The sequence below is a fragment of the Vigna unguiculata genome, chromosome 4 (assembly GCF_004118075.2).
Source record: "Vigna unguiculata cultivar IT97K-499-35 chromosome 4, ASM411807v1, whole genome shotgun sequence".
Classification (NCBI taxonomy): Eukaryota; Viridiplantae; Streptophyta; class Magnoliopsida; order Fabales; family Fabaceae; genus Vigna; species Vigna unguiculata.
This window is the reverse complement of record NC_040282.1, coordinates 25,510,163-25,654,341: the sequence shown is the minus strand read 5'-3', so window position 1 is coordinate 25,654,341 and position 144,179 is coordinate 25,510,163. Positions and strand designations below refer to the sequence as shown.

The 144,179-nt window shown below is 35.1% G+C and overlaps 8 protein-coding genes across 8 annotated transcripts; 4 read left to right on the top strand and 4 right to left on the bottom strand.

The window, feature by feature from the left end:
* Positions 1 to 33,266: 33,266 nt before the first annotated feature.
* Positions 33,267 to 34,789, top strand: LOC114180641. Its single transcript, XM_028066943.1, has 3 exons — positions 33,267 to 34,082; positions 34,228 to 34,371; positions 34,550 to 34,789. Exons 1-3 carry the CDS (start codon positions 33,267 to 33,269, stop codon positions 34,787 to 34,789), a joined length of 1,200 nt encoding a protein of 399 aa, XP_027922744.1.
* Positions 34,790 to 39,734: 4,945 nt separating this feature from the next.
* LOC114181332 (tetraspanin-6-like) lies at positions 39,735 to 43,077 on the bottom strand. The gene is made up of 3 exons (XM_028067757.1): positions 42,443 to 43,077; positions 40,181 to 40,500; positions 39,735 to 39,968 (listed from the first exon to the last, which is right to left on the bottom strand). Exons 1-3 carry the CDS (start codon positions 42,932 to 42,934, stop codon positions 39,929 to 39,931), a joined length of 852 nt encoding a protein of 283 aa, XP_027923558.1. The 5' UTR covers positions 42,935 to 43,077; the 3' UTR covers positions 39,735 to 39,928.
* A 14,356-nt stretch (positions 43,078 to 57,433) lies between these two features.
* LOC114180640 lies at positions 57,434 to 61,819 on the top strand. Its single transcript, XM_028066942.1, has 3 exons — positions 57,434 to 57,901; positions 58,136 to 59,031; positions 60,877 to 61,819. Exons 1-3 carry the CDS (start codon positions 57,434 to 57,436, stop codon positions 61,817 to 61,819), a joined length of 2,307 nt encoding a protein of 768 aa, XP_027922743.1.
* An 18,537-nt stretch (positions 61,820 to 80,356) lies between these two features.
* LOC114180639 lies at positions 80,357 to 81,875 on the bottom strand. The gene is made up of 3 exons (XM_028066941.1): positions 81,063 to 81,875; positions 80,775 to 80,918; positions 80,357 to 80,596 (listed from the first exon to the last, which is right to left on the bottom strand). Exons 1-3 carry the CDS (start codon positions 81,873 to 81,875, stop codon positions 80,357 to 80,359), a joined length of 1,197 nt encoding a protein of 398 aa, XP_027922742.1.
* Positions 81,876 to 88,696: 6,821 nt separating this feature from the next.
* Positions 88,697 to 90,207, top strand: LOC114180638 (protein FAR1-RELATED SEQUENCE 5-like). The gene is made up of 2 exons (XM_028066940.1): positions 88,697 to 88,732; positions 89,221 to 90,207. Exons 1-2 carry the CDS (start codon positions 88,697 to 88,699, stop codon positions 90,205 to 90,207), a joined length of 1,023 nt encoding a protein of 340 aa, XP_027922741.1.
* Positions 90,208 to 119,394: 29,187 nt separating this feature from the next.
* On the bottom strand, positions 119,395 to 120,572 carry LOC114181187 (40S ribosomal protein S27-2). Its single transcript, XM_028067560.1, has 4 exons — positions 120,444 to 120,572; positions 120,039 to 120,140; positions 119,888 to 119,916; positions 119,395 to 119,790 (listed from the first exon to the last, which is right to left on the bottom strand). Exons 1-4 carry the CDS (start codon positions 120,444 to 120,446, stop codon positions 119,664 to 119,666), a joined length of 261 nt encoding a protein of 86 aa, XP_027923361.1. The 5' UTR covers positions 120,447 to 120,572; the 3' UTR covers positions 119,395 to 119,663.
* Positions 120,573 to 122,710: 2,138 nt separating this feature from the next.
* Positions 122,711 to 124,196, top strand: LOC114180637 (sporozoite surface protein 2-like). The gene is made up of 2 exons (XM_028066939.1): positions 122,711 to 122,771; positions 123,676 to 124,196. Exons 1-2 carry the CDS (start codon positions 122,711 to 122,713, stop codon positions 124,194 to 124,196), a joined length of 582 nt encoding a protein of 193 aa, XP_027922740.1.
* A 13,520-nt stretch (positions 124,197 to 137,716) lies between these two features.
* Positions 137,717 to 138,442, bottom strand: LOC114180635. Its single transcript, XM_028066937.1, has one exon. It carries the CDS (start codon positions 138,440 to 138,442, stop codon positions 137,717 to 137,719), a length of 726 nt encoding a protein of 241 aa, XP_027922738.1.
* Between the last annotated feature and the right edge of the window lie 5,737 nt (positions 138,443 to 144,179).

Here is a 144,179-nt window from a genome sequence, read left to right as displayed (position 1 = left end):
CTAGTAGATCATTAGTGAGTTCTTAGAGTTAGGTTTCCAATGTGTTTTGTTGAAGTTCATTTCATCTAATTCTTGATTCGTTAGGAATTTCATTCGACAATTTGCTTCTACTTTTTATATGAAATGTGTGGTGTAAGGGCTTGACCAAAACATGTTTGCATGTTTGCATGTTTGCAACCAATTAAACACTTGGAGAGGAATTGCTTTAGTTTTTGTTTGTAATTTCTTGATTTTGAACATGTTTGCATTCAACCTAGTTAGGTGTCTTAGGGGCGCTTTTGGTGTTCTTCCATCTCCTAATTAGAACCTTATTTGATTAATAAAAACCTTTAGATGGTGAGTGTGTCGTGAAGGTTCACAAGTGCCAACAAGTCTTACCCAGGACACAATTAGTTTAAGGTGCTTTAATTATTTCTTTGTTTTCTTTATTATGAGTCAACTTTCTCTTTCAATTAATTTCAACTGAGAATATTTGTGCAAGAAGTATTGAGTTAAACTTTGGCTAGGAAAGACTTAGTACTTAAGCAATCCTAGTGATTCACCTATTTTTCTTGGAAGTGAACTTGAGAAACTTGCTATCTTCTTCTCCTTAGGAATTTCATTGAAAGAAAAAGCAATACAAAATCATGTCTAAAGATCCTTCTTACCAGATTGATAGTGATTGTAGTGATGGAGTTAAAAAAAACTTTAACAAAAATCACTCAAGAGCTAAAGTCACTACAAATTTGGAGAAATAAGAGGCCATTCAAAAAGAAAGAGATAAAATTGAAGGAGGAACTCCGAATTTTGAGACAAAAAGATGAAAGGTTGCAAGAAAGAATAAAGAGTACGAGCAACTTGAGTAGGAGCTCCAAGTCTCAACAAACCATGCTTCAGGAGGATGGTAGACTTGTAGACAATTTTTAACAACCTCCTCTTTCTACACCAAGGAGAAATAAAAGAGAACATGTCTTAAGAGAAACTAAGGTATATTTCCCCCACTTCCATGAGAAGGATTATGTTGAGGCATACCTTGATTGGGAGATGAAGGTGGAGCAAATTTTGCATGCCACCAAGTGAGTGAGTAGAGGAAAGTTCCATTGGCTACCCTTAGCTTCCAAGGATATGCCATGTATTGGTGGACATCCCTAGAGAAGAAAAAGATAAAAATGCTTCCACATTGCAATATTGTAATGATTTGAAGAGTTCCCTCAAGAGGAAACATATTCCCTCTTATTATCATAAGGAACTTATGGACAAGCTGCAAAGACTCCAATATAGAAGCATGAATGTAGCTGAATATAGGCAAAAGATGGAGTTGTATATGATGAAGGTTAGGATAAGGGAGCATGAGGGTACCACCATTTCTCGATTCTTGAGTGGTCTAAATCTTGACATTATAGATAGAGCATAATTATTGCCCTACTAAGATTTAAATGACTTGGTAAAAAATTGCATAAAGCAACAAAATTTAAGAAAAAGTTTGAAAATTATGCACTGTTTCTCTTATGGGAAGAAGGACTACAAGAGAGAGGACGAACAAGTTATAGAAGAACCCTTGAGGAACTTAGTGAAAGAAAAGGAAAAACCAAGGGAAAGGTCATCATCACACACTCGCACTAATGATATTAAGTGTTTTAAGTGTCTCGGTAGAGATCACATTGCATCACAATGCTCCACAAAGAAGACTATGATTCTTTGGTGTGTGTGTGTGTGGGGGGGGGGGGGGGGGGGGGGTGGGGGGGGAGGGTGGGGGGTGGGGGGAGAGTGTCTTTCAAGTCTAAATTAATTTGTATTTGGATATTCTATCTTGAAGATTTGAATGAGTAAGAATATGAGATCTTATTCAATTATTGTTATTGGTTATGGTTGAGCTCATTTATCTTGACTTGCCATTACAAAAAATAATTTACACTTGCTTTATTAAAAATAAGAATAAAATAAAAAGAGTTTATATATATATATATAGTAATTAATTTTTATTTCGTATTACTTAATTTATCTTTACGTACGGTATTTATTCTCACTTCTATTTTTCGTGTTTATTTTTTCTCTAAAAATAATAAAATAAATATGCATGTATGTATATACTACCACACATGGATAAATGACTTCTCCCATTAACTTTGACGTGACCTATGTCATATTTATTATTCATGCCGTCTCCGTTCACCTCAATCACTTCTACACAATGTCGTTAGATAAGTCTACTTTTGGAAAAAGTAAGAATAAAATTGTAAAACTACTAAAAAAGAATAAATATTGCTGTATATAAGTAAGCAATATATAATTATGGTTTGAACTTATGTAAAATATCAATATAAATATAAACAAAGATGTGAAATATATTAATGACTAATTAAAGTGTTGTAAATTATCTTTATAGAGTATGTAATATTTAAGAATTGCATTAATAGGGTAAAAAATATTACTAACAAAATTGGTAATTAGGACGTCACATTCTCCAAGTTAACTTCCATGCCTATGTGCTATGTACCCAACCCCTAACTCCCCAATCATTCTATCTCTAAAATTTGAAATTGCATACAACATAGGAAACTTACAATAGAGTTTTGTTGCTCTTACCCATTTTGTCCTCCCAAAACTTGGTTTTGTTCTCTTCCCCTACTCTTCACATAACTCTGTTTTCAAACCAATCTTGTTGGTTGTGTCTGCAAATAGAGTATAGATCTTTCGATCACCAGGATTCATCATGTGTTGTGTTAACATCATTTAAGTCCCTCCAAGATCAATACTCTGATTGTATTGTAGAATCTCTTTCCACTTCTCCTGGTCCATTTCCAATTTTTCTAGACAATAGATGTTTCATTGAAGTTATTCATCAAGATTATGGTAGCCTAATTCTTCATGTGTCTATTATATTTGGGTGAGTTTCCGGGAACTTCTTTATAAGAATTCATGTGCTTTAAAGTCATTTAAAATTTTGTCATACGTATAATGAATTACATATTGCATTTATTTATTTTTACTTGAAATATTTAAATTGATTCACACTTAACACACTTATTAAATATGCTAAATTTTGATATTACTTATTATCGTAAAAACCTTGTATTACTTATTACCAAATATGCATACTTTCATTAAAAATGCTTTAAGAGTTCATTTCAATATTTATAAAAATTCTATCTCAATTTCATATGCGGGATTAATTTTTTTTTTTTATCTGAGCAAGACTTAACAGTATCTATACAAATGTTGGCATTGCACGTTCTGTATTTAATGTAGTGATAAATACTACGGTAGAGGTGAACATCGAGTAGTTGAGTATATCATTGGTATGCGTTCAATGGTTGACCATGTTCAAAAATAATATATATACGATGAGATTTTGAGAATTTAAGTTGGAGAAGAAACTTGGAAGTTGAGGCTCTCTGTGAAGGGTGGTTGGACATCCATGCATGTTCTTCATCTTTCGTTATTAATTAACATAATTGGTTTGCCTCAATTATTTGGTTAGTTTCAAGTCAGTGGTGCCACGCACACGTGTCTATCATCTTATAATGTCATAGCAAATTTTGATTAATCATTTTAAGATTAAATATATTTTTAGTTTCTAATTGATGTAAAATTAAAATTTGATTTTGTCTCTAATTTTAATATAATATCTTAAATTTTTAAAAAATGAATATAATCATCATAAATTAAGTGTGTTAATTTTTTTGACAGATTAAATTACATTTTAGACTATTATTTAAAGTGTTTACATCCGTTGATATATTCCACTCAAATGACAGCATGTGAAAAATTAACGTCATTTTATTAGGGTTTAAAATAATGTACTTAAATTAAGAGTAATTTTAATCTCTAATTTATATATAAAATTATTAAAGTTAATTCTTCACGCACTAGAATTAAAGTTTTTTTTCTCCCTCTCTCTATATATATATACACCTTTTACGTGACATGAGCAAATATATGAAATAAGTATACCCTTTTAAATTGTTAACAACACTGTTCTGATTTTTTTTTTCTATGAAAATGATGGATTTTACAATAGTGATAAAAAAATGGGGGACGTGGAGCTCAAATGACTTCTTCAATATCTCCAAATGTCAGTCTTTATTACCATTATGACCTTACATGATACGGTACTTGAGGGTAACTAAAAAAATTACTGAGACATGTTTTTAATGGAAACATTGCACCTCCAAACTTCTTCCATTATGAATAGCTCATATGGTTTGTATACAAACCTCATGCACCTCCAAAATTTTTCCGTTCTGTGCTCTCCATCGAAACACTTTTTTTCTAAAACGTTTTGTTGAGTGTTGTCCCTGTTATTCGAACCTCTCAGCCTGGTGATCCTTATTCCAACCTCGTGGTCCCTTACCGTATCTTTCTCTTATGGTTTGACACAAACAAGTTAGTGTTAACATTTAAATTTCATTGCACCTTATTTTGAACACTTGGATAACTGTTCTTGTTGGTTGAATGTTTGTTGTTGAGCTAACGTAAATGGCATTGCATGTTTACGGAATAATTATTGAAGTACTGGTTGTCGACATCTGGTATGTATATTGTATAACCGGATGTCGACATCCGTTGAAAACAACACAAACTAATATAAACCGGATGTGGACATCCATTTCTATTGAGTATCGGTTGTGGACATCTGGTACTAAATTTAGTCATGAATTTTATGAACACCGGTTGGGGACATCCGGTGTTTGCTGTTAAAAATCGGAGGTGGACATCTGGTATGTGTTAAAACCAGATGTGGAGATCCAATGCATACTACAAACGGATGTCAAAAGTCTTTTATGAATGTGCACTTCCGGTTTGTTTTCTATTTTTAACAAATATTTATTAATTTTGATTTTGTGAAAGTGAAAGTGAATTTTTTATTTAACATTTTATTTATAATTTTTTCTAATTTTTTGTATGTTTTTAAGATAATGATTTAATAATTATTTTTTTTATTTAGTTTAATTATTTGATAAATGTATTAAAAGAAATAAAAAACCAATTTTAAAAACCTACTCGATGTGGACATCCGTGTTTTGTTGGAACCGGATGTGTGTAACATCCCGACCGGATATTACTAATTTAAATAAAATAAAGTAAAATAATATCAAATATGTCATTATTATTCAAAGTTCTTTCCCAAAATGCGGGAAAATTAAAACCTTACTAAAATGTATCAAAATTTAAAACCATAAAGTAAACTCCATGTTTACATAGTTCAAAAATGATCAACTAAATGTTTACAAAATAGTCAAATGTAGTCTATAAAACTTCCCAAGCTAACCTCTCTCCGGCTTTAAGTGTCACCAGCTCCACCTGAAACGATGTCTGCTCCCGTATAACGAATTACACGATCATCGCCAAACACACACAGAAAGGGTGAGCTCATGTAACAATATAAACATATAATTTCACCCCCAAATTAATTTATTTCAGTCAATGCTTAACCAAGAAACCTTATTGCCCTAAGGTTTCTAATCCACAATTTCATGACCATGGACCCAGGATATATATGCTTCCACGAACCTGCCCGCTCGTGGTCCTACCTCTACGAACCTCCCTGCTCGTAGTCCAACTCTACGGACCTCCCCGCCCGTAGTCCAACACATGTGATCCAACAGTTACGAACCTCCCCGCTCGTAGCAGCCCTCAAGTGTGAGCACTGAACATACGAACCTCCCCGCTCATATCCTTACACAAGAGCATCATAATATGAACCTCCCCGCTCATATTATCATGTGTTCACCACTAGTCATGAACCTACCCGCTCATGACACAGTCAAGCACCTCCTGGTCCAAGTCCATATCGCAACACATCAAAACAAAATTAAGAAAAACACACTGCCCTATACAAGATACACGCTCAAGCTGGTCTTAGGGATTCCAATGCTTCCACGAACCTGCCCGCTCGTGGTCCAACTCTACGAACCTCCCCGCTCGTAGTCCAACATGCGTGAACACCTACTATGAACCTCCCCGCTCATAGTAGCCTCAAGTGTGAGCACGTAACATACGAACCTCCCCGCTCGTATCCCCACACAAGAGTACAACAGATACGGACCTCCCCGCCCGCATCAATCACGCATCTCAAATCTCCGTTACGAACCTCCCCGCTCGTAACTAATCCAGCATATCCCTAACCAAGCTCACAAACCCATCCATGCAAATTCATCTACAATGGACCCTTGCTCCTGCACTATCGCCTGACGCTGCCAAAGCGCCACCAGGCGAAATGAAAGTGCAAACCGCTTGACGGTTCCACAACACCGTCAGGTATCACGACACACAAAGCTTCCCTATTTTTGGTTATTGCTTAGCACTTCACTCTTCATCGTCAGGGGTTACACTAGTAATGTGACACTACTAGTTTTAGGTACTCTAATTAAGTTCCTAGTATCAAACAATTCAATTCTCAAACATCCAGAACTCAAAATACGCATTCATATACTTCATATACTTAAATTTACAACATCACAACTCATATGCATCATTCAATTATAAACACACATCTATCCCTTTCTAAATTCATATAAAACCATCAAAACAAAAGTGTTATACCCAACACATAATCATGGACAACCAAACAATATATAAACCAAGAAGAACACATAATCATTGCCCCAAAATATCACACGGACAATAAGATAGTAATAAGGATAAAATAAAAATAACAACAACAACAATAATAACGATAATGATAATAATAATAAAATGAAACAATAAAAATAAAAATAAAATAATGAAAATAATAATAAAATAAAATAAACAATAATAATAAAACAACAATACTAATAAAATAAAATAAAAATAATAATAATTAAATAAAGCATTAATAATGAAACAATAATAATGATAGTAAAACCATAAATAAAATAAAACAATGATAAAGTTAATAATGATAATAAAATAATATAATAATAATAATAATAAAATAATAATAATAATAGTAATAATAAAAATAAAAATAATACTAGTAAAATAAAATAAAAATAATAATAAAACTAAAAATAAAAATAAAAATAAAAATAATTATAATATAAATAACAATAATTATAATAATAATAATAATAATAAAAGATAATAAAATAATAATAATAATAATAATGATAAAAATAATATTAATAATAAAATAATAATAATATTAAAATAAAATAAAATAAATAATAAGAATAATAATTATAATGATAATAGTAATAATAATAATCAAAATAATAATAATAACAATAATAATAGTAAAATAAATTAATAATAATAATATTAAGGATAATAATAAAAGTAATAATAATAATGATGATAATAATAATAAAAATAAATAATAATAATAATAATAATAATAATAATAATAAATGTGTTGTGTTTAGAAGAAGAACTCTAAACACGCACCCTAGAAATACCAACCTAAATTAATAAAATCATCTCTGGAATCCCATTTATAAACCTTTCTATAACTATTCTATTCCCCTCTTATATAATATATTAAAAATTACTAATTATACCATATCATAATTTCTATAAGAAAACACTAGCAAAGAAAATTACTAATTATTTTAAAACCTTAACTGCAACATACCAAAAGTTTAGTCACTACCAAAACTTAATACCCAAAAGTTACAAGTCATATATAATATCAAATACAACAAAAAGAAAAGAAAAGAAAGAAAGTCAGTCACACTTCTAACCTTCTTTAAATATATATTTATATTAAAAAAAACTATTTAGTGTAATTGATGCTCTACACCAAAAGTAGATAATTTGTTTCATTTTTTTTCTTTAATATTATATAAATTACTATATATGATGAATGTCGTAAAATATCCTCCTAAAATATTATAGCATACCATAACACCACATTTATCTACTTTTATATAACTAAAAAAAATGAAAGCTTTAGAGTGCAACCCCAAGTCATGCCATGTAGAAGAAAAACATAAACCCTAACCTTTCCTTTGCATCATTCACCCACAAATCAAGAAAACCTCAATTCATTCATGCTATATTAGATTTCGTATCACTAAAATTCACCAATCACATACTTAACATTCAAACAAAAATTTGATGATACTATATCACCATTACAATCAAAATTTCTAAAATATAAAACAAATGCATCACATTTTTTTATTATAAACAATAATTCAATCAAACAAAACTTAAAATCTTCTTTCAAAGGAAGAGATTAAACTAGTCAGCTCCCCTTACCTGGGACTTTCCTTTGCTTAGAATTTGAATAATGCGTCTTCCCTTGAGCACCAATGCCCTCTCTTTGATTCTTTCCCAAATCAGCTCTCAATCCTCACAATTCACTCTAAATTTTCGTATCCCTCTGCCTATGCCACAATAACACCTCTTCTCACCTGAATTTGCCTTTTAAAGGTTGCCTTAATGTTGGTAAATGCAAAAAAAACGAAATTGGCTTTATGGTAAGGTTAGTTGCTATTCAAAGCCCATTATTTTCAGCCCCTCTTGGCTTTTCCCCTTCTGTTAGGGTTTTCTCTACCCTTTCATATTCAGGCCACAACTAATTTTTTAACAAAAAGAAAGTTAAATATGAGTTCACCAAGGTTTGAACCCATACCATGCTCATCATTAAATCAATGCCTAACCACTCAAGCAATTTATATTTTGTCATAATTCACCTAATTCTATAATCATGTTATCACTCAACACGATCATGCATATTATTATTAAAAATTAATAATAAATAAAACAACACATAATTAGTATACATAGGACTTGAACCCAAGTCTTCTCACACAATCAAAATATTCTCAACCATTTAAGCTAATACTTTTCCATATCACATTAATCAATATTTAATGTCATAAAGGCTCCAATTGCCCGCATTTATTAATTAATTATTTATTTAGTTATTTAAATTTCTCGGGTCTTACAATGTGGACATCTGATATGTACTAGAAACGAATGTCATAAGTTCCAAATGTGCATTTCTGTAGTTTGTTTGTTTTTTTTAACAACTATTTGTTGATTTTTTTTTCTGATACAATGATCTCACAAACCTAGTTAATATTTTTTTAGTTATTAAGATAATGATTTAGTAATTACGATATTAATTTATTTTAATTATTTTATAAGTTTATTACAAATTTTTTTTAAGAAAACTAATAAAAAAAGTAACTAGATGTGATGTCAAATTTGTAAGTCGAATGTTCACATCCGCAAAGTACTAGAAACGAATGTCATGGTTTCGGATGTGCATTTCCGTAGTTTGTTTGTTTTTTTTAACAACTATTTGTTGATTTTTTTTTCTGATACAATAATTTAACAAACCTAGTTAATGTTTTTTTAGTTATTAAGATAATAATTTAGTAATTATGATATTTATTTATTTTAATTATTTCATAAGTTTATTACAAATTTCTTTTATGAAAACTAATAAAAAAGTAACCAACATCCGGTATAATTTAAAAACAGATGTCAAATTTGTAAGTTGGATGTCCACATTCTTATATTTTTTTTGAATTTTTCATTTAAATTATTGTTGACCTCTGATTTTTTTTATCTAGTATATATTATTTTAGTTATATAAATATTAATTTAGTAATTTATTTGTTTATTTTCTATACATCTATAATGAATTGTTTGATCTAAATAATTTTATATTTTTTACATTATTATATTTAAAGTTTATTTTTTATTTTCTATATTTTTTTTTGTATTCAAGATATTTTGTAATAATTATTGTTTTTATTTACTTGAAAATATTAATAAAATTTATAACTTATGAATGCTATTTATATTTTCCTTGATTGTTTGTTAATTAATGGGTTAAATATGTTTTTGGTCCCTCAAGTTTCAGCGAAATTTGGAATTAGTCCCTCATCAAAACTTTTGACCAATTTAGTCCTTCATCTTTCAAAATGCATGAATCTAGTCCTTTTAACCAAATTTTGTTAAGTTTATCTGACGTTTCAAGCGCATTTCATGATAGTATTTAAATTATTTACACTGTTTGACACATTTTTGCTTTAATGTTAACTTAAATACTATCATGAAATGTGCTTGAAACGTCAGATAAACTTAACAAAATTTGGTTAAAAGGACTAAATTCACGCATTTTGAAAGATGAAGGACTAAATTGGTATAAAGTTTTGATGAGGGACTAATTCCAAAATTCATTAAAACTTGAGGGACCAAAAACATATTTAACCCTTAATTAATTATAGGTGAGTATAATTATAGAAGATTATCATTTGAGTTATTTGAGTTTTTTGGATTCTCAAGTAAATTCAAGTTTGGTGTCAAATTTTTTTTCTTTCATTCATGATATATGCGATGAAGATTATACTTCTAACTTTACAACCAATGAGATTTTCCTGACACGTGAAGATTTAATTAAGTGGGTTCGCGGGGTTGCTTTTGATCTTGGTTTCGTTTTTATTATTCTAAGATCTGATAAATATAATAGACAACCCGAAAGAAAGACCTATGTATTATTAGGATGTGAAAGGGGTGGAAAATATAAGAAATACAAATCTGATGTGGAGTCCAGTTTATCTAGCACAAGAAAATGTGAGTGTCCATTTAAATTGAGAGGCAAACCCATCTCTAAAGGGGATGGGTGGGTGTTGGAGGTAATATGTGGTTACCATAATCATGATTTTTCAGATACTCTAGTTGGTCACCCATTTGCCAGTAGGTTGAAGTCTTGTGAACAATTATTGCTTGTTGATGTGACTAGAAGTCAAGTCAAACGTGCAAATATACTTCTCACTTTCAAAGAAAAAAGATGAGTGCAATGTAGCCACTATGAAGCAAGTATACAATGCAAGATACAAGTATAAACGATCATTGAGAGGTTCGAGGACCGTGTTACAACAATTGATGGTGATATTAGAACATGATAAGTATAGCGTAGATGTGTTGATGAATCTGAGGTGGTTAGCAACCTCTTCTGGACACATCCTGATGTAGTGAAGTTGTTAAATGTATTTAATATTGTCTTCTTAATGGATTGTACTTACAAAACCAACAAATATCGGTTGTCATTGCTTGAGATTGTTGGTGTGATGTCAATAGGATTAACTTTCTCAACTGCATTTGCATTTTTATCAAGTGAAAGACAAAATAATTTCACTTGCGCTCTTGAAAGGCTAAGAGGTATGTTTATGACGTTTGAGGGTGGTCTACAAGTCATTGTTAATGACATGGATCTGGCTTTAATGAATACTATTGACATTGTGTTCCTTGAATGTTATCATCTTCTGTGTCATTTCCACATTCATAAAAACGTGCAAGCAAAATGCAAAATGTTAGTGAATTCTGTTGACACATGGGATGTTGTGCTGCAAGCATGAGAAAATGTGATGGACTATGAAGACGAGTCTAAGTTTACCGATTGTGTTAATCACCTTCAACTTGTTTGTCAATCATGGTCTCTATTCTTCGAATATCTTAGTGACTCGTGGGTCATTCCTTATAAGAAATACTTTGTGAAGGCCTGGACAAACAAAATTTTGAATTTAGGAAATACAACATCAAACAAGTATGTTTACATCTTATATATTGATTATTTTTTTCATTTATGGTTTATGTTATTGTCTGTAAAATTTGTAAAATTTGTAACAAGGTTGAGTTTGCTCACTGGAGCTTAAAGAAAGTTCTTGGACGCAGTATGGGGGACCTATGCTCGTGTTGGGATGGAATTCACAACGTCATTATCCTGCAACATAACGAAATAAAGGCATATTTTGAAAGAAGTCTTAATTTGATAAATGATTCTTACAAGGCATTGAGTTATAAAAGATTGGTTGGATATGTATCTAGATATGCCTTAAGAATCCTTGCTCCAAAATTAGAAAGAGTTAAGAAAATAGGATTTGATACTAGTCGTTGTGGTTGTGTTATGAGCCATACATATAAGGTAAAATTGTTATACAGTTGTGGATGGTTGTCGACCTCGAACACTATGACCTCCTCTACTTTCTTCTTCTTCTTCTTCTTCTTCTTCTTCTTCTTCTTCTTCTTCTTCTGTGGCATCACGAGCTATCTATAATAACTCCTACGTCTGATCCCTGTGCCCTCACTAACGTCTTTACAATCTATCATCCTTTGAAGGCTGCTCACAATGCATTTCATCGCACCCTGCAATAAGACCATAATAATGTAAATTTATTAAGAAATTAATAATATGAACAAATAAATTGGTAACATAACCAGAAGATCATGACTCTGATGTCCTCCACACTATAGTGTCAACTGGTAGATTTCAGTGAAGTCGTGGCATTACCACAAGACTAGGTCACTCGTCGTTAACATTACATATAGCATAGGGATGAGACACCCTCATAAACCACTGCAAATATCCATCAACACATGAAAATGGAGCTAGCACGTGTGTGACCTCCACTATGACATATTGTTGGAAGTGTGCCCAATGATCATAAATAATGGACAAGTCGACCATAGGAGGTGCATTTGGCAGTCGTGGAATAGGGCTCATAAACCCAAATTGTCAAACACGTTCCGGCATATGACGTTGAACCATGCTACTAAGCCTAATGAAGCCAAAAAACATAGAAATTGTAATATAGGGTTGAACAGTTCTATGTGATCCATATAGGGACCAAATCATCCCATCATATGTTAGAGCATCTAACTGGGCTCTAACATCATGTAAAGTAGAAGTAACTCGTCCAATGACAAAACGTGTAGCACAAGATTCAGTCTCGACATACATACCACGAAACTGCTTCCTTACTAATGCAAGGAAGTGTTCATATATCCAACTCTACAAAAAATACCATAGCATTTTACTACTGATATCAAAACGGGAATAAAGTACAATATATGTGGGTACATGTAAAAGAGGCCGATATCCATATAATTACTTTGTTGATGCAAAACTAGCATCTCCTAACTGCTAGTAAAAGTAGACAAAAGCAGCAACTCCCCAAGCATATCCGCGACATTAAGGCAGATCTCTAAACAACTGTAGGTACGAAACACAGAAAAAAGTGGTGCTCTTATCAACAAATATAGTGCACCCAACAAGGTGCAAAAAATAGCTCGTGCAACAAACTCCTACAACTGGTTTTTGCAACAACTATTATATAGATCTCTTAGCCAACTCAATCTAACTTGGGAACCACGACACTGATTCAACTCATCCGTAGCCATAGCCCGGTCCACATCCAAAGGTGTCATCAGAGTTGTAGAAAGGACCCTACGTCATCTAAAGAGATGGTCAACTCACCAATAGGTAGATGAAAACTGTTTGTCTCAGGGTGTCATCTCTCAACAAAACCTAATATCGAGGTATTCATACAAAATATCGCACACCGACAATAAACCAGAATTCAACACAAAAGGTTGAACAAAGACGTGAAGTCGTCTAAATCTTTTAACTTTTTTAGCATGCGAGACCAATTTCATAACTCGATCTTAAAAGAAAATTCCTTTAAACATTCGAACAATAAATCAACCATAAAAAAAGCATTTATAAAAACATTTGACTAACCTGTCCCTCCCATGTCACACGTGTTACATGATTAGCATAATGAGTCAACAAAGAAGTATTGTAACATCCCGCCCGGATATTACGAAATTTAAATAATAAAATAAAAATGTAATAATAATACTCAATTTATTATAAATCATTTTCCCAAAATCGCGAGAATTTAAAACTTTATTACACTGATAAAGCCAACTTAAATCCAATTGTTATAAACACGATACATTATCAAAATCAGTCTCATTATAAAGCCAAATTCTATAATTCTAATGATTACAAGAAATCCCTAAAACTCATAAAAAAGATGAAACGCTGCCACAAAGTTTCCCAACTAGCCCACGCTCCGGATCAACGCTCCACCAGAACCACCTGCAACGCCATCTGCTCCCGTGTACCGCATACACGATCATCGCCAAACACATGGAGATAGGGTGAGCTAAGGGAATATAAACATATGCAACAATTTAGATAACAAAACACACACATTAAAGGAACTCCATCCTTTCGTCTCATCACACATGGCCACCACCATGTATCCATGTTCTACGTCTTTGGTTGATAATCTCAAGCTATCGTTGTTGTCCAACCTACAAGCCATCACTTGTAGAACACATGCGGGAACACTCGCTATTCCGAGCCATAACTCAAAGAATACTCGTTTTACCCTCCATCCTGAGCCACAACACCAAGTATACTCTAGCATCTGACCCTTGAGATATCGCTCAAAGTCTCGTAGACCACGCACATCCAAAGCAAGCAAAACACAATGCTTGCTTCATAGAAAATCTCCTAGCGCTCCACACAAGTCGTCAGGCGCAAAAGGCTTCCAGACCGTCTGGCGGGGGACACGTGCCGCCAGGCGCCAAGTGCCTTTGATGCTATTGTTTCTATAAGTATCGCCTGGCAGGACAACCCTTATCGCCAAGTGCTACACGCTTCATTTTTCTACTAGTTTTGTAGCTATCGCCTGACAGTCAAACACCACCGCCAAGCGCTACACTAGTACTTTTGCAGTACTAGTTTTTAAGCACCTAGAACAAAGTAAAATCAATCCATTCACATTCATATATATATATATATATATATATATATATATTCACCCTTTAAATCCATGCTAGCATTCAATTCTAACTTATGAATAACGCATGCTCAAACGAAATATAAGTAGCAACACTTTAACAATTTAAGCACATACTCCTATGCACCAATGCAAATTAATATTTACCCACATGGCTTCACCAATAACCAATTCTCCACATGTGACTAACCCAAAAGAACATTCAAATTGATAGAGACTTACCACATAACCCAATCATACTTCATTAGAGGTTACTTGAAATTATCAAGAGCTTATTCATGTATTTTAAAGACTCTAAAATCAACAATATTGAGTAACGCATATCTCTAGTTACTAACGTCTAAATCAAATCTCCACCGTTCAAAGTGAAGAAACACATGTTATGGACCACCTGCCAAAATCACCTAAATTGGACAGTTAACGAACCGGGAAATGCAGTTTTACGAAAACTCCTTTTCCACTGATCAAAAACAACTTAGAACACGCTAAAAACCCAAGTCGTGCCAAAATCGCTCGTGTCGCTTGACGGGTGTTCATCACCGCCCGACGGATCATCCAGAAACCCAGAACACTGGGTTGGCACACATGCGTCGCTTGGCGGCCAGTTCATGCCGCCAGGCGGTTCCTCCTTGGAACCCACAATTACACAGACAAGGGTATGAGTCGCCTGGTGGCTTTGAGTACCCACCAAGCGGTTTCTGGAAATTTTCCAGCAACCCAAAAATTCAATACAGCAATTCGAATTCAACATCAACAATTCATGCATTTGGCAAAGAGAAAGCTTAAATCATGTGTACTAAGGCTCAAACACACAACCATGCCAAAGTCAAGTCAATGCACAACCAATTCAACCAAATCATGTTTCGTAATAATTCCTATAAATCTAGGGTTATATTATTACTCATCATAATCAAGCATTTTATGATTAAAAATAATAATCAACTAAATAACACACAAACAACATACATAGGACTTGAACTTAAGTCTTCCTGACACAATCAAGTATTCTCAACCATATGAACTAGTACTTTTCCACGTCATAATAATTAACATTAATTGTCATAAAGGCTTCCACTACCCACACTTATCAATTAATTATTTAATTAATTAATTAAATTCATCGGGTCTTACAAGAACTACCATGTCTTGTCAAGCCACCTTGTGTCATAGGCATTTCTATAAAATTAAAAATCAAATTTTATGTTTATTCGTGGGTTAAGTGTGTTCACCTAAATACCACTAAATAAAGCAGCACATTGAAACAAGAAAGAATAGCTAAACATGATTTTTCTATCAACAATACATTTCCAGAATTCTAATCAAATTTATTATGAATGGTCATTACCATTGAAAAAGGAAAAACCTTTTATCTCGACCATCATATCATATATATTGCATTCAAGCATATATGTAAAGGATTTCCAGATCCGTAATACGTTAAAAACATAAAATAATTGATCTATGGATGTCAAATCCACAACTCAATTTGCTCTACTGGATGTCGATATCCGTAATATATCCCCATTAAAAGCCACATTCATAATATAATGTTTAAATCAAGAAAAATTATCTACGAACGTCGACATCTATAACCCAGTTTGCTCTATCGGATGTCGACATCCGTAATGGCCCATATTCCATCCACATCCGTAACAGGCACAAAATTTAGTAAAATAATGTCCACATCCACCATTCTATTCCCTCTGCCGGATCCGGAATAGTCATTTTCTGAGAAAAAAATTAATTGCGGAAATCCATTTCCACTGTTTCTTAAAAACAAAATTCAGTTCCAAAAAACAAAACTAGTCTAGGCAGCGAAACGAAGTTATGTTTTATTGTGTGTGATTTACAAATTTAAACATGCATAGACAAAAAACTCAAATAAATAACTAAGAAAAAAAAAAGGTGAAGAATGAACTTAAGTACAAAGAATTCACGCGGATATGGACTACAAAAATGGCAACACAATGGCAACCCATGGATTGTGATTTGGAGGCTGCAATGGGAATGAGGAGAGAAAATGGGGCTGGAAGGGACCGCACAAAACCTAGGTCAAATTGGGGGTGCATGCAGTGATGGTGGGCCTCCTGCATTAAATAGGAGATATAAAATTAACTTTTTTAACTTTTACTATGCAGGACAAATCGGGAATTAAATTATATTTTAGGAGTACTGGAGAAAACATGGGGAGTGTAGGGAGAAGTCCCAAAAATTCTGTCAATATGGTTCTGGTACAAACCACTTCCGGATCATGTTGGGCTGCCCAAATCACTTAACGGATTGGGCCTCAAGCGCTGATTAATGGACAACTAGCAAATAACACTCTTACTGATTTGACAGAGGAATTATACATATAATATTTTAACTTTTTATCTTCAAATATAATATACTCATCATTATAATTCTTAGACTATAATTTGAGAAATATAATATGATACATTTTATTATGAATATTTTTAACTGAAATTGTGCACATATTTAAGTTATACACAAATAAAAAAAATTACAAAAATAGTTTTTAAATCAAAATTTTACAGAATGATATCAACATACGTTAACATGAAATTATTTCATACATATCAATATTAAGAAAATTAACTTTTTTTTGTATATTTCAATAAAAATTTCAATGAATATCAATATTCAGAATTAAAGTTGTACATATTAAAATAAAATTCGTTTTTAATAAATAAACATAACTAATGCGTTTTTAACAAAAATGATATACATCTATGTAGTAGTGTTGTTGACCAGCTTCATACATAAACTAAGGATAGAGTGACAATGAATCAAAATAAAAGTAAAAAAATATAAGTTACGCATAATAATTGTAAAAACAATTACATTAAAACTATATTTCAACCAAGTATTTAAATTTTACTCAAGATATTCTTATCTCAATCTTAATCAAAATAGTTTTATAAATCAAATCAAATATTAAATATCTTTATACATTTTTCAATTGAAATATCTTTTACTAAACCTCAATCAAAAGATATATTATACGATACAAAATTTAAATTTAAGTTACACTTTTTTAATTAGAAAATCTTTCACTCAACTTCAACTTCAACAATCAAAGGATATATTACGCGGTTAAGATATTTTAAATTTAAGTTTCATGGATCGCGAATAATAATTATAAAAAAAATTATTTTAAAGATATATCTCAACCAAAGCATGTATTTAAATTTTAATCAAGATATTCTTAACTCAATCTTTAACAAAATAATTTTATAAAATATTTTTAACTATCAAATCAAATATTTTTACAAAATTTCAGTTAGAATATCTTTTAGTCAACTTCAATCAAAGCATATATTATACGATAAAATTGTAAAATTATTTTACATATTTTTAGTCGATGAATCTTTCACTCAACTTCAATCAAAGAAAATTTTACACAATCAAAATTTTACATTTAAATTTAACATAATACTTATAACCCACATCTTTGTAATGAAATTTACCCATAGTTTATATAAGTTAAGTTGAGATGGTATAGTCCATTTAAAAAATTTAGATTGTTATTATTATTATATGAAAATTTATGTCATCTTTATATTTATTATTATTATATATTTTTTTATATGTTTTATTTTTAAACATGTACCACATCTAGTCAAAATCGACCAAATAAGTAAACAATGTGCACATCAAGGCAGCCAAGTATCCAGCCTAGGCCGACTTAACCTAACTTATACCAGTCTTGACCTAAACTAAACATCTAAAGGGACAACCTATACCAACATAAGCCATCAAGACAAATAGCTGGCCTAGATCGACTACTCCAGCATATCCACTAAGTTTAGAACATAGGCCGACCACTCTAATGAACTCAACATAATGGAAGCGTTCGCGTCCAATAAACCTTAAGGGCCTGGGTTAGGGCCCTGGCCCACTCATAAGCCCTACCTAGAGCCCAAGTCAAGGCCCAGCCCATGGAATGGTCAAACGTCATTAATGCTATATAAATACACGTGGACCCCATCATTTAAAGGTACGCATTCATTAATCACTGATTTGACTCTCTGAGAACTTTGACTTACTTGAGCTTCGGAGATTCTTCTGTAGGTAACCCCTCCTGGATTCAAGCTGACATGTGTCGAGCAGAGAGAGGCCAACCGAAGAGATAGCGGACTACTTTGTAAGGTGACGCTTGTGCCTAACTTATCTCATTTGTTCTGAAAGAACAATTGGCGCCCACCGTGGGGCACGAGACGAACACCTTTAGTACCCGTTTTTCTCTGAAGATGGTTTCCACCCGCAGCAGAGCTGGAGCGAACAAGCAAGCGAATGCTGGTCCCTCTGGACCTCCTAGCATCACCCCTGATTTGGCCGCCATCCTAGACGGCCAAGCAAAGATGCAACAGTAACTCGCTGACCTGAAGAAGCGCAGTGCTGAAGAAATGGAGGCGTTGAGACAAGAGAACTCCCGCCTCAGGCGAAGGATCGAGGCGGATCCCAACCTGAAGGGAAAAACCAAAGAAACCTCTGAAGCCGTGAAGTCTCCGGCTTTCCAGCCTACAGAGGAAGAAAGTGAATACAATCCCACCCCCCACACCTTCACCACTACCCAACAGACACCCGTTACCTCTACCCATCCCCATCACTTTCCATCTGGTCAACCGGGGCTTACCGCACCCCCAACCCCCACCCCCACCCTCCCTATCACCCATATCCCCTACAACATACCCACCGCCCTCCACACCACACATATTCCACCCTATAACCCACAATATCTTCCCACAACCCACATTCCTCCTCACAACATCACCTCCACCTTTCCTGCTATGATCAACCACCCACTACCACCTCACATGCCCCCTCCTCACCAACCCAGACGCCGCCACCCATTCACAGATTTTATCGCCAACACCCCTCTCCTGGCCAGTGGGAACCAGTCACCTTGGATCGCTATACCGGCGAAACCGACCTTGATGAGCACCTGAAAGTCTATGTCACCCATGTCGCCTTGTACACATCCCAAGACGTAGTCTTTTGCAAAGCTTTCTCCACCACCCTCAAAGGCCCTGCCCTAGAATGGTTCACAACTCTCCCGCCCTACTCAATCGATAGTTTCGACATCCTCTCCCACATGTTTTCCACCCATTTCACTGGAAGCCGTCCCCATCAAACCACCACCATATCCCTACTGGGTATCAGACAGGAACCTAACGAACCACTCAGAGCGTTCATCGATCGCTTTAGTAAAGTCGCCCTTCGTACACCGCACCTCAACCAGAAGATGATTCTCCAGTGCATGACTCTTACCCTACAACCCGACCCCTTCGCCAACAACGTCTACCTCCACCCACCTGCCTCCATGCACGAACTCAAGCTGCGTGCAGCCGACTACGTCCGCATGGAGGAAATGCAAACACTTCACACCAAATTCTGCAACGATTACGCTGCCACCACCTCCAACCCCACCCCACAACCTAACCCACGCCCTGATACCCGCCCACGTGAATCCCGCCAACCTCGCTTCACCAGATACGCCCCCCTCACAGTAGCCCGCTCCCGCATTCTAGACGAAGCCCTCCAAGCCGATCTAATCCCTCCACCACGCAAGACAACCATACCTCCCAACGCCGACATGACCAAATATTGCCGCTACCACCGCAACCATGGTCACACTACGGAAGAATGCAAAGCACTCCAGGATAAAATAGAAGAACTGGTTCGTGCTGGCCACTTTCGCCGCTTCATCCGTAGGGATGACCATTCCTCCTCCTCTCGATCCCGCCACCCCCCGCGACCTGACCACAAACGTCAACCAAATGACTCCCATCACAATAGCCACCCCACCCAACCCAACAATCAACAACCAGAGCCTGCCCGCATCGACATCACCCCTGCCAACCCCCCCTTACGAGGCACCATTAACACCATCTCTGGTGGCTTCGCAAGTGGAGGCTCCACCTCGTCTGCCAGAAAGAGACACCTCCGCCATATACAATCCATCAACCATATCACCCATTCCCACCACAGACGCCGTATGCCCCCCATCGTATTCACAGATGATGACTTCCACGGCCTCGACCACCAACAGGATGACCCCATGGTCATCACTGTCGAAATCGAAAATTATGTTGTTAAGAAAGTCCTTGTGGATCAAGGCAGCTTAGTTGACATCTTCTACTGGGCCACCTACCAAAAATTACAACTTCCTGACACCGCCATGATCCCATATGATGAGCCCATATATGGCTTTTCCGGCGAACAAGTATCCACCCGGGGCTACATAGACCTCCACACTGTCTTTCGGGACGGAACCCAAACCAAAACCATCCCAATCCGCTTCCTTATTGTCGATGCGCCAACATCTTACAACATACTCCTGGGCCGTCCTTCCCTCAATACACTTGGTGCAGTCGTCTCCACCCCTCACTTGGCCATGAAGTTCCCTGCCCCATCCGGCGACATCCTGACCATACACTATGACCAATGCTTGGCACGCGAGTGCTACATGGCAAGCTTAGGACCACAACTCCCAATCCAACAAACCAACCATATCGAACGACCCCCTGGTTCCAGCATAGCCCTATCCGGCGAGGACCTTGACCCCAGAATAGGCCGGGATGTCCGCCTCGAACCAGTCGAGGACACCACTCCTCTGGAGCTCTCCAATGGCCACTCTATTAACTTGGGGACCGGTTTAAACACTGACGAGCGTGCCACAATCACACCCATCCTCATCAACAACACAGATCTTTTCACCTGGTCGGCCGCCGACCTCCCTGGAGTAGACCCCCAGGTGGCATCCCACAAACTGTCTATATATAAAGAAGCCCACTACGTATCCCAGAAAAAGCGCAAGCTTGGGGAAGAACACCGACAAACAGCCAAGGTGGAGGCTGACAAGTTACTGAGCGCAGGATTTATAGAAGAAACTCAATACACCACTTGGCTTTCTAACGTTGTCTTGGTGAAGAAAGCCAATGGCAAATGGCGGATGTGCGTAGACTACACGGACTTGAATAAGGCTTGCCCTCGCGACGCCTACCCCTTACCCAACATTGATCGACTCGTAGACGGCGCGGCAGGAAACAAGGTGCTTAGCTTTTTGGATGCATATTCAGGTTATAACCAAATCCCCATGGCCACAGCAGATATGCATAAGACCGCCTTCATCACGGACGATGCCAACTATTTCTATAGGGTCATGCCCTTTGGCCTCAAAAACGCCGGGGCAACTTACCAACGACTAATGGACAAAGTCTTCAGCCACCTAACAGGACACTGTGTCGAAGTATACGTCGATGACATGGTTGTCAAGTCCCCAAGCCATCATCAACACGCTGAAGACCTGGCAGCAGTGTTCTCCGCGCTGCGCCAATATAACCTCCGCCTAAATCCCGACAAATGCGTATTCGGCGTCGACTTGGGTAAATTCCTTGGTTTCATGTTAACCCAACGCGGTATAGAGGCTAACCTTGAAAAATGCAAGGCTATCATCGAAATGCGCAGCCCCACTACCGTCAAAGAAGTCTAATGTCTCATTGGCCATCTCACAGCCATCTCTCGCTTCCTACCCAAACTAGCTGAACAAACTCAACCCATAATCCAACTCCTAAAGAAATCCACCCGGTTCACGTGGACTGATGATTGTGAACAGATCTTCCAAAAACTCAAAACAACCTTAACCTTATCGCCTATCCTCCACAAACCAGACACCAGCCAACCCCTGCTGGTATACATCACGGCCACCGACTATACCGTCAGCGCAGCGCTTGTTCAAGAAGTAGAAGGCACACAACATCCTATGTATTTTGTGAGCAGAACACTGCAAGATCCTGAAACCAGGTATCAGATGGTAGAAAAAATAGCCCTATCTCTGGTCCACGCAGCACGCCGCCTTCGCCCATATTTCCAAAACCATACCATAATCGTTAAGACCGACTACCCAATCCAAAAAATATTACAAAAGCTGGATCTAGCCGGATGCATGTCATCATGGGCCGTGGAACTGTCAGAATTCAACATCCGCTATGAACCCCACGACCGCATCAAAGCCCAGTGTCTTTTAGACTTCATCAACGACCTACAACAAACACCCATTGAGGACTAGTGGACGCTTCATGTAGATGGCTCCTCAAACCCAAGGGGTGCCGGCGCCGACATCGTCTTAGAAGGCCCCAACGACATCCTCATCGAAAAATCCCTTCACTTTGCTTTCAAAACGTCAAATAACCAAGCCGAATACGAAGCCATCCTCGCCGGCCATTCCCTAGCCCGTGAAGTCGGTGTCAAGAAGTTAACGTGCAAAATCGACTCCAAACTCACTGTAGGTCATCTAAATGATGAATTCCAAATCAAAGACCCCATCCTCCTACAGTATTACCATCTGGTCCGTGCGGTTATTCAATCCGCTTTCGAACAAGTCCGTGTCGAACACATCCCGAGAACCGACAACGTCAGAGCCGACATCCTTTCCAAATTGGCCAGCACCAAGCTCAAAAACCGTAATCGATCCCTACTACAGCAAACACTATCCACACCTTCCATCACACACATTTGCCAAATATTAACCCACACCCCAGCTAATAACGTCACCCCCTCCCAAACCCAAAACTGGACCACCCCCTACATTCAATACCTCAAAACCGGCAACCCCCCCTCGATGCGGACAAAACTTGGCTAGCTAAGGCCGCCAGGTACACTATGATAGGCGATGACCTCTACAAACGCGGATACGGCCAACCCCTACTTAAATGTGTCACGGCAGAGCAAGCCCAATATATCATCAAAGACCTACACGAAGGAATTTGTGGTTATCATTCCGGTGCACGCACCATGGCTACAAGAGTTCTCAGAGTCGGATACTTCTGGCGCACTATAGAAGCAGACTGCCAGGATCATGTCAGGAAGTGCAAGCCATGTCAGAAGCACGGGAACCTTATTCATCAAAAATAGGAACAACTACACCACATACTATCCCCATGGCCATTCGCTAAATGGGGAATGGACATCCTCGTCCCCTTCTCACCCGGCAAGGGGCAAGTAAAATTTTTAATGGTAGCCGTTGATTATTTTACCAAATGGACCGAAGCCAAGCCGCTAACTACCATCACGGCCTAGCAAGTCCAGCAGTTCGTGTGGAAGGACATTATATGCAGATATGGTGTACCACATACCATTATAACAAACAATGGCCGACAATTCATCGACAAGGAGTTAGCCAAATTCTACACCGGCCTAGGCATCAAACACATCAGAAGCTCTGTAGAACACCCACAAACCAACGGGCAGGCAGAGGCAGCAAATAAAGTCATCCTCATAGAGTTGCGCAAAAGGTTGGATACCGCCAAAGGCTGATGGCCTGAAGAATTAATAGAAGTACTACGGGCTTACAGATGCACCCCCAATCATCAACAAACGAATCTCCATTCAGCTTAGTCTACGGCGCAGACGCCATGATACCGGTAGAAATTGGCGAACCATCCCTGCGCCGGGAACTATACGACCCAGCCCGCAACCACCAAAACATGGCCTTACATCTCGACCTCCTACCCGAACTCAGAGAAAAAGCCCAAATACGCAACCTAGCTGCCAAACAACGAGCTGCCAGGAAGTACAATGCGAATCTACATCCACGATCATTTGTCGTCAGGGACCTAGTGTGGAGAATGGCCAGCAATGCTAGAAAGAAGGATGGCAAGTTCTCCGCCAATTGGGACGGTCCATACCGCATACGAGAAGATGCTGGAGGGGGAGCTTATCGTCTAGAACAATTGTCTGGGGAAGAGATTCCCAACACATGGAATATATCCCACCTCAAGTTCTACTTCAGCTAAATGTGTATTGTAATCAAACCAATACTTGTAACCCCGGGTGTACTCTTTTTCCTCACTTGGTCTTTTTTCCCTAAGGAGGGTTTTGGGCAAGGAGGTTTTAACGAGGTACCCCCTTTTGATAAATAAAAAGAAGGGTTCCCTACTTTACGACTCTCTATGTGTCTTAACTTATTCTTAATTCGTTTAAGTTCCCCACCCTTACCACAAGTAAGCGGCCTGGGTCGAACACCCTTAACTCGTTCTTAATTCGTTTAAGTTCCCCACCCTTACCACAAGTAAGCGGCCTGGGTCGAACACCCTTAACTCGTTCTTAATTCGTTTAAGTTCCCCACCCTTACCACAAGTAAGCGGCCTGGGTCGAACACCCTTTACTCGTGCTTAATTCGTTTAAGTTCCTCACCCTTACCACAAGTAAGCGGCCTGGGTCGAACACCCTTAACTCGTTCTTAATTCGTTTAAGTTCCCCACCCTTACCACAAGTAAGCGGCCTGGGTCAAACACCCTTAATTCGTTCTTAATTCGTTTAAGTTCCCCACCCTTACCACAAGTAAGCGGCCTGGGTCGAACACCCTTAACATACAATCGCTTACGCCATACATAACATACATCACAAGTCATCCAAATTCGATATACACAATAACATACATAAATTAATCACATTAAGCGTAAACGCAAAGAAATGTACCAACGAACATATTGTACCAGTTATTACAGACATAGGCTCAATAATACTTTTACATCATTAAAAAAAAATCGATGTCCTATTCTGCTGAATCATGGGCCACCTCTGCAGCATCATCCACCTTCCTCTCCTCCTCTGCCGCCTTCTCTTCCACCTCCTCATCATCCCCCTCGTCCTCCTTCACCAACTTTCCGTCAACTACGTCCTTATTCACATCAAACTTTGAATCCGTGACGTCCATATCTTGATGGAAGAAGGCCGCCTGCCGCAACCCCTTCTCAAAACCATTGATGTGCTCCTGGATAATGCTGTTCTTCAGATCATCAAGTTCCCCAACAGCCCCATCATACTTGTCCCTCAAGTCCTCATAGTCCTCCTCCAACTCCCCTATACGCTTGTTCAGCTTCTCCTCAGAATCCAAGCAGCGCAACCTTCCATGTTGCCAGCCTCTTCCTCTCCGCTTCCCAGCCTTCTTTCTCCTTTTCTAAAGCTGCCTTCTCCTCCCCCATCTTATCCACCTTACCCTGCAAATTCCCCACCTCCTTTACTTCCCTCCTATAAAGAGACCCCACACGCCGGCTCAGAACTAAGGCCTTGCTCCCAAACTCGACCATTGTTCTCACAATATGCTCCGCGTCCATGTTGTCGATAGAATTAACGACAATATCCGGGAGGGTGATCGAAATATCCTTCCTAACGGATATCTCCGGCAATTCGATCAACTCGGCTTTAGGCCCCTTCTCCCCACTAGCCGACCCCGCCCCGCTAGCCGTTCCAAGAAGAGCCGCCCTTATCTTCTTCACATCTTTGCCCTTCCTGGGTCAAGGCGGAAGCTCGGCCTTCCTTTTCGTTCCGCCATGTACGTGCACCTCCACCATCGATTCCTGTAGGTTGGGAACATCAGCTTTCCCAGCCGCCTTGGCCTTAGCGGCCATTTCCTTCCTCAATGATTGAAAGAGCGCCAGATTCTTCTTGCCAGATTGCGCCATATGCCCTGCAATAACACATCACGACTCGGATCAAAACAACTTAGCATTATTAACACAACTTAAGTAATAAACAGATACCTTCAATATCTATTATCAGGTGCACCGAATTATAAACCCTAACTAGGCCCTTAGTGGGCAACTTATCGACAAACTTTAACAACATCCCCACCACCTCCTTATCACTAGCCGACAACTCCTCCATTCCCATGTCTTTATATCGAGAAGGATTGCTGGTCCAACTAAAGGGAAACTTGGTACTCCTATCCGCATTCAAAAAGTGAGATTTACCCCCTTCCTTGACGACGACTTTGAAGTACCCATCCTTGAAATGCTTGAAAGACTGAGAGAAGGCATCCAGTCTGCTGATGCTAGGGCGACTTATCAAGGATAGCCAAGTAGCCGGCCGCCGAGGTCTAGTATCGTAAAAATACAAGAAAGCATAAGGAGTGGGCTCCAAGTATAAAGACTGGCACAGGATGCGGAAGGCCTGGAAATAAGTCCAACTGTTCGGATGCAGCTGTGTGGGTGCCACATTCAACGCCCGCAACACGCCCATAGTAAAATCGTCTAGCGGCAATCGTACATGAAGTTGAGAGAAGTGGCACATGTACATGTAGAAAAACTTTTCGGTAGCCCCCTCCTGCCCGTGGCATACCCGGTCGATAGCACTGACCCTCTCCAAAGAAACAATGCCCCTACTGACACCCTTGAAGATAACAGGTGTGCAATTCAACCAAGAGTTCAGTAAGCGGGACCACCTGAACAGAGACGAGTGATCACGAACATCACCAGCCACCCACCCGTAGCCGCCTTTCGCCGGCCAGTTGCTCTCCTCCAACTCTTCGGGGGATCCTCCCGAACCTCCCTCACAACCTCCATTGACATCCCACTGGTACCAACCACAGAACTCGTACCCTCGTCACCAAGCCGCCTATCTTTACTCCTCTCCGACTCAGTACTCTCGCTACTACTAAACATAGACATGCTATCACTACTAGACATACCTGGTTTTGTTTTTTACGAGAAGATGTCGGTCGAAAGTGAGGACTAGTCGGACAATATTATGTGCACAAGATCTCTGGATTCAGAATTCTCGCAAATGAAACAAGTAACCCCCCATCTGTTTTCAAACCCACATTTATAGTCCACGATCCCAAACGACGAAAATCTTCCCGCCAAAATAATACCCCAGACTAATCGACACCATCATTACGAAGGATATGACACTTCAAAACGACGACGCCAAAACTTTTTCGATTTGACCAACTGACACCCCTTCACCTACCTTCTGACGGTTACAACTTCTTAGCCTTAACACTGTTCACCACACTTAAAGGCTGGGGGACTGGTGTATCACACCTAGCCGGTTCCGCTAGCATATTAACACATATCACCCTTGACCGACAACTCATATCGGACAAGGCTGGGGGACTAGTGTACCACACCTAGCCAAACTCGACCAAATAAGTAAACAATGTGCACATCAAGGCAGCCAAGTATCTAGCCTAGGCCGACTTAACCTAACTTATACCAGTCTTGACCTAAACTAAACATCTAAAGGGATAACCTACACCAGCATAAGCCATCAAGACAAATAGCCGGCCTAGACCGACTACTCCAGCATATCCGCTAAGTTTAGAACCTAGGCTGACCACTCTAATGAACTCAACATAATGGAAGCGTCCGCGTCCAATAAACCTTAAGGGCCTGGGTTAGGGCCCTGGCCCACTCACAAGCCCTACCTAGAGCCTAAGTCAAGGCCCAACCCATGGAATGGTCAAACGTCATTAATGCTCTATAAATACACGTGGACCCCATCATTTAAAGGTACGCATTCATTAATCACTGATTTGACTCTCTGACTTACTTGACTTACTTGAGCTTCGGAGATTCTTCTGCAGGTAACCCCTCCTGGGTTCAAGCTGACATGTGTAGATCAAAGAAAGGCCAACCGAAGAGATAGCGGACTACTTGGTAAGGTGACGCTTGTGCCTAACTTATCTTATTTGTTCTGCAGGAACAAAACATAATATAGTCCATTATTAATATTCTTACCCTATAATTTAAAAAATATAATATGAAACATTTTGTTATTAATATATTTTTAATTAAAAGTATGCACAGGTAAAAAAACTTACAAAAAATTAATATTTTACAAAATGATATAAACATATAAACATCTGTAAACATGAAATGATTTAACACGTACAATAATAAAAAAATCGTTTATTTATTGCATAATTCATTAAAAATTTAAATACATATCAATATGGAGATTGGATATTGAAATAAAATTGATTTGAATAAACATAATTGATGCGTTTTCAATATAGTTTCACTTGTAGTTTTGTATGTAAAATATTTGACATATGATTAACTCATTATCATTACTAATTTGCCGATTGCGTTTTAAAAATTGAAATTTGTATACTTCTATTACGAACTTAAAAAGATTGATATAAGTAAAAAAACAATAATAAAATACATCTACAACTATCTAGTAATGTGGTCCACACAAAAACTAAAATTTTAAATGAAATAAAAAATAGAAGAGCAAAGGAAATTCTTGTAAAAGTTTTATTTAATATGCTTGTAAATGTAAGTGTTTTCTAATACACCTATGTAATAAAAAAAAGGAAGATAATTTAAAAATACACCTTGAAATCTATACACTAGTTATCACCTTTGTAAGAATCTCTGCAGAGAAAAGCCAAATATTAAAGAAGTCATTTGTTTTGATCTTTCATTCTACCTTCATTGTTATCATTGATAGATTTCATCTTCTCGTGACACAATTCTCTATATAAAGATAAAGATTAAAATATTCTTTAAACTCAACTGTAAAAGTAATATGAACCGACTCTTAAGTAATTCAGACATGAAAAAGTAACTAACTAACTAGAAAATGATATAACGATGATGCTGAGAATAAACACAAAATATTATTAAATTTTGAAACAAGATGCCGCAAATCATCCATAGGAACAACAAATTAACAAAATATATTTCCCTAGTAAATAATAGGTATAGTTACTTATTTGATACCCCAACTTTTTAGTTAAATTTAATTTGGTATCCATATTTTTTCTTTGTTCAATTTAGTACCCATATTATCTAAAGAGATTTAATTTGGTTCTTTCCGTTAAGTTGGAATTAACACCGTGTCCGTAGACACGTATCAAGCCATGAAATTTTTAATTTTTAAATTTTCTTTTTAAAAAAATTATTTTTTTTCAAAAACTTTAAAAGTTGCCATGTGTCAGTTTATCATCGTGCCACGTGGCAGCTTACAATCATGACACGAGACAGTGATAATAGTTGTTTTCAATTTAGTACCCAATTTAAATTTTTGGTTCAACTTAGTACCTCAATTTTTTAAAATGATCCAATTTCGTCTTTTCCAATTTGAGACCAAATTAGTAACTAAGTTTAATTATAACTTATATATACATGTTAAAATAATTGTTTTGAATTTATACATAAAATCACTACACCTAAATATTCAAATTATTTTATTTTTTACAAGTGTAAAAAATTTCATGTGTAAAAGATTACAAAGGTTAAAATGTAAAAAATAAAATAATTTAAGTATTTAGGTGAAATGATTTTGTGTATATATTAGAAATATTTATTGTAACATGTATATATAAATTGTAATTAAGCTTATTTACTAATTTGGTCTCAAATTGGAAAGGACGAAATGGAATCATTTTAAAAAATTGGATACTAAATTGAACCAAAAATTTAAATTGGGATACTAAATTGAAAACAACTATTATCACTGCCACATGTCATGATTGTAAGCTGCCACGTGGCACGATGATAAACTGATACGTGGCAGTTCTTAATTTTTTTGAAAAAAATTAATTTTTATTTTAAAAAAATTAATTTTTTAAAAATAAAATTTTAAAAAATTTAAAAATTCATGGCTTGACACGTGTCCCGTACGAACACGGTGTTAACTCCAACTTAATGGAGAGGACCAAATTGAATCTCTTTAGATAATTGAGGTATTAAATTGAACAAACCAAAAGTATGGGTACTAAATTGAACTTAACTAAAAAGTTGGGGTACCAAATTTTTTTATATATATATTTAATTAAATAAATAAACTTTTCATTTTCTCTACTTAAATTATTTTTTCACATTGTATCAAGGATGTACTTTTCAATTTCTAATATTTTTCATTTCTATTCCAATTTAATACTATTCAACTAATTTATTATGTATAACAAAATGTGTAATACAACCGAGATACATTCATAAAATTTTACAAATTTAAACTGAAAAATACAAAATCCCTAAATTTCATAATTTAGAATTATACTAATATGAGGAAAACTATAATTAAGGTTCATGCCAATTTCATAAAAGAATTCATAAAATCTTGATTAGGGTTCATACTAAGTTGGAAAAAACATCGTAATACGAATAAAAGAATCATAAATTCAAGATACATAAATCATAATAAAATATTAATCTTGATTTATGAGATATATTGTGATAATAAATTCCCCAATCTCTCAATTCTTCAATTTCTTTCCCGATTATCTTTCTTTCTACTTTCATACTTTCTTGATAACTTACTGAAAAATAACCTCATGTACAAAGACAAAATCATATTCATTTTTATTAACGAACATCCATCAAATTGATTTTTACTTTATATATATATATATATATATATATATATATATGTATATAGTACAAATCCTTTGGGATAAAAAACGAGTGGAGGAAAAATAGTACAACATTTTTTATTCTTTAATACAATATTGTTCATCACATATTATATTTCTTCTTCTTATCTAAACTCACATCATTAAGATGGCAAAGTCCAATCTTGTGAAACCAATTGCGCAAAAGTTCTTCTTGGTAAGACTTTGTAAATATATTTATCAAATTTTCACATGAACAAATCTTTTGGATCTTTATATTACCTTTTCAATTGAACAATGTACTATTGTCTTTATATATGGTTGTTGATTCCATTTTTTCCTAAGGATAGACCACAAGTTTGTCACATATGTTGAATTATAAACCTTAACCAAACACATTCACTACTTATCCCATGTAATGCTGAAATTATGCATGACTTAACGATGTTACATACTACTATAGTTTGTTTCACATACCACTATGAAATCACATGTGAACAAATTTTCTATTTGTGATCAACCATTGTGACATTGGGAGGATCTGATGCATCTACATAACCCATTAGATTTGATTTTCAATCATTTGGATAAAATAAACCCATATTCATAATACCTTTAAAGTAACGAAGTATCTTTTTACTCCAATCCAATGTCTTCTCATAGATGAAGAACTATATCTGGCATAACAAATTTATAGCAAATACAAGATCAGGTTGAGTATAATTATCAAGATACATTAATGCTCCGATAACACTTAGATATGGTACTTTTAGACCAAGAAGTTCTTCATCATTTTCTTAAGGATTAAAAGAACCTTTGTCACCATCTAACGATTGGAAAGCATAATAGATGTGACTTGTCCATTTAAAACCTTTTAATAACATTCAATATATAACCCTCTAGATGTACAAAAAAACCTTTATTTAAATACTCAACCTCTATTCTCAAACAAAACTTAGCCCTTTATTTTAATACCCACAACCCATTAAAGAAGTGAAATTACAAGTTTATCCCTATAGTTTTCTACAAATAAATATAATGGTGACTTTCACCGTACAATTGCGATTTTGTTGCGACAACAAGCTATCTAAACGATCTAACATGATTTTTGTGGAAGACGAGGCGTTCATTAGACCATCCAATGCCTTTAACAAGTCTTGCGATACTGAGTCTAATAGACCATCAGAATTCTTAGCATTAAATTAACTTATTAATAAACCATAATAACAAATCTCTCTAGATAAAATCAAATGGATGGAATATTATTTACACTAATTATAATATCTATGTTTGTAAGAACATCAAAACAAATGTGTATATTATTACTTCTGATTATCTGTTATATATGCAAATATTGTTAGATTATTTCTAAAAGCATAACTAAGTCATAAACGCTTTGAAGATTAAAATAAGAACTTTCCATGTGTAGCATCTATGACAAGGAAGATGAATTGGTGTCTTTATCAGTATTTTTTTCCTTTAAATTTTTGAGTATTTTTAATCTCAGCATAAGATTAAGAAGGTATTACTAAGAGTTGTTTGTGTACTTTTTTGTTACCAAGAGTGGTTAGTGGATTCAGTTATAATCAATTAATTGTTTAGTGAAACATCTTAAGTTGAATACATAAAGGAGAAGTAGAAGTAGCCAATGAGTTTGGGTGAAGCGGTATAAAATTTGTTGTGTTGTTTGCGTTGCTTCTTCGCTAAAAAATCTAACCTAATCCTCTATGAGAAGATTCTACGCTGTACTCAACCCCCAATACAACAGACAATGGTTTCGAGATTCACCAATTAGCCTAAACAATTCATTAGAAAAGTTTTTTAAACATTTTCTATCTTTAAAATAAATAATACGTGATTAAACATGCGACCGTAATTCAAGTATACTAAGTTTTAAAAACTTACTACATTTCACGTAAATTTAGACTAAATGTTAATGTGAATAAACTATTTTATTACATTTATATAATTTTGTATTCTTTGTTTCATCTTTTAAACATTACATTTATTAAAACTTACATTCATACAGTGTATAAATATTGTAACTATGTAAAGGCAAATCCTACACACAACAAACCATACCTGGTTTGTTCGAGCAACTTGTTAATGAAGTTGTTTTTATACCTACAAATAGCTAAAAAAGTTTTTAAATGGTTTTGTAGATTTGTTAGGAAAAATACAACACATGTTAATTTTAGTTTAAATTAAATATGTAAACACCCTTTACATGCAACAATAATAGACAACAAGAATCGTTTGAATTTTTAACTACTCCAGATACACCATTATCGAGTCATCTACCATGTATAAAATGAACAACTAATTTCATATATACACAAAAATTTACCCGCCTTAAAAGTTCATACATCTTCAGCTAAGATCAAATGATCATCATCATGAGTCCATTATATTTTTGTTCTACGGTATGCTACTTTTGTTGTCAATGATCTATTATTTTACATATTCATTCAATCTTACTTTCTTCACGCCTTTTCATAACTCTTGTTTAAATCATCTACAATATTATCAAATGAATGATCTTGGAGGCATAAATGTTAATGGTTTATGTGCAGGTAAATATGGCAACCATAACTAAAGTAGCAATGTTTTTATTATCAATAATGATGTTACTCTTCAATGCAACACACTCTGTTATTCTAGAGCCTGATGAAAATCATATCAAGTCAGCTACCTTTTTCTCTAAAGAAATTGAAGTGGGACCAGGAAAAGTTGCAGTGAAAACATTATTAGATATTGACTTTCCAAAGGGTCACATTGGGATCAAGAGTTTTGATGTTGAAGTGGTTGATGAAGATGGTAATTCTGTCCCTTTGTATGAAGCTTACCTTCATCATTGGTTTGCTGTAAAATATATTGAAAATATTACCATGTCACACTACATTAAAGAAACTCAAGACCTTCACGACGGTATCGAATATGAGAGAAATGATGGTGCATGCCAAGGTTTTTTGCTTCCACACTATTGGGGCTTGGGAGGAGAATCACGAGGAACATCCTCAAATCTTCCAGATCCTTTTGCAGTTGAAGTAGGTAATCCTACAAAAATAAAGAATGGGTTTAAAGAAAAATGGTTGTTTAGCATCATGGTTATTGATACACGTGGCACACATGATAGAAAAGGTTGTACAGAGTGTAGGTGTAAGCTTTTAAATATCCCAAAGGACTTTTACAATGTCACAACGGGCATTAATGGTCAATTGTTGTCTAGAAATTATAAAGGAGGACTCTTTTGTTGTCAAGACAACTTACAATGCAAATTAAGAAATGGTTTTCGTGGCCCAACGAGAAAGCTTTCCCTAAAATACAAACTAAGGTGGGTTGATTGGGATGAACATCAAGTGCCTCTTAAGTTCTACATACTTGATTCAACTGATCGTGTAACATTAAATGGTTCTACACTAACTCATGATTGCCAGGTACATGATTTATTTATTATATACTATACCTTACATATGAAGAGAAAACCCTTGAAACTCAATTTTTTTCCACACAAAAATATTAGGTTGTTAATTACTTTTTATGTTGGTAAGTGAGTGACATAAATTTCCCAATTTGATCTAGGCCGAGTATACTATCCCAAGAAATCATTACATTGACTCCCCTCATGTTAAGAAAGCAAACATCCCAATGACAAAAGGTGGTTATCTTATATATGGCACTACTCATATGCACACCAGTGTTGTCAATGTTACTCTATATGGACAGGTAATATTTTATATTTGTTAGTGTTCCTATGTAATCTACATAATGTAGATTAACATATATCAAATTTTAGAGCTTCAAATATTCATTAGTAATAAATCTTGTTGACAGTTTTATATCTTTGCACGAAATTAACTACTTCAATACAAATTCCCTTTATTTATGGGGTTACTTAACTTAGGACGGAAGGGTTTTATGCACTTCAATTCCAAAATACGGAACAGGAAAAGAAGCAGGAAACGAAAATGATTACCTAGTTGGAATGTCAGTTTGCTATCCAAATCCTGGTTCTATCAAGATTAAAGATGGCGAAATTCTAACACTGGAATCCATATATGAAAACAAGTTTCGTACTGGGGCTATGGGACATTTCTACATTTACTTGACAGAGCAAATACGAAACAAAGATTTGAAGTTTTAATGTAAAATTATTTATTTATCGTTTTGTAATAGCTCGTTTAGTTTGTTGTATAATTCCAATACATGAATAACAATCCTATGTCATGACCATTTTTGTTAATGTTATTTTACTTTTGATCCCCCGCTAGGTTTATGATGACGTTATTTTTTCTATATTGTGTCTTGTTGATGTGTTTTTGGGAATATGAAATAAATTTTGCAGTGACAACACACTAAAAAAGATGTAATTAAACAATTATACTTTTAATTTTAAAGAAAATGGTGTGAACTTAAAGCTAATTTAAGACAATGAATAATGAAACACTTGTACATAGTGAATTACAAGTCACACTGAAATGAAGATGAAGAAAAAGGAACAAATACAATTTTCGAAATGAATAAACCATCTTCTACGTTATGCGAGCTAAACATATTTTGTTTACATCTATCCAGAGATTCATACAATTCATTCTTGCAAAAAGGAAATCCAAAATATATATGATGGTTATTCATCATCAAACGTTCCAACATTGAACCTTCATTAGACAATTTACTTTCTACATTCTTATAAATAATTAAGCTATCGTAGAAACAATTCCAACCATAAAAATTCATTTTCCTTTGTCTATTTTGTATTATTTTTTTCTACTAATATTAGCAATAATTTTGATATATATATATATATATATATATATATATATATATATATATATATCCATATTGTTATTGAATTATAAAATATAAATATAGAATTGGGATAAAAACAATCAAGTTTCTTTAATGGTGAAAAATATAAAGAATTGTTCATCCAATCTTTTGAATCTTAAAAATGTTGTGAGTAATTTTTTTCATAAATATTATTTAAAGGATAAAAAGTTGTTCCTTAGTTTTAATTTAAAAATTCTTCAAAGACTAAACCTTTATTTCATTTGTCCCGTTTCAATTAATTTGACATGAGATGTTGGACTAATATTACAAATTCACTTCAAACGTGACTTTGATATTTTTTTTTCTTAAAACAGTAAACACTTCTTCTACATTGTTCTTCGAAAAATTTGTTCCTATGCTTTTAAGAATTCTTCTTAGAAAAATTTGATGTTCTTTCCTTTTATAATACAGAAAATACTAAACAAAATAAACGATTGAAGTAAAGCAAAAGTACATATAACAATAGTAGAAATGCCATACTAGGATTGTTTAAAAGAATATGGTACAAAATAAGTTGCCTTCATTATTTTACTAAAAATAATACACTTTTACTCCGAAAACATTTACCCATAACTAGAACTCAGTCAATATTTATAATTTGGAAGATTTCAAATTAAAGGAAACAAAATTTGTCTGAACTAAAGACATTTAATCTTAGCAAAAGTCAATGTTAAGGTTTAGACCATCTAATATAGTTATAAACATAATGGATTATCTATTGTTTAGTGTTTTGATGATAATATATATTACATATCATTGAATTAAGTATGTAAAAACTTTATATAGATTAGAATCATCTAACATCTTGTTGGTTGGTTAGGTATACAGTGTTAATATCCATGTAAATGTAGAATGTTATTCATATATATATGTATTTAAAGATGATAAGAAGATCTACAAGTTAACTATTGAGATCACACAAGGTCTAATCCTATATGTCCCACTAAATGGTGTAGTAATAGTAGACAATCTATGAGTTTTGATGATGGCAAATAATTTAAGTGTTTTATTTATTTGAATACGTAAAAGTTATCTAAACGATCTAACATGATTTTTGTGGAAGATGAGGCGTTCATTAGACCATCCAATGCCTTTAACAAGTCTTGCGATACTCAGTCTGATAGACCATCAGAATTCTTAGCATTAAATTAACTTATAAATAAACCATAATAACAAATCTCTCTAGATAAAATCAAATGGATGGAATATTATTTACACTAATTATAATATCTATGTTTGTAAGAACAAGGAAACAAATGTGTATATTATTACTTCTGATTATCTGTTATATATGCAAATATTGTTAGATTATTTCTAAAAGCATAACTAAGTCATAAACGCTTTGAAGATTTAATGTTGATTTTTTTGCTTGCAATCCACCAAATGAGCACGACTCAGTCCATTAACCAAAAATTTATGAACTGCCCCAGCCCAATTATAGTTCACCAAACTATCAAGATTGTCTAATATCCTAAATGGCATATTACATATTGATTTTGAATTTCTCGGAAAGTACAAGACAACAAAACACAATAATATATACAAGCGGGAAACACTATCAACATCATCCTGCTCAGTGCCTATTGTATAACTAATTAGTTTAACAATATCTTTAATTGTTATACTTTCACCACTAAATAATGAACCAACACAACCACAACCATAACCATCAAACTCAACCTCCTCCCCAAGTACACTCAACCCCAAACTCATACATACATCAACAACACCAAAGGGCACAAAATGCTGCCAGACACGAAAAGATTGTTCACATGAATCCCATCGACAAACCATTTGCTGAATTAAAGGAGTACAAATATCTAAAGATCTCTCCAACTCCAAACACTATTTGAAAGGTGTCTCTCTAATCCGTGAACGGTGTGCATCGGTCAACAAATTATTCATTTAAACAATATATTTTGTGTGCACAAAATTAATTAATCGTACCTTTCAATGAAAATAAAAAAGACACTACATTATTAACTATTCATATCACAATTTGAAATTTTGCATGAAAAACATCATTTGAAAACACTCACTCGTTCCTCTTCTACAACTTTCTCTTTTCTACTCTTTCCAGCCATGATTCATTAACAACCTATAAAAATTTAATAATAATACAATAAGGAATCACAACAAACGAAATTCAACAAAAATACACTTCACAAATCAAGGAATCAAAAATTATTTCACAAATCCAACAATCTGTTATGATGGGAATCAAAAATTACTTCACAAATCCAACAATCTCTTATCTTTTCGGCTATAGATCTTCCTACTATATTGGGCACTGTTGATGAGGCCCAAATTCTTTCTTCTCTTCCGTAGCCTAAGAAAGTAAGCTAAAGATTTTCTACCTTAATATTTTTTGTCTGATTCTGGAGTATGCAGTTCACTTATTTTAAATGCATGCTTTGGTGTTGGATTGTTTTTGGGGTTTCACTGCAGTTATGAATTCTCATGGCAGAAGATGCTAAACTGTTCAACCACAAATCAATAATGTAGAAGCAACGAAGTAAAAGAAAACCACATTAAACCACATACACAATCTTCAACCACATTCGCAAATTAAACAATGACTTCAAGTGAAGAAAAATCATTCTACAATGGAATCAAAGCCATACATTCAACCAATAACCATTTCGGAACTAACCGTCTTCAAACAGGGGTTTTGGATGATAACCTATCGGGAAAATGTTCCTTGTGTGAATGGCCTTTAATGAACCAAGAACTACGCCACCAAGAGTGCGCCCAAGCAATGCACCGAACGGTACCCACCAGTTTTCGCCGAACCCGCCGCCTCTAACAACCCGAACCACTCTCGAGAAGTCCGTTATCCGCTTCGACTGCTACCCACAACAACAACCTTTATGGAAGAATAGCCTTTTGGGGAAGAAAAAACTTTTTGGGAACAAATACCTATGTGTTTGTGTAACCTGGTCGAAGAAGAACATTGCGGGGAAGGAGAAGGACGAGGGAAAACTGAACCAACGCACTATATTTTTTTAAAATGTTTCCCCAATTCACCGCGCGTACACATGACGAAAAAATACCTAAGACGCCGCCTCCAATTACCGTATGATTTAAAAATAATAAAATAACACATGCCACGTAGGCGGGTAAAAATTTGGTCAAAAATAAGTGAGACATTCTATCATTATCCAAATAAATAAGGTCAATATCAATTTAATAAATGCTAAACTTATTTAACTTTAATATTATATTTATTTAAGTTATTATCACTAAGTTGAAACTAAATATAAATGAAAAACTAAAATAAATAAGGTTAGTGTCGGTTTAGTACACTGGTCTTATTTGTTTTTAATATTTTATTTATTTAGCATATGCATAATGGATGTTAATTATAAAAGTATACAAAGAATTAAGATAATGTGAATTTAGTGAATGATAATCTCATTTATTTTTAGTATTTATATTTATTTAATTTATTTTTAGTATTTATATTTATTTAAGTTAGTGTAATCTTAGTTGACGCTAAGTTATATACTTTAAATTTGTGTGTTCTTCGTACTAAACATGGACCGTAGATTATTTTTAATTTAAAGATGAAAAATCTCGTTACTCATAATTTTTTTCTCTCAGTTTATATAAATCCGACCCACTCATATTCTTCGTTCAAATTAATAAATCCCCTCAGAATCATATTTTCATTCTGATCTCCTTCATCCACATATTCATCTCCTTCGTCCAGACTCCTCTTTTTCATGACACATATCTTTTATTTAATTTTTTTTTCTTCTCCTTCATCCACATTCTTTTTCTCATCACCTTCATTCATACTCATCTTTTTTATCCACACTCATCTTCTTATTCATTATAATTTTCACTTATTTTTTTCATTTTGAACATAAAGGTATTGTATAATTTTATTTTTTCAAGTTACTCTCATTAGTGGGGCCAAGCCAACACAAAATTTTTAAAATAAAAACGATTTAGTGTCAGCCAAGCCGACATTTATTTTAATTTAAATTATTAATGACTTAACATTGGCCAAACTGATGCTAGTTAGGTTTGTAACAAATTAGAGTCCATAGTTTTAATATCGTATACCGACACTAGTAGTTATTTAGATACGTTTTTTCTGATAGTGTTAACATCAAAATTAAATTAAGAAACAATATTTGAAGGGAATAAAAAAAAATGTCAAATGCAGAACAGGTTACTAATTAACGAGAGAGAAAAATGTTGTAAAACATAGTTATTCATTAGAGGAAATTAGTTATTGACAGGTGCTGAAAAATTAAAAAGCAAATGTGTAAATTAAAGTAAAGTGGAAAGGCAGAGATCTGTTATAATCTTTTTGAGAAAAAGCAACAGGATTTGTACAATATTGTGATGATGTAAAAACATAGGGCATTTACTGAGAAAGCAGAAAATTGTCCTCCCTTTTTGAGTAATCAAGAACACAGTGATGGTTATTGCATGCATAAATTCAAAAAAGCTCCTCCTTCTTGTTATACCACCATCTCCAACTGCAACAAAAACCAGACACCAAAACCATTAGTTTGCAGTCAAAAGGTAGATCTGGGCATGTTCATGTGGGTGTCACATGTACAAAAAGCTGGAACATTAACATTTCCAACAAACAAACATGTTCATGAATAATTTTTCATTATTATTATATTAGAAGGTTTTTCTAAATAGCTAATATAAACAGAAGAATTAAAAAGTGCAATGGACTCACCAATAGTAATCCCATCTGGGTTTAACTTTGGTCATGCGGTTGTGACCGTGAGGATAATCAGTTTGAGCTCTTCTTGCGTTTCTGAAAGCACAACAGGCAATGGAATAAATCCCTATGAGAAAAACAAGAACGACAACGTTAAGAACAGAGATGTTGTGCCAGTCCCTTCTCATGTTTTCCAGCACACCACCCATGCAAGACTCGCAATCGTAACATAGCAGTGTCGGAGCGTTGTTCCAACGGTAGCAATCTGGATCTTGCGTCACTGTAACGCTTTCCTCGTTGTAACTGCACGACGTTGGTGGCTTGCAACACCCGGACTGCATTGTTAAACAATAATAATAAGTTTAAAAAAATATTTTTTAACAACTAAATTTTTCACAACTTTTTCTGATATATCATCTTTTAAATAATTTAAAATATAAAAAAATTAAAAATAGAAAATCACTCAAAAGATTAATACCTTAAATTATAAAAAAAGTTTATTAAAATTTAGTTGTCCAAAGTTTGTTCATTTTATTTTACACTACTACATCACTTGACAACTTAAGGTATTTTAATTATTGAAAAAATTAACTTTTTTTTTTATATTTGTAAAAAGAAAAAAAAATCAAAAGATAAAATAATATATTTGTTGGCTGTCAAAGTACGGGTGTCCTAATAAGTATTAGTTTCTGTTTTTTTTTTTGATTTCTACTGAAGTTTCTGTTAATTAGTTTGATTAGTGACCAGCAAACAAGAAAAAAAATTCATTGCAATATTATTCTGCAAGAAATGCTAGAAATACATTTCCGAACATAGTCCTTTTCGCATACACTTTTTGTCAGTTAAGTTTTATTGAGAATCGTAAAATAAAATTGTCAGAGTTACCTTTTATTTAATATATAGTTTTTTTTTTTTTCAAAACAAACTCTTCCAAAAACTGTGTTTGAGTACATGATTTTAATTACTTTTCTTGATTTATATATTCTTAGGGACATCAGTTTGGAATATGAACAAATTTATAACAAGTTCAATTTTTGGTGAAATCATTTCCAAAATAACAATCTTTTAATTGATATTGCTTTTAATATTTCTTTTTAGTGGATTGAAAACTAAAAGAGCTTGTATTATTATATTATTTAAATAATTTTTTAATTAGTACTTTCTTCGTTCTAGAATTATTGATGTTCAAGTCTTTACATAGACTAAAAATATTAAGAAACAAGTAAGTTAGCATAAAAAGAAAGATTAAAGTGTCTTGTTTTCGTAAATAAATTGCTTGTAACTATTGAAGGTTGGAAATTTGATAGACAGAAAAAAAAAATGGAATAAAAAACATTTAATATGCCATTGAGCATGTGAATCAATGTTCAGTGTAAAATATAGTATTTTAAAATAGAGGGGGTATACTTTTTCTATTCTTTTATGATGAGTATATAATGCCCGATTTCTCCGAATTTGATGCAAGCGATAAAGATTCAATGGGGAATCTCTTTTGTGGAAAAGAGATAATGTTGTGAGCAAACACCAAAAAGAAGACATTTAAAAACAAAACAATTCGAACATTCAAGAGGTTTAATTAAAATCTCACATCTTCACGTTCTTTCTTCTTAGTATACATATTCCCTTCACTTAATAAAACGAGAGTAATAAATAATAACTGAATTTTTAGGGTTTTTAATAGAATATAGTGTCATATCAAATTTTTGTTTTCAAGAAAGTATATATCTCCTTATCATTCATTATCATCATAAGAGTAAAAGAAGAGAATAACATGAAATTGGTTGTCACGAGTGAAAACCAACTTAAATTACTTTAAACAACCTACATATATAAACATATGTATCGATTTCTAACAACGTGCGACTATTAAATATAGTAAAAACAATAGATTTTGGTGAATTCATAATATTTATTTGGGTTAGGTATCCAAAATTGGAATTCGTCTATGTCGAAAACTTTGATAAATTTTTATTCTTAAACTTTAAAAATGAATAATGTATAGTCTTTTTAATCCAATTTTGTTAATATTTTTTATGGTATCGAACATATTTACTAGATATTGAACCGAGAATGTGTCAAAGGATGTAAACAACCCTCAATATTAACATGAAACTCGTTCGACAGATTAAAAAAATTAAAATCATTGGGTTGAAAGGATTACATTCATTATTTTTAAAGTTTAAAAATTAAAATATATCAAGTTTCGAACATGACGAATTCCGATTTTGAATCAAACTTCTGAGACAAAAAATAATTAACCCTAATTATTTTGCAAACCTGAATGGGGGACATATCCCTCTGCATGTAATCAAGAGGGGTCCAAAGGGCAAGCTTGGAACATGTCTTGGAGCCCAAAATGCAGCTTCTAATGGTGCTCCAATACTGAGGATCCTGGATCCGATTCCTGAACCATGGCGAATAGCGTTGAAGATGGTACTCCTTGTAAGCCCTACCAGGCACTTCCACTCCCCCACCCTGCTCAGTCACAACGAACCCAAATATGGTCAAACCAAAAAGGGCACTAATGAGCAACACCATGATGAGCAAGTACACCCACAATGCCCATGCCACATGGAAGCACGCCCCTACGAAACCGGCGAGGGAAATCACAAGCACCACAAACCCTATCACCAACAGTGGCGTTTGGAAAAAATTCTCACAACTTGTGTTGCTCCTTGCCATCCATAGACCTGCTCCGATTATGGGTATTGATGCCAACAGAGTGAAGAAGTTCAAGAATCCGATCACTGTGTTGCTGAACCGTTGCATCTCCTTCGTTTCTTAAGCTTTCTTTCTCTCACTCTTTCCCTGTGGTGTGATTGTGATTTTTGTTGTTGGTTTTAAAAGGACGTGCCATTGGAAGCGTTTTGTTTTTACTTGTCTGGGTCACTGAATAAAGCTTCCAGAATTTCAACATTATTCTTATCGTCTTTTCTCTGTGTGCTTTCGACTCAGATTCCGCAACTTATAATATTATCTTTTCTCATGTGATAACGATTGCCAAATTCTACTTCCCATTCTTAGCTACTAAGCTATTCCTTGGAGTACCAATCTGAAATATATATATTATATATATTAAGAACTATTTTTGTAAATATTTCTTTGATTTGTGTATAACTTAAACATGTCTGCAATTTCAATTAAAAATATTCATAATAAAATGTTTCGTATTATATTTTTCAAATTATAGTCTAAGAATCATAATAATGATTCTATTAGAGTCTATTACAAAACTTATGTAACTTATGTAAACATGTTAAAATATTTTTTCAATATTTATGTATCAAATTATTCCACCAAAATATTTAAATTATATTTTTTACATTTTTACATAAAACAATTCCTATTTAAATTTATACTTTTTTTAAATATTAAAATTTTAAATGTAAAGTGACACTTGTAATTTTTAAATATTTAATGTGACAATTGTCAATTTATATTTATATTTTTTAATATTTTTAAAATATTATAAGTTTAAATAAGAATTATTTTTATGTAAAAGTAAAAATAAAATAATTTGAATATTTAGATGGAGTGATTTGATATATAATTTTTTTTTTAATATGTTATTACCACTCACATAGACACCTCTCATCTTTATCTCTATTGAAAAAATAAACACAAAAATATTAGAAAAGGATGCAAACAAAAAAAGAAAAGAGAAAAGGTGAGGAGATATCGGAACTTTTTTAAGCTACGTCACTCTCCATTCTTTCATTTCTTTAATTTAGTTTTTTTTCAATTATCATTCTTTTTTTAATCATAAAGAATTTTTTTTCCCTTTCTTTATTGTTTGCCCGACCACTCGCGTCGCATGATATCCAATTTAGACTTTTGTTTTTTCTAAAAATATATACAAATGATCTAAAAATAAAAAAAAAAATTTCTTTATTTATTATTTTATATCTATTCGGGTTCTCACGTCACAATGACATCCACAAGTACTTTAATATAACTTTAAAAAAATATATTAAAAATTTATAAATGATTAAGAAAAAAAATAAAAGATTAGAAAAAAAGAATTTATTTCAAGTGTTTATCCGACCGCTCGCGTTGCGTGACACCAATTTTACTAAAATATAAATAAAAAAATTTCAAAATTATAAAACAAATTAAATCATTTTTCAAATAATTTTTCAAATAGTTTTTCAGTAAGAACTACGTAATCCTGATTCTCTATTCACATGGAGATACGTATGAGCGAAGATTAATCCTCGTCGGGCCCTAAAAGATAAAAAATTATTTTTGTTTCTTTTGTACACCCTTTTATATTATTTTTTGGGAAAAATAAATATTTTGAAAAACCACATAACTGTTGCACATTTAATTAAAGGTATCGTCTTAGGACGGACGTTGTGGGGGTGCTAATACCTTCCCCACGCGTAACCGACTCCCGGACCCAAAATCTGGTTTTTCGCAGACCTTGCTCTCTTTTCATGGTTTTCCATAGTTTCCTATAATAACTATGGTGGCGACTCCAAACCCTGTTTTTACAATTTTTTTTTGTTCGTCGTCTCATCGCGATTTCGGTTGCGACAGGTGGCGGCTCCAGTGGTGATGCTAGAGAGTCAGACCATTTATTTGGATGTGCAAAATTGATGTGGTTTTTCTTCATATTTTTTTTCTCATTTTTTTTTTGGTATGTGTTTTTTTATTTTTTTATATTTGGAATAATTGTATGTGTATATCACTTTTTGGACCTTTACTATCATTTATAGCCATACCCCTAACCTTGGCCATGATACAAGCCTAATAAAGTCCACACAAATCAAAGATTGGTTGTTATCTTTCGAAGGTTTTAATTTGGAGGAAAATTTTGATTTTCTAACAGGTTTGTTCTAAAAAAAATATAAAAAAAAGGGATTGAAAAAGTGTGTTCAGATATTTTCTTTTAAACATTGGGGCAATTTATGTTTGGTTTACATGTTTTCAAAGCTCCAAATTCAGCACAAGCAATCAAGAAATCTGGTTAAATTTGGGTTGTCTCCTTTCAATTCATTCTTCATGAAACTTCATCTTTGCTCCTACAGTATCCTCCGCTCTAAGCCTAAACCTTGACCAACCTTAACATAGTCCATCTTTATTAATCCCAAACCCAAATTGGGGCAGTCACTTTGTTTGTGATTCATATATTCTCATCATTCATTTTGAATTGGGGCATTTATTTATATTGAAGATTGTGATCACATTGGGGGCAACTTGTGAAGCCCCTATCATTTTTTAATCTCCTCATTTGGGAAAAATCAAACACGCTTTTGCACCCGAAGACCATCCTTGGCTCTCACACCAGGGGCAATTTTTTTTAAATCCCCATCATTTTCTTCACACCGTCAGTAACTAGGGAAAGCCCAAACACATTTTGTGCCCCGAGACCAATTCAAATTGGGGCAACTCCCTAGTTAATCTTCATCACCTCATCCAAACCTTTTCAAGCCCTTGGCAATTTCATGCATGTCATTCAAATAGTGTTTCAAAGAAATGATTAAAAAAGTGTTTGTTAGTAAATTGATTAGACCAAGGAAATGATTTAGAAAAGTAAAAAAAAAAATCAAAGTAGAATGACTCCATGAATTAGAAATAAAAATGAAATGGGAATTAATTCGAATTTGTTTTCAAAAAAATGCAAAAGAAAAATTCATACATCATACCAAGGCATGCATACATGAGTAATTCATCTTTTTGAATAAAGCAAATTTCACCCATGCATCCATGCATCCACGCATCCATGCATGCATCATCGTCTAAGTTTAAAAAGAAAATCATAGCATGTCATACATCATTAATGATTCATAACGTGTGTATATGCATAACTCCTCCAACATTTCTTAGATTTATGAAGAAATGAAAAATGAAAAAACGAGCAAATTCCACTCATGCATTCACGCATCTATGCAAGCATATCATATAGTTTCAAAAAGAAAATCATAACATTTCATGCATCATCAAATCATCCATCATACTCCACAAAATCATTGAAAATCATTTCAAAAAAAGAGTCAGCAATGATTTTTTTTTTGTTTAAGTCTAAAAAACATTAGGCATTCACGTGGTGTTTGTCGACACTTCAAAAGCAAAATTCATGTTCTCCTTTTATACATCAAGACCCTCTGCAAGGCAATGGTCATTGATTTCCTTATGTTCACATCAAGACCCTCTACGAGGTAATGGTCATTGATTTCCTATGTCATATCAAGACTCTCTGCAAAGCAATGGTCATGGTTTTGCTCAACGAGGTCCTCTGCGAGGCAATGGTCATCGATCTCTTTACATCAAGACCCTCTACAAAGCAATGGTCATTGATTTCTTATGTCACATCGAGGCCCTTTGTGAGGCAATGATCATTGATTTCTTTTGTCACATTGAGACCCTCTACGAGGCAATGGTCATCGATCTCCTTACATCAAGACCCTCTGCAAGGCAATGGTCATTGATTTCTTATGTCACATCGAGGTCCTCTGCGAGGCAATGTTCATCAATCTCCTTACATCAAGACCCTCTACGAGGCAATGATCATCGATCTCTTTAAATCAAGACCCTCTGCGAGGCAATGGTCATTGATTTTCTTTTGTCAGATGATGACCCTCTACATGGTAATGGTCATCGGTTTTTTTAGATATAGACCCTTTCTTGAGGATTGGTCTAATCTTTTTTTAAAAGTCAAAATACAAAAAAAAATTGGTTTTTCGGATTGGGACCCTCTATATGGTAATGGTCGTTGAATCCTTTAAATATAGCCACTCTCCTCGGGATTGCTCTTTTTATATTTCAAAAAGTAAAAAAAAAATGTGTGTAGAATTGGGACCCTCTACTTGGTAATGGTCACCTAGTTCCTTTCAAATGCAGACCATCTCCTTTTGAATGGTCAAGTCTATCTTCAAATTTGTCTTCTTTTGAAATCCGAACGAAATTAGTGTTTTTATCTTTACTTATGATAATATGAAAAAATCAAATTTTCATATTATCTAGTAAAATCTAAGTAAAGAGGGACAGTTGTCAACACCCAATTTCATTCGGGTAAATAAATTTATTTAAAAAAAAATACAAAAAAATAAAAAAAATGTGAAACATTATTTTCTTTAAAGATTTTCAAACTTTAATTTTAGAAAAAAAAAGAAAAGAAAGAGAGATGAAAAAAAAGAAAAAAAAAAGGAATAAAGAGGGAATAGCCCAATTTGTTATTAATTATCACATTCCTTCTCATTAGCCCAACAACTCAACCTCAACCTGCTTTCTACCCTTGCTCTTGGAAGAGTAATTAGTGATATGATTCTAATAATTAGAAGAAATATTTCTTCAAATGGTTATAATCAATATTACTAATTGGGATTGATTTTGTGCTCTGATTTGTTAATGGTTAGAATCAATATTACTAATTTGGGATTGATTTTGTGCTCTGATTTACTATGATTTGATTCCCATAATGTGTTGCTATCATAACCAATTCCTTCCTTATATTGTTCATTACAATTAAGGCTGAGATTGCATTGATATTGCAAGGTACGAGTATAAATACGCACTCTATCATAACTGAAAGAAAAAACCGAAAAAGGAGATTCTCGACACTACTCTAATTCTTTCACATCACCACTCTCACATACACACCTCCTTCTTTATGTCTCTTTTAAAAAAACATATTGAAGGAGGTAGAAAAAAAAAAGAAAACATTCTCTACACTCTCTCTTTATCTCATTATCATCCACATAGACACCTCTCATCTTTATCTCTATTGGAAAAACAAACACAAAAATATTAGAAAAGGATGCAAAAAAAAAAAAGAGAAAAGGTGAGGAGATATTGGAACTTTTTTAAGGTACGCCACTCTCAATTCTTTCATTTCTTTAATTTAGTTTTTTTTTTCAATTTTCATTCTTTTTTTAATCATAAAAAATATTTTTTCCTTTCTTTATTGTCTGCCCGACCACTTGCATCGCATGACATCCAATTTAGACTTTTGTTTTTTCTAAAAATATATACAAATGATCTAAAAATATAAAAAATATTTTTCTTTGTTTATTATTCTATATCTATTCGGTTGCTCACATCGCAATGACATCCACAAGTACTTTAATATAACTTTAAAAAGATATATTAAAAATTTATAAATGATTAAGAAAAAATAAAAGATTAGAAAAAAAGAATTTATTTCAAGTGTCTATCTGACCGCTCGCGTTACGTGACACCAATTACTAAAATATAAATAAAAAAGTTTTCAAAATTATAAAACAAATTAAATCATTTTTCAAATAGTTTTTCAGTAAGAACTACGTAACCTTGATTCTCCATTCACATGGAGATACGTAGGAGCGAGGATTAATCCTCGTCGGGCCCTAAAAGATAAAAAAATATATTTGTTTCTTTTGTACACCCTTTTATATTATTTTTTGGGAAAAATAAATATTTTGAAAAACCACATAACTGTTGCACATTTAATTAAAGGTAACCGTCTTAGGACGGACGTTGTGGGGGTGCTAATATCTTCCCCACGCGTAACCGACTCCCGGACCCAAAATCTTGTTTTTCGTAGACCTTGCTCTTTTTTCATGATTTTCCATAGTTTCCTATAATAACTATGGTGGCGACTCCAAACCCTGTTTTTACAAAAACTTTTTTTTTGGTTAGTCGTCTCATCACGATTTTGGTTGCGACAAAGAGGACCAAATTAAATCTAAATTATAAATAAGGGAAATAAATTGAAACATGTGACAATAACATGACACATAGAACTATACATAAATGGCGTTAATGTCAATTTAACGGAAATGACTAAATTCAACATTTATAAGAAATTGGAGGACTAAATTGAACAAATGAATAATTAGGGATCTATTTGAGAATTCGAATAAAATTAGAGGACGAAATTAGGTATTAAGCCTTCTAATTTTTCTTTCAAATCACTAGTGTAGTAGTGTTATTGTGATATAAAAGCATAAGATATTTGAATATTTTATGTTTAATAAAATATTTATGTCTTTCGGTTTGAAGAGAAATAAAAAATATTGTATTAAAATATATATAAGCATGATCTTTGAACATATTCAATTGTATAATATACCTTTAAAATATTTTTATGATGATTTTGATCACAAATAAAATATCAAAGTTTTAAAGTTTGAATTCATTTGGTGTAGAGTGTTGGTACATGATTGGAAAGCATGAGTAAAGGAATGGTATAGGAATCAAGTAGAATTAATTTTCTATAATGGATCTTAGAAAGGTTTGAAAAAAGTTGTATGTTTATAATTTCTTTATTTTAATTGAATTTATAAATAAATCTTATATATTTATAATGGTGTCACTAGTGTAGAAATTGTATACTACAACAAGATATTACAGGAATTACACGAAAACTGATTTAGCGTAATGCGCGATTGCATTTTTGAAAATAATGGGAACTTTATTACATCGGTTACTCTGATAACCAATGTAACATCCATTTAAAAAAAATTGAATAACCTTATATTATTGCACAACACCTCATACTACATCGGTTAAATATTAGAACCGATGTAGTACCTCATTTTATTCCAGCCTAGGTTTCCCCCTCATTTCTCTTTTTCGTCTTCGCACTACATTGTTGTGCTCGCTTCTTCTTCCTCCACTCCACTCCTCCGCATTGAGGTTGTTCTGACGTCGTCCAAGCAGCCATTAGTGCAAACCCTTGTTCCCTTAACCCATTCACGTAAAAGCCACCGTTTGCACACACCACTCTCCGCTCGAGCAGCCTCATTCACGCAAATGTCGCCGCTGGTTCGAAACTCTACTTCCACCGCACAGCCACGCCGCTGGGGAGCTTCGTCCACCGTTAGTTGCCTCCCGAAGTTAGAGCACTTGTGCGGGTTCTCAAACGTTGTGGTTTGGTCAGAGCGTCGCGCCCCTTGTTGTCGTTGCTTGCCCTCGCACTACCATTCTACCTCCATCTCATGGTCGCGTTGTCGAGGGGTCTCCGACATTGGTCGTCTCATGCTGTTGCACCTTGGTGTGGGCTTTTGGGGAGGAGGTTGTTTCGTGAAAACCCCCATTCTCGCTGCCGCCACTTATCCCTCCATCCATCTGTTGTCGCTGCCATTTGTTGGGTTGTTCAAGGCCCCTCTAAGTGTTGCTTTACTTGCATTGGTGGTCTGAAGTAAACATACTCACTTTAGGAAAAAAATTTCATCTCCTAACGGTTAGTTTTTTCAAATTTTATATAATTTTAATGTCTTATATTTATTATAATTAAATTTAAATCTTAATTGAACATCTAATTAAGATTGTATTTGTTGATGTGTGTTTACGATTATTATTGAACGTGTTGGTTAAGTTCGAAGGTGTCCGACCCTCGACAATGTTTTTAGAAATTAGTTTAAGTGTTTTTCAATCAATGATTTAAAAATGTTTTTCAATCATCAAGAAAATCATTCTTATAAACTTCAACTGTTCATTTGGATAATTGGAGAATATTGAATGCAAGTATAAACGAGCTTTTTATGTTGTGTAGTAATGGATCAGAGTTGGGTGCATGCTAGTCGAATCACTAATGTGTATGAGAATGACGTTGAATAGTTTCTTAAATGATGGTAGAGTCATCCAAGAAGACTTAAGAAGCTACACGTATGAAACATCTAGCTCTTAAACGATTGACTTAGGGTAACGTTCAAGTTGAAATAGACCCTTGCACAAGAAGAGCTAAAGGACCCAATCAAAATGATTTTGTTAGTTATTTGGGTGTCTTAGCTCGATCAAAGGTGTCCATTTTAGAAACTAATTGGGATCATGTGACAGAAGTAGATAAAAGTATGATTTGAGAAATAGAAAATGGCTCGTACCAAAGCAGGAGGACAAATGATATATGAGAAATCAATGATGATTACTAAAAGAATTGTAAGTTATAATACAAATGATGTAGCAATTAAATATTTATTTTAATTTGTATTATAAGTGACAATGTATTCTTTCTTAAGGAATGAACTTGAAGAGCAAAGTTCACTGGATAATTTTGTCTCTCAAGGTCGTCGTGACATATTGACCATTGTTATTGGTATTGAAGAACACCCTGGTCCTGTGCGTACTACTAGTTTTGGTGTGGGTGTGAGATAATATTTTGGATCATATCCTCGACCCAACATTTCTGCGACACCTATGACTCAAGAGATGATGGAGCATTTTTCTCAGCAAATAAGGAGACAAGTTACTGAAGATTTAAGGCGCGAGTGGGAGCAACGATGGGAGTCCATATCCATCCACCATAATGTGTTGAATCTAGATGAAATGAATTTTCATAGAACCAAAGGTAGTTGTGATGTAGAGGATGAAGATGAGGACATAGAGACTGATATCTCCTATCGTTGTAAGTTGTTTGTTGGAGGTGTTCCTCATTTTGTGGCCATTGGGAGAGTCTATTTAGGAGGGTCCACCATGCACACTATGCCAATGCCAGCTGATTTGGCTAGAGTGGTGGTTGAAGACATTAGAGATGCCACTACTCCAGTACCAGTGCCCACAATGGAAGTGCAAGTAGTGGGAGACACACTTGGAACATTTATCTCATGGCCAAAAGAATTAATTAAGTCAAACAAAGACGATATGTTTTTCTTAATTACATTTGTACATAACTTTTAACACACCTCATGTTTAAGTTTGTTAATATGTTTTGTAGGACCCTAGGATTAGGCAAAAGTCCCCAATTGCAACTCATGCAAGCCTTGAGCCCGAGGATAAGCCTGATGATGAACCCGAGGATGAGCCCGAGCTCGAGCCCATACCTCACCAGAATGGTAATCTAATTCAGGGGTTGATTGTGGCTTTTTTTTTGAATTGTACTAAGAACCTTTTCCCATTCCTTGGGATGCAATAATATTTGGCGTTGACAATGGCAATATAACTTTGTATGTGAACACGTCAGATTTATTAGAAATAATCCAAGGTAATCAAATGTCGAACATTACAGTCATTCAACTTTGGGTTATGTGAGTGCACTCTAAATTTAGATTTTGAATTTATCTATGTTTTTTGAAATCAACCTTAGCCTTCTGAATTTGTATGGATGTAGGTATCTAAATGAATTAATTGTCAATGCAGGGCACATTGATATTTATGGTTTTGAGCCTCAAATTATACAAAAGTTTGGGATAGATCAATGCACACTCAAAGATATATTCAACAGTGGATTCATGAATCCAAGAAAAGAATTTACATCGCCCCTTATATTGAAGGGTAAGTTGAACTCTGATCACTTTAGTTATTAGCTAATTAATTTCATATCACTAACTAAAATTCTTATTTAATAGGTGTCATTGGTAATTGATTGTTATTTGCCCCATTGACCGTATTGTCGTATGGTTTTGTTCATTGCACAAGAAGTCAAACAAAGAAATGAAAACTTTAATACAAAGGTATGTGTTAATTACAAAAGTAATTATTTTTTATCATGATTATTGTTAGAAGTGGGTTTTTAAGCCCAACTCAATCCCACAAAATCGGCTTGTAAGGTGAGGTTTGGACCTCACTTATATATTATGAAATTGTCTTATCTCTAGTTGAAGTGAGACTTCTAACACACCCACTCATGCCGAAGTATATTCATCTCGTGTGTGGGACTAGAAATAGGTGGTCCGATAGCGGCCCAAGATAGCAGGTGGAACATAATGTCCAAGAAAGTTCGTTAGGATAGACTTAATTTTATTTTTTTAAAAAAGGACTCTAATACCATGTTAGAAGTGGGTTTTAAGCCTAACTCAACTCCACAAAATCGGCTTGTAAGGTGAGGATTGCACCCATTTATATATTGTGAATTGACCTTATCTCTAGTTGATGTAATAAGCCTGAAATAACCAATGTAATATGGATTTTCTACACTAGTGTTGTAACTTAAAAAATCAATTATAACAGTCATAATAAATTATTAAAAATATATCAATTTTGTATTATTGAAAAATAACTTTTTTACATAAATAAAATAAATAAAGTACTCTTTTAAATTACTTCATCAAATTTATTGTAAGAATAATATTGTTATCAATCTTGCAATAACTACTAAAAACTAAAATAATAATTTAAAATATTTTGAAGATGAAAATAGAAGAAAAACATTTTACCGAAACTAAACTAAAATTCATATATTTTGGGTATGAACTAAAATTAATTATTCAAAATTTATAAAATAAAAAAATAATAACAAGAATTTTAAACTAAAAACATATTTTTCATCCTTTATTTATAAAAGAATAATCTTGTTTTCTCATTGTCTACCAAATAAAATAATTAATTCAAATTATTATAAAAAAATCATAATTTAATATATATATATATATATATATATATATATATGTGTGTGTGTGTGTGTTTTTTTTTTCTTTTTAATTTTTCAAAATTCTCAATAATTCATCTAAAATTTAAACAAAGGTAGCAACGGTCCAATATATGATAAATCCGTTTTAGAATATAATTATTTTCTTTCTTTACTCATGTATTTAATATTTAAAATTTATTTTAACTTGTAATATATTTTTAAAATATTCTTTTTTATAATTTTGATCACAAATACAATATTAAAATGTTAAAGTATACTCGATGATTTTAAAAAATGGGAAAAAGGGGTGTTCGAGGAATAGAGTAGAAAAATAAAGTGTTAATTTTCTGATAGATATTAGAAAAAAATAGGAAGTCGTACGTTTTTAATTTTCTTTATTTTAATTTAATTTATATATAAATCTTTTATATTTGTAATGATGTTTGTGACTTAACAAATCAAATATAACTATCATAATTATTTTCTGTTTTATTTTCTTTCTCTCGTGTCCTGCACTTAAAAGTTTAAGATTTAAATTAGTTGATAAGTGTAATGTATTTTATTCTTAAAATATTCTTTTGATAATTTTGATCACAAATATAATATAAAAAGTTAGATACGTATTTTATCCCTCAACTTTTAGTAAAAATTGAAATTAGTCTTTTTTTGAAACTTTGACCAATTTATTCCTCCGATTTTAGATGAATTTAGTCTCTTTAACCACATTTTGCTAAGTTTAGCTAACATTTCAAACGCATTTCATGATAATACTTGAATTGTTTATACTGTTTGACACATTTTTGCTTCAACGTTAGCTAAGAAACAATCATGAAACACATTTGAAACGTCAGATAAACATAACAAAAATTGGTTAAAATGACTAAATTTACGCAATTCTAAAGTTGGGAAACTAAATTGGACTAAAGTTTCGAAGAGGGAATAATTCCATTTTTTACTGAGAGTTAAGGGACAAAAAACATATTTAACCTACATTACTAAAAAAAACTCATATTTCTGACAATTTTATTTTGAAATTTTTTTCGTAGAAAATACTTATAAATTTTGTTATGAAAAAAAAATTGCAGGAAATTGATGTCAATTATTTTACAAAATATTTTGTATAAAACACTTTTCATAACAAATTTTGTAGGAAATACTTACGAATTTTATAATTTTGTAAAAAATAATTACCCACAAAAAAATTACCTACCAATTAAAATTTAAAAAAAAAATAATAGAAAATAATCTTTGTAATATGAAAATTTGTAGTAGTGCTAATATAAAATGTTAAAGTATAGTACATGATTTGAAAGCATGAAAACAGGAAAAAAAGGATGGTCCAGGATTCATGTAAACAAATAAAGTATTAATTTTCTATTAGGTGTTAAAATGGTACGAAAAAATAGGAAGTTGTATGTTTATAATTTTTTTTATTTTAGTTTAATTTATAAATAAATCTTATATATTTATAATGATATTTGTTCTTGCAGAGAACAAACAAGATATGTTAGACACAACTATTACCTTACCCTGGTCCGCCATCTCTTAAGTAGGTTTCTTCCCGGTTGATACATATCGCTTATGGGTATCACAGTGTGATCGGTTTGGACCCAAGAGGGGTTACCCGCAGAAGGGGCTCTGAAGCTCAAGTTAGTGAAATCTCTAAGAAAGTCAAATTTGGTGATTAGGGAAGTAATGAATGCATACCTTTAATTCGTGGGGTTCATGCATATTTATAGATTATTAATTATGTGTGGCCACGTCATGGGCTGGGCCCTTGTTTGGGCTGTAGGTGGGCATGAGCCTTAGCCCAGGCCCTTAGTTTGATTATTGTGGGCTTGATGAATCTTACGAGTGCTTTGAATTCGTTGAGTTTTCTAGAGTGGTCGGTCTAGACCTGTTACACTTTTAGCGGCTTAGGCCGCTATTATTCTTCTGTCGGCTTAGGCTGGTTACTCTTTTAGCGGCTTAGGCCGGTTACCAATTGTTTCGCATATATATGTTGATCGTTTATTGTTATTATTTGGTTGGACCGGCTAGGTGTGGTACGCCATTAGCGCTCACCGTGGGGCACAAGATAATATCTTACCACCCGCTTTCTCCGAAAATGGTTTCTACCCACAGTAGAGTAGGAGTTAACAAGCAAGTTGACACAGGACCCTCAGGACCTGCTAACATCATCCCGGATCTGGCCGCCATCCTAGACGGTCAAGCCAAGATGCAACAGGAGCTGGCTGACTTGAAGAAGCATAGTGCTGATGAGATGGAAGCACTGCGACAGGAGAACTCTCGCCTAAGGCGAAAGATTGAAGCCGATCCCACTCAAAAGGGAAAGGCCAAGGAAACATCTGATGTCGTAGGGTCCCCAGCTTTCCAGCCTACTGAAGAGGAAAGCGAGTACAATCTTACCACGCACACCTTCACCACCACCCAACAAACTCCCATCCTTTCAACCCATCCTACTCACTTCCACTCCACCCTCCTAGGAAATGTTGCGACTCCCACCCCCGCCGCCACCCTGCCCACCACACACATCCCGCTCTACAACATGCCCACCACCCTACACACCACTCATATCCCACCCTACAACCCTCACAACCTCCCTACCACCCATATCCCTCCTCACAACTTCACCTCCACTTTTCCCACCCTCGTCCACCATCCCATCCTTCCTCACCCGCTCCCATCTCACTAACCCAGGCGCCGTCACCCTTTCACCAACTTCATCGCTAACACCCCCCTCCCCACCCAGTGGGAACCTTTCACGCTGGAGCATTACACTGGTTAAACCGACCTTGATGAACACCTCAAAGTCTACATCACCCACGTCGCCCTCTACACTTCCCATGATGCCATTTTTTTCTAAGCATTTCCTACCACCCTTACCTTCAAATGGTTTACCACCATCCCGCCATACTCCATTGACTGCTTCGACACCCTCTCCCACATGTTTACCACTCACTTCGCCGGCAGTCGCCCACATCAAACTACAACAATATCGCTCCTCGGCGTCAGACAAGAACAAGATGAGATGCTCCGGGCATTCATTGCTCGATTCAGTAAGGCTGCCCTTCGCACACCACACCTTAACCAAGAAATGATACTTCAGTGCATGGCCCTCACTCTTAAACCTGGCCCCTTCACCAATAACGTCTACTTGCACCCACCCGTCTTCATGCATGAGTTGAAATTGCGTGTTGCCGATTACGTCCGTATGGAGGAAATGCAAACTCTCCATACAAAATTTTGCAATGACTACGCACCCTCTACTGCCAACCCCACTCCACAACCTCCCCGCCCTGACCCGAGACCTCGAGAACCCTGACAACCCCGCTTCACCAGATACGTCCCTCTAAATGTTCCCAGATCCCGCCTCCTTGATGAGGCCTTACAGGCCGACCTCATCCCACAACCACGCTAGACGACCACTCCCCCCAATGCGGACATTACTAAATACTGCTGCTATCACCGAAACTACGGCCATACCACAGTGGAACGTAAAGCACTCCAAGATAAAATTGAAGAACTGGTTCGTGCTGGCCATTTCCGCCGCTTTGTCCGAAAAGATGACCACTCCTCTAGACCCCATCACCCTCCTCGTTCTGACCACCGACGCCCTCCCCGCGACTCTTGCTATGATAAACGCCCAAACCAACCCGCAAACCATGACCCCCAACTGACTCTCACCGATGTCACCCCCATCGACCCTCCCTTACGCGACACTATCAACACCATCTCTGGTGGTTTGTCTAGTGGAGGATCCACCTCCTCGGCCAGGAAGAGACACCTCCGCCATATCCAATCCATCAACCACATAACCCATTCTCATCACAAACGTCGCATGTCCCCCACAACCTTCACGGACGACAATTTTCAAGGCCTTGATCACCAACAAGATGAACCTATGGTCATCATCGTTGAAATAGAAAACTACGCAGTCAAGAAAGTCCTCGTCGACCAAGGCAGCTCCATACCAAAAACTTCAAATCTCGGACACCGCCATGGTCCCATACGACGAACCGATTTATGGCTTTTTTGGGGAGAAAGTTTCCACCCGCGGCTACATTGACCTCCATACCGTCTTCCGAGATGGCACCCAAACAAAGACAATTCCTATACGCTTCCTTATCGTCGATGCACCTAAATCTTATAACGTACTCCTCAGCCGCCCTTCACTCAACACTCTTGGCATTGTTGTTTCCACACCTCATCTGGCCATGAAGTTCTCCTCCCCATCTGGCGACATCCTCACCATTCATGGCGACCAACGCCTTGCACGCGAATGCGACATGGCCAGCCTACGCCCACAGCTCCCCATCCTGCAAACCAATCATATTGAACGACCACCCGGCTCTAAGATCGCCTTGTCTGGTGATGATCTAGATCCCAAAGTGGGTCGGGATGTCCGCCTTGAACCTGTTCAAGAAACCACCCCATGGAGCGGCCTAATGGCCGCACCATCAAACTCGGTACTAGGCTAGAATCTGAACAACGTGACATCATAACACCCACCCTTGTCAGCAACACGGACCTCTTTGCTTGGTCAGCTGCTGATTTACCTGGAGTTGACCCTCAAGTGGCATCCCACAAGTTATCCATTTACAACGAGGCCTGGTATGTCTCCCAAAAAAAACGCAAACTTGACGAGGAACGACGCCTAGCGGCCAAGGCCGATAAGTTGCTAAGTGTGCGGTTTATTGAAGAAGCCCACTATACCACTTGGCTCTCTAACGTGGTCCTGGTCAAGAAAGCCAACGGCTAATGGCGGATGTGTGTTTATTACACGAATCTTAACAAAGTCTGTCCCAGAGATTTCCTACCCCTTATCCAATATTGACCGACTTGTCAATGATGCAACCGGTAACAAGGTCCTCAGTTTTCTTGATGCATACTCCAATTATAACCAAATTCTCATGGCCGCATCTGACATAAACAAAATCGCCTTTATCATAGACGACGCCAATTACTTCTACAAGATCATGCCATTTGGTTTTAAAAACGCAGGAGCAACCTACCAACGACTGATGGACAATGTCTTCAGTCATTTAATGGGCAAATTTGTCGAAGTATACGTTGACGACATGGTTGTCAAATTCTCAAGCCATCACCAGCACGCTCAGAACCTATCAGCAGTCTTTTCCGCATTACGACAATACAATCTCCGCCTCAACCCCGACAAATGCGTTTTCGGCGTCGACCGCGGTAAATTCCTTGGATTCATGCTGACACCGCGTGGCATAAAGGCTAATCCTGAAAAGTGCAACGCGATCATTGAAATGCGAAGCCCCACTAGTGTCAAAGAAGTACAACGCCTCATAGGCCGCCTCACTGCCATCTCCCGCTTCCTTCCCAAACTAGCCGAACAAATCCAACCCATCATTCAGCTGCTCAAAAAATCCGCCAAGTTCACGTGGAATGATGATTGTGAACAAGTATTTCAAAAGCTAAAAACCACACTCACCTCATTGTCCATCCTTCATAAACCGGATACTCATCAACCCTTACTGGTCTACATCACCACCACCGATCACACTGTAAGCGCCGCACTGGTCCACGATGTCGGCGGCACCCAACATCCTATTTACTTCGTGATGAGTGCGTATTTTTGCCCTCATTTAATGTTTAATTCTGGGTATTTAATTGAATTTGTGTGCTTAAAGATTGATTTAATTGGGATTTCCTATTATTGGGTTTATTGAGCATGGGATGCAAAAACATGTTAAAAATAGCTTTTTAGTTGCATAAATGTTCTTTGGATATTTTGAGGTGTGTTAGTGCAGCTGCAGCTAAGTTGAGCTCATGGAGGTGTGGAAATAAATTGATTAAAGCTTCATGACACCTTAAAGATAAATCCAAGAATAAGAAATTATCAAAAGCACAAAAATCCAAGCCAAGCATTGCATGAAGACGACAAGAAAAGCTTGAAAAAGTGAAGAAGTTTGGCTAAACCAAGAAGGGAGGAAAGAAAAATTAGACCTTGCGGTTTTCTTTATAAGATAATAACTACCAAATCTTTTTAAATATGACAAGATCTTCTTGAATCTTTTTAGTTCCACAACAAACAAATATATCTTGAAGATATTGGATTATTTAGAAGATAATTTAAGGAGATTGCAAAGGGTTGATTTGGAAAATTAATACAAATACTAATTGGTGATAATTTATCATATATCTTTAATTAATTAATTAATTTAATTATATTAGATATTGATATTATCAACCAACTATATTTGTTAAATAGTCTATATATCTTTATATTGACTATATTTATCTTTATCTTTATTTTAAAAGATATTTGAGAGGTTTTAGCAACAGAAAAGCTCAGTCTAATTCCTATATAAAGAGACCAAGGGAGAAGCAGAAAAACAAGCTCGGGACTTCGGAGTTTTGGAACCCTTAGGGGGGCCTAATTTCGTTTCCTTTCTCTCTCTCCATTCTTCTATTTTTATTCTGTATTCCATGAATTGCTAAATTTCTTGGGTTGATTCCATTGTAATTTCATTATGGATTCTGAGGTTATAATGAAATAATTTCTTTGTTCATTTTATTATTGTTGATGTTTTAATTCATCTATGTCTTTTATCTTTGAATCACGTAAGAAGTAATGATTTGAAATCTATATGCATGTTGATCATATGAGTCAAGGGTTTTTAAATTTAATTGAGACTTTACTTTGGTTTTATTTAGAAACTTTCATGTGATTAAATGAGTTTTTACCAATAATTGAGACTTTACTTTGGTTAAAGGTATTTACTCTAACTACAATTAATTGAGACTTTACTTTGATTAATTAAACTTTTTATTTAGTGAGGAGATAAAAGAATAGACATGATTAGGCATAGTAAATTTGATTGAGATTGTACTTTGGTTGAATTTACTATGGATAATCTAAAAGTTCTCACTTTTAATTGAGACTGTACTTTGGTTAAAAGTGAGAATGCCAACAAATTAATTGAGACTTTACATTGATTAATTTGTAAATCTACAACAATAATCCTTAGATAACCGATGATGAATCTATTTTGAAAAAGCAATGGAATCAATCTATTTTCTTTACTATTGTTTTTATTTCTTTTTATCTTTTAAATTTTATTTCTATCTTTGTTTATCTTAATCTCCTATATTTTTATTTTATTTGACTAACTCATTTGTATAGTTTTATAAGAACTAATTTGTTAAAAATCAATTCCGTGTTCGTTGGGAGACGACTTTGGGGTTACTTTACCCTTTCTATTTTGTTGACTACTTTCTTAACAATACTGAAGTTGTTATAAATAAGTAGTATTAATTTGATCGCGTCAACGACAACGTTATCACTTCGTCAGCAGAACCCTATAAGACTCCAAAATCAGATACCAAATGGTAGAAAAATTAGCCTTATCCCTGGTACATGCAGCCCGACGCCTACGCCCATATTTCCAAAATCATAACATTATCGTCAAAGCCGACTACCCGATCCAGAAGATATTGAAGAAACCAGACCTTGCGGGGTGGATGTCTTCCTGGGCCGTCGAGTTATCCGAATTCAACATCCGCTACGAACCCCACGACCCCATCAAAGCTCAATGCCTTCTGACGAGGACCAATGGACAATTTATGTTGATGGTTCGTCAAACCCAGAGGGGGCAGGTGCCGGCATTGTACTAGAAGGCCCCAACGACATCCTCATCGAAAAATCCCTCCATTTCGCCTTTAAGACGTATACCAACCAAGTCGGCTTATCCCTGGCCCGCGAGGTTGGTGTCAAGTCACTAACATGCAAAACCGATTCCAAACTTACCGTCGGCCATTTAAATGACAAGTTCCAGATCAAAGACCCTACCCTCCTACAATACTACCATCTGGTCCAGAAAGTCGTCCAGTCCGCCTTCAAACAAGTCCGCATCCAACAAATTCTCAGGTTCGAAAACGTCAGAGCCGACATATTATCCAAACTAGCCAGCACCAAGTTAAAAAGCCGCCAGCGATCACCATTGCAACAAACACTGTCCGCCTCTTCCATCACAAATACTTGCCATACCCTAACCCAACACCAAGCCGACAATTGGGCAACTCCTTACATCCAATACCTCCAAACCGGTAACCCTCCACCTAACGCTGACAAAACTTGGATAACTAAAGTCGCTAGGTACACGATGATAGGCGATGACTTGTACAAACGCGGATACGACCAACCACTTCTCAAATGCGTCACTGCAGAACAAGCTCAGTACATTATTAAAGAATTACATGAAGGCATATGCAGCTATCATTCCAGCTCACACACCATGACTACCAGAATCCTTCGCGCCAGTTACTTCTGGCTGACCATGGAGACAGACTGCCAAGACTTCGTCAAAAAATGCATACCATGCCAGAAACATGGCAACCTTATCCATCAGAAATAGGAGCAACTTCACTCTATACTATCCTCATGGCCCTTCGCAAAGTGGGGAATGGTCATCCTCGGCCCTTTCTCCCCCGGCAAAGGTTAAGTAAAGTTCTTAATAGTAGTCGTCGACTACTTCACCAAGTGGATAGAGGCCAAACCTTTAGCCACCATTACAGCCTAGCAAGTCCAACAATTCGTTTTGAAGGATATTATATGCCGGTATGGCGTCCCACATACAATCATCACCGACAATGGCCAATAGTTTATAGACAAAGAACTTGCTAAATTCTATACCGGCCTAGGCATCAAACATGTAACCAGCTTTGTTGAACACCCACAGACCAATGGACAGGCCGAGGCAGCAAACAAGGTTATACTAGTAGAACTACGTAAACGGTTGGACAACGCCAAGGGCCGATGGCCAGAAGAATTAGTGGAAGTGCTATGGGCCTACAGGTGTACCCCTCAATCAACAACAAATGAATCTCCATTCAGCCTAGTATACGGCGCAGACGCCATGATACCCATTGAAATTGGTGAACCATCTCTGCACCGAGAACTATACGACCCAGTCCAAAATCATCAAAACATGACCACCCACCTCGACCTCCTGCCCGAGTTCAGAGAAAAAGCCCAAATACGCAACTTAGCTGCCAAACAACGAGCGACCATAAAATATAATGCTAACCTATGCCCAAGATCGTTCGCAAAGGGGGGCTTAGTTTGGAGAATGGCCAGCGGTGTAAGAAAAATGGATGGCAAGTTCTCCGTCAATTGGGACGACCCATACCGAATACGTGAAGATGCTGGAGGAGGAGCGTATAAGCTTGAGTAATTATCGGGAGAAGAAATACCTAATACATGGAATGTATTTCATCTCAAATTTTACTTCAGTTAAAGACATGTATTGTAGCACACACTTGTAACCCTGGGTGTACTCTTTTCCCTCACCTGGTCTTTTCTCCATAAGGAGGGTTTTAGCCAGGGAGGTTTTAACGAGGCACCCCAAATTTCATGAATAAAATAAAGGGTTCTTCACCTCACAACTACTCATTACCTCATTTCTAACACGCTTTTAGTTCCCCACCCTTATCACAAGTAAGCGGTCTGGATCGAACACCCTTAACTTGATGATAATTCATTTTAAGTTCCCCACCTTTACCACAAGTAAGTGGCCTAGGTCGAACACCCTTAACTTGATGTTAATTCATTTAAGTTCCCCACCCTTATCACAAGTAAGCGGCCTGGGTCGAACACCTTTAACTTGATGTTAATTCGTTTTAAGTTCCCCACCCTTACCACAAGTAAACGACCTGGGTCGAATACCCTCAATGAAAAATCGCATTTGCAAACCAAAACACTTCTTTATCGAATTAAACACTCTAAAGCAAACATTGCATACATCAAACTCTCACTCACAATTATACCATACCACAAACGCACCGCTATAACACAAGTTACCGACATCAAACAACAACATAACATACACAAAGCATTTGTCACATTAGCACAAAAAGTAATTAGTGTACGGTTTATTACAAACTTAGAATCATCAACAAATTGAAAGTATTAAAATAACGGTTCTAAGTTGCCTCCTGGTCAGCATCCTTCGCAGCCACGCCATCAACGTTCGCATCAGCATCTTCCGCCCCCTTCCCCGCATCCCTCTCGGGACTAGATTTCGCCTCATCCACAAGTAAACCATCAACCACATCTTTATTTACATTAAACCTCGCGTCATTACCATCAACATTCTCATAGAAGAAGGCTGCTTGCCGCAAACCCTTCTGAAAGCCGTTTATATGCTCATGGATAATACAACTCTTTAAATCCTCCATTTCCACCTCTAACCCGTCATGTTTCTCCTTCATCAAACCATAGTCGGCTTCAAGATCTACAATCCGGCCCTTCAACTTTTCCTCTAAATCTAGGCAGCACACTCTCCATGTAGCCAGCCTCTTCCTTTCTTCTTCCCACTCCTCTTTCTCCTTCTTCCAGGCTTCTTTTTCCTCCGCATGCTTGTCCACCTTTTCCTGTAGTTCTTCTACCTTCGTTCGACTCCCCTCCTTCAGCTCTCTCTGATATAAAGATCCAACACGCCAGCTCAATATCAACGTTTTGCTACTAAATTCGACCATTGCCTTCACCAAAGCATTCAGCTCCATGTTATCAATCGAATCGATCAACGATTCTGGCATATTGATCTCGATATCCCATCTATGCCATATGTCCTGCAACCCACAACATACAACCATCAGAATGCTCAAACATAAAATAACACTCAAAACTACAGAAAGATACCTTCAATATCTATAATCGGGTGAACCAGATTATAAACCCTAACTAAGCCCTTAGTGGGCATCTTATCGCTAAAGCACATCAAGGTATCCACCACCTCCTTCTCGGCCACCGACAAATCCTCCCTCGAAATCACCTTATACCTCCAAGGGTTGCCGGTCCAGAAAAACGGGAACCTAGTATTGCCATCAGCAGTATAAAAATGTGAACGACCAGCTTGCTTTATCACCGCCTTGAAGAACCCATCTTTAAAGTGTTTAAAGGATTGGGTAAAAGCATCTAGTCTATTAAAACCAGGCCGACTTATGAGAGACAACCACGTCGTCGGACTTCTCGGCCTCGTAACAAAAAAGTAAAGGAATGCCTGCGGAGACGGTTGCAAATACAACGTCATACACAGCAACCGGAACGCCTGCAAGTACCCCCAACTGTTCGAATGCAGCTGGGTGGGAGCAACATTCAACAACTGTAACACTCCCATGGTGAACTCATCAAATGGCAGCCAGATGTGTAGTTGTGAGAAATGACACATGTACATGTAAAAGAACTCATTGACAGCTCCTTCTCGGCCATGGCAGACACATTCCACAACAGTTACCCTCTCTGGCACCACTATGTCCCTTCGAGCACCTTTCTCAAAGATTGGCGTACAGTTCAGCCACGACTTTAGTAACCGCGACCACCGAAATAACGACTGTTGTGTTCGCACGTCTGCCGTTACCCACTCGTACCCAATCTTCGCCGACCAGCTGCTTTCCGCCAACTCCTCAAGTGGATCCACCCTAACCTCAACTACCCTCTCCAGGTGGATCCTCCCTATGTTTCCTATTTCCTCCCTATCACTACTATCAGCTCGACTACTCCCGCTACCCCTAGACCTCTCACTACTCAAACTCGACAAGGAAACCCTATCAATACTACTAGACATACCTGATTCTTTTAGGATGATGGAGGAGATAAGGAAGATATCGGACAGCTCTAACGCACACGAAGTAACTGATCTCAGATTTTTTGCAAATGAAGTAATATGGGCGCACTACCAACAACATCTTCATTTATAGACATGAAGTCCAAACGTCACAACTCCTTCCCGCCAAAATTCACAATCCATTTCAATCGTCACAAGCACACCAAAAGTCACGAAGCATAAAAAATGACGGTGCAAAACCTCTCTAGATTAGACTTCTGAAACCCATATATATATATATATCGGCAAAGGTTGGGGGACTGGTGTACCACACCTAGCCGGTCCAACCAAATAATAACAATAAACGATCACCATATATACGCTGAACAATTGGTAACCGGCCTAAGCCGCTAAAAGAGTAACCAGCCTAAGCCGATAGAATAATAATAGCGGCCTAAGCCGTTAAAAGTGTAGCCGGTCTAGACCAACCACTCTAGAAAACTCAACGAAATCAAAGCACTTCTAATATTCATCAAGCCTACAATAATCAAACTAAGGGTCTGGGCTAAGGCCCAGGCCCACCTACAGGCCAAACAGGTAACCCCTCTTGGGTCCAAACCGATCACACCGAGATACCCATAAGCGATATGTATCAACCAGGAAGAAGCCTACTGAGGAGATGTGATAACGCTGTCGTTGACGCGATCAAATTAATACTACTAAACTATAGCAACGTCAGTATTGCTAAGATAGTAGTCAAGAAAATAGAAAGGGTAAAGTAACCCTAAGTCGTCTCCCAACGAACACGGAATTGATTTTTAACAAATTAGTTCTTATAAAACTATACAAAGCGGTTAGTCAAATAAAATAAAAAATATAGGGGATTAAGATAAACAAAGATAGAAATAAAATTTAAAAGATAAAAAGAAATAAAAACAATAATAAAGAAAATAGATTGATTCCATTGCTTTTTCAAAATAGATTCATCATCGGTTATCTAAAGATTATTGCTCAATTAATTATTGTTGTAGATTTGCAAATTAATCAATGTAAAGTCTCAATTAATTTGTTGGCGTTCTCACTTTTAACCAAAGTACAGTCTCAATTAAAAGTGAGAACTTTTAGATTATCCATAGTAAATTCAATCAAAGTACAGTCTCAATCAAATTTTACTATGCCTAATCATGTCTATTCTTTTATCTCCTTACCAAATAAAAAGCTTAATTAATCAAAGTAAAGTCTCGATTAATTTTCATTAGAGTAAATACCTTTAACCAAAGTAAAGTCTCAATTATTGGTAAAAACTCATTTAATCACATGAAAATTTCTAAATAAAATCAAAGTAAAGTCTCAATTAAATTTAAAAAACCTTGAACTCATATGATCAACATGCATATAGATTTAAAATCATTACTTTTTACTAGATTAAAAGATAAAAGACATAGATGAATTAAAACCTCAACAATAAAAAGAACAAAGAAATTAATTCATTCTAACCTCAAAATCCATAATGAAATTACAATGGAATCAACCCAAGAAGTTTAGCAATCCATGGAATACAAAAGAAGAATAGAGAGAAGAAAAGAGAGAGAAAGGAAACGAAATTAGGCACCCCTAAGGGTTCCAAAACTCTGAAGTCCCCAGCTTGTTCTTTTCTGCTTCTCCTTTGGTCTCTTTATATAGGAATTGGACTGGGCTTTTCTGTTGCTAAAACCTCTCAAATATCTTTTAAAATAAAGATAAAGATAAATATTCAAAGATATTTGGAGAGATATAAACTATTTGACAAATATAGTTGGTTAATAATTTATGATATAATTAAATAAATTAATTATTTAAAGATATCTGATAAATTATCACCAAATAATATTTGTATTAATTTTCTAAATAACTCATTTCAATCTTGTAGTCTAATTTTGCAAAGACATCCAAAAATATCAATATTTGCAAATAAATCTCTCTCCTTTGACTAGTCTTTGACCAGAGTTGACTGTTTGACCAACTTTTGAATGTTTGACCAGATTTGACCATTTGACTGTGCAATGACAGGATGACACGTGGCAGAGTCTTCTCTCTCCCAAATGAAACTCTCTCTCTCTCTTCTAGGGTTTCTGCCACAGCACGAATTATGAGCTTCCATGGCTGCTGCTCTCACGTTTTTGCTGCTGCAGGTCCATCGCCTTGGTTGCGTCGTTTCGCGTTTTCCGGCGAGTTGCAAATCTGCGGTGGCCGGCGTCATGTGCGGGGAAGATCTGGTGCGTTGCAGATACAGTGTGGTTGCTTCCGGTGGCTTCGCTCCAGCAGCGTTTTTCGGCGTGGCTGCTTGCGCGTTGTAGCGATGGTTCGCTGTCACGGTGGATCTGTTCTGGCTCACAGGTGCATTGACGATGGTGTCGCGGTGGCCATGGTTGCGCGCTCGTTGCTGCTGCGCGGTGGCTGACGGTGCTGGTAGCTGTAGGTGCTGCTGTGCGTTGCAGGTGCTCGCGGTGGTCGGAGGAACTCGCGATAGCTGCCGGCGAGGGTGGAGGGAGGACGGCGGCTGAGTGCTGCTATGGTGCTGTCATGGTTCGTGCTTTCCGGCGTGGTGGCTCACGGTGGTGGTCCGTGACATGGCTGACGGCATGGAGATGGAGGCTAGGGTTTGGGAGGTTGAAGGTGATGACGTGGCAACATGTTATTGGCTGAATTTTGAGTTGCTAGATCATGACACATGTCTTTATCCGATTGGTTAATTTAATATTTGGAGGATTGCCACATGGCATGATCTGAGTGAATTGGGTTTAAGTGGTAGGAGGGGTGCAGAACAGGTTTTTGTAGGAGGAGTGTGTAAGTAATGTATGGGGTACAAAAGTGAATTTTCCAGAACTTGCTAATTTCAACCTTTTAAAGGTGGTTTGTAACTTCAATCAATCTATTTTCCCACCTATAATGAGCCTAATCTTAACTTCAGCTGCATCAACAAACGTTTAAAATATACAAAAATAATTTATGCAGCTAAAAATCACTTTTAAGACATTTTTATCACACATGCTCAAACAACCTAATTATCAAAATTATCAATTAAATCACTCTTTAGGCACATAAATTCAATTAAATACCCAGAATTAAACATTAAATGAGGGCAAAAATACGTACTCATCATACCCACACACTTATCCTTTTGCACTCCTGGGCAAAATCAAACAATTTCAAAACTTAATCTGAGGTATTTTATTTCACATCAACATTGGATCAAAGGAATGAACATCACTGGAGACAAATCAATACTCTAGAGATCAAATTATCATGTATATACAAACAGAAATGTTCTATTTTTCACACATGAGTTAATCTTTTGACTTCACAAGACAATCAATTATGAAAGAAAGCACTCAAGTTAAATGTGTATTTTCTCACCAAAATTCTCTCAAGTGTTTTGGCTTGTGTTTTCACTCAAAATACTCATGTAAGTAAACTCTCATAATACTTAACAAGACTCTAATATTCACAAACTTTCAGAAAATATGCATTCAAAGATCATGAGGACTTTTCACAGGTTATAATGGGGCTAAGGCAAAGGTAGGAAAAATTTTAAGATTTTTGGGTTTTTGAAATTAAAATATAGAAAGAATAATGGAGCATAATTTCAAAAACAACTCTTTTTCGTTCATTGCTTTGTTGCTCTCTCTTTTTTTAGAAAGCAATTATTTCAACACTTTTTCATCAAGAATTTTTCCTTTTGCCATTTTTATTAATTTGTGGGTGAGGTACTCACCCACACACTTTATTCCTCAACCATTCCTGAACATAATCCATTAGCTCCTTCTTTCTTCCTAAGGTAGAATATGGTCTTTTTCTTTTCAAGGTTATGCAATAGGCTTAAAACAAGAAAAAGAGGTTTAAAGCTCAAAGGGGCTACCAATGGATTAATATCAAGGTGGGCTTATTTGGCCAAGTAGCTAAAAACAAGAAATGCCTCAGTCATATCAAATCATGCATATTCACCTAAGATGCAAAACAAAAGACTCAAGCTAAACATTTGAGTATAAACAAACATGAGCAAGTCACTCAAGAAAAAAATAGGAATGACATATGGCAGTTCATCCTTTACATTAAGGCTCAAGACTCACAAGGTCAAATTCTTTCACAAAAGATTTAATCAAGAAATTCTCAAATCAACTCAATTAGCAAATCATAGAAACAGTCCACTCATACCAACATGACTTTTATTTTTCTAGAATTATGATCATCCCAATTATTGAATCAAATCCCAAAATCCAATGTCAATATGTTTTATTGAAAGCAGGGAAATATTTTTGGTGGATTTCTTATGAGACATATTGTTCAAAAGTTTCACTTAGTAAAAAGTTAATACTTTCACAATTTTCTCAAAAAGAAATCACAATTTTTTTTCTTTTTAAATGAAAACAAAAACAAAACAAAAAAAAAAATCCTACCTACAGTTTGTCTCCCCCACACTTATTTCAAAAAAAATGTCCTTGATGGACTTATTTTGGGGAGGAAACGAAAAAAATTAGTGACTATTGGCTCAATCTGGCCATATGTCAAAATTTATTTTCTTTAATTTTATAAAGTACAAGTCAGCTTGTACAATTTTATTAAAGAAAACAAAAACACATATTTTTGAAAATTTTTTAATATTTTTAAAATTAAAAACAGAAACAAAAAACAAACATGCATGCAAATTAACTTTTCTATCAACAATGATTTCAAAAGAATTTGAATCTAAGCTTTTTACCTGTTGTAGCAACCTTTCTTCTTTTTCTGCAGCCATGTCAACAAAGATAACCACTGAAAACTTATTTGCATCATTCACATCAACAAACTTGATGTGTGGAGTGTGTGGCTTCAACTCAACTTGAGCATCATCAGGTGCATTCGGATAGTTAACCGGATCATCAATAATCCTTGTAATCTCATCTTGTGAGCAAAAATCTGCACTTGAAGTAGTTGAATCTGCTGCTTCATCATTAACCAAGTCAGTTGCAATAGTAGAGGCTTCAGCTGCATCTTTAAATATCATTGGCTCTTCAACTACACTTGGTTCCTCTATTGCATTGTCCTCACAACTTTGCTCTTCAAAAATATCATCAACAGATAAAACTTTATATTCACATTGAGCATTATCAACATATCCATCAGTAGATATGTTTGTGTGAGAATCTTTAATTTCTTCATCAACTTCAGCAACATCCTTAATATGTCCATCAGTAGACATATTACTGTGACAATCATTATATCCATCAGTAGATATATCAATGTGATATGATTCCGCTATTGATTTTTCAGACTGACTCTGCAAGCTTTGTGTGGTGGCATTCATCATCTCTTTCTGATATGTCTGATTCATCTTCATCATTTCAGTCATCATATTCATCATATCTTCCAAAGTGACCTTTCTCACTACAGCATTCATTAGCTGACTCAAATCTTCAGACATTTGTTCAACTCTAATGGCCAACTTCAGAAGCACATCTTTGATTTTATGACGAAGTTCGTTAAAATCTGGATTTTCAGGAAATCTCTGATGGGGTTGAGGGGTGGTATTAACAGTTACAAGTAATTCTATGAAGTTGTTCTTACTTGCATCCCTCAACATATCAGATAGTATTTGCTTATTTTCGTACCACTCTTGCTCAATATTTTGTATCTTTGATCAACTCGCAACCTTTCATCCATGGACTCTAATTTCTCTATAACTTCGCCCATTAGTATCATAACTTCTTTGTAGGATGGTCCATTGGTTACTTCAACTTGCTATGGTGGTATATATTGTTGCTGAACACTATTTGGAACATATGGTTGCTGAGGTGGACACTCAGAATATGGTTGTTGCTCATATCCCAAAAAAGATGATCTAGGATATAGATCATTAAATTGTCGTAAAGTTAACCCACTTGTATCAGGTGCAGAAGTAGGTGTGACAATTTGTTGCTGATAATCATATGAATCATGTGGTTGCTGTGGATAGTAATCATAATTCACTTGAAAATCACACTGTTGATTATTTTCATATGAAAAACTATTTTGCATTTTTGAAAGAGGTTTTCCGGAAAGAAATAAGTTGAAAGCTTGTTGAGTAGACTTCCAGGAAAGAGAGGTGCGTCTCAATGGACAACTTAAGTACCTTGTCTTTCCTTAGCCAAAGTTTTTCCCAACTAGTTTCACAAATTTCCCAACAAAATTCCTCAAACAAAAACTATGCTTAAAAAAAATAACTAAATAAAATAAAATAAAATAACTACAGAAAAAAAAATGTTAGTACAAAAATTGAGAGAAAAAAAAATGTTAGTGATAAAACAAAATCAAAATCAAAATCAAAATCAAAATCAAAAATCAAAATCAAAAGAATAAAAATAAGAACTAAAATGATAAAAATTCTAACCGTGTTCCCCGGCAACGGCGCCAAATTTGATAACGCTGTCGTTGACGCGATCAAATTAATACTACTAAACTATAACAACGTCAGTATTGCTAAGATAGTAGTCAAGAAAATAGAAAGGGTAAAGTAACCCTAAGTCGTCTCCCAACGAACACGGAATTGATTTTTAACAAATTAGTTCTTATAAAACTATACAAAGCGGTTAGTCAAATAAAATAAAAAATATAGGGGATTAAGATAAACAAAGATAGAAATAAAATTTAAAAGATAAAAAGATAAAAAAGGGTTTCTGCCACAGCACGAATTATGAGCTTCTATGGCTGCTGCTCTCACGTTTTTGCTGTTGCAGGTCCATCGCCTTGGTTGCGTCGTTTCGCGTTTTCCGGCGAGTTGCAAATCTGCGGTGGCCGGCGTCATGTGCGGGGAAGATCTGGTGCGTTGCAGATACAGTGTGGTTGCTCCCGGTGGCTTCGCTCCAGCAACGTTTTTCGGCGTGGCTGCTTGCGCGTTGCAGCGATGGTTCGCTGTCACGGTGGATCTGTTCTGGCTCACAGGTGCATTGACGATGGTGTCGCGGTGGCCATGGTTGCGCGCTCGTTGCTGCTGCGCGGTGGCTGACGGTGCTGGTAGCTGCAGGTGCTGCTGTGCGTTGCAGGTGCTCGCGGTGGTCGGAGGAACTCGCGATAGCTGCCGGCGAGGGTGGAGGGAGGACGGCGGCTGAGTGCTGCTGTGGTGCTGTCATGGTTCATGCTTTCCGGCGTGGTGGCTCACGGTGGTGGTCCGTGACATGGCTGACGGCATGGAGATGGAGGCTAGGGTTTGGGAGGTTGAAGGTGATGACGTGGCAACATGTTATTGGCTGAATTTTGAGTTGCTAGATCATGACACATGTCTTTATCTGATTGGTTAATTTAATATTTGGAGGATTGCCACATGGCATGATCTGAGTGAATTGGGTTTAAGTGGTAGGAGGGGTGCAGAACAGGTTTTTGTAGGAGGAGTGTGTAAGTAATGTATGGGGTACAAAAGTGAATTTTCCAGAACTTGCTAATTTCAACCTTTTAAAGGTGGTTTGTAACTTCAATCAATCTATTTTCCCACCTATAATGAGCTTAATCTTAACTTCAACTGCATCAACAAACGTTTAAAATATACAAAAATAATTTATGCAGCTAAAAATCACTTTTAAGACATTTTTATCACACATGCTCAAACAACCTAATTATCAAAATTATCAATTAAATCACTCTTTAGGCACATAAATTCAATTAAATACCCAGAATTAAACATTAAATGAGGGCAAAAATACGTACTCATCAAGATGGCGGACCAGGGTAAGGTAATACTTGTGTCTAACATATCTTGTTTGTTCTTTACAGGAACAATGTCTATAACTTAATAAATCAATCATAAAAATCATAATTAATTAATAAATTGTTAAAAGAACGTCATTTTTGTATTATTGAAAAATTCAAGTTCATCAAATAAATAAAATATTCTTTTTGCTATGAATTAATATTGATTTGATACCGTTATTCTTATGACTAATTGATTTGCTACAATTATTCATATGATTTTATTGTGAAATATTTTTATTAACTCTTTGATTTATATGGGTTACATTTTGTATCTATAAATAGAAATAAGATTCTATCTTTTAATAATAAGACATTGAGAAAAGTTGTCTTTCATTCTCTCTTATTTCTTTTCTTCTTTTATCTATTGTTAGCTTTACTTTATAAATGTGGAACCAAAATGAAGCTAACTTGAAGAGACTTTTGCCACTACAAGAAAATTGTCTATTATTTACGAAAAATTATCTATGAAATATTTTTCGTAAATAATTTCATTTTATCTACGAAAAATAATTGTAGATAAAATTAAAGTTCGTGAATAACGAAAAAATAAATTACATACGAAAATTTCATAGATAAACATAACACGTTTCGATAGAAATATTTCATACAAAACTTTATCTATAAATTTTTGTGTAAAAAATAATTATCGCAAAAAAGAATTAAAAAAAAATATCTACGAAAAAATTTCATAAGCAAAAATCATATAATTTTTTTTATTCAAAATATATCTTTTGCAACCCTCCACTTAATTTTTTACTCTCTTTCTAAATTTTTCACGAAGCAAAACTTTCCTACCAAACAAAAAACAATCAATTAAAACTTCCCCCAATTAAAACCTAAAACTTTTCCCCAAATAAAAAAAACTAAGAACCACCAAATCAAAACCCTAAGCACCAATCCCTCTCTGCTGCCGCACCAATCCCTCTCTGCTGCCGCACCTTCCACGCTGAGGGTATCAAGACCTGACTCTAATCCAACCTCTCGTGTCTGCTTTATGCTCTCTATCGCCATCGCGGTAGCTGCGAATACGCCGTGTGCTACGATATCTTCCACCTCAAATAGAAATATCAGTCGTCGTAATGCCAAAGGCGCTGACGATATCACAACTTGCGACGATTCACGGTCCCGATCTGAGGTTGCGTTCAACCACGTCCGCTAGAGGAGCTAGGACGATACGATGGAGTCGACAAATGACATTGTTTCAAAGCTCTAAAAGGTTCTTCAGTGGTGGCGGGAGTAGTCGGCGAAGCGACATTATTCCAGTGGTGGCTGCAAAATACGTGAGGGACAGGGATGAGGTGGTGATGGTGTCGCAGTTCATGATGGAGTTGCAGGGATTGAAGGCTGTGGACAAAGAGGAACCGCCGAGGATTCTGCATTTCAATCCGAGGTTGAGAGGGGATTGGAGTGGGAGGCCTGTGATTGAGCAGAGTACTTGTTACAGGATGCAGTGGGGTTCTGATCTCAGGTGTGAGGGGTGGAAGTCTCGAGCGGATAAATGCGTTCTTACTTTATTATCATCATTCGTCTGTTAATTGAATTGAATTTATAGGATGAGACAAAAGTTAGGTTTATTGTTGTTGTTCATGTTTTGGGTGTTGATCTTTGGCCAGAATTAAAGTTCCACTCTGATAATGTGTGTAGGGATCCAAAGTTTGCAAACTTCGGGGTTTAGGAAGTGAATTTTGGGGGTTTTCGTTGTAATTGCAATGGAGGCACTCTCTGGTTCGTGAATTGGTTTTAAAATGGGGATTGTTTAATGTGTGAGATGGAAAAAAGAAACCAGCTTTAGATGTGATCCTATCTTTTTACATTCTTGAGCCATTGTATTTTGCTGAATTATTGAAGGTTGACTATCCTGACTTTGTTTTTAACTGAGACAAAATGGCATTGGGGAATCCATGTAGCCCACCTCACATGGTGGGATGGCTTGTGTTTTTGACAATGGAGACACTCTTTTGTCAATTGGTGTTGATTTTGGAGTGGGGACTGTCTCTGCTTTGAGTTGGGAATAACAAAAAGGCTTTGTTTAAAGAAAAAAACTAAAGAGAGAATATAAAGTAACTTAAAATGATTTATACTGAGTTAAAAATTAAATTTATGAAATGTTAATACGAAAAATAACATTTATAAATCAATTTTTACATAAACTAATTTTAGTTTAAAGTGAAATTAATATAAATTTTCTTTATGTTTATTATTCTTTCTTAAACATGTCAAATTAACTTAAAATCTATAGTCAAGCTTCTCAAATTTGGTGTTACTCCCATACTAATAAACTTATAGTATATTCTCAGTCTTTTGATTTGTCATGCGATGTAGTGTGTTGTCCATACACTTATTAATAGATTTAGCATAGAGAAAGGTCTAATTAGGTGTCTAATTTGCTTCTTTAAACATGAAAAGATGGAAAGTTTTGTTTCATTCGTCAAGCTTTTCTCACATGCTTAAAATATAAATCAAATGTACTTCTTTTCAAAGTTGTTTGACGTAAAACATTGTTAGAAAATAAAGATAAAGATTGGGTTTAAGATATTTGCAGAAATAGCAGTAGTAATGTTATGTCACCGCCAAAACCATTGTTAGAAAATAAAGATAAAGATTTGTTTGATGTTCAAATTTTTTTAGAAAAACTCCCTATAGGTGAAACTAGATGTTGGCATCTCTTTTATAATTGATAAGGTTTTGTCTTAAATAATAAATTGCTATCTTTGTGACACATAATAAGAATGAAGTAAAATATAGGGTTATATAGTGATAAATGCTTAGACCAAATTGCTTGGTAAGGTCAAAGAATAATTTATCAAACATACACTAGTTTATTGATTGGCATATAACTGATGTTGTACATATGTATTAGTTTTTAGTGACATACGTTTTTGTTCCCCAATATGTACTGGATATGGTTTCTCATAAATATGGCTATAAGCGTGGCAACTTTAATTTTGGATTGATTGGATGAGCTTCTCAAAAAAGACTTCTAGAAAAAAAAAATGAAAATTGACTTCTTCGTAAGTTAAATTTTAGTTTGTGCATAGGCTAATTTGTAGAAACCTTCTCATATAATTTCTCTGAAACTTTCTTTTTAATTTATGTATACACTAATTCTTACCTATGGAGAGGTCAATTTCATTTTTCTCTTCACATTTTTCCTCTCCTAGGAGTTCTTTTGGAGAAACTTGTCTAAACAAGTTCCATAAGTTCTTTTTAAATTTTTTATACTTTTTACTGCTAGAGTCAGTTTTTCTCAGATTGTCACCCTTGTCCTCTGATAATTCAATTTTATGATTCCATCAAAATTGCAAAAGCATAAAGCTTTATTTAATGATATGTCGTGTTTATATTGTAGTCTAGAGATTTCAGAAAAATCTTCTCTTCGCAATGACTTAAAGATCATTGGCCTTGCTGATGCTATTCAGGGCAGATCAGCGTGATAGTAAACAATAGGCAGGTATAATGACTTGTATTAAGAGATTATCTCTTTTCATTTTATTATCTTGGAAGTTGGCATAATTTGTTTCTTTACATCTTTTGGCATCTGCTTTGCATATGCAGATCTTTAGATGTGCTTTACGTGAGAGTCCTTCATCAGTGATAGGCAATGATTGCATCATAGCACTTGTTGAGGGACTTTGTTCTAGTTTTTACATACATCTTCTTGGTCTTCTTGGGAAAGATGATGATCCAACTCATTCACTAGAAGTTGAACCCATTGTTGAGTCAGAAAGGAACTCCCTTTGTCATGTAATTTTGCAAATTTGTAGAAAAAAAAATTATGTGCTTAGCCCTCAACCCTTCCATCATTGATTTTCCCCTCTTCAAATTACCAAGTACTACATTGTTAAGATATATGTTCTTACCTAGTTGATTGTTATTATCATATTCGAGATATATTATTCGAGATATATATGGATGTAAGGATTCTATAATATCTTTTTTTTTTTATATTTAAGTTATCTACGAAAAATTTTGTAGGTAAATTATCTACGAATATTTTCGTAGGTAAGTTATTTATATAGAATTTTGCAAATATGTTGTTACCCACGAAAATCTTCGTAGGTAAGTTGTCAACGAAATTCTTCGTAGGTAATTTGAATATTTTTCCTATGAGTTGTTTTCATAGATAATTATCTACGTTTTTCTTTCGTAGATAATATTCGTAGATATGTTATCTACGAAGTATATTTTCGTAGATAAAGTTACCTACCAGCTCAATACCTACGAAATTTGGTTCATAGGTAATTCGTAGATAACAATGCATTACCTACGAAAACAAAACATTACCTATGAAAAACTGGCGTAGATATTAAGCTGATTTCTTGTAGTGTGTATATAATGCGATGGATCTTTTGTATCTATAAATAGGAATAAGACTCTACCTATCAATAATAAGACATAGGGAAAAGTTGTCCTCATTCTCTCTTATTTCTTTTCTTCTTTTATCTATTGTTAGCTTTACTTTATAAATATGGAACCAAAATGAAGTCAACATTGACGAGACTTTTGCATATAATATAGCGATGGATCTTATGAGTGACAATGAGGATCAAGAACCAATGATCATTGTTGAAAAAGAAATGATTATCCAAAATGAAAAGATGCAATTGAAGCATAACTATATCTGCTTGCTAAACGAAAGGTTTTTGGATCTGTAGTTCGCACACCTGAGGGTGTAAAACCCATTGGATATAAATGGATTTTTTCACAAAAACAAAATAAGAATGGTGAAATTGTTAGGTACAAAAGGTGGTTAGTTGCTTAAGGGTTTTCACATAAAATCTAGTATTGATTTGTGAAGAGGCATATTCACTAGTATTAGATGCAACAACATTTCGATATTTGATTCTCATAATTGCACAAGAAGGTTTGCATTTACATCTAATGAATGATGTTACAACTTATTTTTACGATTCTCTTGAGAATGATATTTAAATGAAAAAGCCAAAAGGATTTAATTTGCCCAACAAGGAAAATACTAAAAAGGATTATTCAACAAAGTTGGACAAGTCCCTCTATTGATTAAAGCAATCAGGACGTGTGTGGTATAACCATAAATTGAATAACATTGAATAGCTAAGTTTGTAACCATAAATTGAATACTACTAGGGAAGTCTAAGGTTGAGGGTGAGATATAAAATTCTCAACTATCCATAAATCCCTAATAGCGTAGAGAGAAAAATGATTTCCAAATTAGTTTTGTAGCCCTTGAACACGGAGGCAGAGAGCAAAACAAAAAAGAGAGAACTTCAACAACTAAAACATAATAAGGATAAACTTGTAATTTTAGTTCCTTCAACTCATTGGCTACTTCTACTTCTCCTTTATGTATTCAACTTAAGATGTTTCACTAAATAATTAATTGATTATAACTGAATCCACTAACCACTCTTGGTAACCAAAAAGTACACAAACAACTCTTAGTAGTACCTTCTTAATCTTATGTTGAGATTAAAAATACTCAAAAATTTAAAGGAAAAAATATTGATAAAGACACCAATTCATCTTCCTTGTCATAGATGCTACACATGCAAAGTTCTTATTTGAATCTTCAAAAAGTTTATGACTTAGTAATGCTTTTAGAAATAATCTAACAATATTTGCATATATAACAGATAATCATAAGTAATAATATACACATTTGTTTTTATGTTCTTACAAACATAGATATTATAATTAGTGTAAATAATATTCCATCCATTTGATTTTATCTAGATAGATTTGTTATTATGGTTTATTTATAAGTTAATTTAATGCTAAGAATTATTATGGTCTATAAGACTGAGTATCGCAAGACTTGCTAAAGGCATTGGATGGTCTAATGAACGCCTCATCTTCCACAAAAATCATGTTAGACCGTTTAGATAACTTGTACGTATTCAAATAAATAAAACACTTAGATTATTTGCCATCATCAAAACTCATAGATTGTCTACTATTACTACACCATTTAGTGGGAAATATAGGATTAGACCTTGTGTGATCTCAGTAGTTAACTTGTAGATCTTCTTATTATCTTTAAATACACACACACACACACACACACACACACACACACACACATATATATATATATATATATATATATATGCATAACATTCTACATTTACATAGATATTAACATTGTATACCAAACCAACCAAAAAGATGTTAGATGATTCTAATCTATATAATGTTTTTACATACTTAATTCAATGATCTGTAATATATATTATCATCAAAACACTAAACAATAGATAATCCATTGTGTTTATAACTATATTAGACGGTCTAAACCTTAACATAGACTTTTGCTAAGGTTAAATGTCTTCAGTTCAAACAAATTTTGTTTCCTTTAATTTGAAATCTTCCCAATTATAAATATTGACTGAATGCTAATTATTGGTAAATGTTTTCGGAGTAAAAGTGTATTATTTTTAGTAAAATCATGAAGACAACTTATTTTGTACCATATTCTTTTAAACAATCCTATTATGGCATTTCTACTATTGTTATATGTACTTTTGCTTTACTTCAATCGTTTATTTTGTTTAATATTTTCTGTATTAGAAAAGGAAAGAACATCAAATTTTTCTAAGAAGAATTCTTAAAAGCATAGGAACAAATTTTTCGAAGAACAATGTAGAAGAAGTGTTTACTGTTTTAAGAAAAAAAATATCAAAGTCACGTTTGAAGTGAATTCGTAATATTAGTCTAACATCTCATGTCAAATTAATTGAAACGGAACAAATGAAATAAAGGTTTAGTCTTTGAAGAATTTTTAAATTAAAACTAAGGAACAACTTTTCATCCTTTAAATAATATTTATGAAAAAAATTACTCACAACATTTTGAAGATTCAAAAGATTGGATGAATAATTCTTTAAATTTTTCACCATTAAAGAAACTTGATTGTTTTTATCCCAATTCTATATTTATATTTTATAATTCAATAACAATATGGATATATATATATATATATATCAAAATTATTGCTAATATTAGTAGAACAAAAATAATACAAAATAGACAAAGGAAAATGAATTTTTATGGTTGGAATTGTTTCTACGATAGCTTAATTATTTATAAGAATGTAGAAAGTAGATTGTCTAATGAAGGTTCAATGTTTGAACGTTTGATGATGAATAACCATCATATATATTTTGGATTTCCTTTTTGCAAGAATGAATTGTATGAATCTTTGGATAGATGTAAACAAAATATGTTTAGCTCGCATAACGTAGAAGATGGTTTATTCATTTCCAACTTTGTATTTGTTCCTTTTTCTTCATCTTCATTTCAGTGTGACTTGTAATTCACTATGTACAAGTGTTTCATTATTCATGGTCTTAAATTAGCTTTAAGTTTACACCATTTTCTTTAAAATTAAAAGTATAATTGTTTAATTACCTCTTTTTTAGTGTGTTGTCACTGCAAAATTTATTTCGTATTCCCAAAAACACATCAACAAGACACAATATAGAAAAAATAACGTCATCATAAACCTAGCGGTGGATCAAAAGTAAAATAACATTAACAAAAATGGTCATGACATAGGATTGTTATTCATGTATTGGAATTATACAACAAATTAAACGAGCTATTACAAAACGATAAATAAATAATTTTACATTAAAACTTCAAATCTTTGTTTGGTATTTGCTCTGCCAAGTAAATGTAGAAATGTCCCATAGCCCCAGTACGAAACTTGTTTTCATATATGGATTCCAGTGTTAGAATTTCGCCATCTTTAATCTTGATAGAACCAGGCTTTGGATAGCAAACTGACATTCCAACTAGGTAACCATTTTCGTTTCCTGCTTCTTTTCCTGTTCCGTATTTTGGAATTGAAGTGCATAAAACCCTTCCGTCCTAAGTTAAGTAACACCATAAATAAAGAGAATTTGTATTGAAGTAGTTAATTTCGTGCAAAGATATAAAACTGTCTACAAGATTTATTACTAATGAATATTTGAAGCCCCAAAATTTGATATATGTTGATCTACATTATGTAGATTACATAGGAACACTAACAAATATAAAATATTACCTGTCCATATAGAGTAACATTGACAACACCGGTGTGCATATGAGCAGTGCCATATATAAGATAACCACCTTTTGTCATTGGGATGTTTGCTTTCTTAACATGAGGGGAGTCAATGTAATGATTTCTTGGGATAGTATACTCGGCCTAGATCAAATTGGGAAATTTATGTCACTCACTTACCAACAAAAAAAGTAATTAATAACCTAATATTTTTGTTTGGAAAAAACTGAGTTTCAAGGGTTTTCTCTTCATATGTAAGGTATAGTATATAATAAATAAATCATGTACCTGGCAATCATGAGTTAGTGTAGAACCATTTAATGTTACACGATCAGTTGAATCAAGTATGTAGAACTTAAGAGGCACTTGGTGTTCATCCCAATCAACCCACCTTATTTTGTATCTTAGGGAAAGCTTTCTCGTTGGGCCACGAAAACCATTTCTTAATTTGCATTGTAAGTTGTCTTGACAACAAAAGAGTCCTCCTTTATAATTTCTAGACAACAATTGACCATTAATGCCCGTTGTGACATTGTAAAAGTCCTTTGGGATATTTAAAAGCTTACACCTACACTCTGTACAACCTTTTCTATCATGTGTGCCACGTGTATCAATAACCATGATGCTAAACAACCATTTTTCTTTAAACCCATTCTTTATTTTTGTAGGATTACCTACTTTAACTGCAAAAGGATTTGGAAGATTTGAGGATGTTCCTCGTGATTCTCCTCCCAAGCCCCAATAGTGTGGAAGCAAAAAACCTTGGCATGCACCATCATTTCTCTCATATTCGATACCGTCGTGAAGGTCTTGAGTTTCTTTAATGTAGTGTGACATGGTAATATTTTCAATATATTTTACAGCAAACCAATGATGAAGGTAAGCTTCATACAAAGGGACAGAATTACCATCTTCATCAACCACTTCAACATCAAAACTCTTGATCCCAATGTGACCCTTTGGAAAGTCAATATCTAATAATGTTTTCACTGTAACTTTTCCTGGTCCCACTTCAATTTCTTTAGAGAAAAAGGTAGCTGACTTGATATGATTTTCATCAGGCTCTAGAATAACTGAGTGTGTTGCATTGAAGAGTAACATCATTATCAATAATAAAAACATTGCTACTTTAGTTATGGTTGCCATATTTACCTGCACATAAACCATTAACATTTATGCCTCCAGGATCATTCATTTGATAATATTGTAGATGATTTAAACAAGAGTTATGAAAAGGCGTGAAGAAAGTAAGATTGAATGAATATGTAAAATAATAGAACATTGACAACAAAAGTAGCATACCATAGAACAAAAAGATAATGGACTCATGATGGTGATCATTTGATCTTAGCTGAAGATGTATGAACTTTTAAGGCGGGTAAATTTTTGTGTATATATGAAATTAGTTGTTGATTTTATACATGGTAGATGACTCGATAATGGTGTATCTGGAGTAGTTAAAAATTCAATCGATTCTTGTTGTCTATTATTGTTGCATGTAAAGGGTGTTTACATATTTAATTTAAACTAAAATTAACATGTGTTGTATTTTTCCTAACAAATCTACAAAACCATTTAAAAACTTTTTTAGCTATTTGTAGGTATAAAAACAACTTCATTAACAAGTTGCTCGAACAAACCAGGTATGGTTTGTTGTGTGTAGGATTTGCCTTTACATAGTTGCAATATTTATACACTATATGAATGTAAGTTTTAATAAATGTAATGTTTAAAAGATGAAACCAAAAATACAAAATTATATAAATGTAATAAAATAGTTTATTCACATTAACATTTAGTCTAAATTTACGTGAAATGTAGTAAGTTTTTAAAACTTAGTATACTTGAATTACGGTCGCAGGTTTAATCACGTATTATTTATTTTAAAGATAGAAAACGTTTAAAAAACTTTTCTAATGAATTGTTTAAACTAATTGGTGAATCTCGAAACCATTGTCTGTTGTATTGGGGGTTGAGTACAGCGTAGAATCTTCTCATAGAGGACTAGGTTAGATTTTTTAGCGAAGAAGCAACGAAAACAACATAACAAATTTTATACCGCTTCACCCAAACTCATTGGCTACTTCTACTTCTCCTTTATGTATTCAACTTAAGATGTTTCACTAAACAATTAATTGATTATAACTGAATCCACTAACCACTCTTGGTAACAAAAAAGTACACAAACAACTCTTAGTAGTACCTTCTTAATCTTATGCTGAGATTAAAAATACTCAAAAATTTAAAGGAAAAAAATAATGATAAAGACACCAATTCATCTTCCTTGTCATAGATGCTACACATGGAAAGTTCTTTTTGTATTGTTTATTTATGATGTTTAGTAATGAATTTTTTCATTTAAAATTATTGATTTAGTTATATTCATTATTTTGACATCATATGTTATGTTGTAATTGAATTTTTAAATTGTTTTGTAGATTATTTGGGATTGGGCGTTAACGGTTGAATGTAGATCAAATCCAATTGTTCAGGCTGTACTGAATATTGAGGGTGAAGAAATCAATGAAGATGATGATGATAGTGGTGAATCCAATTTTGAGGAGGCTTGCATGAAGAAAGTCAAAATGAATGAAATGGAACTAATTGCCATGAAGAAAGAGTTGAGGATGTTGCAGGATGAAGTATTCTCACGTGGTAAATGGTCATCCCAAGAAGAGACTAATGTTGGAGATGATAAGGGTGATATTTTTGAAGAAAGCGGACAAAAGCCTTCTTGTTTTACTGATGCGACAAAAGTTAATGGAGATAAAGTTAATGAAGATGTTGACATCAGTAAGGATTCTGAAGGTTGTAGACAGAAGGGTGTTAAAAAGGCAAAGGTTAAACGACAATATACTCCATTTAAAGTACAAAGTGTTAACTTTGATGGATCTCGTTACGGGAGTAGTGAGTTTCTTCCAACAACAGTAACAAGTTCACCCATTCCAGTAGTAAGGAGTTCACCCATTCTAGCAGGAAGAAGTGAACCCATTCCATTAGCCATAATTTTACCCATTCAAGTTGATTGTCCTTTATTGGGTGTGGATGCTCTGAAGTTGTACATGACATTGACTCGTGTTGATTCTCTATATCGGTACGGCATTTGTTTTACTATTATAAGTTTTATTTACTTGATTTAAATTACTAATAGTCATTAATTTAATTTTGTAGCGTTATTTCCAATATAAATGGTCAAATCTTGACGACCCAGAACTGTATGGGTTTTCGACCGACCGGTTACATATGCAACATGGTAAGATCCTAAATTACATGTTAATGTTAGTAATTATGTTATAATGTAGAATAATTTAATAGTAGATTATTGTGTTGTTGTAGGCTGTATTGTTTGCAACAAATGTTATGATGCATAATGAAAGGAAGTTGCATGAACGGGTGCAAAGAATCATAATGCATCCTATGTACACGGTATTATTCTAATATTTAGTTGAACTTGATATTTTGATAACAATTATATGAAATTGACAAAGTGCATTGTGGAATGCAGGATTGTCTTTTACATGACAGCAATAAAAAAGTTGCGAACAAACATGTTTGGAAATTAAGTGACTACAATACCTTTTTTTGTAGTTTGCTGGTTGGCATGCAAGACATCCTTAGTGCTGAATTTGTATACATTTTATTACTATTGTACATTTTTTATTTGTTGCCATGGAAGTTGGTGCATTGTGTTATTTATGTATGACAAACAATTAAGTCTTGTATGGTTTTTGTAGTTGTTTGCTCCAATTGTCCATGGTGATCATTGGTGGTGCTACTGTGTGAACCTTAAGAGCATGGAATTTTTTATGTTTGATTCCCTTGGACATCGTAGAAAGAACCGTACAAGGATAGATAACTATATTATAAGTAGAAATTCTATATGTTTATTACATTTTTTTTGTTATATTGTTTCCAATAATATGTCCAACTTATATGGCAAGCGCATAATATGAAATTGTTTTTGTCTATGTTATTAAACTATGAATCGGACAAGAAGCCATATTTTCAAGTGCAGTGTGTGGACACTCCAATTCAACCTAACGAGTAACTTCTTACATTTTGTTTGTTGAACGAGTGTAATTTAGCACACCTTAATGAGGTCTGAATATTCTGTTGTATTTGTTAAAATTTATTTTTTTGCTTATTTCATTTTGCAGTCATGATTGTGGGGTCCTGATATTGAAATTCATAGAGATGTGGAATGGTGTAAGCAAATTTGATGGTAAAGCCCTACCTGACTACAGTACTGTAAGTTTACCTATATAATATGTTTTATTGTTTATAGTGTTTCTTTGAAGATTACATTTGGTAACATTATCTTCATGTTCTTTTTAGGAGGAGCTGCAATTAATTAGGCAAAAATTTGTTTGTGATTGGGTTTTACATGAAGATAATGTCCACCGCGATGAAGTTATTCAACACTATGATATGCTCATGAAGAAATAGCTGTTGTAAATGTAGAAATTTGTGATTTTGCATACAACATAATTCTATGACTGTATTGTTTTGGAGACTAAGATTATGAATTTGGGCTTTGATGGAATGCAATAACAGGATTTTTGAGATAATTGTAGATAGGTATAGTTAGAATGAGGTAGACGCAGGAAATGAATGTACTCATTGTATATTTAGTTTGGAAACTTGGATGAAATAGAAACTAATACATTGGAAACTGTTATTTGACTTGCAATGTGTTATGCAGTCTTCGAACTAAAAGTGTCATTGAAAAAGCCACTTATGTAGGCACAATAATATATATTGTTGAATCATTTGTTGGAGTTAATATGTAGTTTGTACATTGATAGATTTATTCATGATTTGATGGTAATCTAACCATTTGAATGTGAATGCCATTGATGACAAATGAAATTTGTTGTGAAAAGACAGTTTTACAGGGTGAACAATATATTAATTTTAGGAAGGCAAATGTTAATTTTTAATTGTATTAAATTTTAGTTCATACATTGATAGAGGTTTACTGATAAATGGCTTATTTGGATGGCTTTTACATTGTGTCCAAACTAGACTTTTTGTTAAAATACACTTGAAAACCAGTTCCAGTACTAGTCGTACCAAAAGTTGAGTTGAAAAAGACACTTATTGAATTAGAAAAGTACACTTCATTCTCGTACCAGAAAATTTGGTTTTTTTTCTATCTTCAATTCCAATCACTTCTTTAAGTTGTTTGGTGATGATTCATGGTGATGAAATTATTTGGATGGCTTTTGCATTGTGTCCAAACCAGACTTTTTGTTAAAATACACTTGAAAACCAGTTCCAGTACTGGTCGTACCAAAACTTGAGTGTAAAAAGACACTTATTGAATTAGAAAAGTACACTTCATTCTCGTACCAGAAAAGTTGTTTTTTTTCTATCTTCAATTCCAATCACTTCTTTAAGTTGTTTGGTGATGATTCATGGTGATGGAATTATTTGGATGGCTTTTGCATTGTGTCCAAACCAGACTTTTTGTTAAAATACACTTGAAAACCAGTTCCAGTACTAGTTGTACCAAAAGTTGAGTTGAAAAAGACACTTATTGAATTAGAAAAGTACACTTCATTTTCGTACCAGAAAATTTGGTTTTTTTTCTATCTTCAATTCCAATCACTTCTTTAAGTTGTTTGGTGATGATTCATGGTGATGAAATTATTTGGATGGCTTTTGCATTGTGTCCAAACCAGACTTTTTGTTAAAATACACTTGAAAACTAGTTCCAGTACTGGTCGTACCAAAACTTGAGTGTAAAAAGACACTTATTGAATTAGAAAAATACACTTCATTCTCGTACCAGAAAAGTTGGTTTTTTTTCTATCTTCAATTCCAATCACTTCTTTAAGTTGTGTTGTGATAATTCATGGTGATGGAATTATTTGGATGGTTTTTGCATTGTGTCCAAACCAGACTTTTTGTTAAAATACACTTGAAAACCAGTACCAGTACTGGTTGTACCAAAACTTGAGTGTAAAAAGACATTTATTGAATTAGAAAAGTACACTTCATTCTCGTACTAGAAAAGTTGTTTTTTTTTCTATCTTCAATTCCAATCACTTCTTTAAGTTGTTTGGTGATGATTCAAGTTGATGAAACTATTTGGATGACTTTTGCATTATGTCCAAACCATATTTTATGTAAAAACACACTTGAAAACCAGTTCCAGTACAGCTCGTACCAAAAGTTGATTGTAAAAAGACACTTATTGAATAAGAAAAGTACACTTCATTCTCGCCCCAGAAAAGTTGTTTTTTTTCTATCTTCAATTCCAATCACTTCTTTAAGTTGTTTGGTGATGATTGAAGTTGATGAAATTATTTGGATGACTTTTGCATTGTGTCCAAATAAGACTTTTTGTTAAAATACACTTGAAAACTAGTTCCAATACTGGTCGTACCAAAAGTTTAGTTGAAAAAGACACTTATTGAATTAGAAAAGTAAACTTCATTCAAATACCACAAGGAATACATATAATTAAAGTAGGACCTCATTCACCACAGAACACAAATATCGGATTTAACAAAAAACCTTAACATTCATAACATCACATCTAATTGTTTGAACATCATAGTTACTCGTCACACAAAAATTTGTTGACAAAGACTATAATGAATTCATCGGCATCAGCGTGATCCACTTCAAAGAGCACACGATCTCCTTCTTTCAATTGATGTTCACTGCAAAATTCCTTCCAGCCCTTCCCTATCTTGGTGGAGCGGGGTGAATCTGAAATTAGAAGTTTGCATACTACAACACTCTTAGGACCACTAAGAACGACTTGATTGATATGTTTGCTCCTGATCAAGGTAGCAAATTTGGTGTTAAGGTCCTGATTGGCAAAAAACAAAAAAAAAGTATTTAGTTTCCCAATTAATGTGAGGTTAACATGTGCTTAATGAAAAAAAAAAACTTAACATATACCAGATGAGACCCTCGACTTTGATATTTGGTCAACCTCACACAAAAGATTGTGTCATGAAACTCAGTGGCGGCAGGCGCAAATACCTTTGCATGCTAAATTCAGTACATGTCCCTGGAAAAACGGTGATCTCAAAATGGTTGTTCCCAGTGTAGCGGAACTGGACATGACGATCACCAGAAATGTGATAATCTCTTCGAATGTCCATCCAGCCATGAGTGATTCTGGGACACTCGACGTCTAAGTTATAGGTCACGAAGTGGATTTGGCTTTTGCTATCGACTAACTCCCATTCCTCAACCAGTTCATCCTCGAAAGCCACCGCAAAATGGCGATCAATATATGTAACGCTCTAATTTCAACAAACATCAGTCATGGCAATTGGAAACACAATATTAGTGCTTAAAAACGTAATAATATGGTTCCACAACTATACTTACCACATAGGCGATGTGAATTGTGTTGAATGTCCATAATATATTGTTATTATTGCCGCTGCCTGTGGGTGCCATATCTGAACAAAAATGTGGGTCCAAAAGTAATGTACAAACACAAAGAGATAGGGAGATGACTTCCCGCAATGTGCGTCAGGACCACTTCAATTCCCCACTGGCCACACGAAACACATTAAATAGACACTTTAACGACCATTGAAGGAGTTTAAACATTTGACCACATTTATATTTGTTAGATGGAAGTTGATGTGGTTGAAGAAAATGGTTGTGCACAATATTGAATGTCATTATGACGCAAACGGTGACAGTATGGTTGAATTGGTTCAAATAGAAAGGCAAACGGTGACATTATGCAATATTAATTATTTTAAATATTTCCAAACCACTGACAAACATTCAATTAAGGTCTTAAATTCCCTTAATATTTTGCATCACAAAAAACACAACTTGGACGGACATATTGTTGACTTCTTACAAAAGTTAATAAACAACTAACTAAAGATAGTCCAATCTGCTTCTTCGTGATAATCCTCCTCTAGCATTCTTATACAACCATGGTTGGATATCTTCGAAATATTCTTGTGGAGTTGGTAGACGTCTGTCCCTTGTTTGTATGAACAGTTCTATATCAGTAGAATGAACAGTTCTATGTCAGTAAAAGTGCGTGGACGAATGACATGTTTACTTATACGTTGGACATCCTTCCACCTCTGAATCATCTGCATTACATCGCTATCACATTTGATTTCAACTATGTCATGAAACAAGCAATTCTTGACAGTAGCTAATTTCAATCACTTCTTTCCGATCTCCGCACCCAATTCCATGTGTGATTTTATCCAATAGGTGAGTGAATGTGCAGTCATGAGAGATGGAATTGAAATGGAATGTACAAGAATGTTAATTTCAAAAGAAATGTTTTTATGCGCAATGTGCGTTGTTACTGTTTGCTTTGGTGGTTGTTATTATTTTAACTATTTTTTATTTAAATATTACTAACAGGGTCAATGTGATGACTATATGCGAAGATGTTAACCCAATATCTCTCAAAGACATTTCTTTATTTGAAGATACTTAGGTGAACAACCCATCTGAAGATATTATTAAAGCTATCGATGATAACATCGACGAAGAAGTTCTTCAAGTTGGCATGAGTTTTGAAAATGTAGACGAACTGAAGCAATTCTATAAGAAATACATTATTAAATGTGGGTTCGGTGTCAGAATTAGAAGTTCATCAAAAGAAGAAGACAACGAGTTATGCTTCATAAAGTTAGTTTGCAGTCGTAAAGAGAAGTGTCACTCCGCAATTCCTTCAGAACTAAAAAGTCTCCAAACACAGAGAAAACAATGTCCTGCCAGAATTAGCGGGGTGAAAAAGGAAGGGCAGTGGTATATACGCAATGTTAACAATGTCTATAACCACGACCTTAGTCTAAAAAAGTCCAGGTTGATACGTGGAGACAAAATTGTAACCATGCAGGTCAAGAGGACACTAGATATGACTGATGAAGCCGGTGTGCGCATTAACAAGAGTTTCCAGTCATTAGTTTGTGAAACAGGTGGCTTTGAAAATGTTTCGTTTGTTGAGCGTGATGTCAAAAATTACATCGGAAAGCAACGCAGGAGATTGTGCAAGGATGGTGATGCACAAGCTTTGATAACACACTTCTCAAACATGCAACAATTGAACCATGACTTCTACTATGACATTGACTTGGATTCAGATGATCGCATCTCAAACGTTTTTTGGGTTGATGCGCGTAGCCGTGCAACATGCGAAGAATTTGGAGATGTTATATCATTCGACACAACTTATTTGACCAACAAGTATGACATGCCATTTGCACCATTTGTCGGTGTTAATCACCATGGCCAGTCAATATTATTAGGATGTGGATTGTTGTCATCAGAAGATACATCCATCTTTGTCTGGCTATTTCAGAGTTGGCGTCGATGCATGTCTAATAAGTCACCTGAGGGAATTGTCACGGATCAATGCAAAGCTATGCAAAACGCAATTGAAATTGTTTTTTCAAATACAAGGCATAGATGGTGCCTTTGACACATAATGAAAAAAATTCTCGAGAAACTCCAAGGGTACTCCTAATATAAAGGAATTAAGTGCGAATTGAAGAAATTGGTATACGAGAGTGTGAATGTTCTTAACTTTGAAAGTGGTTGGACTCAATTCTTGATGAAATATGAATTACAAAATAATGAATGGCTAGAACATTATATGAAGACAGATCTAGATAGGTGTCGGCGTACTTGAAGAGCAATTTTTAAGCTAGAATGTCAACCACACAGCGAAGTGAGGGCCTAAATGCTTTTTTTGATGGATTTATCAATTTCACAACCATATTGCATCATTTTGTTGTGTAATATGATAATGCAATAAGACACAAAGCGGAAAAGGAATGTGAAGCTGACTTTACGTCAATCAACACAATTATTCCTTCCGCAACACATTCCTTGATAGAACATCAGTTTCAACAAAATTACACAAATGCAAAGTTTGAGGAGATCCAAAACGAGTTTAGATCCAAAATGAATTATGTAATCAAAATTGTAGATGTCAACGACTTTATCTCCAATTACGTGGTGCTGCAAGAGTGTTTGTGAGATGACGATTGTGCAAATAAGTACCATAAAGTTCTATACAATTGTCAAACTGAAACAATCAGTTGCACTTGCTTGTTTTTTTAGTTTTGCGGGATACTGTGCCGCCACTGTTTGGTAGTGTTAGCCCAAGAAAAGGTCAGAACTGTACACTCAAGATACATAATACCTAAGTGGAGTAAACTAATTCGAAGGAGATATACTTTAATGAGAGCCGTTTACAACACAAAAAGTGAAGATCCGCAAATGCTCAGGTACCAAGCGTTGTGCAAAGAATTCTTTGAACTTGCTGATGTCGCATGCGAGACTGAATGTGGGACTGAAATTTTGTTTAATCAATTGAAGTCCTTGCGCAACAGCACTGTTATACAGAACCAAAGTTTTGCGGTTATGCAAAACCAAAGTAACTGCCCCACACCTATTGGGACAATTAACACAATTGTGCGGAGCCCCATTGCTGTGAAGAGAAATGGCCGCCCACGTGTATTAAGGATGAAATCAGCTGTCGAGAAGGTTGCCAAGAAAAAAAAGTCTGCCCAACCAAATTTATAAACATACTACAACACTCATGTAAGTCATTTGTGCTTAATAACCGGTACCATTTTTTAAGTATGCCACTAACAATATTCAATTAATTTGTAGCCACCTATGGATGCTCATGTCTACAATGACAACCAACATTCTGATACTCAAGGAACAAATACACCTAAATGGGTTTGTATACACAATATTTACTAAGTCGCACTGTAAATTAATACTTCCACTTACGTTGACTGACTGTACTTTAAATATGATGCAGAATGCAAGTGTTCCCAATTCAGGTTTCATGTCCTTATTAATCTCACTTCAAACCAATGAGTTACACACTCAAATGTCTGCAACATCATCGCAATTATGGTATATTAATATAATATCAATTCCATTAATTAATTACTCTATTACATCAACCACAACGTAACAAATTATATTTCTTTTTGTATGTTGTAAGTTGAATGGATAACACCTTTTTTGGTGGATAGGACACTCTCTAGATTGAACAATGATTCCCAATTCATATGAACCACATACAAATTACTTCCACAATTGTCTTTTTACTATACCATAACTGCCTTTTTCATATGTACTTTATGTACAAAGAACATGTCAAATATTTCGTTGACCAACAATTTCTTATTTTTTCTTAAAATTTTAATTACAAAAATCCTTAATCTTAATACTGTAACAACAACTAAACAATGATTCCCAACTCATATGAACCACATACAAATTACTTCCACAACTGTCATTTTACTATACCATAACTGTCTTTTTCATATGTACTTTATGTACAAAGAACATGTCAAAAATTTCATTGACCAAGTCTTTTTTTTATTTTTTTTAATTTGAAATACATCAATTGTTGATCTTAAAACTTTAACAACAAATTAACCAATGATTCCCAACTCATGAACCACCTACAGATGAGTTCTGTAAGAGCCTTTTCACAATACCATAAATGCCTTTTTCATATGTACTTTATGTACAAAGAACATGTCAAAAATTTCGTTGACCAAGTCTTTTTTTATTTTTTTTAATTTGAAATCCATCAATTGTTGATCTTAATACTTTAGCAACAAATTAACTAATGATTCCCAAATCATGAACCACCTACAAATGAGTTCCATAAGTGCCTTTTCACAATACCATAACTGCCTTTTTCATATGTACTTTTAGTACAAAGAACATGTGAAAAATTTCGTTGACCAAGTCTTTTTTTTAATTTGAAATACAATTGTTGATCTTAATACTGTAACAACAACTGAACAATGATTCCTAACTCATGTGAAGCACCTAAAAATAACTTCCATAAGTGTCTTGTTACAATACAAATATAACTCATGGTGGAGCTCCAAAGGTGCATGAAGAGCTCCATGGGCAGCGGAAATGGATGAAGGAATGGAGGCAAGTTGGAAGGCACTTGCAAGCAATGGAAGGTGAAAGAGGTGATAGGATTTCCTAATCTATGCTAGCCTAAGGAAGGTGGCTAGAGGTAGAGAGAGGAAATCTCTAGAAAGTGGTGACTCTCAAAGGCAATAGAGGGAGGAGTGCTCTTAACTCAAGTTGCATCTATTGCTTAAAATTTCAAGAGTGTCTACAAATGAGTGAAATTTTGGCTTTTATATGAAGCCATTTACACATGAGAAAGGAGAGCCATTGGATGGAGTGGGCCTTGATCTTGGCCCTTAGATCAAGCTAGGAGAAGGAGATAAGATCATGCCCCTTGGATCTTGGCTTGAAGAACAAGAAGGATTCTTAGCCTTTAGATGTGATGACCAACTTTAGTCAAACTATGAAGCAAAGGAGCCTCCTTGTCTTGAAAATCTTGGCCATGTATGAAGAGAATTGGGCCGAGCCCAATTTTAACCCATCCTATGTTCCTTTCATGTCTTATGTATTATTGGAAAGCAAAGCCCAAACAATGGCCCAATTTAAATCTACACTACTAGATTTACATGCACTTCTTCAAGTCTTTGTGATCTCTTTGGCCCATGTAAAGAATGTGAGAAGCCCATTGATTTTGTGATCATCTAATGGGAGGCCCTTTTGAATCTTTTTCATCATTGATCTTGTAATTGGGCCTTTTAATGGGCTTGGGCTTGGGCTTGGGCTTGAAGGTGCAATTGGACTTGGTGGGGTCACATCATCCCCTCCCCCTTGAAGAGGATTTGCCCTCAAATCTTGGTTGTCATCCTCATCAACTACAGTACCTGTAAAAGGAACTAAGTCAGTGATATTAAAAGTAGGATGCACACCATATTCAGCTGGAAGATCTAATTGATAAGCATTATTGTTGATCTTCTTTATGATTTGGAATGGACCATCACCACGAAGACTAAGTTTGGATTTTCGTAATTGAGGAAATCTTTCCTTCCTTAGATGAAGCCAAACTAAGTCACCCTCATTGAATGACCGAACTCTCTTACCCTTGTTTTTAGAGTTGGCAATCTTTTCCATTTGAGCTTGAATTTGACTTTTAACCTTCTCATGAAAATCTTTGATAAATTGAGACTTAGAAACCCCTTCTTTATGAACAAAGTCAAAAGAAGATGGAAGAGGTAGCAAGTCTAGAGGAGTGAGAGGGTTAAAGCCATAGACAACCTCAAAAGGTGAGAGTTTGGTGGTGCTATGGACCACTCTATTGTAGGCAAACTCAATGTGGGGAAGATACTCATCCCAAGATTTATGGTTCCCCTTAAGCACAACCCTAAGCAATGTGGAGAGGGATCTATTGACTACCTCTGTTTGCCCATCAGTTTGAGGGTGACAGGAAGTAGAAAAAGAAAGTTTAGTTCCAAGCCTAGACCACAAGGTCCTCCAAAAGTGGCTAAGAAACTTAGTATCCCTATCAGACACAATTGTTTTGGGTAAGCCATGAAGACGAACCACTTCTCTAAAGAACAACTTTGCAATGTGGCTTGCATCATCGACTTTGTGGCATGGAATAAAATGTGCCATTTTCGAAAACCGGTCCACAACCACAAAAATCAAATCAACACCCCTAGAAGTCCTTGGAAGCCCTAGGACAAAGTCCATGCTAATATCCTCCCAAGGGGTGGAAGCCACAGGCAAAGGAGTATATATCCCAGCAGGCATTGCGCTAGACTTAGCATGCAAACAAGTCAAACAACTAGCGCAATGTTTTTGAATATCACGTTTCATGTGAGGCCAAAAGAATTTTTCTTTAAGCATGGCCAACGTTTTGGCGACCCCAAAATGTCTCATAAGTCCCCCCTCATGCATCTCAATGATTAAAAGTTTACGATGAGAACCACATGGAACACATAGGCGGGCTTCTTTGAAAAGATATCCATTTGAGACATAGAAGCCGCCTTGGGACTTATTTAAACAATTAGAATAAATAGGGGCAAAGAAGGGATCTTGACTATACAATTCACATATATTGTCAAATCCAAGAATTTGAGATCCAAGTTTGGCTAAAAGAGTATATCTTCTAGAAAGTGCATCAGCCACAACATTGGATTTCCCTTTCTTGTATTTGATGATATAAGGGAATTGTTCTAGAAATTCAACCCACTTTGCATGCCTCTTGTTGAGCTTGTGCTGGCTTTTCAAATACTTGAGAGTTTCATGATCAGTGTGAATTATAAACTCTTTAGACACAAGATAGTGTTCCCAAGTATGAAGAGCTCGCACAAGAGCATACAACTCTTTGTCATAGGTGGGGTAATTACGAGAAGGGCCATTGAGTTTTTCACTGAAATAAGCAATTGGATGGCCTTCTTGTAATAAAACCGCACCTACTCCAACCCCAGAAACATCACATTCTAGCTCAAAAGTTTTCTCAAAGTTTGGAAGAGCTAGAACTGGTGCTTGGGTGAGTTGAGCCTTAATATCCTCAAAGGCTTGTTGTTGCTTATCACCCCACACAAAAGGTGTGTCTTTCTTGAAAAGTTCATTGAGGGGTGAGGCAATTGTGGAAAAGTGGGGTACAAACCGTCTATAGAAGCTAGCTAGCCCATGAAAGCTACGGATGTCCCCTACATTCTTTGGCACAGGCCATTCTTGGATGACTTTGATTTTGTCGGGGTCAACATGTACCCCACATTTATTGACCACAAACCCAAGAAAGATGACACTCTCTACACAGAAAGTGCACTTGTCTATGTTGGCATAGAGTTGATGGTCTCGAAGGAGAGACAGGACTACCCTAAGGTGTCCTAGATGAACTTTGAAGTTGTGGCTATAAATTAAAATGTCATCAAAATAAACAACCACAAACTTCCCCAAACAATCCCGTAGGACATGATTCATTAGTCGCATGAATGTGCTAGGAGCATTGGTTAGGCCAAAAGGCATGAATAACCATTCATATAGACCAAATTTAGTTTTGAAAGCAGTTTTCCACTCATCACCTTTGGCAATTCGAATTTGGTGATAACCACTTTTAAGGTCTATTTTTGAAAACATTTTGGCCCCATGCAATTCATCCAACATATCATCTAGTCTAGGGATGGGGTGCCTATACTTTATGGTAATGTTGTTGATGGCCCTACAATCACAACACATGCGCCATTTGCCATCTTTTTTGGGCACCAACAACACGGGAACAACACAAGGACTAAGACTCTTTTGGACCCATCCTTTGTCTAACAACTCAATCACTTGAGTCTCTATCTCTTTAGTCTCAATTGGATTTGTCCTATAGGCTGGTCTATTAGGTAGACTGGCCCCTGGGATAAAATCAATTTTGTGCTCTATTCCTCTAAAAGGTGGGAGGCCTTGGGGACCATCCTTAGGGAAAAGATCCGCAAATTCATGGAGAAGAGCACGGACAGAACGAGGTAGGTCCTTAAGTGAAGGATGTTGGAGACATGTAAGGACAGCATGACACAGCAAAAGGTAGGAAGGGTGTTCAACATGAAGAGTTTGTAAAAGAGTTTTATGAGTGAGAAGCACTTCATGATGAACATCCTTAGAAGGAGAGACTTCCTCTACCTTTTTCTTAGAAGCCTTGGATAATTTAGTAGAGTTGGTGGAACTCTCTTCCTCCCTCCTAGCTTTCATTTGAGCTTGGTCACTAGCAACTTGAGTAGGAGTGAGGGGATGTAACACAAAATTTTTCGAATGATGTTGGAGGGTGATCTCATTGGTGTGGCCATGGTGGGTGGTTTTGCGGTCAAATTGTCACAGCCTACCTAAGAGAATATGGCAAGCTTCCATTGGAATTACATCACATAAAACTTTGTCTTTGTACTTTCCAATAGAGAACTTAACCAACACTTGATGCTTGACTTCGAGATCCCCATCTTCATTAAGCCAATGAAGTTTGTAAGGTTTGGGATGGGGTAACAAAGTCAAGTTCAACTTCTCAACCATTCTTGTGCTACAACAGTTGCAACAAGACCCACTATCAATGATCAAAGAACAAGTATTGTTCAAAACGTCACAGCGAGTGTGAAAAATGTTTTCTCTTTGATCATTGAGAGGAAGGGTTGGTTGGTTATTGAGAAGCCTCCTAATCATTAAGAGAGACCCTTCTTGAGGGTAAGAATGATGTTTATCTTTGGAGGACTTGTCACTGTGGGAGTCACTAGAAGAGGAAGATTCCTCAGAAGACTCATCTTGACTGCTGTAGAGGTCTTGGCCCTTTAGTACAATGGTGCGCTTGGTAGGACACTATGATGCCACATGACCTCTACCTAAACACTTAAAACACTTGATCTCACTACCTCGCTTGGAGGCCTCACCCTTATCTTGACCTTTTGCTGGGTGTCTATGAGCGGTCTCCTTGACATGAGAAAAATCTTTCTTTTGAAAATCAGATTTTGAAAAAGAGAGTGAAGAATCCTTGCGAATAGGTTTCCTCAAGAGTTGTTGCTCCACTTTGATGCACATTTGAACAAGTTCATTTAAATTTTGATATGGGAGCAACTCAACTCTATCTCTTTTGTTGTAGTTTAGACCACTCAAGAACCTAGCAATGGTTAGATCTTCTTCCTCATCTATCCCAGCCCTCAAGATGTATAACTCCATCTTTTGCCTATATTCCTCCACAGACATAGTTCTTTGTTGGAGCCTTTGGAGTTTATCCATAAGCTCTCTTTTGTAGTATGAAGGAACATGACGAGCATGGAGTGCCTCTTTGAGATCAAACCAATATTCAATCTCGGGAAGGCCTTTTTTTCGCTTTTGGAGGACAAGGGTTGTCCACCAATTTAAGGCATGACCTTGGAAGCTGAGGACAGCAAGAGAGACACGTCTCTCTTCCTCAACCACGTGGCTGTCAAACAGTTGTTCAACTTTTGCCACCCAATCTAGATATGCCTCAACATTGTCTTTTCCATGGAAAGGAGGCAAATCTATTCTTGTTTCTTTGGGGTGAGGAGGAACACGCCTTTGTCTCCTAGTGTGAGGAGATTGCCTTGGAAAGGGGCATTGTAAATCCTCCTCCTCGCCACTAAGATCATGATGATGTCTTGATGGGGGACGAGAAGATCTAGGAGAAGCACGGTGAGTGTGTGGAGGATTCCTTAATTGCTCAGATATGAAGTGCAAATTAGCTTGCATGGCAGCCAGTTGAGCCTTGATGTCACTCACCTCTTTGGTGAGTTTGTGAAGCATACAAGGGGAAACACCACCCTCATCATCCACACTAGTGTTATGTTGTGTTGGTTGTGGTGAATTTTGTTGGGTTTGCACCCTTGCATGTGTAACCCTTCTAGTGCTCATGATTGACACGATCTAGCACTTGAGACAAAGTGTGAATAAAAGTTTTAAGAACACAAATGAACCTCCAGGTAGGCGAGGTGAGTCGAAAAAGACCACTTAATAACCAAAGCCAATCCTAGCCAAGGCACACTTGGGCAAGTTTGAAAGAATTTCACACAATGGCTAAGTGTTAAATGATGAGAATCACTAGACACTAGTTGTCAACAAAGAACAAAGAACAAAGAACAAATAAATCTATAAAACACTAAAGACGGACCCCTAATTGGCCAAAAATATGTAGAGACTTTGGTCTCAAAATTTTAAGCCACTAAACAATGTGAAAACTTGAATATAAGCTATGCGGCCTAATGTAAGGTGAGAAAGCACTTAGAACTTTCAACACACTTACAACTAAAAGCGAATTACTAATGGAGGAGAAAGGTTCTACTTAGGAGATGGGATTGAACACCTTGTGGTTCCCCAAGACACCTAAGTAGGCCAAAATACAAGTTCAAAGAGAGTTAAAATTGGTACACAAAATTTAGGCAAAGAGGAGCAACCCAAGAGCACCAAACTTTTAGAGAACTTTGAGTAGAAAATAAGGCACAAAGGATGCTCCAAATTGACCAAAAGAAGTGACCAAATTGTAGAAAAACTAGTAAACTAAAAGATGCAACAATTACAAGCCACAATGGCCAAAAAAATGCTTTAAATTGGTGTTGGAAGCTACTCCCAAGGCCAACTTGAACACCACAATTTTGGACAGCAAAGTGATGCACTCCCAAGAGCACTTTGGTGCCAAATGAAGCCTTAGTTGATGGCTTTGAAGTATACACCAATTGGAGGAATATTTGGACCCCTTGTGGATGCAAAATGCAACACCAAACAGCAACAAAACCTGGCCAAAATAATGAACAAAAATAGCAAACAAACTATGCCAAAGGCATTGGTTAGCTCTCACTCAAGAAAGAAATTGATGGCTCAAAACTTTCCAAAAGATGGTGAAGGTGAGAGGAAGAATTCAAGCACACTCTCTAGAGTTTTACTTCTCAACCACCACCTAAAATGCTACCTTAGACTAGCAACCAATTTGGAAAACAAAATCACTTAATTCACAATCAAGAGCATTGAAGCTAACATTACTTGCCAATTGAAATGTATAACACAAGAAAAGCTAATTAAGAAAGTTGAACCACATTGAATATGATTTGACAAGACTGAATTGAATAGCAAAAACAAGGACAAGCAAGAAATTAAGGCTTGAAAGAAAGGAAAGCACAACAAAAGGAATTCTAGAACGGAACTAGAATAGAGTAAAAACCAAAAACAAAAACTGCAGTGCTCATAAAATGCTTATGGTATTCATTGCATGTATGCCAATGTGAGGGAAGTAATCCACTCCAAATGAAAGCAATTGATGGCAATATTGAATACACATATAAACAAGCAAATGTATAGACCAAGAGCACTGAAATTCTGAAGCAAAACACACCAAAAACGCACTAAACAGTGATTTTTCCGAAAACACAGCACCAGAAAACGCTGACAGATGCCTTAACTTTGAAGAATTTTCATATTTTTTGTACTTGACATATTTGAATGATTCTTTTTGCTACTTTTTCGTCCAGATGTTAAGAAAATTAGGCAAAAATCAGAAGGTGATTAGGTGCTATGAATCGTTACAGTTAAATCACACAAGAAAAGTGTGCGTCAGGACACAAGTGAAAACAGCAGCAAACTGACACTGAAAAAACGCAGAAAGTTGCCTCTACTTCAAAAATTTGTATAGAATTCAATTCTCAACATAATTGAATGATTCTTGTTGGAGAATTTTCGTCTATGACTTAGCTTTTCGAAGCAACAATCAGCTTAAAATTTGGTGCACTGAGTCACTCGTGACACTTCTCAAACAGAAGGTGTGCAGTGGAAAAAAAGTTGAAAACAGAAGCAAAAGCAGAGTGAAAGGGGAAGATGTTCAATAGACAAATCAATTCGATTTGGAGCTTGAGTATGATCTAGAATCAAGCATAGATGAAGATGAACATCTTAGGACACTCTAAGGCACAAACCAATCGGTGAAATGGCATTAAAACAGTGAGGAAAGCTGACTCAAACAACCACACGCATAGCATGAAGCTTCATTGCGTTTTGGAGTGGAGTTTGGCACGGTTTCACTCAAGCAAGTGCAGAAAATGAATGTAAACGGTGGAAAATTGAAGAAACATGTAAAAGAAAGCATGAACAAGATATAGAACACAACTTGAATGGTGGAAATTTAAAAGAAAAAAAGAATCACCGAATAAAAATGACAAGAAACACAATGGAAGCAATAAAATGGTGCTGAAATGTAAAGGAAAGCTAGTAAATGATGTGAACCATAGCAAGCAAGGAAATCTACAAATAGAGTGTAGAACACTCTTGTAGTCTCATAGTTACATGGAATCAATGGAGAAACACAATATAATAGACATTGAACGGTAGATGTGAAAGAAAAACAAAAAAGAAGAAGATGATGATGAAAACAAGACGGAAAAATGATGGAAACACAAGACTAGGAAAGAACCTTACCAAACCTTGAGAGACCATGGTTTGATGGCTCTTGATACCATTATGGTGGAGCTCCAAAGGTGCATGAAGAGCTCCATGGGCAGCGGAAATGGATGAAGGAATGGAGGCAAGTTGGAAGGCACTTGCAAGCAATGGAAGGTGAAAGAGGTGATAGGATTTCCTAATCTATGCTAGCCTAAGGAAGGTGGCTAGAGGTAGAGAGAGGAAATCTCTAGAAAGTGGTGACTCTCAAAGGCAATAGAGGGAGGAGTGCTCTCAACTCAAGTTGCATCTATTGCTTAAAATTTCAAGAGTGTCTACAAATGAGTGAAATTTTGGCTTTTATATGAAGCCATTTACACATGAGAAAGGAGAGCCATTGGATGGAGTGGGCCTTGATCTTGGCCCTTAGATCAAGCTAGGAGAAGGAGATAAGATCATGCCCCTTGGATCTTGGCTTGAAGAACAAGAAGGATTCTTAGCCTTTAGATGTGATGACCAACTTTAGTCAAACTATGAAGCAAAGGAGCCTCCTTGTCTTGAAAATCTTGGCCATGTATGAAGAGAATTGGGCCGAGCCCAATTTTAACCCATCCTATGTTCCTTTCATGTCTTATGTATTATTGGAAAGCAAAGCCCAAACAATGGCCCAATTTAAATCTACACTACTAGATTTACATGCACTTCTCCAAGTCTTTGTGATCTCTTTGGCCCATGTAAAGAATGTGAGAGGCCCATTGATTTTGTGATCATCTAATGGGAGGCCCTTTTGAATCTTTTTCATCATTGATCTTGTAATTGGGCCTTTTAATGGGCTTGGGCTTGGGCTTGGGCTTGGGCTTGAAGGTGCAATTGGGCTTGGTGGGGTCACATCAACTCACATCTCAACTATAGCCTATCAATAACTCCCACAACACATGAATTCTTAAAATTCAATAAGTGTCTTTCTGAGATATGGTTTCTGTACCACAGACTTACCATATTTTATTTGCCAAATAAATTCAGTACAAATCACCACAAAGACTTTAAAAAAGTCATTATTCAATTACTGCACCATAACAGAACAAAAACACAACAAAAAAATTTGTTCACAACTACATGTTTCTTACGTTTGAATTACAATTCTAGGTTCTTATAATTACACAAATGAAAATGATATTTCATTTCCATCAAACAAAACAAAATAGATACATATTGCTGCAACTCCAACAACTATTTTGGTATCATTTTCTTCTTTCGACTATAAACTGCGAACGGAGTTTGGATTACACGGCTTTTGAACCGTAACCGTGGATCATTCCTCATACCCACATACATATCGCTGTTGGTTACATCTTTGTCTTCTGCAACTTCACTTGGAACATGCGCTTCATTCAAATTAATAGGAGAAACAATTGATCTTTACTTCTATTTTTCCTCTCATCCAAAGTTGATTTCAACTTAGCAATGGCTCCACCAAGTTCAGGAATATCATGTTCTTGCTGCTCAATTACACTCATAAGCTGCTCCTTTTTTTTGGTTCCACCAGAGACACACTCTTTTCTCTTACTTTTGTCACACTCACCATCATCTTTTGGTAAAGCTTCTTTCACAACTAACGCACCTACTTCTTCCTTAGAAAGACAAAGATCATGCACAATCTGAAATTTAATTTCAAACAAACAACATCAATAAATTGCTAAAACAACTTAAACCACAAACAATGCACGAAAAAATAATAGCAAAGTACCACATTATTTTTCAAACTACTTATTAACACATCTCCAACTTTGTAATCAATCCAATGCAACAACCTTCGAAATTTGGATTCAATAACTACACCCTTTCTCTTCACAAACATGAAGTGATCAAAAGCCCATAGTTATATCATACAATAATACAATACATTTAAAACAAAGTTACTAATTCATAACAAAAACCCAAATGCTACAAAACACAAAATTCAAGAAAAACAAACTTACTTACCTGCAATAAATATACGCCTCTGACAACATGGAAGTGCTTTTGATGTAATTGCTTCTTTAAAACAATTGACGCAGTACACAAACTACCAACCAAGTACTCATAAACCACACAACCCCAGTTATATTTAACAAGACTACTCAAATCATCTACAATTCTAAAAAGTGAAACAAAGACTATTCCATTTCTATTAGGCAAAAGAAACTCAGAAATGCCTAACAGAATGTACAACCGATAGTAATCTTCTACATCAAGACACTCACACTCAGTCAAGAGATAATTATATAGCATAGTAATTGTTACCTTTTTTTCAGAAAATTTCTTCCTACAAACACTATCAACGCCAACCTCCTCTAAATCAATTCTATCTCCATAAACCCTCAACCCCAGGCCTATACATACGTCTAATAACTTAAACGCTACAAATTTGGAGTTAATCATGAAACCTCCTCTACTCTCCACCCACACATTACTTAACTCACAAAGAAGCTTTCGACTAATCTTAACTCTTTCATGCAACAAAACAAACCACCAAAATGGTGTTCCTTGAATACATTGTTTTTGCTTCACACTTAACTTCTTGTTCAACAAACCAATATATTGTATTCTACAAGAATGCCTAAAATTAATCTGCAAATATTCATATTAAAAACCATAAGTTAAACTTATTCTACTGAAATATAAATTAAGTTACAAAGCAACAAAAAATAAAATACCTGACTTATATCACTACAATCTCCAACCTCACAACCTTCACTACCTTCAGAACCTTCACTAATGCCACTCATGTCAACTGACCTGAAATTATAAAACGCATTAACCAAATTTAATTTAAATAAATTCGGCACAAATCAATCAAATTACACACAACATAGTCAAAAACCAACAAACTAACTTTCTAGCATCCAAGAACACAAATCCAGTTTGCTTTTTGTACCCACCCAAGCCTAAATGTCGAAACCAACAAACTCACTTTCTAACATCCAACAACACAAATGCAGTTCACATTTTGTACCCACCCGACCCTAACTGTCGAAACGGTTCTTCTTCAAAAGCATTCGTACATTCGAAGCATTTTTGCTTACACAAACTCATTCACATTTCAAATTAACAATCCACAACAACATTTAGGATTCAGAGAGCATCGATTTTGGGAACAACAACACATAAAAATGGCATTTCAATCGTCGAACAAGAACATACAAAAATAGGGTTTCATTTGGGGAAAAACAACATAAAAATACAGGATTGCAATCGGGGTAGTAAAACATACCAAATTGCCCTTTGATTTGGAGAAGAAGAACACAAAAATTAGGGCTTCCAATTGTGGACGAAGTTGTGGCAGCGATCCGCCTCTATTATTCTTTCCCAAAACCGCACTCTCGCTTTTCCCTAAACTGCAACGTTCACTTCTTTTTTCTTAGTTTTCCTATGCAGCGCGTGACCTTCAAACCACAATGTTCACTCTCGCTTTTCTCACGCGTCACTTCTCTTTTCATATTAAAAAACATTAAAATAACCATGCCACGTAGGCGGATAAAAATTGGGTCAAATAAGTGAGGCATTCTATCATTATCCTATTTATTTTTAATATTTATTTTAATTAATGTTCGCTAAGCTCATGTTCAATCAAATATTTATTTCATAAAAAAATAAAAGATAATTTATTCTTTTAAGTTAATTAGTAACTTGCTCGACATTTGACATCTTACTAGATTTTACTAGATATTTTTCTCTCGTTAATTAGTAACCAGTACAACATTTGACATTTTTTTTATTTCTTCAAATGTTTCTTAATTTAATTTTGATGCTAACACTATGAGAAAAAATGTATTTAGTGTATAACAAGCAAAATATTATGCTAAATAGCTATTAGGTCGGTTTTACCTTGCATGTGTATGCAACACTAAAATTTTCCACACTAATTTGTTAGTGCCAGATTTTTGAAAGTCAAATATAACTAGCATTGGCTGGGCCAACGCTAAGTCATTAAAAATTTTAAATTAATTTTTTACTTAAAGTAGTTTATTGTCGACTTGGATTTTTATTTTAAAATATTTGAGTTAGTTTGCCTGACACTAACGAAAATAACTTGATAAAAATATATACATACATTACCTTTGTATTCAAAACGAAAAAAGAAAATAAAAAAAATATAATGGATTAAGGAGAGGGGTATAAATGAAGAAGATGAGTGTGGATGAAGGAGAATTAGTATGAATGAAAGAGATGAGAAAAAGAATGTGGATGAAGAAGATGGAAAAGAATGTAGATGAAGGAAACGTGTGATGAAAAGGATGAGTATGGATGAAGGTGATGAATGTGGGTAAGAAGATCAATATGGAAAGATATGAATGTGAGGGGAATAATTACTGTGAATGAAGAATATGAGTGCGATAAGATTTATATAGAAAATGAGAGAAGAAAATTATTAGCAAGATTTGTCATCTTTAAATATATAAATTTTCATACTATTGATATTTATAATATTTTAATATATAATTAAATAATTTTATTAATGTATAAAAAGGACAATATATATATATATATATATATATATATATATATATATATATATATATATATATCCACAACGTTCTATAATGGCAACTCATGTCTTCTTGAGATTCCACCACTTCTTTGGCTTTTATCATATTGCTTGCAATATTCAAATGCGTCTTTAAATAAGGAAGGCTAGTAGAATCTTGCTTGCAGGATTTTTGTTGCAGTGAGTTCTACATTGAAATGGCCTCCATAAGGAGAGTCATGACAATGCCATAATACATCCTTTATTTCTTCACCAAATATGCACCTCCTTAGTAGTCCATTTGCGCTAATTTTGAACAAGTGAGGGTCATCCCAAATTAATTGAGATGCATCTTTGAAAAATTTCCTTTTTTATGCCAATTGTATCCTTCTAAGACCACACCAGCAGCCTTAAAGTTAGTAATATCTATGAACCGTGGCCTTTCAGTTATCATGAACAACTTCTCATTAGGGAAGACATCTTCTATCTCCAACTCCTTACTTGTGACCTTCTTGTTATCTAGTCAAGACAAATGATCAACTATAACATTCTCATTGCCCTTCTTATCTTTGATTACTAGATCAAATTCCTGAAGGAGCAAAATTCACCTTATCAACCTTGGTTTTGAATCAGCTTTAGTGAGAAGGTATTGATGGCTGCATGATTTGTGAAAACTGTGATGGAGGTGCCTATCAAATAAGCCTTGAATTTCTCCAAGCCATACACTATAGCTAGCAATTATTTTTCTGTAGTTGCATAATTGATTTGTATTTTCATTTAATACCTTGCTAGCATAATGTATCACATGGAATTTTTTCTCCTTTCTTTGCCCCAAAATTGCTCATATTGCATGATCACTTACATCACACATTAATTCAAAGTTAAGAGACCAATTTGGTGCGATTATAAATGGTGCAGTACACAATTCTTGCTTCAGTAATTGTAAAGCTCTCATACAGTCTTCATCAAAGTTGAACTTTGTGTCCTTTACCAATAAATTGCTTAGTGGTTTAGCAATTTTTGAGAAGTCTTAGATGAATTCTCTATAGAATCCATCATGACCAAGGAAGTTACGTATTCCCTTAACATTGGTTGGTGGGGGTAATATGGAAATGACTTCCACTTTAGCTGGATCTACCTTTATTCCTTTACATGAAATTTTATGACCAAGCACAATGCCTTCTTACACCTTTGAAGGACTAGTCCCAAATTCTCCAATCATTTTTCAAATGAGGGACCAAAGACTAAAAAGTTGTCCATGAAAATTTTGATGCTTTGCTCGACGATATCTAAGAAAATTGCCATCATACATCTTTAGAATGTAGATGGAGCATTGTGCAATCCATAAGGGCATTCTCCTATATGCAAAAATTCTGAAGGGGCAAGTGGAAGATGTTTTCTCTTGGTCCTTTGGATCTATAGCAATCTGGTTATAATCAGAGTATCCATCTAAAAAGCAGTAATAGGTTTGCCTTGCTAATCTTTCAAGCATTTGATCCATAAAGGGTAAAGGGAAGTGATCCTTCCTTATGGCTTGATTAAGCTTCCTATAATCAATGCACATCCTCCAGCCAGTAACAGTCCTAGAAGGAATCAACTCATTTTTTCATTTCTTATGACTGTTATCCCTCCTTTTTTTGGGGTCTACTTGTATTGGACTTACCCAAGAATTATCTGAGATGGGATAGATCATCCCTGCTTCTAGTAGTTTGACCACTTCTTTTCTCGCTACTTCTTTCATTGCAGGATTAAGCCTTCTCTGAGGTTGAGCCACTAGTTTATAAGTTTCTTCCATCAAAATCTTGTGCACGTCGTAGGATGGGTTGATTCCCATTAAATCAAAGAGTGTCCATCCTATGGCTTGCTTATTCCTTTGGAGAACTTCTATCAATTTCTCTTCTTCTTGTTCAGATAACTTGTTGCTTATGATGACAGGTTTATCCTCCTCTAAAAAGACATAGGTGTGGTGGCAGTTGTTTCAACTCTGGATGCACTAGACGATCCTTTTTGGTTGTGCTCAGCGCAATTTTTGGCGCTGAGCTTGAACCAACTTCTTTGTTCCTTTCTAGTTCTGCTATGCAATCTTTTATGGCTTCCTCATCAAGATGATCTTCCAATTTCATCATAGCTTTCCCCAGGGTTCTGTTGTTGAAAAATTTTCTCCTTGCTTGAGAGCACACTTCTTCTAGAGTGTCAATTTTAAGGAAATCCTTAGATTCAGCAGGATATTTGATTGCCTCAAACACATTAAAGTTGACTTCTTCATCTTGCACTCTTACCTTAAGTTTCCCTTTATCCACATTTATGATTACCCTTGTAGTTTTCATAAATGGTTTGCCTAAGATTAAAGGCACATCCACATCTTCTTCAATGTCCCTTACTACAAACAAGGAAAAAATTTTGTCTACCTTGATCAACAAGTCTTCTACAATTCCATGTGGATGTTTGACTGATCTGTCTACTAACTACAGAGTCATTCATATGGGTTGTAGTTTTATATCTTCAATCTTTTTTAGCATGGACAAGGGCATCAGGTTTATGCTTGCTCCCAAATCTAGTAGTGTTTTTCCCATAGTTAAGTCTCCAATTGCTACAGGCATAGTGAAACTGCCAGGATCACTGAATTTCTGAGGTAGAGTTCTTTGGATGATAGCACTGCAGCTAGCCTCCAATTCCACTATTTCTTGCTCCATTATTCTTCTCTTCTTGGTCAATAATTCCTTCATGAATTTGGCATAATAGGCATTTGTTCCAAAGCTTTACTGAAAGGAAGGTTGATCTGCAACTTCTTAATCATTTCTAAGAATTTGGTAAATTGCTTTTCATGATATTTTCTTGTTGGGGCATGTGGATATGACAGATTTACTACAGAATTTTTCTCTTTTTTCTCTGCCCTCAATTCTTTTTCTTCCTCATTTTTTTTACCTTTAATTTTTTCTTTTTTGTTTTCTTTTTCTGTTTCTCTCCCCTCCAGGTTTTCTCTAATTCCTTTTCATATAACAGTTCCTCTTTTAGTGGTAATGTTAGTAGTGTTCTTTTGGATTTACCTTTGTGTTTGCTTGAAATTGACTATCTTGTTGTTTTGCCAATTTTTTAGTAAGTTCTCCAATTTGTAGTTCTATATTATTAATTGATGCTTCAGTGTTTTTCGTATTTGTGGTTGACACTTGGATGAATTGGGCTAGTGTTTCCTCCATTTTGGTTAACTTCTTTCCTGGGCATATAAAAACAAACGTAATCATAGTAGAAAAGGATTAAAAATTTTCAATTGTAGATTTATTTTGTCAATTATTGCTTAAGCTGTTTAACAAGTCCCCAACAATGACGCTAAAACTTGATGGTATTTTATTAACAATATTTTTTACAATACGTGTATTGTTGTATTGTAGTAGAAAGTCGTCTTCACAAGAACTTGCAAAGGTTTATTAATAATTGGATCACAATTGTTACACATTTAGAGTTCGATTTTTAATTAGAGGTGGTAAGAGTTGAATGGTGGATTAGAGGATAAGGTTGATTGCTTTTGTCTTTCCCTTTACTTTAGATTGCAATTTCCCTTCTTTTATCAAAAACTTCTCAAGATCATTACTCTGAAAGCATTCTCTTAGATAGATCTTGATGTATCCCTGCTATCTAGAACCTATGAACTTAAACCCAAGGTGATATCTCAACTCTTGGAAGAATAAACCCCTATATTACTACTCCAGCCTTTCCCTGCCCAGCATCTCCTCTAGATACTTCATTTAGCACCAGTACAGGTATGGTAAGATTGTTGGACCACTTCAAATTAGTTTCCCAACTTAGTTTAAACTAGTTAAAATATCACAATTTACCTAAACAACTTGCAGCCAAATAATCTTAGACAATAAGAGATAAATTATAAAGGAAATTTATCATAAAAGAAAGGGAATTCAATTACAAAATAACATTGCCTCTTTAAAGTTCTAACCACTCATGGTGAGCATTGATCTTATGCAATTACAAGAATTCATTCCCTACTTCCCTATACAATATCTCTAATAATTTTTGGGAAGAAAGAGTAGTAGAGAGGCATGTTCTCTACAGATATGATTGCCTCCAGTAGGGGGAGGGGACACTATTTTATAGCCTGGTATGGCGATGCTCAGCCAGTTTTTCCAAGCTCAACCACATTCACAAGAAGCAATATACTCTGATTGTTATATCAAGAACTTTTAAATGAAGAAAAGAGAAGATATTGGAAGATACATAGAATATGAAGAATTGAATATTCATGAAATGGCAAAGCGCAATTATAAATACCAAGACAAAGACATAGATGAAGATGGAAAGAAGAGAGAAAAGAATCAAGTGGCAAAGCGCAATTATAAATACCAAGACAAAGACATTGATGAAGATGGAAAGAAGAGATATAAGAGAGAAAAGAATCAAAGTGTTGAAACATTGTCATATCAATTCTTGAAGAGAAAAGAGAAAAGTAGAATACTTTGTGAGCTTATATTGTCATATCCAATTATTAGAGAGTGATATTAGGTTGTATGTAAGCCATTGTAAATCCTTCACCAAGTGAAGTTATACCTTGTGAGCAGTGGCGGAACTTGGACAAAAAATCTAGGGGCGCCAAATTAAATTTGTTACATATAATTTTTTTAATTAGGAAAAAAACTTTTATTTTTTCTCTTCATTTTCTCTGCTTAAAACAAGCACACATTATAGTAGAATTCAAAAAAATATCATCATCCGTCGTTATTATATCATGATACCAAATCATGAATATCATTTTGATAAGCCCTTCGTACCTCATCAATTTGATTTGTTGGGTATTGTCAAATTTAAGGACGTTTTTCCCGGATTGCATTCTAATGAATTTTTAAATTCATTATATGTAACTCTATGAACTTTAGAGATTTGTTTTTCATTGTCTTGGATTTTTTATGCTCATGAAATTTCTTAAGTTTAGTTAATGTCGATGCATTTTTTTTCATCTTTATCACACACCTTTCTCCCTCCAAAGAAGAATCAATTTTTTTACTATTTATCATAATCTTTCTAATATAAATTTATCACCTCCCACCTTTTTAGAATAAAAGATAAAATTTATATTCACAAATCATAATTATCATAATGCAAAACATAACAAAACCCATACAAATTTAATTAAATAAGCAACACTGTATAAATTCAAAATTTTTAAAAAATTTACCATAGGCAGTAGAAAACATAAAATCCCTAAATTTCATAATTAAGGGTTATACTATTTTTGGGAAAAATTATAATTAAGGTTCATACAAATTTCATAAAAAAAATTCCTAAAGTCATAATTAGGGTTTATACTAATTTGGGATAAACTTAATTTGGAAGAAACATCCTAAAAAGAATAATAAATTTAACATATATAAATCATAATAAAATACTAACCTTGATATATGAGAGATCATCCGAGAATGTATACTTCAACCTCAATCTATGTATTCCCTAACCTCTGTTTATCACTTTGTATGTATTTCTCCTCACACACTTTCATAATAATTTACATGATGAAAAGTTCTTATAGCCAGAAAAAAAAATCTAATGTCTTTTATAAATTAATATCTCCATTAAACTTTTTATTTTATCTTTTATTATAATTTTTATAACATAAACTTAATATAAATAATATATAAATATAATTTTAATAAATAAATAATATATATAAAAAAATAATTTTCAAAAATTTTGGGGGAGTTGTGGCTCCCCTATGTCTCCAAATAGTTCCGCCAATGCCTGTGAGGGTTATTGTAACTCTCCTGTGTGAGAGATTGTTTTCATTGTAAATGTGAGTTCTTGATCTTAAGGAGGATTGAGACAAGATACTTCGAAAGGTTAAACTCGTTGTACCTAGAGAGGCTTATACTCATGTTTCTTAGAGAGGATTATACTCGTGATACCTGAAAAGGTTGATACTTGTTGTAACTTGGAGAGGTTGACACTTGTGTTAATAAAAGATGTTGATTACTGAATTTCTTAAGTACATGGCTTTAGAGAGTGGACATAGCCTCAAGTGGAGGTGAACCAATATAAATCCTTATGTGCATTCTTCTTTGCCTTACTCGTTACATTAATTATTTGTAATAGTATGCCTATGCAAAACGATTTGAAAATGTCTACAAGCTCTCTTCAACACCCCCCCCCCCCCCAACTTTTAAAGCCACATTACACCAATATCAAGTTCTTCATCCAAGGGTAGATATTCGTCATATTCTCTTTACACACAATTATTCTGGACAAAGGAGCAACTCCATTCTCACATAGTCAACACTCTACATTACCCCATCTTTGATATGTAATTGGAGCCCTCGAGTAGAAATTAACACTAGTAATAAAGCGTAGAGAGTTTATAATGGAGGAAGAGGGCTTGGTTTTGACCTGAGTTGGAGAAATAGGAATAACTTTCATGATTTTGGAAGAGGGGGAAGGGAAAACATCGGTGAAGCTTTCGAATGTAGTCGCCATCACCTACGAGGTCTCTAGTCAAGCGAATGAGGCGCGATAGTAAGGTACCCTGCCATGCCCATTGGTGCATAATTGAAGAAGGATAAGGAGAATTCCTCTAATGGCGATGTAGCAAACAACGACAGCATGGTGACAACTAGTGGCGATAAGGTCTCGTCATTGAAGTATGCTGGAGAAGAAGCCTCTAATGGAGATTTGGGGGGAGAAGCCCTTATGCTTGAGAAAGGAAAAGAACATCAAATGGGCTACGTCACTTGTGCTCCTAGCACACCTCGATTAAATTAATTTCATATGTGGAAAATTTCTTCCATTCTTCATTTGTCACGTGTGATAAATAACAGGATTGAATCCATTCATTTTTTAAGTATGGCGACCTAACATGATCAAAGTTTGAAATATAGATTAAAACCAGAATCTTATTATAGTTTAGGGACCAAAAACATAGTTAGCCATTTTTATAAAAGGAAACTAGTAATATTTTAAAATGTATTATCCTTTCTTATTTCTATCTCTTAAATGATTTTTTTAGAATTTCCAAAGTTTTAGTACTCTTTCATTACAATTTATAAAGCTTATTATGCTTTTTGAAGCATGCATTACACAATTTTGTTCTACATTTACTTGATCAACCTGAAATTTTCTATAATATACCATAGACATTAGGTTTGATTACTTGTTTTCAATTTCGTAACTCTCTTAATCTCGATTTCTAATTTCAATTGTGATTAATTGGTTCAAAGGACCTTCTTTAACTAAGGAGTTATATTTGAACAACTTAGAATCAATATTGAAAACATTTTAAATCAAAAGTGAGTTTATGAAGTAAGAACCCATAAATTCAAATTGAATCTATTTTTTAGTTCAACTCAATTTAAGTGAACTTGTGCTTGATTGGCAAGACTTCTTAATAACAAAATCGCCCCAACTTTGCACAACTTTTCCTGGATGGAAATTTTTTCAAAACTTGCCCCACTTTCGTAATATCTAAATGGAATTGCACTATGGTGGTAAAAAAAACAAAATCATCTACCATCATATTCATTAATTATAGGAACAATTAATCTAGACGATCATAAAATGCCTTATAATAATGAACTTCAATTAACTCATAATCAATTATTATAATGTAGCATCCATACTATAATTGAAATAAAGACATTAATAATTTGAAATCAAATAACATAAAAATTTTGACCACTTTGATGAGTAGCAAAGTTTATCATGTTTGATTTCAAATAAATAAATACATTTAACGTGGCCCCCGCTTTTAAAAAAGTTTCAATTGCATTTTATTTTTTGATAAAAGTATAAATATTGCTCCTAACTTTTGAAAAAGTGACCTCAATCAGGTCCTTTTACAAAAATTACGAATAACAGATACTCTGATACCACATGCAAATTAATTTTTGTAGTTTCCTACGTTCTTAATCTATCTCAGAAAACTATGACAATGTGTTATTCAATCTCTATGTTTTCCAACCCATTCTTCTCAATCTATTTCTTGGTCTTTCTTTCTTCTCCCACATTTTTTTTCTTGATGGCTTAATATGAAAGAATCTTATGGCTAAAGACACAACCTTAATCCCTTTTATAAATCAATGTCCATCAAGTTGATTTTTATTTTTATTTTATTTTATTTTATTTTATTTTATTTTATTATAACTTTCCATAATAATCAATAGGTTATTATATCTTATTAAATCACATTTGGGTTCATCATAATATTTCAAATGGACTTCACATAATTCTAACACATAACGGTAACATTATTTTATTGCTTCACGCAAGTATTTTTTACTTGAATTTGAATTTCAGTGTGTATGCTAAAAGTATTTCATTTGTAATAACTTATACTTTTTAATATATATATATATATATATATATATATATATATATATATATATATATATATATATATATATCACAAATTTAATAGTAATTTTATTTAAAAATTTCTAAATCTATAAGAGACTTAAAAATTATTTAAGCCTATAATTTTATATGTTATTTTAATTTCATGCTTATTATTAGTTAGTTATCTTTCTTATTAAATAAAATAGTTGTTTAATGTTTGTATTTATTTTTTATAGATTTTTTTATGGTAGTTCATTATTCAAACTAAACCCTCATATAACAAATAACAAACTTATTTGTTATTTTCCAGAATTATCAAAATATTTGTATCTTGAATGATTTCTTATATCTTAAACACCTTTAGTCCTTACTCCAACTCCACACACAAAACTAAAATTCAATTGTACAACAATCTACGATTCTATAACTGAAAAACACCACGCTTTTATGATTCAAGTGAATCTATTTCATAAAAAACATAAGAATATTACTTTTGAACAAAAATTATTATGTTAGGTCTGAAAAAAAAATCACAATTTTATGTTTAATGTATGACACAATAAAATATAACACTAGTTTATATTAAAAAAAGTTATTCGTTATAAAAAATAAAAATTAATATGACCTTTATTAAAATTAATTAAAAATGATAAAATTATAATTTTAATGGAGTTGACAAAGTTTCTATTTTGATAGAGCCAGTTATATTAAGGTATTTCAATAGAAATTGAATATGAAAAATTAAAATGAAATACATAAATTTAATAAAGGAAAAAAGTTACAAAATTTATTTACATTTTGTATAAAAAAAAGTATTAGGTCTAAAGTTGTTTCAATTTTATCTACAATAAATCATAGGTATAAGAGCAAAAATAAACACTGCATTATATATTGGCATATATGCTAACTAAAATTCAAGTGTTATTGTCTAAAGTAAACAATATATAAATTCAGGAATAAACATCTAGAAGGAGAACATAAATAAATATAATGATAAGAGAATATTTTTATTTCGTTTGAATCAGACATTAAAGGAACAATTAGTGATTTAATTCCTTACACGATCATAGAAAATGTTGGAAAAGAAGCTGAAAAGCACCTCAGCATGGATAATCGCATAAACACTCTCCGGTGAGGCTACAATGAGCACTTGCTCCTCCTCCATATTTCTTTGGGCAATCAACCATGCAATTATCAATTTCACAATAGTCATATAACTTCACTTCACACACCTTTCCCTCTATCATTTTCAATGGTCCATTGCTCTCTGTTTCACAAAACATATATAACATATTCAATGTTAAACCATGAGTCTCAACTTCATAAACTTATTTTAAACCAAAAGTCAACTTCAAAATCTTAAATCACATACCAATCTCAATGGAAACAACAATTAGAAGCAGCAAAACCAAGGACACTTTCATCTTCTTTATCTGAATTTTATTTTCAAACACTCTACTCCTTCCCTCATATATAGATATGTGTATCTATGTTTTTATGGAATTAATAGTCATTTAATTTTTTTATACATATTTGTAATTTTATCATTAATGTATGTATGTATTTATATTATATTATACTGATGGATATTTCCTGTTTAAATATTTCAAAAATTAATTATTAATCATAAATAAATTAATGCATGTATATTTAAATTTTTTAATTTTAATTATACTAGTAATGTATCTATTTCAATTTCTATACTTACTCTAATGACTAAATATTGTATTAATAAATACTTTTTTAACAATTACCTATTAAATGTATAATTAATGTTTATGTTGAAAATAATAATTATGTTATATTTATTAAATATTGTAATTAACATTTATTTATAAGTAACATTGATATATTCCTATGAATTCATTTGTTATTGTATTTATTATTGTTCATGACATCAAATATTCATAAAAAAAATAAAGTTCCAATTTTAGTTGTGAATCATTTTAATGATATTCAAAAAGAAAAACTATAAATGACATAAATTTAAGGAAAAAAAATGAAATCTTTTAAAGTATTATTTTAATAAAATTTAAATATTTTAAGTGCAATAAATTATAATTATGTGTTAGCATGTTCCAACTCCTTTTATAACATATAATTTAGATGAATGAAAATGAAACTTTATATTATCGGTGTTATCGTTAACATCAATTGAAATAAAAAAATTACCTAGTTAAACTAATAATGTCCCAAAGGTAAAATGGGAAAAAATTGGGAAAAAATTGAAAATGAGATACATAAATTTATAAAGGAAAAGAAATATGAAAATTCATATTTTTACATTTTTTATAAAATTTAATAACATATTATAACAAATGTAAACTTTTTCACAAGTCCTTGTGAAAATGGTACTTGTTGAGTTTATGACATCAACTCGGTATAATTTCTAAAGAAAAACCACCACCTAATCATTACAAAAAAAATTTATATTAACTACAAAAATTTCTTAGCTATTTTGTAGCTAATCCTTCAATAACAAGTTTTGTGACAAATTAACTATCAAATTGCTATAAAATGTTTCTTAGCTAAATATAAGTAGCTAAGTAGAGAGAAATAGACAATCTTACACTATTTTCTAAATAATTCGTCACTAATCTCTCGCTAACTGAAGTGAGAAAGTTTTATAATTTCTATCTAATCTGTAGGTACTCTCTTGCAACTTTGCTCACATAAATTTGTAGCTAATATTTCAAAACACAACTCTCTCAAATTCGTAGTTAACTTATCGTAACTCTCTTAATCTCGATTTCTAATTTCAATTGTGATTAATTGGTTCAAAGGACCTTCTCTAACTAAGGAGTCATATTTGAACAACTTAGAATTAATATTGAAAACATTTTAAATCAAAACTGAGTTTATGAACTAAGAATCCATAAATTCAAATTGAATCTATTTTTTAGTTCAAACAATGTTTTACAATTTTCATCTTATACTTATACCATCTTTCAATGCTAAGCATTATATTTTAGTTTAGATTTCTCGATTGTCCAATTTGGTAGTTAAGTTCATTACATCTTGCGCCACTAGCTTTAATTTTGGTTTTAATGTTGAATTTTGATTTATGTTGATTAATTCCAGTTCCAAATATTGTTTCATGATTGTTTCTATATTAGATTAATGTTTCTAGACTAAATTAAAAATTTAATTCTCATTTTCCAGTTCTTACATTTAGTTAGGTTTTCTAATTATTTAGTTTTAGGAACTTTGGTCTACATTTGTTCCTTTTTGTTTACTCTCAGTTTTAATGTTCAAAACACTTGTTTCTATGTTGATATCATCATTCCATTCATAACATATCACAGAACCACATTTTGCTTAACAAGCATGCATTACACTAGTGTTGTCATGCTGAATGACATTGACTTTGCTGTCAAGTGCTGTTAAATCTGGTTTAAAGAGTGAATTCGTGAATTCTGAGTATTTTTCCTTTTTTTTCATTCAGATCATGTGTAGTTTTAGGTATAGAAACATGTTCAATTCATTAGTTTTGCATAAAACACATTCTTAGTTCTTGGGCATTTTAATAAAAACCTTGTGATTTTTTTTATTTTCATTTAGGACTTTCCACAAACAGTTTCATAATTCATATTTATACATTATTTTAGGGAGATTTATGACTTAGACCATACTCCATTCATATTTCCTTAGTGTTTTACATATTCATTACTCACTATACATCATTCTAACCTCATCTGTTTTCTTTACGTTTTACACTATAACATGCTATTACAGCTCTGCATATTTTAAATTATCATTCTTAGTTCCTTTGCATGAGTTTCTTACGTCATTTTAGACTAGTTATCATATTTTTCAGCTTTCCCATTCATTAGATAGATTACACTCTAAAGTAGCACAATATTTTGCCATTTCATTGGATTGACATCTTTGTTGTCACTCTACTACATTAGAGGGGGAATTTAGGATTTTTGTAAATCTATCTATATGACTAGGGTTTAACAATGCACAATCCACAATATCAGGAAGACTATTAAACAGATTCTATGATATCTTGCCGAAACTATCAACCATGAAATTCTTTTTTGCCCTATACACGATTTTTCCATCTTTGGCTTTAGTGATTCTATTTGGGAATGAATGTCGATGACCGGAATTCAACCACTAGTTATTGCATCTCTCTTGGATAATGTTATGTTTTAGGTCTCCAAAAAACAAAAATTGGTCTCCATGAGCATGATGGAAGCCTAATATGGAAGTGTAGTCGTTGCCCTTACAGATATAATATGGATAACTTCTTATAGTTCAACTCCACAAAGCTTTATTCAGATAACCTTGACGTTGTTTTACTTGCAGCAATGCAGTCTCATTCCGAACATTTTGAATTAGACCTCCACCTCATTTGTGACCATGTGCATCAGAAACACCTACAACTTGTTCATCTTCCTTCCTTCACGTTTTAAAGTTGTGGATGTTTTAATGAAACCTTTGTCTATAGAATAATTTTGTATATGTAATTCAATGTTTGTTTACCTCAAGTGTTAATTTATGTATTAGTGAGTCCTTGTAACTAATTTATAAGAGATACGACATGCTAAATAATATGCTTAAATTGACACTCGTCACTACCCCATCGTGTTCTTTCGATTATTTATTACAAAAATTTACATACTTCCTTTATTTGATTCATTTTACTATTTTCCTTCCCTGAATCAGTTTTAATACCTTCCCTTGTCCTTGTTATGCTCATAAAAATCACACCCATCCCATAGTATTGTTGCTTTAACAGGATCAACTTTTAGAAACAAATATTTCTATGACGACGCTATATTGAAAGATGAGGAAACATGAGTTCGATAAATCGAAAAAAAGCAGACATAAATTATAAAATTTGCAACATCCACATGATGAAAAAATATTACCATGTCTATCCCAAAATCAACACAACCACATTTGTGTAAAAAATTAATAACCAGATTTTTGAACCATACTAAAATTTGAAATTTATCAAACTCTTGAATCATATTACCATATCTTGCAAAACATTATAACTCCTCAAAAACAAGTAAAACCCCAAAATCACAAAACTTCAATTGTCCATCCCCATTAACTGATTAAACACCACTTCCAACAAATCAATCTTCACAAAATCCTCTCCAAACATACGATATAAAACCTCGGTTGAGAAGGTGAGATAATGAACAGTCAGCAACAAAATCAATGACAATAAAGACCGACACTATGGCCATGGGTTCGATGTTGACATAGTCTATATCCAACTATCCTCTATCATTGACATAACATGGGTTTGATAGGTAAAATCACTTCGAGTCTGTCTAAAGTAACGTTTGCAAACTCAAACCAAAATGCGCTAAAAGGCCAATTAATGTATGAAACCATGGTTCACATTAGTTTTACAGTCTAGAGGTGAAAGACAAACATCTGCTAAAGAGAAATAACCGAGTAAACGACCAAGAACAGAAATTGAATAAACTTTCCACCATTAATATACTATAGGTCCAAACAAAAATGTTCCTGCAACTACACAGTCAGCTCCACTACGACTCAGAATCTAAGTTATAGACAACAAAAGCCTTTTGAGCAGAAATATGCAACTACTTTGTAATGATGTAGGGCAAATATTGTCGCTTCAACTGCTAAAACTAGAGCAGGAAAGCATCCAAGGAACCCTTTCATTGTTGAATTAATTTGTGCCTACGCACCTAAAAAGGAGTGCGCCACATAGAATACCTTCTCTCGTGGAATACCACGCCACCCCTCACTAAAGAAGGAAGCGCTCGGCCTTAGGCACATACGAAAGAAACCATGGTAACATAAACATGAAAAAACCAAAGTCGATATGGAAGGAACCCAAGATATCTCCAAAAGTATCAAGGGAATTATATTAAGAGAATAACATGCCACTGATGTAATGTAACATTCAGAGAAATTGCATATAAGTTATTAGAATCAACAGAAACATATGATCTAAATAAGAACAAAAATCGTACATGAAAATAACGGCAGCCTAACAAACCACACAATTCCCAAATCCAAATTATAATTAGCTGCAGACAAAACAGATGTATAATACATTATAGATACAAAATAGAAACACATTAATAACCATCAAACTAGACCATTTTCACTTCAGTAGAGAACATAAAAAAATATCCAACAAAACCACAAACACTCCAATAAAGTAAAATTCGGCATTTGGTGTCACTAGTATGTCCTGTGGAAACAGAGATATCATCATACAATTTAACAATTTAATATACCATCTCTAAAACTGATTCCATCTCAAAACCCTAAACCGAAACTTATCAACTCTCCAATCATAGACAATGAAAATCTGGTTAACACACCATTTAGTCCCCCTTCTTCCTAAATGAGCAACCTTCAGTTAACCTTGCACGTCCACCTGTTGGTTGGCACAACACAGTCTGACAGTTACCGCATACCACAACTGTTTGAGAGTGGCTAAACACAGTTGTTCTGCACCCACGAAATTAAAACACCATCAAAATCACATAACAATCTAACCGGCATAATAAATTCTAAGACAAACAAAACACTTAAAGGTTCTACTGACATGTTGAAACAGCCCTGGCACTTGACATCCTGCAACAAATAATCAAAAACTTCAGAAAACTCCAAATAAATTATTTTTCTAAAATAAAAAAAAAAGTTGATAGCAATAGCAGTGCTCTCATACACGATTTCTTTTAAATAATATTGCATACCATGAAAAAGGAATTTGGTGACTGAACAAGACGCTTGAGCTTGTGCTTTCTCTTCTCCAACTCAGCTGGAGGGTTCAACAAATCGATATCGTTCTGAAGAACCTACTCACACGCAAAGCAGACAAGTAATTTTCACTTAGAAAGTAATACTGAAAATAATACGCATATATACGATATCACATTGATGACCCTTCTAAACAATAGTAACACAGAACCATTCTCGCACACCATAAAAATACAAGAAAAAAAAAAAGTCTAAACTATGTTTTCAAACAAAACAATTCAGCAAGCACATTTTTTTAGTAAATCAATTATGTTTTCTTCATCTTCAAAGGAACGAAAACACATAATCAAGTATTGGAGAAACAATTTCGGATCTAATGTGAACAAAAATATGATACTAACCATTGTGAGAAAATCGCTGAAAACACAGAAAAATGCTCAACCCTACAGCAGCAACACAGAACGGCGAAGGAGGAATGAAGAGAAATATATTAGGTTTATAAAGCCTTTACTACCACAAATAAAAAAAGTTCTACAAACACATTTTATGGGCCGGCCCATTAAAAATAATATGGTCAGGTCTTTTGAATGAAATAAAAATATCAACAAAATAAATAAATAAAAGTTTCATTATGTTTGATCTTAAACGAGGAAAGTATTTAAATACACACTATTTTCTTATTTTGAAATTCGTATTTTGACAACATAAATTTAAATCAGGATCTTTCAATATACGTGTTTTCTTAATCACCTTTTCTAAAAAAATGTTTTCACTTTCATTAAGTCATGTAAATTATTTTAACCTAATATATTGAATAGAATTTTTTTTTTCTAATATAAACTGAAGTTTAATATAATTATAGTGCTAATAATTTTTAGACTTATTTTATTACATAAATAAACTAATGTTTGATTATAATTTTAAATTTTAGATTAATTTTTAAAAATTTTATTGTAAATGAAATTATTAAAAAATCAATTCACATAGTTTTATTTTATTCCAAAAATCACCGTACAAAAAACTAAAAAGTATGGTCCAAATACGTTTCTCTTTTTAGTGTTTGCTTGGTTTTTACGTAGGATGGATTCAGAATTAATTTTAGTGTATATGAAATCACTAAAATCACGTTCGTAAGTTGTTTGGTTCGTTTTCCAAAATCAATTTGTAGTTAAAAAATTTGGTTAAATATGATTTTGATATTTTAACTTTCAATAAATTTTGAAATTAGTCAATTTCAAAATTTTAGATCAATTTAGTACTCGATCTTTCGAAATATGTACAATTTAGTCATTTTAATCAAATTTTGGTAGGTTTATTTTATGTTTTGTACGCATTTCAGAATTGTATTTAAATTGTTTATACTATTTGTTACATTTTTACTTCAATGTTAAGTCAAATAAATTTAACAAAATTTAATTTGATTAAAAAGACTAAATTCATACATTTCGATAGATAAATGACTAAATTGGTCCAAAATTTCGAAATGAACTAATTCCAAAATTTACTAGGAACAAAAACATGTTTAATTTAAAAAAATTTACATCAAAGAAGAAGTCACTAATTGTAACTTTTTCATCAACTACAATCGATTCATTTAAGTCAATTAAATTGATTTAACAACGCGTATCTAAAGATGCTCTTAATCCATATATTTGTTTGTCTTCTTTCAATTAATCCCACCAACCCATAAATAACTTGAATAAATTATTATCATTGACATAAAAAAAAACTAAATTTAATATTAATAGTAATTGAAATAAGTTAATAATTACATATCATTAGTAAAAGTATTTTAAATTTGTTATCTGATTTTCTTCAAGACATTTGCATCTCATGAATCTCTAATTTATAATTTATTATGTAACGTAGAATCACTGATTAATGACAGAATGCAAATAAACATTTATTTAATACAAACATTAGACTACTATTAGAATATTTAACAATCTTATTAGAACATCTTATAAGTCTAGAACTTATTTTGTATCATTAAAAATATTTTATTTTGTAAGAAATATTGTGTGCATGTATCATTAATAAAATTGTTCAATATACTTTATTAGTCAGATGATATATTAACGTATAATCTGGCTATTTTTTAAGAGAAATATATGATGTTGTTTATACATTAAGATATTTAACATTTGGATTTAAAAGTTAAAGCATATAGCAAACTAAAATATACTTTTCACATTTGGTGAATTATAAAACTACAATATTAATGATAAAATTGGTGTAAAAAAATAGTAACAAAGGAATTTGGTGACAAAACTTAGAGAAAGATAAATTATTCTCTTAAAATATATATCTGAAGTATATTTAATAAAACTTTTACTAGCTAAAATTAATTATGATATGATAAGTTTGGTCCATAAAAAATTATCATTTGATTAAACAAATTTTAAGGATGAACTAATGACATTATAACAAATAAGTCTCTTAATAATCAAGATTAAGCTTAGGTAAGATAATTAAAAAGCTTAACCCAGGTTTCAATGGCGAGGTTTATTTTCTCTAATTAAGATAGATTGTGAGAAAATAAGAAATGATAAAAAGTATAATGGGTGCCCCACTCAAATTCCATAACCAAGAAACTAGGAGAAAGAAAGCTTGAAACTACTAAAAAGAAAAAAGTAAAACATGAAAAGGAGAAAGGGTAGAAGAAAAAATGGAAGAAAGGAAAACCAAGGACAAGGAAGAAGAAACCAAGAGCTTGGAGAAATGTGTATGTAATAGATATTTAATTTTCTTTCACGAAACTTTGTTTAGAATTAATCATAGAAAGATTATAAGTTTTTAATTTGTTAGTTAGGTTTTGATTAAATGATAAGCTCTCAAAAACTTGTATCGAAACTTTCTTTCTATTCCGATGAAGACGGAATTTTTCATTTGGGTTTATGATTTGGGTTGAAAGGAATCCCTTCATCACATTAGAAATATGATTCGTACATCTATAATCAATCCACCAAGTATTACGTAGAATTTCAATTAAATTTGATTCATAACATACATAAACATTATGCTCACCTTTCCTTTTGAACCAAACTCTACGCTTTATTTAGCCTTTCCTTTTCTACATTTATTCCACGCTTTGAGGACTCGTCAATCTTTAAATGCCATTTACCCTTTCTATGTTTCTTAACAACTTTCTTTCCAGCTCCTTAATTTCTTACATAATGAATGAAGTGACTTCCTAAATTATTTTGTTTGGTCTCTTCTTGAACTAGCATCAATGATAGCAGCCGACCTTTCAACTTGAAATGCCAAATCAAGATCCAATAAACCTAATGAAGTGTCTGGATAGAGCATTTTAATGAAGCAATTCATTTATTTGAAGAATTTAGATTTCTTTATGATGAAATCCTTTGTTTGGATAGAGAAATTAAAAAGCCATTTAAAATACATGCATTTTTTTAAGAATTTCAATTAGCTAAATTAGAAGAAATTCAAATACCCTCAAAATAGGTGGAATTTGAAATTCTTCTTACTCAACCTCACAGTCTAAACATCTCGGGTAGAGTTGTCAATTTGGCCCAGTCTATAGGTAGGCTCAATGAGCCAGGCCAACGAGTAGACGAGCCATACAAATCGGGTGGGCCTAACAACATGAACTGAGTTGGCGTGACGACCTAGACAAGTCAGGCTGGCTCGGCGACACAAACAGGTTGGGCAAGCCCGACGACCCACATAAGTCGGGCGGACCCAATGACCCACGTGTATCAGGCTGGCCTGATGACACAAACGGATCGAATGAGCCCGACAACCCAAACAGGTCGGACAAGCCCGACAACCAAGACGAGTCCGACAGGCCTAACGACCAAGACAAGCCAGACGAGCCCGACGACCAACCATGGTTAGATTTGTCCAATGACCAAGAAAGGCAGGACAGACCCGAAGACCAAGACAAGCCTGACAACCAAGACGGGTTAGACGGGCCCAACAACCAAGACGAGACGGACATGCCTGACGACCAAGACGGGTCAGACAAGCTCGACGACCAAGACCGACCAGACGTGGCTGATAACCAAGATGGACTGGACGGGCCCAACGACCAAAACGGTCTAGACGGACGCAACGACCAAACCTGTTGGACGGGCATGACGATCAAGACGAGTCAGACGGGCCCAACAACCACATGTGTCGGTTGGGCATGACGACCCTTAAGGGTCGTGCAGACTCGATGACAAGAAGGGCTCAACGACCAAGACGGACCAGAATGCCTGACGATCAAGATAGGCAAGACGGACCCAAAGACTAAGACGGGCCAGACGACCAAGACGGGATAGACGTGCCCAAAGACCAAGACAGGTTGAACGGGCTAGACAACCAAGATCGATTGGACGTGCCCTAATAACTAAAACGGACCCGACAATCAAGACAGGCCTTTTTTACCAAAACTTGTCGGACAGGCCTGACTATCAAGACGGGTCAGATGGGCCTAATGACCCAAACAGGTTAGATAGGCCTCATGACCCACACGTGTTGGTCAAGCCTGACAACCCATACGGGTCGTGTAGACTCGATGACAAAGATAGGAAGGAAGGGCCTAACGACCAAGTTGGGCCAAATAGGCCCAACGACCAAAATAGATCAAATGGAATCGACGACCAAGAGTGATCGGATGGGCCCGACGACCAAGACGGATCGAAAGGGCTTGATGATCAAGACTGGTCGGACATGCCCGAAAACACCAACAAGGCTTATAGCTTAGGCCAACGTCAAGGCCCATTCCATGGCCCACATGCACCTCAATGCCCAAGTCCAATGAAAGGCCCAATAACAAGAGACATGTCAAGACATAAATATTAGACTTTATTTTTGGGCCCATTGTTTAGGCCATACTTTAAAAATAAATTGTAAAATTACTAGAAGTAGTTTTGGGTCATAATTGATCTAGCTTTTGCAATTGTGTTCATTTAAGCCCAATTACAAAAGTCTAGACCAAGTTTGCATCTAGCCTTAGCCATGAGTTGCACATTTAGCACATGTATTAAATGAGGAAAGTGTGACATGCCTCATGGCATGTGATCCACTTTTTTTGGATCTTAGATCTAGATCTAAATCTAGACACATGTGCTTCACATGGCCACCTTGCATTTGCATTTCATTTAGTCTTGCATTTGTTTTTCATTTTAGGAGATGCTCTCTACTATAAATGAGAGACTCCACACTCTTTGTAAGGTGACTTTTGAATTGTTAATGCAAATACATGTTGAGATCACTCCATGACTTGCATTTTTGAGAGTCCAAATTGCTAGAACAATCTCTTAGATGTCTCCTCTAGCCCTCCTCCCTAAGTTGGCCTACCATCTTAGGAACCTTCACCAAACCACTTTCGTTGTACATCTTCAAACTTTGGTGCTTCATCCATTTTGCTGCAAGGAAGCTTCAATCAACCATCAAATTCTGCCATGGAGCTTCATTATATGGTATCAGAGCCATTTCAAGCCATTTCCATTACGGTTTGAGATAAGTTTTCGATCCTTGGTTCAATTTTTGTCATGTTCATCACTTGTCTTGATTGTCTTGCTGTTTTCCACCATTTGTTTTTAGTTATGCACTTGGTTAGTGATTCAAATCCATCCTTCTACTTGAATCAATCGATGCATATCATAAGATTTCCATTGGTTTTCAGATCTGCAACGTTTTTTCATTTCTAATTGAGTTGTTCTTCATTTTAATCGGTGAAATCTTGTTTGTTTGCTTTCAATTTTCATTTGAGAATCTATACATGTTGTCTAAGTCATGTATTTCCTTAATTGTCATCTTTCCATGTGTTTTTACCGTTTAAATTGAGTGTTACACTTTGAATCTTGGCATACAAGCAAAATGGCTGATAGAATTCATCTTTGATGTGTCTTATATGTTCTTGAATAGTTCATGCTTGATATTAGATCATTATCAAGTTCATATCCTTCCAATTTTTTAAGAACATTGCATTTTCCCGAGAGCAAATGTGCTTCTGTTTTATGAAATTCTCATTTCACTACACGACCACTCTTTGTGTTTGAATTTCTATAAGCAATTGGATGCATCAATTTTAGTTTTGATTTTTGCCTCTGAAAGCTAAGAGATAAACAAAGATTTCAAAAAAACAATAATTGAAAAATGTTGAGAAACGAATTCTTGAAAAATCATTGAAGTTGAGGCACATTTCTGCGTTTTTTGCTCGAAATTGCTCCTGAAATTCACTATTTCACTACTGCACACTTTCTGTGTTTGATTTATCACGAACTATTGGCTGGTCCAAAATGAGTTCTGATTTTTGCCTCTTTTAGCTAACATCTAGACAAAAAGAGAAAAAAAATTAATGATAAATGTTGAAGAATGAAAAAAAAAATTGTGAAGTAGAGGATGTGTTCTGCGTTTTTTGTACGGGCAATGAGTGATAAATCGAACTTAAGTGCATTTTGGAGCTTTTTAGTCCTAATTTGATTGACCATGATTAAGGTGACTTAATTCCCTTATCGTGGGTTCAAAGTGAAGGATTAAACAAGTTTCATAGCTGTTATTTCAATCCGCCTGCTATTTTAAATTTGTTATTCTCATTCTGGTGCCATTCATAGGTTCTATTTGATGTGCTAGCCTTTGTTGAATACTTTTAATTTTGTTGCTTGTCATTCTTGGCTATTCTTTTCGTCTTGTACTATTCAACTCTATTTGGTTTAGCTTCCATTGTGTTTGTAACCTTGACAAGGATTAGCCTTGGTACTTAAGAAGTCCTTGAGACTCACCTCATTTACCTGGAGGTACACTTGTGCTAGTCCTCTTCATTCACCATTTTATCTAAGTTCATAAGTTCATTCAATCACCATGAGTACATATTCTACATATAGTCCTAAGTTGCCTAAGGATGGTAGTCATGAGTTGCATCATACATTTCATAGTGACATTCCATTCTTTGGGGGAGATATTGGATCAATATCATTTAGAGATTGGATGTGGGATACAGAGAAGTTGGTGCAACCATTGTTTAGTAAATATAGTCAATTTGACATTCTTAGGCATATTACTTCTAGGTTTATAGGACGTGCATTTGAGTGGTGGCAAAGGAGACAATCTAGAGTGCAAAAGGGGAAAGAATCATGTTGGCACAAGCAAACTTGAAGCAAAGAATTGATAAAGCCATGTGCATGAATATTATAGGTGTTTGATGAAGATTGACGAAGATCCACTTGAAGATTAAGTTTTAGTGTGTTAAATATGAAAATAATATGTTAAATGTAATGTTTTGTTGTTATATCATGTTGGTAGGCTATATGACGTAGGTTAGATGTCTTGTGTACCTTAGTGTGTCTCTTTTAATCTGTTAAAAATGGTTTTAATAGGTTAAAAGGCTTGCAATATATAGTTTCTGGTATGAATGCATTCAATTAGTTGAATTACTTTTCAATCGACTGATTTCACTTAAGTCAAGTGAAATCAACTGACTGTACAAAAAATTCAATCGACTATTTTCACTTAAACCAAACTATATATGATGTGTTTTCTAGAGCAGAGGAGTGAATATGAGTTTTTGAGCACAAAACTTTGTCATCCTTCTCTGGAAAACTCTCTCTTTGCAATACACAACTACAACTCGTGGTTTGAAGATCTTGGTTGATCTTGGAGGCATTTTGGCTTGTGAGTAGCTTGAGGAACACATGTATGGTTGGCTAGGGACAACCACCATCAGGTTTGGACGTTCTTTTGCCTCTAGTTGGTTTGCCTAATGTGATTTCAGGTCTGTAAGTGTGATTCTTGCAGAGTGTGTGCCTAGATTTTTGTATGAGTCAAAAATCTTGTGAGTTTCTTTGTTCAAAAGTGTAATCTTGGTGTGTGATTTGTAAAACTTTTGAATATAGTGGAAACCAGGGTCAGGTTGTCCTGGTAAACTGGATGTAGCTCTATGATTGAGTGAACCAGTATAAAAACAATTGTGCAATTCTCTCTCCTTTATCTCATTCACTTTGAATCTCTTTAAAAACTCAAGAAAACCAAGTAATTCATTTTTTGGTGTGATTTAATGGATTCTTGTGTAATATGAGGTTGTATACTTGTTAAAAATATTGATTGGAACAGGCCTTGTATGCAAAAGATTGTTGTTTGAGTTAAATCTGCGAATTCTGCATTCTGCATAAATCTCTAGTAGTTTAGCCGATTGATTTGTCTTTTTAATCGATTATTTCATAGTTCAAGAACAAATTAGTCTGTTATTTTATGTTTTAATCGATTGAAAGTGTATTGGTCTGCTGCTTTTATATCCTAACTTTCCAGTTTATTTGATTCAGTTGAAAAGAGGTTTAAGCTTTCGAAAAAGTTTTATAAATTCAATTCAACCCCCCTTCATGGCTTAAATCACCATTTCAAAACTAACAAATGGTATATAGAGTAAGGTTCTTGAAATGTATTCAAGTTTGATAAAAAATCTTTTGAAATGGCTGAAAATAAACTCCTTTTTGTTAACAAAGAGAAGGAGAAGGTTAATGACAGGAAAAAGGAGAAAAAGGCTAAGGAAAGACGTGCCTACATAGCTTGGGAGGACAATGATGATTCAACAAGCACTTCATCTGAAGAAGGAAGTGAAGAAGCAAAATCTATGCCTCATGGCCGGATATGAATCATCCTCATCAAGCCAAGTAAGTTCCTTGTCATCTAAAGATAAAAATGACTATTACCAATTGTTGCATGACTTTAAAGAGTTGCATAGTGAGGCAAACAAAATTGTTGTCATGAACAATTGGCTAAAAAGATTAAATAGCTGGTTAGAAAATAGAGTTAGCTAACTAGAATCAGAAATAGTTGACTTAAAAATTGATTTCGAACATTTGGAAATGATTTACAGTAATTCAGTTGATTGTTCTAAAAAACAACTGACTATAAAACCTTATGAAAACTGCACTACTTTGAAAAATCAAGTGAAATATCTTTTAAAAACTTGTGATTTTGGGAAGTTGGACTTGGTTATACACGTATCCATGAAAAGAAAGCCAAGAAGTTCTCTAGTTTCTTTTCCAAGAGTGAGCCAAATGCTATGCCATTCATTTCTTGCAACTATTGTATAAAGAAAGGTCATGTTCTTAAGAATTGCTATGCTAGAAAATATGATGTACCTAAGGGATTTATGAAATGGATCCCAAAAGGATCTAGAAAGGCATAACCATGTTGGACCCAAACTATCAAAGGGTACCATGTAATGCTATGTTGTTTTGTTGGTCATAAAATAGGAAAAGAAAGATCTATGGTATAGTGGCTGCTTGAGGCATATGACTGATGATGAGTCCAAGTTTGAAAAGTTGGAACCTAAATAAGAAGGCTTTGCGACTTATGGTGACAATAACAAAGGAAGAATACTTGAAAGTGGTATCATAAGCAATGAAGCCTCATTCAACATCCACAACGTGCTTCTAGTTGAAGGACCAAAGCACAATCTGATAAGTATAAGCCAATTGTGTGACAAAGGTTTTAAAGTTGTGTTTGAACCAAACCATTGCCTTATATATGATGCATGTGGTAGCATTGTATTGGTAGGAAAGAGATTCAACAATATATACTTGCTTAATCTGTATCATGCATCATTTAGCATTCATTGTTTGCTTACGAAAGAGGATGATACTTGGTTATGGCATAAGAGGCTTTATCACATACATATGTATCATTTGAATCGGCTAAATAGAAAATAATTGGTTGAAGGGCTACCAAAGCTTAAGTTTGAGAAGGATAGGATATGTGAAGCATGCCAAAAGGGAAAGCAAACTAAGCTTTCCTTTAAACCCAAAAATTGTATTTCAACTAAAAGACTCTTAGAAATTCTTCATATGGATCTATTTGGTCCTTCCAGAACTATGAGTCTTGGTGGCAACTACTATTCATTGATTATTGTTGATGACTTCTCTAGATTTACATGGACTTTATTTCTAGCTGCCAAGAATGAAACCTTTTATGCTTTTAAGAAACTTGCCAAGGTTTTAGAAAATGAAAAAAAGTTCTAAAATAGTCTCTCTAAGGAGTGATCATGGTGGAGAGTTTCAAAATGAAAAGTTTGAGCATTTTTGTGAAAAACATGGTATAAAGCATAACTTTTCAGCTCATAGAACTCCACAATAAAATGGAGTGCTTGAGAGAAAGAACATATCATTAGAGGAACTAGCTAGAACCATGCTTAATGAAACCTCTTTGCCTAAGTACTTTGGGCTAATGTAGTAAACACAACTTCATATGTTTTAAACTGTGTTTATAAGGCCAATTTTAAAGAAAACACCTTATGAGCTATTCAAAGGTAGAAGGCTTGCTCTAAATCACCTAAAATTATTTGGTTGCAAGTGTTTTATCTTAAATAATGGAAAAAGAGCAACTTGGCAAATTTGATTCAAAAGCGGATGAAGGAATCTTTCTAGGTTATGCTATAAATAGCCATGCTTATAGGGTTTATAACAAGAGACTAATGATTGTTGAAGAATATGTGCATGTTATTTTTGATGAAACTAACCTAGTGCAACAGATCAAAGGCCTAAGATTGCAGATAAAGAAGATATATTGCAAGAAAAGCAAACTACTGCAGAACTATAATTTGTTGCCGGAAATAAGCCAGTTGAAAAGGAAATTCAGTTGGCTAAAAAAGCTGTAAACAACAACTTACCCAAGGAGTGGATTGAACCCAAAGGATTGTCAAAGGACAACATAATTGGTGACATAAAACATAGAGTATCCACTAGACACAAACTTGTATTCTTTTAACCTGTTGCATTTGTTTCTCAAATTGAACCTAAGAATGTGAATGATGTATTATGTGATAGTAATTGGGTTGTTGCTATGCAAGATGAACTTAATCAATTCACTAGGAATGATGTGTGTTCTCTTGTTCCTAAAACTGATGCAATGAATGTGATTGGTACAAAATGGGTGTTTAGGAATAAAATGGTAACATTGTTAGGAATAAGGCTAGGCTTGTTGCTAAAGGTTATAATCAAGAGGAAGGCATTGATTTTGATGAAACATATGCACTTGTAGCTAGACTAGAAGCTGCGAGGTTATTGTTAGCATATGCATATATGTGTAATTTCAAACTTTCTCAAATAGATGTGAAAAGTGCATTCTTGAATGGTTTCTCAAATGAAGAAGTGTATGTATCACAACCCCTTGGCTTTGAAGATCACCTGTATCCTAATCATGTTTTAAAATTGAAAAAGGCTTTATATGGTTTGAAACAAGCACCACGACAATGGTATGAGAGGTTAAGCAACTTTCTTTTATCTAAAGGATATGCTAGAGGTGCGGTTGTTAAAACACTTTTCATTAGAAAGCATGCAAGTGATGTAATACTTGTTCAAGTATATGTACATGATATAATCTTTGGATCAAATAATAACTCCATTTGTGAAGAGTTTGTTGCAGTTGTCACAACAGGGATCGCGACGGGACGACGAACCAAAAAAGAAAACGGGTTTGAAAATAGATTTGGAGTCATAATAAAATGAAAAAGAACCCTTTTTTGATTTTTTTTATGTATTTTAATTTTTATAATTTTCAAATATATTTTTTTTTCTAAAATAATAATAAATTAAAAAATAAATAAATAAATGCAAGGATGAAATTATTTAAAAAGGATAAAAGTGGAAAACAAAATATGGGGTTCATGAGTGATTAGTGGGGGTGCACAAAGTAAATACAACAAGCCCAAAAACAATAGACAAAGATATGGGGTGCATCAGTATCACATGTGGGAAAAGTAAACAGGTGGGGTGCGTGCAGTAAATAAAAGGGTGTGCTAAGCATACACAAATAGATCCAAAACATAAGCTAAGAGGAGTGCAAAGATTGAAAGAGGGGGGGCGCGCAAAGCAAAAGTGTTCAACTCTTTCTAAATCTAACTAAAACCCTAATTAAGATCATAACCCCTCAATGCACGTAGCTTTTCTTCCCATCATCGCATACCACACTGCCCGTGCTGTAACATCCCTAAAGAATATTACTGGTTTCTAATAAATAACATATAAAATAACAATTAAACATAAAATACCTCATTTAATAGGATACTGTTTCCCAAAAAAAACATGGGAAAATTAAAACCAAAACTAGTAACCATAACATAGTTCAAATGTACACAATCGTTCTATACAAAAGTTACTAAAGTTCAACATAAATAAATTTTACATCAAAATCAACAAAAATAAAGTTTGCTTTCAAAAGCCCAAGTAGCCCATGCTTTCCGTCTCTAAGTATCTCATGGCTCACCTGTCAAATCATCTGCTCCCGGATAACAAATTATCCGATCATTGCCACACACACACACAGATAGGGTGAGCTATGCACAATATATAAACATATACATGAATTAAATATGCCACCCATCCTAAAATAACATAACTTAACATTTCATGATTTTCAAATTACCCAACCATAACCTCATAGTCCATCATGAGGCCTATACATGAACTAGGTCTTGGGACTTCACTGTGCTCCCACAAAACTAACTCATTCGTGGTCCAACCCTATGAGCCTATCCCGCTCATAGTCCTGCCATACAGACTCCTCGTTTGTAGTAAAACATCCAAGTCTTCTCAACTTGGACCCTGGCATGCACGCAATCACCATACTATGGACTCCTCGCCCAATAGTAGCCGACGGGAACAAAACAGTTCCTTGCCCATCGTGCGCCCGACACATGTAATCACTATACTAAGACTCCTCGCCCAATAGCAGCCGACAGGAACTCAACCAGTTCCATGCCCATCATGTGTCCAACCACCAAGCACATCCCAGACCCCTATTGGACTTAGTCATTCAAGCCCCAATTACCACACCACATGCATATACTTACTATACTTAGAAGAAAGCAGCCAAATCATACACACAAGCATACACATACATGGAACTTCGCATAAACTCGCTCAAGCCAGGGACCCTCGCCTAAGCTAAGCCCTCAGTCTCGCTTAGGCTAGTCCCCCTCGCCTGAGCGAGCTTAAAACAATGGCTTCTCCACTTTATTTCGCTTAGGTGAGGTCATCTCTCGCCCAAAACTCACAACTCTTCCTTGCCTGAGCTATAATGCAAGTAACATATCACAAATTCGTCATGATATCTCGCTTAGGCGAGACCTGCTCGCTTGAGCGAGACCCTGGTTCGCTCAAACCCACGCAACTCCTCGCCTGATCGAGAATTCATGCTCAACATGCCCAAACTTCATCGCGACCTCGCTTAGGCGAGGCACTCTCGCCTTAGAGAGAATGTCTGTCGCTCAACTCGAATGCCCTCGCCTGCACGATATGTTCGCGTATCAGCGTCCCTGCTAATCTCGCCTAGGCGAGCCTGGCTCGCCTGGGCGAGAAATGCAGACCCCCAATTCGGTTTACGCACCCACACTGGCAACCATGCCCAATTCGATACTCCAATCATACCAGTTTAGTTTACACATATTTCAACAACACACAGGCATAATTTAGACTCCATTTGGTTCCCAAAACGCCAAGTACACACAGTTACATCATATCCAGCACATAATTCCATGATATTCATACATTTGGGTCAAAATTCCAATACAACAAGACCAAACCCACAACCCCCAAAACCCCTCATGTGCATCACAAATTTCAGGCCATAGTTTCATCAAAATTATGCCATTACATACAATTAATACCAAGTCTCGAGTTCAACTCCCCTAACCTGTAATTTTTGAATGAGATTGAGACAATTTAGTAAAAAGAAAGGTTAAGTTCCGTCTACCAAGGTTTGAACTCGTGACCCTCCACTCATAATGCCAAGCACAACCACTATGCCAATTCACATTTGGTGATACACTCCAATCAATAATAGTTTATATTATCAATTCTATACTCATACATATTATTAAAAATTAATAATAAAACAACAACACATAATTGACATATATAGGACTCGAACCCAAGTCCTCTCTCACAATCAAGTACTCTCAACCACTTGAGCTAGTACTTTCCCACACCACATTAAACCATAATTAAGGCCATAAAGGCGCTTTCTACCCGTATTTATTAATTAAGTAATTATTTAATTAAATAATTTTCACGGGTCTTACAATTCCCTCACCTTTAAAAGTTTTCGTCCTCAAAAGTAGGACTTACCAGCAAAGAGGTGAGGATAAGACTTCCTCATGAGGTCCTCCATCTCCCATGTCATCTCCTAGGTTGCCTTGTCCCAGAGAACCTTCACAATTCGAATCTTCTTCCCTCTGAGTTGTTTGACTTGAGAATCTAGAATTCTCACCGGTCTAACTCCCAAAGTCAGATTCTCACGCACCTGTACATCATCCTGCTCCAGCACATGAGTAGGATCCGCCACGTACTTCCTCAACTGTGATACGTGGAAAACATTGTGCAGGTTTGCCAAGTGAGGTGGCAATGCAATCTCGTACGCCACCGATCCAATTCGCCTCGTAATCTGATATGGACCGATGAATCGAGGAGTCAACTTCCTCGACTTCAATGCTCTCTCAATACCTGCTGTAGGTGTAACCTTGAGAAACACGTTGTCACCAGCCTCAAACTCGAGTGGCCTCCTCCTCTTATCCGCGTAGGATTTCTGCCGACTCTGAGTTGCACGCATCCGATCCTGTATTACCCTTACCTTCTCAGTAGTTTGTTGTAAGAACTCTGGACCAAGTACCATAAACTTTCCATCCTGCTGCCAACACAAAGGTGTTCAACATCTTCTGCCATACAAGGCCTCGTAAGGTGCCATCCCAATGTTGGAATGGTAGCTATTATTATAAGTGAACTCCACCAGCGGTAGCATATCACTCCACGTCCAGAGGTGATCCAGAACACATGTTCTCAATAAGTCCTCCAGAGACTGTTTGGTTCTCTCAGACTGGCCATCAGTCTACGGATGATATGTTGAGCTCATTCTCAACTGAGTGCCCAAGGTGTTCTGCAACGATTGCCAGAACCTCGAGGTAAATCTCGGATCTCTATCTGATATGATACTCGCAGGCACACCATGTATTCTGACTACTTCCCTGACATACATCTCTGCCAGTTTATCTAGAGACATCTTCTGATTAATGGGTAAAAAGTGTGCGCACTTCGTCAATCTATCCACTATTACCCATACGGAATCATGCCCCCTCACTGACCTTGGTAGATGCGTAACAAAATACATGGAAATACTGTCCCATTTCCACTGAGGAATCTCAAGAGACTCCAACGTACCACCTGGCCTCTGATGCTCGATCTTCGCTTTTTGGCACACTAAGCAAGATGCTACATAATCTGCCACATCAGTTTCATGCTAGTCCACCAGAAAGTCACCTTCAAGTCCTTATACATCTTAGTCATACCTGGATGTATGCTAAGACGACTCTTATGCCCTTCATCCAAGAGCATCTTCCTCAATACCCGACTGTTGGGTACACACACCCTCTCTCTGAACCGCAGGATACCATCTCTACCCATCCTGAAGTCCTTTCTCTTCTTTGTGCCCAACTCACTAATGATATGGTGTAGTTCATGATCCTTACCTTGTTCTACCCGAACCTCATCTAGAAACTCATTAGTGATCCTCAACATGCTGCACCGTATGTGACCTGCCTCCATATCTAATCCCAAATTCATATCTCGCAGCTTCTCGATCAACTCTAACTCCTTAATCATCATGGTTGACACATAAGCTTTCTTCCTACTCAGAGTGTCTGCTACGACATTAGCCTTACCAGGGTGGTATAACAACTCAAAGTCGTAATCCTTCAGATATTCCATCTAGCGCCTCTGCCTCATATTCAATTCCTTCTGATCAAACAAGTATTTTAAACTCTTGTGATCACTGAATACCTAAAATTGTGCCCCATACAAGTAGTGCCTCCATGCTTCGAGAGCAAAAACCACTGCCGCTAATTCCAAGTCGTGTGTAGGATAGTTTTTCTCATGGACCTTCAGCTGATGAGATGCGTAAGCAATAGGTCGTTTCTCCTGCATCAACACACAACCTAGACCCTGGTATGAAGCATCACAGTACACCTCAAACATCTTGGTGGTGTCAGGAATAGCTACTATTGGTGCAGTGGTCAATATCTTCTTCATATCCTCAAAATAGACCTCACACTCGTTTGTCCAAGAGAAAGACTGGTCCTTTCTAGTGAGTTGAGTCAATGGACTCACCATCTTGAAGAACCCTTCCACAAACCGCCTGTAATAACACGCCAGACCCAAGAAGCTTCTCACCTCAGTAACTGTCTACGGTCTCTCCCACTTCACCATTGTCTCAATCTTCGTTGGGTCCACCGCTATGCCTTGGACTAAGATTACATGGCCCAAGAACTGTACCTCATCCAGCCAAAACTCACACTTCGACAGCTTCCCATACAGTTTATGCTCTCTGAGAATTCCCAGCACCACCATCAGATGATCTGTGTGTACATCATGACTTTCAGAGTATATTAGTATGTCATCAATGAACACGACAACAAACTGATCCAAGTACGGCCGAAATATTCTATTCATGTAGTCCATGAAAATGGCGGGAGCATTTGTCACCCCGAACGACATCACTCCATACTCGTAATGGCCGTATTGTGACCTGAACGCCGTCTTCTGCACATCCTCCGGTTTGACTAAGATCTGATGATATCCAGACCTCAAGTCAATCTTAGAGAACACTGCGGCTCCCCTCAACTGATCCAACAGGTCGTCTATTCTCGGCAGCGAATACTTATTCTTTATAGTTAGCTTATTCAACTGACGGTAATCAACACACAACCTCGAATTGCCGTCCTTTTTCTTTACTAATAGTACCAGTGCCCCCCAAGGTGATGCACTCGGCCGGATGAACTTCTTCTCAAGCAAGTCTTCTATTTGCTTCTTCAACTCATCCAACTCTACGGGTGCCATTCTATAAGGCGCCATGGATACTGGGCCAGCTCCAGGGATAAGATCGATGGTGAAATCCACATCCCTACTCGGTGGCAACTCTAGTATTTCATCTAGAAACACATCAATATACTTTTCCACTACTGGAATCACACTGATCTTCTCGGTGGTGCTATTCTTCTCTACATGAGCCACTATCATAAAGCAGGTGGCTCCAGGTCTACTTCGTTTATCGCCCTCTGAGCCAAGATTGGCTCCAATCCCTCATGTTCTGGGAATACCAAACTGCGCCATCCACAATCAATTATGATGTGATTGTTAGACAGCCAGTCCATCCTCAAGATTACATCCAGTCCCTCCAAAGACAAGCACACCAAGTTCACCTTGAATCTGCGACCTGCCACTTCCATTGAACACCCGACGCAGACTGAACTGGTAGCCACTTGACCTGAGGAGGGAGTTGAAACAAGCAACTCACATCCCAAATCGCGTTTCACCAAATTCAATCTCCCCACACACACATTAGCAATGAAAGAATGTGTTGCTCCAGAATCGAACAACACCAAAACTATCTGACCCAATAATAAGCATGGTTCTAGAATGAGATTACCTGATTTAGTAGCCTCGGTGGAGGTCAATGCAAAGACCCGACCAACCGCTCTAGCTCTTTCTGCTGGCGATGCTGCTGGTTTCTTTGCGCCAGGACTCTTCTTTTCTAGGCAATTGTTGGTGAAGTGTCCCTGTTTGTCGCATATAAAGCACTTACGACGATCGCCTGACCCTCCTACTCCGCTGCCAACTGAGGACAGTTCCTCTTCAGATGGGTCCACCACAGTGGTAGCAAAAGGACCCTGGGATGTCTATGGTCTGCTATAAGGTTTTTTCATCTGCCTAGCCTCAGCGACATTTTTCTGATGTCGGCTCACAAATGGACCAGGGCCCTTCTCAAGGTGCTCCGCACTCTTGGTCTGTTCCACCAAGACAGGAATTCTTTTCTCTCTCAAAGGTGTTACCACCCTCTTCAGCTCAAGTTTGAGTCCTCGCTCAAACTTTAAACATTTCCACTCCTCGGTGATGTTCTGTGAGGAATACCTCGCCAAGTGCTCAAATTTGTTAACATACTCCTGCACTGTCATATCTCCTTGCTGCAATGCTAGGAATTCAGCCTCCTTGTCCTGTCTTGCTGTATCTAGAAAGTACTTCTCCAAGAAACGAGTTCTGAAGTTGGCCCAAGACATTGACTCTTCCCTAATCTCCATCTGTTGTTGCATGCCTGCCCACCAATATTCAACATCCTCATTCAGCAGGTAAGTAGCGAACAACAGCTTCTGCTCATCTTCGCAATTCATCACTTTGAAGATCTTCTCACATTTGCGGAGCCATGCATCCGCTTCATCAGGGGAGGCCTTGCCAGTGAACTCAGCTGGCTTGTGGCGCAAGAAGTCCACCACAATCGGCACCCTGATTGGTGCAATCGCCGTCCTAGACTGCGCTACTACGGGTGGCTGCATCGCATCCACCATCCGGTGAATCGCCTCAGCGATGTCATCAACACCACTACTCCTCCTCCTCTTGTTAGCAGCCATAGCTTGGATACGCCACATTACAACTGTTAAAAATCATTCGCTTAGTCAAACAAAACCACACACATCTTTTCAACATTCAACACACAAACATGCAACAAACAACCACATTGATAAGCTCACTCCCCACTAGCCCCAAAATATTTAAAAATATTTTCAAAACTTTTGCTCTGATACCTATTGTAACATCCCTAAAGAATATTTCTGGTTTTTAATAAATAACATATAAAATAACAATTAAACATAAAATACCTCATTTAATAGGATACCGTTTCCTAAAAAAACATGGGAAAATTAAAACCAAAACTAGTAACCATAACATAGTTCAAATGTACACAATCGTTCTATACAAAAGTTACTAAAGTTCAGCATAAATAAATTTTACATCAAAATCAACAAAAATAAAGTTTGCTTTCAAAAGCCCAAGTAGCCCATGCTCTCCTTCTCTAAGTATCTCCTGGCTCACCTGTCAAATCATATGCTCCCGGATAACAAATTATCCGATCATTGCCACACACACACAGATAGGGTGAGCTATGCACAATATATAAACATATACATGAATTAAATATGCCACCCATCCCAAAATAACATAACTTAACATTTCATGATTTTCAAATTACCCAACCATAACCTCATAGTCCATCATGAGGCTTATACATGAACTAGGTCTTGAGACTTCACTGTGCTCCCACGAAACTAACTCATTCATGGTCCAACACTATGAGCCTATCCCGCTCATAGTCCAGCAATACAGACTCCTCGTCTGTAGTTGATGAGTGCGTATTTTTGCCCTCATTCAGTGTTTAATTCTGGGTATTTAATTGAATTTGTGTGTTTAAGGATTGATTTAATTGGGATTTTCTATAATTGGGTTTATTGAGCATGAGATACAAAAACATGTTAAAAATAGCTTTTTAGTTGCATAAATGTTCTTTGGATATTTTGAGGTGTGTTAGTGCAGCTGCAGCTAAGTTGAGCTCATGGAGGTGTGGGAAATAAATTGATTAAAGCTTCATGACACCTTAAAGATAAATCCAAGAATAAGAAATTATCAAAAGCACAAAAATCCAAGCCAAGCATTGAATGAAGACGATAAGAAAACCTTGAAAAAGTTAAGAAGTTTGGCTAAACCAAGAAGAGAGGAAAGAAAAATTAGACCTTGCAGTTTTCTTTATCTTTATGATAGAAGATAATTTGGGAAAATATATCTTTAGATATTTTATTTGATATTTTTAAATAATTATCTTATTTAATTATATCATAAAATATTAAAAGATAATAACTACCAAATCTTTTTAAATATGACAAGATCTTCTTGAATCTTTTTAGTTCCACAACAAACAAATATATCTTGAAGATATTGGATTATTTAGAAGATAATTTAAGGAGATTGCAAAGGGTTGATTTGGAAAATTAATACAAATATTAATTGGTGATAATTTATCATATATCTTTAAGTAATTAATTAATTTAATTATATTAGATATTGATATTATCAACCAACTATATTTGTCAAATAGTTTATATCTCTCCAAATATTTTTAAATATTTATATTTATCTTTATTTTAAAAGATATTTGAGAGATTTTAGCAACAAAAAAGCCCAGTCCAATTTCTATGTAAAGAGACCAAGGGGGGAGTAGAGAAACGACATGCTCGGGACTTTGGAGTTTTGGAACCCTTAGGGGGGCCTAATTTCGTTTCCTTTCTCTCTCTCCATTCTTCTATTTTTATTCTGTATTCCATGAATTGCTAAATTTCTTGGGTTGATTCCATTGTAATTTCATTATGGATTCTGAGGTTAGAATGAAATAATTTCTTTGTTCTTTTTATTATTGTTGAGGTTTTTTTTATCTATGTCTTTTATCTTTGAATCATATAAAAAGTAATGATTTTAAATCTATATGCATATTGATCATATGAGTTCAAGGGTTTTTAAATCTAATTGAGACTTTACTTTGATTTTATTTAGAAACTTTCATATGATTAAATGAGTTTTTACCAATAATTGAGACTTTACTTTGGTTAAAGGTATTTACTCTAACTACAATTAATTGAGACTTTACTTTGATTAATTAAGCTTTTTATTTGGTAAGGAGATAAAAGAATAGACATGATTAGGCATAGTAAATTTGATTGAGACTGTACTTTGGTTGAATTTACTATGGATAATCTAAAAGTTCTCACTTTTAATTGAGACTATACTTTGGTTAAAAGTGAGAACGCCAACAAATTAATTGAGACTTTACATTGATTAATTTGTAAATCTATAACAATAGTTAATTGAGCAATAATCTTTAGATAACCGATGATGAATCTATTTTGAAAAAGCAATGAAATCGATCTATTTTCTTTACTATTGTTTTTATTTCTTTTTATCTTTTAAATTTTATTTCTATCTTTGTTTATCTTAATCCCCTATATTTTTTATTTTATTTGACTAACTCATTCGTATAGTTTTATAAGAACTAATTTGTTAAAAATCAATTCCGTGTTCGTTGGGAGACGACTTAGGGTTACTTTACCCTTTCTATTTTCTTGACTACTATCTTAGCAATACTGAAGTTACTATAGTTTAGTAGTATTAATTTGATCGCGTCAACGACAGCGTTATCAGTAGTAAAACATCCAAGTCTTCTCAACTTGGACCCTGGCACGCACACAATCACCATACTATGGACTCCTCGCCCAATAGTAACCGACGTGAACAAAACAGTTCCTCGCCCAATAGTAACCGACGGGAACAAAACAGTTCCTTGCCCATCGTGCGCCCGACACATGTAATCACCATACTAAGGACTCCTCGCCCAATAGTAGCCGACGGGAACTCAACTAGTTCCATGCCCATCGTGTGTCCAACCACCAAGCACATCCCAGATCCCTATTGGACTTAGTCCTTTAAGCCCCAATTACCACAGAACATGCATATACTTACTATACTTAGAAGAAAACAACCAAATCACACACACAAGCATACACAAACATGGAACGTCGCATAAACTCGCTCAAGCCAAGGATTCTCGCCCAAGCTAAGCCCTCAGTCTCGCTTAGGCTAGTCCCTCTCGCCTGAGCGAGCTTAAAACAGTGGCTTCTCCACTTTATCTCGCTTAGGCGAGATCCTCTCGCTTAGGTGAGGTCATCTCTCGCCCAAAACTCACAACTCTTCCTCGCCTGAGCTATAATGCAAGTAACATATCACAAATTCGTCACGATATCTCGCTTAGGCCAGACCTTCTCGCCTGAGCGAGACCTTGGTTCGATCAAACCCACGCAACTCCTCGCTTGATCGAGAATTCATGCTCAACATGCCCAAACTTCATCGCGACCTCGCTTAGGCGAGGCACTCTCGCCTAAGCGAGAATGTCTGTTGCTCAACCTTAATGCACTCGCCTACGCGATATGTTCGCGCATCAGCGTCCTTGCTAATCTCGCCTAGCCTCGCCTGGCTCGCCTGGGCGAGAAATGCAGACCCCCAATTCGGTTTACGCACGCACACTGGCAACCATGCCCAATTCGATACTCCAATCATACTAGTTCAGTTTACACATACTTCAACAACACATAGGCGTAATTTAGACTCCATTTGGTTCCCAAAATGCCAAGTACACACAGTTACATCATATCCAATGCATAATTCCATTATATTCATACATTTGGGTCAAAATTCCAATACAACAACACCAAACCCACAACCCCAAAACCCCTCATGTGCATCACAAAATTCAGGCCATAGTTTCATCAAAATTATGCCATTACATACAATCAATACCAAGTCTCGAGTTCAGCTCCCCTAACCTGTAATTTTTGAATGAGATTGAGACAAAGAGGAAGTTCCTTGTTCGCCAATACCTTGCTTCAGCCCTTTGCACACCCAATTCAACCTCTCACTCTCCAATTTCTCTCTCCTCTCAAGCCACCACAAAACAATTGCAGAAACCCTTCTTTCTACCTAAATTTTGCCTTTTATAGGTGTCTTTAAAATGGGTTTTAAAAATAAAACGAAATTGGGCTTTATTGTGGTTGTAATTCCCCTTCAAGGTTAATTATTTGGTGGTTTTCCAACCCTCTTGGCCGCCCCATTCTGCTAGGTTCTCTCTACCTTTCCTCATTCATCTCAATTCAAGTTTAGTAAAAAGAAAGGTTAAGTTCCATCTACCAAGGTTTGAACTCGTGACCATCCACTCATAATGCAAAGCACAACCACTATGCCAATTCACATTTGGTGATACACTCCAATCAATAATAGTTTATATTATCAATTCCATACTCATACATATTATTAAAAATTAATAATAAAACAACAACACATAATTGACATACATAGGACTCGAACCCAAGTCCTCTCACACATCAAGTACTCTCAACCACTTGAGCTAGTACTTTTCCAAATCATATTAAACCATAATTAATGGCATAAAGGCGCTTTCTACCCGCATTTATTAATTAAGTAATTATTTAATTAATTAATTTTTGCGGGTCTTACACGTGCCACCACTGCAGGTCCCACCACCGACGAGAGATGACGTCGTCGACGTCATTCACCATCGGCGATGTTGCCGATGAGAACTAAGCTACCTGAGTCGCTTCTTTTCCTTGTTTCTTCTTCACGCGTGCGAGACAAGGGCCACTTCTTCTTCTTGAAGACACCTATGACGCAGTGTCTATGACCACCACCGTGAGTGTCGCTGCTGCCGTGACCAGAGCGTGTCGCCGGTGATGCCAAGCTTCCCGAATCACCTTTTTTTTCTCTTGTTTCTTCTTCCCGTGAGAGAGAAAGGCGTCCTAGCCTCTGCAACTCGCCACCACCATGCCAACAACACCGCGACTAGGTCCGCAAACGTCACGCGACCACACTCCAACGTTCAAAGCTTCAACAATTTTCTTTCTTCTCTGTTTCTCTATTTCTCTGTTTCGATTGGAAGTATGCGATTAGGAAAAAGGCTTGAGTGTTTGGTGCTGGAATGGAATAGAGGGTTTTGGTTCGGTGTGAATGGAGATTGCAGGGTTGGGGTTGTAAGAGGAACAATGAGTGGTTTCTTTGATGAAGAGTGTGTGTGATAAACTTGTGTCTTCTATTTGCAGGTTGCAATGGTGTTGTGATAATGGGAAGGATTGGTGTTTATGTTGAGTGCGGTGGGATGATGAAGATGACAGTGTGATGATGAAGATGATAATGCGTGTTGAAGAGGGGTGAATAAAGGTTGACGGTGAACCTCATTGAAGATGGGGGTGACAATTTAGTGGTTTTGGCAAGACTAGAGTTGAATTTGGTTTTGTGTGTATTGGTTGATGGATGGTGGTGAAGGGTTCTATTCCAAGTGCAGGCTGCAAGAGAAGGAATATGAGGATGGATGGTTTCGATGAAGGTGAGTGAATGAGGGAATTGAAATGATGATGGTGATATAATTTTGTCAAAGGCTGGATGTACGATGAGGGCGTGAGTCGAAGGTGATAACAGAGGATTCAAACAACAATAGTATAGTAATGTACACAACAAATTCAATGAGCCAAATAAATGACACGCAAAGCTCAATATACACGACTACATTTTATTCATTCTCAAGCACAACACAATAGCATTAGTTTCACCTTAAACGTTCAACCATTCAAGTATACTTACCTCTTGCAGTCTCTACCAATGTAGTTTCTATTGGTGACTTCTCGTCTCAAACCACTCTTTCCTCCTTGGCTCGCTTGCTTTTTCTTTCCAAGTGCTATCCTCCCCTTTGTTGCTCTA

Excerpts from the sequence above, each read along its gene's own strand:
- LOC114180641 (XM_028066943.1), top strand. The coding sequence starts at position 33,267 with ATGATGTTACTCTTCAATGCAACACACTCTGTTATTCTAGAGCCTGAT. Across the intron at positions 34,083-34,227 it reads CACTAACTCATGATTGCCAG|GCCGAGTATACTATCCCAAG; the intron begins GTACATGATTTA and ends AATTTGATCTAG. Across the intron at positions 34,372-34,549 it reads ATGTTACTCTATATGGACAG|GACGGAAGGGTTTTATGCAC; the intron begins GTAATATTTTAT and ends TACTTAACTTAG.
- LOC114181332 (XM_028067757.1), bottom strand. The coding sequence starts at position 42,934 with ATGCAACGGTTCAGCAACACAGTGATCGGATTCTTGAACTTCTTCACT. Across the intron at positions 40,501-42,442 it reads GGGATATGTCCCCCATTCAG|TCCGGGTGTTGCAAGCCACC; the intron begins GTTTGCAAAATA and ends TTAACAATGCAG. Across the intron at positions 39,969-40,180 it reads CCCAGATGGGATTACTATTG|TTGGAGATGGTGGTATAACA; the intron begins GTGAGTCCATTG and ends TTTTTGTTGCAG.
- LOC114180640 (XM_028066942.1), top strand. The coding sequence starts at position 57,434 with ATGGTCCCATACGACGAACCGATTTATGGCTTTTTTGGGGAGAAAGTT. Across the intron at positions 57,902-58,135 it reads TGGCCGCACCATCAAACTCG|AAGCCCACTATACCACTTGG; the intron begins GTACTAGGCTAG and ends GGTTTATTGAAG. Across the intron at positions 59,032-60,876 it reads ATTTACTTCGTGATGAGTGC|CCGACTACCCGATCCAGAAG; the intron begins GTATTTTTGCCC and ends TTATCGTCAAAG.
- LOC114180639 (XM_028066941.1), bottom strand. The coding sequence starts at position 81,875 with ATGTTACTCTTCAATGCAACACACTCAGTTATTCTAGAGCCTGATGAA. Across the intron at positions 80,919-81,062 it reads CACTAACTCATGATTGCCAG|GCCGAGTATACTATCCCAAG; the intron begins GTACATGATTTA and ends AATTTGATCTAG. Across the intron at positions 80,597-80,774 it reads ATGTTACTCTATATGGACAG|GACGGAAGGGTTTTATGCAC; the intron begins GTAATATTTTAT and ends TACTTAACTTAG.
- LOC114180638 (XM_028066940.1), top strand. The coding sequence starts at position 88,697 with ATGGTTGGATATCTTCGAAATATTCTTGTGGAGTTG. Across the intron at positions 88,733-89,220 it reads GAAATATTCTTGTGGAGTTG|GTGAACAACCCATCTGAAGA; the intron begins GTAGACGTCTGT and ends GAAGATACTTAG.
- LOC114181187 (XM_028067560.1), bottom strand. Across the intron at positions 119,917-120,038 it reads CACCAAATTCCTTTTTCATG|GATGTCAAGTGCCAGGGCTG; the intron begins GTATGCAATATT and ends TATTTGTTGCAG. Across the intron at positions 119,791-119,887 it reads TGCCAGGGCTGTTTCAACAT|AACAACTGTGTTTAGCCACT; the intron begins GTCAGTAGAACC and ends TCGTGGGTGCAG.
- LOC114180637 (XM_028066939.1), top strand. The coding sequence starts at position 122,711 with ATGGAAGAAAGGAAAACCAAGGACAAGGAAGAAGAAACCAAGAGCTTG. Across the intron at positions 122,772-123,675 it reads GAGCTTGGAGAAATGTGTAT|ACAAGTCAGGCTGGCTCGGC; the intron begins GTAATAGATATT and ends GTGACGACCTAG.
- LOC114180635 (XM_028066937.1), bottom strand. The coding sequence starts at position 138,442 with ATGGCTGCTAACAAGAGGAGGAGGAGTAGTGGTGTTGATGACATCGCT.